Source organism: Meles meles, chromosome 20, assembly GCF_922984935.1.
Source record: "Meles meles chromosome 20, mMelMel3.1 paternal haplotype, whole genome shotgun sequence".
In the NCBI taxonomy this organism is placed as follows: Eukaryota; Metazoa; Chordata; class Mammalia; order Carnivora; family Mustelidae; genus Meles; species Meles meles.
The window spans coordinates 60,357,429-60,495,082 of record NC_060085.1 but is presented as its reverse complement, the minus strand read 5'-3'; the positions used below and the strand labels follow the sequence as shown (position 1 = coordinate 60,495,082).

The 137,654-nt window shown below is 49.0% G+C and overlaps 2 protein-coding genes across 4 annotated transcripts; one reads left to right on the top strand and one right to left on the bottom strand.

Moving 5' to 3' along the window:
• The first annotated feature begins 34,005 nt into the window (after positions 1–34,005).
• CFAP100 (cilia and flagella associated protein 100) lies at positions 34,006–87,498 on the top strand. The gene is made up of 17 exons (XM_045991345.1): positions 34,006–34,067; positions 35,082–35,189; positions 46,726–46,800; positions 56,920–57,020; positions 58,432–58,624; positions 60,263–60,330; positions 60,414–60,577; positions 60,786–60,866; positions 61,309–61,490; positions 61,811–61,843; positions 61,920–62,046; positions 67,490–67,538; positions 67,624–67,775; positions 84,244–84,379; positions 85,406–85,611; positions 86,309–86,402; positions 87,316–87,498. Exons 2-17 carry the CDS (start codon positions 35,153–35,155, stop codon positions 87,427–87,429), a joined length of 1,812 nt encoding a protein of 603 aa, XP_045847301.1. The 5' UTR covers positions 34,006–34,067; positions 35,082–35,152; the 3' UTR covers positions 87,430–87,498.
• Positions 87,499–87,888: 390 nt separating this feature from the next.
• Positions 87,889–126,666, bottom strand: ZXDC (ZXD family zinc finger C). 3 transcript variants are annotated; one of them, XM_045989915.1, is made up of 11 exons: positions 125,655–126,666; positions 123,011–123,163; positions 122,838–122,916; positions 121,532–121,662; positions 116,946–117,116; positions 112,765–113,453; positions 111,529–111,591; positions 110,790–110,874; positions 93,289–93,458; positions 91,154–91,255; positions 87,889–89,592 (listed from the first exon to the last, which is right to left on the bottom strand). In XM_045989915.1, the coding sequence occupies exons 1-11, from the start codon at positions 126,622–126,624 to the stop codon at positions 89,506–89,508; spliced, it is 2,700 nt and encodes an 899-aa protein (XP_045845871.1). In that variant the 5' UTR covers positions 126,625–126,666; the 3' UTR covers positions 87,889–89,505. The 3 variants fall into 3 exon arrangements, with proteins under 3 accessions (XP_045845871.1, XP_045845873.1, XP_045845874.1); XM_045989917.1 differs by lacking the exon at positions 111,529–111,591; XM_045989918.1 differs by lacking the exons at positions 87,889–89,592; positions 91,154–91,255; positions 93,289–93,458; positions 110,790–110,874 and having other exon boundaries at positions 110,906–111,591; positions 125,655–126,665.
• Positions 126,667–137,654: the final 10,988 nt, after the last annotated feature.

Sequence of the window (137,654 nt, the reverse complement as noted above, 5' to 3'; positions counted from 1 at the left end):
GGGGAAAGGGAGCGCTCCAGGCGCTGCCTCCCGGGCCTCTCGGAAGGTCGGAGGGTCGGAAGGTTAGACACCCGGTGTCCGGGCCACCCTCCCGAAGACAGAGCGGTGCTCCGCGGCTGCAAAGGCCGTGCTCAGGCTGCTGTAGTCCGCAGCAGTCCGGGGGCGCGTTGGCATTCCACTCAGGGGCGGAAAGAGGGAGGCTCAGAGTGACTTGCCCAGGGTGCCGTGCCCTTTCCCCCTGTGGGATCCTCAACCAAGCATTTACAGATGAAGAAACGGACTGTGAGGGGCTGCGGTCCTCCTAGGTAACTTAGCCGGTAAGGAGAGGGGAGGGGGTGAGGCAGAGCCTGTCTGTCCCGGGGAGGGCATCTTCCAGGCACCCCAGGGACGCGTGAGCAGAGGTCTTTCTAAGGAGTTAACATCTTTCCCTTCCTGGCCTGGGAGGTGAAGAGCGTTTTCTCTGCTCCTCTCCCAGTACACTGCTAGAGCAGGAATGCATGGCCAGGAGCTGTCTGGGCTCTCTGGAATGCTGTGGGTCTGGGCTCCTGCCTCCATGCCAGGGCTCGCACCTGGATCATGTGGTCCTTCCCGTGCACCCTGTTGGGGCCAGCGATACAGCGCCTGCTGCCACCCAGAGCCAAACCGCGGCTTGGCGGACAGGTTTGGAGGACGCTGGTGTAGAAGATGAAATACCTCCTAGCAGCTTGGGCACTTCTGTGGTCAGAAACTGACAAGCAGAGAACAATAAATACTCCGTGGCTTCACTTCCGTGTGGAATCTTAAAAACTAAAAACAAAACATTCCTAGAAAAAGAGATCAGACCTGTGGTCACCAGAGGATGGGGGAGAGGGATTTGGAAAAGGTGGTAGAAAGGGACAAACTTCTAGGTGTAAGATAAACAAGCCCCGGGGGCTGTCTGGTACAGCCTGACATTCAACACTGCTGTGGGATGTACAGGAAAGTTATTAAGAGAGTAGATCCCAAGAGTTCTCACCAGAAGGATTTTTCTTTTCCTTTTTTTGCTTTTCCTTTTTATTATATCTATATGAAATGACAGCTCCTCTGGTAATTATTTCACACTATATGTGAATCAAACCATTATGTTGTGCATGCTAAACTCATACATTGCTGCATGTCAATTGTGTCTCAACGAAACAGGGGAAAAAAAACCTGAAGGAAAGCCAAGATGCTCCTGTTACAACCTGAGTCAGATCATGTCTCTCTTTGACTCAGAACATTCCAGTGGAGCCCAGCTGTCACGGCCTGCAGTGCCCTACAGGATCTGTACCCCAGCCCCCATTATCCTATCCTTTCCCCTTGCTTACATCACTCCAGCCACACTGGTCTCCTTGTAGGTTCTCAAACATACCAGGCTCGGTCCTACCTCAGGGCCCTTGAATGTGTTGTTCCCACTGCCTGTACAAATTCTTTCCCCACAAATTGCATGGTTCCCTCACCTCCTTCGGGGTTTTATTCAGATGTTATCTTCTCAGGGAACCCTTCCTTAACCATTCAATATAACACGCTCCTTAACATTTCCTGTTCCCGTATCTTGTTTAACTTTTTTATTGGCATCTATTCCCTGCTAATGTATTATACATTTTACATTTTATTTTGTTTGTTTTTGTTCTCCTCCAATAGAATGCAGGTCCCGCCAAAGCAGTGATTTCTGTCCATTTGTTCCCTTCATAGCTCTAGCACCAAACACACGGTTAAGTGCTCAACCGCTGAATTAATGGTTGTCTGAAAGACTTAAAGTTAACAGGGTCAGCCTGCGGAGACTTACACGGGGCTGAGGAACCTACCCCAAATGAGTTAAGAAGTTGGTTCCTGGAGAAATTAGAAGACCAATTTTCTCCCCAAAGAGACCCAGGACAGCCCCAAGCTAGTTTCCAAGGACTGCCTTTGCACAGAGCCCCTCCGCTCTGATTCATTTTCCTCCTCCCTCCAGCACCTGGTTAACTCCATTCATCCTGGGGATATCAGCTCAGACTTAACTTTGTAGGGCACAAAAACCTTATTTCTCATAAAACCATAAAAACCTTATTTCCCACCTCCAGGCTACACCAGGCCTCACATGTCTTCATGGCACAGTGTTCAGAATGTAGCAGGGGCTCAGTAAATTTGTGTTGGGTAAATAAATAAACAAATGAATGAGTGGATGAGAACACTGGCAGCCTACGAAACAGAATGTCCACTTGGGCGGCTAGCTACAGCACCTACCCCAGGCCATACTGAGGGAGAGAAACTCTCCCAATGCAGCGGGGGGAATCTGTTACCAGAATTCCCTGCCAGGAAGAAAAGGAAGCCAGGTAGTGCCCTTCCAAACAGAGGTGACAAAGAAAAAGAAACATTTCTATTCACCAATGAAAACCTCTAATATACTTACCCTCTGAATTAATTCCTACCCTATTTCTACATCATCTCATATAGAAAAGGACCTGAGTCCCCAGCACCTGTCCAGCTCTGACTAGTCACAAAGGCCCCAGCAACAGAAGTGGGGCTTACCTCTAGGGCAGCCTTTGGGCAGGTTAGTTTTCCTGTCCGAACCTCAGTTTGCTCATCTACAAAATGTGTGGCAAGACCCCTGTCCTAATTGCCTCACAGGGTTATTGGAGGAGCAAATACAGTACTAGATGGGAAAAGGTGTTAGAGAAATTGAGAGACTGGGAAGCAGTTCTCAGCCCTGGGCAATGCTGGGAAATGGGAAGCCTGGCACACAGTCCCCCAGGCAACAGGAAGACGGCAGTGCAGAAGGTCAGTAAGCTCGGGCACCTGGGTGGTTCTGTTGGTTAAGCCTTTGGCTCCGGTCATGATCCCGGAGTCCTGGGATCAAGTCCCGCATCAGGCTTCTCCTGCTCTGCAGGGAGCCTGCTTCTCCCTCTGCTTCCCCTGCTACTCCCCCTGCTTGTGCTCACTTTGTGCGCACGCTCTCTCTCTCTCTCTCTCTCTCTCTTTGTGTCAAATAAATAAATAAAATCTTAAAAAAAAAAATGGAAGAAGAAGAAGATCAATAAGCTCTACCAGGGCAGCAAGGAGCTCCACCTGGGGAAGAGGGAAGCATGTATCCAGGCCCCCTTGAAGAGGAGGGTTCCAGGGCCTGCTCAACCAGATAATGCAAGAAAGCAAATGGCTACATTGTTTTTTTGTGTTTTTTTTCCCCTTTTTATTTATTTTTTCAGCGTAACAGTATTCATTCTTTTTGCACAACACCCAGTGCTCCATGCAAAACGTGCCCTCCCCATCACCCACCACCTGTTCCCCCAACCTCCCACCCCTGACCCTTCAAAACCCTCAGGTTGTTTTTCAGAGTCCATAGTCTCTTATGGTTCGCCTCCTCTCCCCAATGTCCATAGCCCGCTCCCCCTCTCCCAATCCCACCTCCCCCCAGCAACCCCCAGTTTGTTTTGTGAGATTAAGAGTCATTTATGGTTTGTCTCCCTCCCAATCCCATCTTGTTTCATTTATTCTTCTCCTATCCCCCTACCCCCCCATGTTGCTTCTCCATGTCCTCATATCAGGGAGATCATATGATAGTTGTCTTTCTCCGATTGACTTATTTCACTAAGCATGATACGCTCTAGTTCCATCCACATCGTCGCAAATGGCAAGATTTCATTTCTTTTGATGGCTGCATAGTATTCCATTGTGTATATATACCACATCTTCTTGATCCGCAAATGGCTACATTGTTGATGGGACCAAGGACATGGATTCTCAGTCGTCTTAGAGATTTAAGCCCAAGCCTCTTGGACTGACATCCAGGCCATTCATTTGAGTAATTCTTTTAAAAAATAATACCTGCTAACAAGACAGGAAACAATGTGTGTTGGAGAGGATGTGGAGAAATGGGAGCCCTCTTACACTGTTGGTGAGAATGCAAGTTGGTGCAGCCACTTTGGAAAACAGTGTGGAGATTCCTTATGAAATTAAAAATAAAGCTTCCCTATGACCCTTCAATTAATTGCACTACTGGGTATTTACCCCAAAGATATAGATGTTGTGAAAAGAAGGGCCATCTGTACCCCCATGTTCATAGCAGCAATGGCCACAGTTGCCAAACTGTGGAAAGAACCAAGATGCCCTTCAAGGGGCAAATGGATAAAGAAGATATGGAGTATTGTGCCTCCATCAGAAAGGATGAATACCGGGCGCCTGGGTTGCTCAGTGGGTTAAGCCGCTGCCTTCCGCTCAGGTCATGATCCCAGGGTCCTGGGATCGAGTCCCGCATCCGGCTCTCTGCTCAGCGGGGAGCCTGCTTCTACCCTGTTCCCTCTCTCTCTCTCTCTGCCTGCCTCTCTGCCTACTTGTGATCTGTCTCAAATAAATAAAATCTTTAAAAAAAAAAAAGAAAGAAAGGATGAATACCCAACTTTTGTATCAACATGGATGGGACTGGAAGAGATTATGCTGAGTGAAATAAGTCGAGCAGAGAGAGCCAAGTATCATATGGTTTTGCTTATTTGTGGAGCATAAGGAATAACATGGAGGACATGGGGAGATGGAGAGAAGAAGGGAGTTGAGGGAAATTGGAGGGGGAGATGAACCAGGAGAGACTATGGACTCCGAAAAACAACCTGAGTGTTTTGGAAGGGAGGGGTTTGGGAGGTTGAGGAACCAGGTGGTGGGTAATAGGGAGGGCATGTACTGCATGGAGCACTGGGTGTGGTGCAAAAACAGTGAACACTGTTATGCTGAAAATAAACAAATAAAAAAAAAAGAGTTTTAGGATTGGCTTTTCTATTTCTGCCTAAAAGACTCTTGAAATTTTGATAATGATTGAGTTGTATCTGTAGATAACTTTGAGTGGTATTGTCAAAAGATTAAAGCTTCTTACCCATGAAGACAGCATGTCTTTATTTATTTGGGTCTTGTCTAATTTCCTTCAGAAATGTTTTAAAATTTTCATTGTACAAGACTTTCGCTTCTGGGGCACCTGAGTGACTCAGTGGATTAAGCGTCTGCCTTCAGCTCAGGTCATGATCTCAGGGTCCTGGGATTGAGCCCTGCATCACATCGGGCTCTCTGCTCAGCAGGGAGCCTGCTTCCCCCTCTCTGCCTGCCTCTCTACTTGTTATCTCTCTGTGTTAAATAAATAAATAAATAAATAATCTTAAAAAAAAAAAAAGCGCGCATTGTGTCAGTGTTCAAGCGCCGCAGAAAGGCATGAAATAAAAAGTACAATCCACTTGGCCTCAGTCTCACTCAGCATTTCTGTTTTGGTTTCCATATGATGTAACTGTAAATAATATGCTTGTCTCTTTTGTGTTCATAATGGAAGCGGTGGATGCCCACCCCCTGTGTGCTAGACATTCTGTGTTTGCCCCTCCAGGTCTGTCTCTGACCTTCTGCCCCTGCTCTGAGCCCCCAGAGGCTCATCTGCACAGGCCATGAACAAGGGCCCTGTGGTTTCCAAGAGGGTTTGGCAGGTGACAGGCAGTGGTAACAGATGAGGATGTGGGGGACATGCAGTTGGATTTGTCCCTTACAGGTCACTGGCAGGTGGCTTTGTCCTTCCAGTGCAGCTCCCGAAGCCCCTCCTCTCCTAACCTTGCCCAGGACACCTCTGCCTCCTGCTGCCCGCATCCTCGCCCAAAATCACTCCTCCTCAGACCTGTTTGGGGGCAACCCTCCTTGCTTGTGATCTCCAGCTTTTAGGTCAAAAATACAGCAGCACTCACATTGCACCTCACAGGTGTTCACTTTATTTGGTCTTCACAACACCCCAGAGGCTGGCATTACAGATGAGGAAACGCTGCTCAGAGAGGGAGTGTGTCGCCGAGGGAGGCCATGCAACGTCCAGTGACACAGTTACAGTGGGGCCCGCACACACTCGCCCCCCACGGTCTGTCCGGCCCCTTATGGGCTCCAGAGTCCCAGCTGAGGGACCTTGGGCACACAGCTGAGCCCAGAGTAAGGCCCCGGACACCCACAGCCAGATGGCAGGGCCTGTCCTGAGCATGCTTGCAAGCCTCATCAATTCTGTCGTTCTGCGGCAGGGGCAGGGCCCTGTGTGTTGTCACAGAAGCCACATCCCTGAACCGCAGAGCCTCTGCAGGTCTGGCCTCCCCCAACTCCAAATCTTCCCCGGATATCCCCCCCCCCCAGCTCCTCACAGACATCACAAAGCAAACGCATCGCAAGGAAAACCCGCCAAGCCTGCTTCTCAGCCCCAGTGTACTAGGAAGCCCAGGCTGCTGTAACAGCACAGACCAGGCTTGAACAACAGACGTGATTTCCTCACAGCTCTGGAGCCCAGAAGTCAGAGATCAAGGTGTCGGCAGGGTTTCCTTCTTACGATGGTGGTCTTCTCCCTGAGTCCTCACATGTTTGTCCCCCTGTGCGTCTGGGGTCTAATGTCTTCTTCTTATTAAGAACACCTGCCAGGGGCGCCTGGGTGGCTCAGTGGGTTAAAGCCTCTGCCTTCAGCTCAGGTCATGGTCCCAGGGCCCTAGGATTGAGCCCCACATCGGGCTCTCTGCTCAGCGGGGAGCCTGCTTCCTCCTCTGTCTCTGCCTGCCTCTCTGCCTCCTTGTCTGTCAAATAAGTAAATAAAATCTTTAAAATCTTTAAAATCTTTAAACAGATTTTAAAAAACTGTTAAAAAAAAAAAAGAACACCTGCCAGATTGGACTCACATGCACCCCAATGACCTCATTTTACCCTAATTATTTCTTAAAGACCCTATCTCCAAATATAGTACATATGCTGAGGTACTGGGGGCGTTAGGATTTCAATGTATGAATTTAGGGAGCATAGTAACATCCTAACCCCCTGGTGTGCCCGCATCCCACCCTTGCCTCACCCAGGGCCATGTCCAAACCTCCCACCTAGTCATCTCAGCAACTGTCCCCACTCCACCGCCTTCGCTCTCCCATGGTGGGATACAAGCGGCCAGCCAGGGTGATCTCGGGTCTGAGACCCCACGTTAGCTCCCCATGACCACAGCAAAAGGCCCATACCCTAACTTACCCTGGCATTCAATGCTCTGAGTGACACAACTCTTGCCAAGTGTCTGCTTGCTCCCACTTGTCCCACCCGAGGGCAAAACTTTCTCTTGGACAGCCCTACCTCGGTCAGAGCAAGGACTCTGGACAGACCTGTCTGGGATCAAATCCTGAGTGTGTCACCCCTGAGCTGTGTAACTCTATGAAAGTAGTTTCTCCTTTGCCGGCATAACTATAATATGGGGACAGCAGCAGTGCCCCAGCCATGACGGTGTCCTACTCCGTCCCTTTCTGGAAGGGCTGCCGTGGGGAGTCTTGCTGACTCACAGCCTCCAGCAGCACCCTCTGGATCCGGTGCAGCTTCGTGCAAAAGTAAGGATGTTAGGGGCTGGAGCCAGGTGCTCCTACCTGACTCCCGACCCCCAGCCTCCCCAAAGGCAGTCTGAGCTCTGGGGCCCTCTACCGAATGTGGCCAAGTTGTCTCCAAGCTGCCCTGCAATCTGAGGCTCCCTCTCCCCCGTCCTCCCTCCTTAGCCTTCTCCTTTCCTGGATGCCAGCCCTGTACCTAGACCTAAGGCTCTCCTCGCTGGATTCCATTTCTCCCTCCTTCCCCTCATCCTCTACAGGCACCCCCACAAGCCTCTTGCACATCTAACCCCTTCTTGGCACCTGCTCTCTGAAGATAAGAACTGGCACAGGTAGCTACCTCAGAGGTTGTTTGAGGGTTAAGAGATACGCACAGAGACCTTAGAAAAGTGCCTGGAACAGAGTAGATAAACCTGACTCCCAGCCTCCATGTAGCTCCCTTATGAAGGCCATTCTCAGGGACTTGATCCACCCTATCCATAGAAGATTTCTCTGTATTCTTTTATAGACCAGGCCTTCTTAAGTTTCCTGAGTGTGCTATACTTCCTCTGACCACGGGGCCTTTGCACGCACTGCTCCCTTTGTTGTGAACACTCTTACCCCTCTTTCCTGTTAGCTCAGATATAACTTCCCCGGGAAAACATTCCTGACGTCCTTTTATATGTTTTCCCTACACCATGTACCTCTCCTTCAAAGCAATTTTCAAAAGCATTATTCTCTTATGGGTGTGTTCATTTATTTCATGCTTGTCTCCCGGGGGCAAAGATTGCCAGTCCTCAGATATTCATCCATCCCTTCCCAGAACTCCCAGTTTTCAACAGAGCACAGAACTGCCCCTAAAGAAAACTTGTATTCTCCAGCTTCCCTTGCAGCTGGCCAATGGGATGTGTGCAGAAGTGATGGTTGTCCATTCTGAGTTCCCCTGTGAAGGGAAGGGGCGTGCCTCCTTCCTTGTTCCCTTCCCTTCTCCCTGCTGGCTGGAAGGCTGGTAGGCAGACAAGGGCAATGGGCAGGGACAAGGTGGAGGAATACAGACCCCAAGAGCCTCACAGACTGCACTGCAACGCCAGCCTGGGCGTTGAAGCACAGAAAACTAAAGTTAGTCTAGCTTGTTTAAGCCCGTATTATTTTGGATCTCTGTTACAGCAGACATTTCTCTACCTGCAGAACAGGAAGCTCTGTGAAGGCAGGGAACAGGTCCGTCTTGGCTATCACAACGCCTCCTGCCACCTAGAAGGTCCTTGATTAATGGATGCTGAGCAAGTGAGTGAATTCTTTGGGCTGGACCCTTTCTTCATCTCTTCAGTGACCCTCTGCAGCACCCTGCTCATGGAGTGAAGCTGGAAAGAAATCTAGAGCAACACTATCCACTAGAAGTTTCTGTGATGGAGGAAATGCTTCTCATATCCCTAATGTCCCATAAGGTACCACATGCGGCTGGCAGCTACCGCCCTGGGCAGGACACACCAGAGCTGGAAGGGATATAGAGAGGATGTCGTGCAATGTCCCCTCCCCCAGTGGAGTAGCTGGCAGTCTGCTGAAATCAGGTAGACATTTGTCACAGCCCTGACACACGAGCCAGGACAGCAGGTGGAAGAGGCCTTCAAATCCCTGCTCCTGGCTCTGTTAGTGGGAGTCACATGTTACGTGACTCACGTCACGGTGGTAGCAGGGCCGATCACAGTGGATGACTCCCTTGTCATCCAATTCCTGCTGGCCCCCACCACTGCACCCAAGGGGAGGAAGTCCCGTATCTGCCTCATAGCAAGGGTTCCCAGGCAGCCTGGCCAGTCCCAGGCTGCTTAACAAGGTCGGCAGAGAAAGAGCTTGGACTGACTGTGTACCAGGCCTTGCTGGACACCTCACAGCTACGCACTCAGAGACAGATGGTCTGCTGTGTGCCTCTCACAATGCTGTGACAGATGACAGCTGGTATTTCTTGACTCTACCTATTTTACAGAAAAGAAAGTCGAGGCCAGGAAGATGGAACAATTCACCTGAGGTCACACAGTAAATGCAGTGGCAAAGGCAAAACTAGAACTGGGACCAATCTCACCGTTTTTCTCTCTCCCAGGTGGCTAAGCCTGGCTCCAAGACACTGTATGAATTTCTGCTTCATCCCGTGGCTCCTAGCAGCCAGCCTTGCCTCTCGGTGATGATCTCCCCATAAGGAATCAGAACGGAGCCAGAACAGCTGGATGCCCAGCAGTTGAACCCCATCTCACACCTCATACCAACCCGCAGCCCCTGCAATCAGCAGTACTAAACAGACCGCCGAAGCTCTTGGTGCTGCCTGTACACCAGAAAAGGGAAGTAGCTGGCTGCTGGCCCAGCAAGTCAGTAGAAAAGGAAGACTTCCTCTTGGGGACACCCTGCAACTCTGCCCAGGATACAACTTAGCAGGCCCATCAGCTGGAAAGAACAGGAGCCCCCTGGGCCAAAGTCAAGTGGGCAAGGGGAGGGCAGGGAAGTGTGCCCGGCACTGTGCTAATCTCTTCAAGTGGTGACTTTATTGAGTCCCCATCACTCCCCTCCTACCAGGTCCATTTTACAGATGGAGAGATAAAGTCATGGAGACGTGGCTTACTAGAGATCACACAGCCAGCAGGAGATGGTGTGCAGGTTCCAACCTGCAAGAGAACAAGGTAGTGGGAATTGGGGAGGTGTCCTCTGCTTCCTGGAGAAGGCCTTGAGACCCTGGGGAAGGGAGGTAGGAGAAGGGTCTGGAGAGAGGATCCCCTAACAAGGTGTGAGGTGGGAGCCTGTCAGAGATAAGTTGGGACACAGAAGCGCCCAGGAAATCCTGGGGCAAGGAACAAAGATCATGGTGAGCTCATTATTCCCACGGTGATAACAGCAGGGCTTACCGCACAGGGAAGTTATACGGCACTTAAAGTAGTGCCTGGCATGTAGAGAAGGATGTTCATCAGATAGGATCAGAAGGATGTTCATCATAAACACTAGGCCTTAGCTCCAGGCCTGGTATACAACAGGCACTTAATAAGAGTTACCTCATGTACTAGCACCAGTCCGGAGAAGATTTTCCAAGAAAGTCTGGAAGCTCAGGGGCTGCGTGAATGGCCTGGGGTGCATTGCTTGCCCCTTGCCCCACAGCACAGTTGAGAGAACTACCCACCGCCTGATTTCACCTTTCCTTCCCCAAGGCTGAGGCTTCCTCAACTGCCTCAGAAGACTATGGGTTCAGAGGCCTCCTCTCAGGACCCCTCCAAGGCTATTTTGGCCGAACTTTTGGTGCAGAGGAGAAAATGGACCCACAGAGCATAGTAACTTGCTCTGATCTCTGCAGCTGGTTAGAGACAGGACGGGACTCCAGGTGCCTGGGTTCCCAGCCCCACTCTCAGAACAACCCAGACCTGGCCACATAGCTGACACCCCCGCCTTGGTTTCTCCAGTGGACAGTGGTCCCCTCTGTGTGGAGGCCTTAAAGGGCAGGGGCATGCTCCCCCCGCTTCTTCTTTCCCCTTCTCAATATCTAAAGCCTATATGTGGCTGTGAGTGGTCATGTGACAGAAGGCAGTGACCGGCAGCAGAGGAGTCTGGGGCCCTGGTGCCAAGATGCCTGCTGTCCCAGCCCCGGCAGGCAGCTGCTCAGATGGTGGGTCGGCACAAGACGGACTCCTCTCTTACTTACAACACTGCCACTTTGAGTCTCTGAGCCAGTGTTACCTCTTTTCCTGACCAACACCCCCACCACCGTGGGCTGGCATGCTTGGCTCCACCCCAGGCCTGTGCCCACTTGGCTGCTGGTCACAACTTGGACCTCCAGGGCCATGACCTTTGTTCCTTGATCCCCTAGGCCTGCGTGCAGCGGGATCTTGTAGAGTGTAGCTGTAAGGACAGAAGGGCCAAGTGGACAGAAGATACTGAAACCAAGAACCAGCCATCAGGAAAAAGGAACACTCAGAGGACAAGAAGGAATGTCTGAAAATGGGGCACCTGGGTGGCTTAGATGGTTAAATGTCTGCCTCTGGCTCAGGTCATCATCCCAGGGTCCTGAGATTGAACCCCACACTGGGGCTCCCTGCTCCGCGGGGACCCTGCCTCTCCCTCTCCCTCATTGCTCTTCCTGCATGTGCTCTCTTGCTCTGCCAAATAAATAAAAAAATTCTTAAAAAAAAAAAGTCACCTTTAAAAAAAAAAAAGAAGAAGAACATTGGAAAATGTAATACTTAATAGTATTCATGAAAACCCAATCAAGACAGAATAGCAGAACATCCTGAGAACCAAACCAAAGGGACAGATAGAAATTCTAAGAGAAAAATTCCATAGCCAAGGTTTCAGTGGAAGGAATTGAATTCACATTTGGAAGTGAAGACCGATCAAGATCACCTTCCCAGTCAAATCGGGCCCATGTTGATGTTGATGGCTAACAGGGAGTTACTGAGTCATTCCTGCCTGGTTAAAGTCCTCAAGGTTTAACATGTTTTTCAGGCCAGCATCCGCCTGAAGTTCCCATTCTCTTTCTCCAGGGTGCCTGTCCTGTTAGTCCAGGGAGTCACTAGTTATCACTGGCTCTGAGCAACCATAAGGAGCCAGCAGTGGGGCTGGGAAGTGATCACTGATCACCAAGCACAGGGCCAGCTTCACAGGTGCACGGGGGGCGGGGCGGGGGGTCTGTGCAAGGGTCCTGGACTTAACATGAAGACACCGAGTGCAGTGGAAGGTACCACACCAGCCTGACACTAGCCACTTGCCAGATTCTAGGGAAAATTCGTCATTGCAACATACAGTAAGGAAAGCAGTGACCGAAGTGGGAAAAAGACATAAACAAAACATGAAAATAGCCAGTGCACACACAGGGAAATTTCTAACCACTAATTTCATGACTGATCAAAGAAACACAGATTAAAACAAGATACCCTTTTCATCCAACTTACAAGGACATGTGAAGTTATAACCGTGGTGAAAAGAGGTACATTTGCAGAAAGCAACAATGCAATATACATCTCATTTTCAGTCTGTAAGTCTACTTGTAGAAACTGATCACAAGGAATGATCAGATCTTGATCAGATCTGTAGGCAGATCTGTAGACAGGCTTGTTCTTCCCCGCGCTGCTCACAACTAAGAAAACTAAGAAACCACTGACTGTGCGACCATAGGAACGTGATGATGGACTATACCCCATCTGTGCAGTGGAATATCATTTATCAATTTAACCTGGGTTTTCAGAAGACTATTGATAAAAGTTAAAGTGAAGAAAAGCAGGATACAAAATCATATATTCTATACAAGATTATAAAAAGAAAAACAGGCTTATAGAAAATAATAGAAGTACATAGAGAAGTATTTACATCCATGATTTTTAAAAGCATTTACATTGAGTAATGGGATTATAATGGATCTCTTTTTAGGGCTGCCTGGGTGGATCCAACCATTAAGCTTCTGGTTCAGGTCATGACCTCAGCATCATGATCTCCGTCGGGAGATCAAGCCCCACATCAGGCTCCGGGCTCAGTGATCTTTTAGTAGCATTCTATTTTTTACTTTTCCAGATTTTCTACAATAAGCGTATAATACTTCTATAACCAGAACTGATTGTGCATCTTCGAGTGCAATTTTTTCACAATTTTTGTATTCGTAGAGTAGTAAATGTTCTTGCTGCCCCCAAATCCGAAAATACAGACAGATATTAAAAAGAAGAAAAGAAGTCATCCATAATCCCATCATTATTAACATTTTCTTGCTTATTACAAAAAGGAAAACACATCATACATACTATTTTACAGACTTTTTAAAAAATTGTGGCCATGAACACATAACATAAAATCATTCCTCCTAACCCTATAAGTATTTAGTTCAGTAGCATTAAATACAATCACACTGCTGTGCAGCCATCTCCACTGTCTCCAGAATTTTTCATCTCCCCAAACTGAAACTCCATCCCCACTGAACGTGAACTCCCCAGTCTCCTCCCCCAGGCAGCCACCACCCTGCTTTCTGTCCCTGGGAGTCTGGTGACTCTAGGGACCTCATGTGAGTGGAATCATGCAGGATTTGTTCTCTTGTGACTGACTTCTCTCAGGAACTGTAATGTCCTTAAAGTTGATCAGTACGGTAGCTTGTGACAGATTTTCCTTTCTTTTAAGGGTTGAACCATATTCCATCACATTTTGCTTATCCATTCATCCATCAATGGACATTGAGTTGCTGCTGGAGCCTCTTCAAACAGAACCATGGATTGTATACATCTTTCCATGCCAATAAGGATAGATTAATAGCAGTTACTTTTACAAGTTGCCTAGTATTCTATACTTATTTACCAAAAAAAATTTTTTACAAATAATGCGTATTTTTTAGAATTTTTTTTTTAAGATTTTGTTTATTTTTATTTATTTGACAGACTCTCTCTGCCTGCTTCTCTAATGCGTATTTTTTTTATCGACGTGTAACTGACATATGTTATATTAGTTTCAGGTGTGCAGCATAGCGACCCTCCAATTGTTCCTTATCGTATACAAAACTGCAGTACATCTTTGTGTACTTATGCTAGTATTTTTTTATTTACTTATTTGAGAAAGAGAGAGAGAGAGAGCAAGAGAGAGCACAAGCATGGGAGAGAGAGAGAAGGATGTGGGGCTCGAGCCCAGGGTCCAGCTGAAGGCAGATGCTAGTGCCTGCTCCCATTCTACTATTTCTTTCTTTCTTTCTTTCTTTAAGATTTTATTTACTTATTTGAGAGAGAGATAGTGAGAGAGAGCATGAGACCTGAGAAGGTCAGAGAGAGAAGTGGACTCCCCATGGAGCTGGGAGCCCGATCGATGCAGGACTCAATTCCGGGACTCCAAGATCCTGACCTGAGCCAAAGGCAGTTGCTTAATCAACTGAGCCACCCAGGCACCCCCATCCTACTATTTCTTAAAGATAAATGTGAAAAGTGAGATTTCTTTTTTTTTAATATTTTATTTATTCATTTGACAGGACAGAGAGAGAGAGATCACAAGTAGGCAGAGAGGCAGGCAGAGTGAGAGGAGGAAGCAGGCTCCCTACTGAGCAGAGAGGCCGATGCGGGACTCGATCCCAGACCCTGAGATCATGACCTGAGCTGACGGCAGAGGCTTAACCCACTGAGCCACCCAGGCACCCCTGAAAAGTGCAATTTCTAAATGAAAGGGTATTTTTAGATTTGGTATCTTTTGACCAACTTGTCTTCCAAAAATGATATGAATCTAGATCTCTACAATCAATGAATCCCAATCCCCATTTTCCATATCTTCTTCAGTACTGAGTATTAGCACTTTATAAAAAGTGACAAAATTTGGGGCAGTTTTTGCCAGCATGGCGGGTTTTAAAAAAGTACCACTGTTTGAATCTATATCTCTTGGATTATTGGTGAAGTTAATTTTTTCCCATGTTTATATCTTCCTGGTGGCTTCTGTGTCTTTGTAGAGTGCCTATTTCTAACCTCAGCTTCGTAGAGTGTCAGGCGAATGTGATAACCACTGTGCTACGGAAACTATCCTCTACTTCATAGAGTGATACGGAGCTTTCTCTTCCTTGAATTCTGCGCAGGGTAGACGTGGCCAACCACGTTCTTGGAGCTGCAAGATTTGTTTAGATTTCTGTAACCACAGGCAGTCAGGGATTCTAGAAACCTCTGGTGTCATATTTAGTAAATTCCTCTCTTTCCGGGTTCCCTATGGCTCAGGCACATTTTCCTCCTGCTGCATAGTGACCCGCCACCTTCCAGCCCTGCCACGGTTCCGAGCACTCATGAGCTTCTTCAGGCCAGTTGGAACTTACTAGGATGGGTGTGTGCAGAGATTAGACCGGTCTAAAAGTTGAGGCCGGCCATCCGGGAGGCCTGTCCTTTCCCGCACGCTTTCCCTGGTTCAGCACTTTCTCCCGTCCTGTGCTGGCTTTTCACACAACCCCCACCCTCCAGAAGAGAAAAACTCTCTCCTGTGAGGCCCCGCCCCATGGCTCAGCTTATGCAGAAGAGGACCTGATCAGGGAGAAGATCCCAGGCCAGGCCTTTCAGGAACCACCAAGGACATGCAATGAGTAGCCATCATGGGACAAGAAGCTCCTTCTCCAACTGGCCAGACTGGCAGGCACCCGCTCTGCCCACAATTTGGAGTGATTTATTATCAGGGTCAAACCACACACCAGCCTTTCAGCGGGCTGGCTACAGTGCGCATCACCTCCCCCAAGCCTCACAATACGTGTTACTTCCCATCTTGATTTCCCAGCTGAGGGGCTGGGCCACAAAGAAGAACCTGTCTCAGGACCCAGGCTGCCCATGGCAGAGGCAGGACGGAGGCTCTCCTGGTGCACGTCCTCCAGCTTTCTGCCGCATGAAGGGACCTGTCCCCTGGAGCAGGAACCTGGAGGGTGTTCCACCTGTCAGGTCAGGGAGGTGTTAGACTCTCCAAGCTGTCAGCGCTGACAGGAGCATGGCCCAGGGCAGGCAAGGGGTCAGAGGTCCCAAGCTTGAGGGCCCCTAGCCATTCTCACCTGCACCCACTCCTCTGAGCCAGAGGCGACCCAGTGCCGTCAATCATGTGAGGCATCCTGGGATGTGCCTCCCTGAAACCTCCCTGTTCTCAGAAACAGTCCATCCGTTCACTCTCTTGCCAGGCATGTATTGAGCACTTACTGAATGCCACGTACTGGTCTGGGGATACAGCAGTTAGCAAGAGAAAAGGGCCTGCCTTCTGGGAGCTTCTATTCTCGTGGGGATAAGCAAGGAGGCAAGGGAATGGACCTTATAACCACATGAGAATAAGCGCTGCGAACAGTTAAGAGTACGCACCCAACCGCTGTTTATGTCCTCATGGAGCTTCTAATGCACCAACATCCTGTGAGGGCGATGGACAGAGGGAAGCTGCTTCAGGTGGGCCAAGCCAAGAGGGCCTCTCTGAAGAGGAGACATTGGCACGAGAGGAAATTCTTGGGAAGAACGAAGGGAAGGGCAATCCAGGCCAAAGGAACAACAAATCCCAAGTCCTACTGGCGGGAAAGAGCCTGTGGGTTTGAGGCACTGAGAAGAAGCTGAGGCTGGGAGCCGGGAGCTGTGGGCATGAGGCAGAAGCACGGAGAGGAGGTGCGGGAAGGCAGCCTGCAGGGAGCCGTCACCTTCTGGCCCACCCAGCTTGCATGTTACCAAAGCAGATTCTCACACCGTCCCCTAACCCAGGCTCCCTGGGGTGAGCGCTGGTGCCTTGTACTTGGTCTGCTCTGCGTTCCTGTCATTCATTACACAGAGGGAGAAAAAAGAACGAAATGCAACCCATACAATTAACCTCCTGACCTGCTAAGGGACCGCAACTGGCAATGTAACAAACACTATTGTCGATGGTCATAAAGATTTGTGTTTGTATTCTCAGAACAATGGGAGTCCACTAAAGAGTTCCGGGGTGGGAGAGACTGGACCAGATTTAGGGTTTAAAAAGATTGTTGTGCTGTTGTATGCAAAAGGGAGTGCCTGGGGCGTATCAGTCCGCCAGTGTCCCCAAGGGACCAGACAATGCCCTGGAACGGGTGATACTGAATCAACGACAGGGCTCCTGACAGAGGTGGGGCAGGCGAGGGGCAGTGTGGCAACCCGTGACTCCCGCTGAGGCCAGAAGGAGCTGGAGGACTGGAGTGGGAAGGCGGGAGGGGGGTTGGCCAGCAGCAGGCCAGAGCCCTGGCCTGGCCTGGGACAGTGCCTTCTGCCTCCCTGCTCCCACCTCCCATTGCCTGCAGTGCCTCCTATTGGCCAAACCACACAGGCTTCAGTGAGGTTCAAGGTCAGCCTCCAGAACAAGGCAGAGGGCAGAGAAAGGGGTGGCTAGCAGAGACTGGACAGCCAGGAGGAGACAGGAGGAGATGACAGACGGGATTGGCGGAGCCAGGTGAGAGCCTGTGCTTGGACCAGGTAGTGGCAAAGGAAGTGCACATGGCTTTGGGAAGAAGGTCAGGCGAACCTCAGGACTAGCCGAGGACTGGACTGGGCTCTGCTGAAGAAAAGGTTTTGTTTCCTCATTGAAGCTCTTGGAAAAGCACAGGATGCAAAACTGGTGGAGGGAGCAGGGGCTGTGGAGTGGAAAGAGCAGATGTCAAGGGGCACAGGCTGGAGGCAAGGCCTGGACTCAGCACTGGCATTGAGTGAGGGCAGGGAGGATACTCAGAGTATCTGCGGGAGGGTGCGGGCCTCTGCTGGTCAGAATACCAGCAGAGCTGGCTGTGGGAGGCACAGGGCCCTGTTACTGGGCCACAGGCAGCCCAAGGCAGAGGTGTGGCTGGGAGCAGGGGACCCCTGGGAGTCGGGACAGGGCAGCTCACCCGCTGTTGAATATTTTCCTTGTTGGTCCTGCCATTCTGGGGCATCGTGGGTGCATCACCACCCAGGTGTGTCATTTCCGTTAAGGGGGATCATGCTGGAATAGTCTGAAGACAAAAGCAACGCCAGAAGCAGAGCTCAACCTGAGATGGCACTAGGGGTGGGGGGCCCGGCCCAACCCAGCAGGATGAAGAAAGGTGTGTGACATTCCCTTACCTCTGAGACCCCCGACGTGCTCAGGGAAGGGGCATGAGCAGGGGTGGCCTTGAATGGCACACCTTCCCTCCATGGTCATTTGCAGAAGTCTTCATCCCTCTGTCCAACTAAACAAGTTAGAACCCAGTCGTGGGTTATGGGATCCCTTCACTAAAATGTAATCAGCGTTGTTAATTACAAACAGCAAAGAAAAGGATACTATCAAAAGGGAAAGGAAAGGGGCACCTGGGTGGCTCAGTGGGTTAAGCCTCTGCCTTCGGCTCAGGTCATGATCTCAGGGTCCTGGGGTCCAGCCCCACATCAGGCTCAGCAGGGAGCCTGCTTCCCCAACCCCCACCTCTCTCTGCCTGCCTCTCTGCCTACTTGTGATCTCTGTCTCTCTCTCTGTCAAATAAATAAATAAAATCTTTATTTAAAAAAAAAAGGGGGGGAAAGGAAAGAAAACGTGTGTGGTAGCTACCCAGCACAGACTGTGTGCTGGGTCCTGAGGAGAAGGTAGCAGACAAGCTCCACAGAGCCCATGCTCCAGGCACTTACATAAGTATCTCTCAGGGAGGGAGTTTCTCTGTAATGTAGATGAAGAAAATCAGCCCTAGAATGGGGGGGCGGGGGTGACGTAGCAGGAGGCATAGTTATACAGCAATGTCAAGACAGTCTTCTATCAGGGTATTTACGTGGAAGGGCCCAGCCAGTCTCAGAGTCACAAAAAAGCTTTCCTAGCCAAGAGCTCAGCACGTGCTAAGGCACTGAGGTGAGACAGACTGAGAGAAGACCAGTGTGTCCGTAGCATGGTGAGCACACGTAGTGAAGCAGAGGTCAGGCCAGATGGAAAGGCTTGTTTCCAGCTAAGGGCAGGGAGAAGTCGTGAGGGGCCCTTCACGATCCTGCCATCAGCCCTGGGTCCAAGGTCCCGGGCTCACCACAGCCCAGGACTGCCACATTCTCTCAGCCTGCTCCCCAGTGACTTAGGAGTGGGCTCTCCCTGGTTCAAACCAGAACACACCACATGCCTGCCCTGAGCCGAGGCTCAAGTAGGGCACTAAAGGAATGGAAGTCTGGTGCCATGTGTCCAGCGTGCCCACTGCTGGGACCTTAGCCACATATGTCTGTTTTCAGAGTAGCAGATTCTTCCGTGTAACTCATGCACCCAGCAAAGAAGCCAAGACATAGACAAGGGTATTCAGTGAAGAGCCTGGGTCCCTCCTCTTGCCACCTGCTCCCACAGCGCCCCTTCCCAGAGGCCACCCTGTGGACATTTCTATGGATATGTTAAGCAGAAAAGGGTCGCCATCTTTAATACACAATGTGGATTCTAATACACACACACACGCACACGCGTGTGCACACACATACGCATACACATGCTCTTTAGCTGTCTCCCTGAGGCTCTTCCATAAGATTACAGGGGACATTCCCCAACATCTGAGACAGTTCCACTGTGTACATGACTCACCATTCACGGTCAGCCCCTCCTGTAGCATAGTGGGCTGGGCAGGGTGAGGCGAGTAGGGTCAGGTCAAGGGTAATTGTATCTTTTTAAAAGATTTATTTATTTATTCTAGAGAAAGAAACAGCATGGGAGGAGGGGCTGAATCCCTGCAGAGTGCGGAGCCCGACTTGGAGCTCAATCCCCGGACCCAGAGATCATGACCTGAGCCAAAATCAAGAGTCAGACACTCAACCAACAGATTTCCCATACACAGGAGCCCCAAGGGTATTTGCATTTTTTAAAGTTGGATTACTATCTGCAAGGCATCTCATTGACTTTTGATAAGGAATCAAAGAGGCAGGACCTCCCGGGTGACTCCAAGTCTGTTAAGCCTCTGACTCTTGACCTCAGCTCAGGTCTTAATCTCAGGGTTGTAAATTCAAGCCCCACACTGGGCTCCATGCTGGTCATGGAGCCTATTTAAATTTAAAAACAAAAGGAAAGAAAGAAAAAAAAAAAGAATTGAATTAACTGACTCCTAACCTTTTTGCCCACCTGCAGCCCTGCCTGGCTCCCATTCCTCTTGTGGGCCAGGGAGGAGGAATCACTGGCCCAGGAAGGGGGACCATTGTCTCAACCCGACAGGGCCTGGCCCCTATACTTGGAGTAAGTGGAGGCCTCCACCAGGGAGTCCAGTCTCTGAATCTTCCTGCGTCTTCCCCCACCCACCCCCACCCAGCCTGAGGCCATCCTCCATCCTCAGGATCAAGACCTCTTCAGCTGCCTGAAAGGATCAAGACCTCTTTGGCTGGTCCCGGTCCTCGCTGGGACTTTTTTCCATGCCTCTGGCCACTTCTTGCAAAAGGAAATGTTTCCCATACAGCACCGGGCATGTTGCCACTGTTGGAGAAGCCAGGAAAAGTCAGGGGCGTGAACAGCTAGAGCTGCAGAAGTCTGATTCGGATTGTGGTCTGGGCACCAGGAGCACAGGGCCCTCGGGCAACATGGGCGTCTGGGGTGCAGGCCTCCCCCTTCCATGCAAGGACACTTGAGAACATCACTGCTAGGTGTCAGCTACTCTCTGAGCATTCAAGCCACATCAGTGAACACACAGGCAAAGATTTCTCCCCCAAGGAGTGTGTAGTCTATCGCAGGAAGATCAAAAACGGGCAGCAGGAAGACTCAGACGGAAAATGATAGGGAAGGTCCGAAGAGAGCTATACTATGGAGAAGTAAGGAGTGGTGCCAAGTGATGTATTCAGGCCGGAGATGCAGACTGAAATGTGGAACAGGACAGGGCTTGTTGAGAAGGTGACAGCAGTCTTGAAGGTAAAGGGAAGAGGAAACAGTGCAAATGTCCTGAGGCAGCTGGGCTGGTGTCGTTGAGAAATCAAAGAAGCCAGTGTGGCCACAGCAACACGGAAGGAGTCAAAGGAGAGGGGTGAAGGAGTCAAAGGAGAGGGGTGACGTTGGGTGAGACAGGTGCCCACTTGGAGACTCTTTCTCCAAGATGAGGATGTCTCTGGATGAGGCTGGATGAGGATGTCTGAGGCCGAGCAGCAGCCATCAGACAGTGTGAAGCTAGCAGGACCCTAAGTGAGACCAAGAACTTAGCCCAGGCCAGGCTCTGTTCCAAGCGCTTTGCCAGTATTAATCCATTTAATGGTCACATAACCTTAAAGACCTGATGTACTCATGGTCCTGTTGTATAGATAAGGATACTGAGGCACAGAGAAGTAAAGGAACTCACCCCAGGCCACACAGCTCAAAGATGGCAGAGGTCAGATTTGAACCCAAGTCATCTGAAGCCAGAGCCCAGGTTCTCGAAAAGCCACATGTTTTGGACAAAAAAGTCACAACCCTCACCCTGAGGAACGATGTTTGTAAAGAAAATAGAACACAGAGTTCTTGTCAGAGAGGTGAGGCAGCAGACAGACAAGAGGTCCGGCTCGGATCTAACAAGGGGAAGTCCTACCTGCACACTCACCAGAGGTGGGAACTCAAGCAAGCCCCTGACTTTCCTGCATCTCCATCCCACCCTGTGAGGAATGGGAGCCGTGGCGATAGCTGCCTGGCACGGGGAATGGCTCGGTGAAGGGGTGGAAGCGTTGTCATCCACCTGGGGTGACGCAGGCTGCCCACCAGAGCGGGCAGACCGGGCTGGACAGGGGACCAGAGGTAGGGGGAGCCTGGGCCCCAGGACCTGGGAGGAGACATTGACAGACAGGAGCCAAGAGTAATGGTCACCAGAAAGATGCTGAGTCACAGGGAAGGACCTACATTAAGGGCTTCTAGGGGAAACTGACCACTGGAGAAGATAGAACGATGTAGGGAACGAGACCCCAGACATGCAGACCTGCCAGCTGTGTGGCCTTCACATGTCTGGACCTGTCTTGGCCTCAGTTTCCTCATCTGTGAAACAGAAGGAGAACGTCAGAGGCAGCTGGCTGAGACAGAGCGAGGGCTGCAGGTCGCAGAAGCTCCCTGTTGCCACGAGGAGCTCAAGCTGGTCATAAGATCCTTTTGTCTTCTTCTTCTTGCCCCTGGAGGGTTGCTGTCACTCGGGACTGTTTCTTAGGAGTACATTTAAAAGTAATTTATATTTTCGGCTCGGAAGCTTTCGGGGGCTTGGCATGGTTATGCAAAATCTGTACCCATGTCCCAGCTGTACGTGGCCGCTGAGCTTTCAAGTATGCCTTGTTTGGTTCTTCCCGCATCTCCTCCTGTCTGCTCCAACCCATTCCAGGCTGTTTGGAGAGTGAGACCCTAGCTAAGCGCTTTCCGAGGCCCCAACACAGACCCCGCCCCCTGCAACCCAACACACCCCTCCTCGCAGTGGTTTTAAGCGCTACATTTTAGGGTGGTTTATTACAGAGCAAAAGCTGACTGACGCTTCAGGGTAGTTCCTGGAGCTGCCGGGGGCCTTCCTGACCTCTGGTCTCTCACAGGGGCCACTGCCCCTCCGGGTCCTGCTTCACCCTGACCTGCCGGCTGAGCTCCGTCTCAGCCTTTCAACTTGGTCTTAAACAAGTGCTCTGTAAGAAGTCCTGTCCTCCCTGTAAGCTCCGGGTTGCCCTGCCCCCTCTCCTCTGATCCTCCTAGTCTGTCATCCCTGTCGCGTCTCTGCCCCTCCTCCTCCCCGCCTCACTCTCTTCGGCTCCACTGGCCTGCCTCACTGTGAGCGAGGGGTCTCCCTCGGAGGCTGCTCCTGTCCACAAAGCCCTCCGCTCACTCCCTGTGCCGGATCACCTGATCCACGTCTCTGCTCGTCTCTACTCGGAGGGGCTGTGAGCTCCGTGGGGACAGAGACCACCACAGACCTCCAGCTCCTACCACGTGTCCGGCACCGAGCAGTAGCTCAATTAATGTTTGCTGAGCGAATAAATGGCTGAACAAATGATTTCCATCTGAGTCAACGTTCACTCCAGCATTGCAGACGGCGGTAAACGCGAGCTCAGGGTGGGAATGCGGGGGCTGCATCCGGGCTGAGTGCCCGGCAAGGCCAGGCGGGGAGCAAGAACTCCTCCATCGCCCAGAGGTCACTCAGGCCAAAATCATCTCGGCAGTCCTCCCTGGCTCCTCTGTCTCATGACCAGCACCCCGGCAACGTGCTCACGATGTATCCAGGACCCTACCCCTCGGTCTTTTCCCAATGCAGCAGCCACAAGGACCCTCCAAAAGCATGAGTCAGCCCACATCTTCCTCTGTTCGGAGCCCACCAACAGCTTCCCACTTCACCCACAGAGGTGAAAGCCCAGGAAATGAGCTGGGAGGCCCTGCCACCATCCTCCCCCTCGCTTGCTCTGCACCCTGAGCGCTCCCCCATCCTCCCTCCCCTCCTCCATCGCGCTCCCCCTCCAGCGGTTCACCCACACTGGGCCTCTCCTGGGCTCAGGTCTCCCAGGAAGAGGTTAACTCCTGGCATCACCATCTTCAGGTCATTGTGCCAAAGTTCCCTTTCCCAGAAGGCCCCCGCTGACCACACTGTACAAAGTGACAACTCTCCACCCCCACCAAATCCTCCCCAGTCCCTCACCAGGCTTTTTTCCTTGCCATTGCACCTTCTGCATCAGGCCTGCTGCCTGTTGGGCCGTTTATGCATTGTCTCTCATGCTGCATGAGGAAGTTAATTCTTTGACAGGAGGGATTTTTGCTTCTATTGTCCTCTGCTGCATTCCCATCGTGCCTGGCTGGTGATGAATGCTCAATAAGTCTTTCTTGAATGATTGAAGGAATAATGTTACACTGCTCAGGCTGTCCCCGCCTCACCCAGGGGTCATTCCAAGGCCTCATCTCAAACCTCAGCCCAAGCACCAGCCCCTGCCTGGCTCCAACCCACCACCTACAACCAGGGCAGAGAAGGACCTGGCTGTCGGCAGCTCACGCCTTGTGTGCTCCTGGACGGGTCTTTTCTGTGCCCCTCTGCCTCCCCAGAGCTCCCTTCACAGCAGCCACACTCTTCCCTAAGGTGACCTCCTCCTTCTGCTTCATCTGGGTCAGGAGTGACTGTGGATCAATGGCTGCCTTTCTGGCTGTCACTAAGCGGCACTGTGTTCCAGAGCCCAACCACCTAGGTTGGAACCTAACTTGGTTCAATAGACCTTTCCTAAATTCCAGCTCCAGCCCACACTTAGGAGGGATTAGCTGTGCTTGCTCATAGTCCCCCGTGGATGCCAGACTTGGAGTGGGCGGGATTGAGGTGCCTACCAGGGACCACTGCACTGCAAAGGGGACCAGCACGGGAAAGAGTGTTGCCACTCATCACTCTCCAACTTCTTGTCACCTCTTTGTCACCAGCCAAATCTGGTCAAAATTTCTCAGAGAAGCAGACCTACAACTGTTTCTTCCACTCTTCAGTAGGACAACGCGCTGCCGAGTCTGGGTACATTGCTGTAAACAGGAACAAATGTCAAGGCACTGGGGGATATGTGGGTTCCTCACATTTTTTGAAACTGAATTGAATTGAATATATTATGATCTCCTTAGGTGCAAGGAATAGCCTACTCACCTTTCACATCCTCAAGGCCTGCTTAGCTAGGAGCTGGCATACAGAAAGAAATTCTGTTGCATTGGCTATGTAACAAATACCCCAAAATTTAGTGGCTTAAAACAATGACCACACTTATTTGCAAATCTTTAATTTGAGTAGGCCTTGGTTGGGATAGTATACTTCTGCTCCACTTGGCATCAGCTGGGGTGATTCAAAGCCTGGGAGCTGAAATGATCTGAAAGATTGCTCATCATATTGCTGGGAATTGAAGCAAATTCTTGGCTGAAGTCTTAGCTGGGGTTACCAGCCAGGACACACACACATGGCCTCTCCCTGTGGCCAGGACTTCTTCAACACAGGGACACTGGTTTCCAGGGCTGAGTGTCCTGACAGATGTCCAGGAAGAAACTCTATCACCTTTCATGATGGAACCTGGAAAACCATACAAGCTCACTCCTGCCACATTTGTCAAGGCAGCTGCGTATTCCCCCAGGCTCAGGGGTTAAGAAATGGTGTCTATATTCTGACAGACGGTCGCCAGGTTCTAGAAATGCATGTGGGACTAGACATATTGCTCTGGCTCTTTTGGGGAAATACTATCTGTCACAAGGGGCTACATAATGCCTTCAGCATCCCAGCAGGAAAAAAAAATCATTCCCACCTAAACTTCCGTACCCAGCAAAACTATCAATCAGGTGAATGTCTGGAAATTCTCAAAAGTTTACATCCTGTGACTTTCTCTCAGAGAGTGTTTGGGCACTAGGCAGTGATCTTTAGGGTGGTTGCAAGGGTTTGTGATCATGACATATAGACAGGAACAGATGACAGAAAGATCAGTTGAATAAAATAAAACCTGGCCACAGGCCTATGTGTAAACAAACAGATACTATCTGGCCATGGTAACAGTGCAGATTAGACTGGAAAATTTAAAAGCCTGATAGTACAGAGTGTTGGCAAGGAAACAGATCAAAGGCAACTTAAATTCCCTGTTCACAGGGTGTGAATTGGTGCAACCACTTTGGAAAACAATTTGGTGTTATCCAGGAAAACAGAACAAATGCACATCTTCTAACCCAGCAATTCCACTCCACAGTGTCCACCCAAGAAAAACTCTCATACCTGTGCATCAGCAAACATAGACAAAATTTGTTTTAGAACCATTGTTTGTAAAAGAAAAAAATTGGACACAGCACAATGTTCCACAACCGTAAAATAGATCAACTGCCTTATATTCTTACAATGAAGGGTTACCAGGTACCCATGAAAATGAATGGGCCACATGTACGTGAGCCGAGGTGGATGGCTCTCCTGACGCTGAGCAAAAAGCAAGTCCCCAAAGAAGAAGGGCAAATGCTCCCCTTTCTATGTTCATCACCAAGTGAGACTAAACAAACTGCTAAGTCCCCACACGTGGGTGATAAAACTAAATGAACCAGGGGCGCCTGGGTGGCTCAGTGGGTTAAGCCGCTGCCTTCGGCTCAGGTCATGATCTCAGGGTCCTGGGATCGAGTCCCGCATCGGGCTCTCTGCTCAGCAGCGAGCCTGCTTCCCTCTCTCTCTCTCTCTCTCTGCCTGCCTGTCTACTTGTGATCTCTCTCTGTCAAATAAATAAATAAAATCTTAAAAAAAAAAAAAACTAAATGAACCAGGCAAAGCACATCACGGAAGTCAGGATGAGGACCCCCGGGATTTCTAAGAGACTGGAAAAGTTTCAGTTCAGAGTCTGCATATTTGTTCTTCTTCTTTTTTTTTAATAAAATTATTATTGGCGTGCTTGGTGGCTCAGTCATTTGGACATCAGATTCTCAGGTTCGGCTGAGATCAAGAGCTTAGGGTCCTGGGGTCAGTCCACATCTGGATCCACGCTCAGTGGGGAGTCTGCTTAAGATTCTCTCCCTCTCCCTCTGCCCTTCCCCCGACTCTCCTTCAAAATATACAAATCTTTAAAAATAAACAAATGAAATAGAATGATACATTCTTCCACGTGATTTCTATATTTCATAATTTTAAAAATGGATAAAACCAAGAAGGTGGAAAACAAAGTATTTAATTTCAGGGAGAATTGCAAACATTGGGGAAGTGTCAGAAGGGAGCAACACTAATGTAGTCATAATAGGACAAAGAAACCTGGGTTCTCACACCCTGAGTCAACCACACTGGGAAACTGATGAGCAGAACCCAGGGTTGCATGGGATGTTCAGTCTTCACCTGTCATGTCTTCATGTCAATCTTCACCTTCCTGGCATGGGATGACAGGAAGTCGACTGATATTTATTCACAATTCAATCAAGAGACTGAAATTTAAACCTATTATTTACAAAAATGAAGACATATATCAGAAGAAACAGCCAGAAGAGTTGAGAAGAGGGGAGGGTTGTCAGGGGCCAAGGAAGTGCTGGTTTTTATCACATGGCTTCAATAAATCTTGTTTAATATTTAACAACTATTTAACAAATAGTTGTTGGGGGAAGTTGCCGTTAAGTCCTTCAGAACTGCAGATTAAAGTGATACTTGGGATTTTTCTCGCCATCACATTGGCAGAGAAGAGAAAGGGTGATAATACTCAGCGTTGGTAAATGTTGAGGTAGCTAGCGCTTTCCTGCAGCCCCACATGGGTGGATGTGAATTGGCACCCACAGCATATTGTGCATTTGTCTATTTTTTTTCAGTGTTTTGAAGCATTTATGAATCCATGGTTGCTTTTGGAGGTGGTTCCTATTAATTATATTACTATTGGTTTAAGGTGCTCTGATTAGGCCCAGCAAAGTTGGGGCAAAAACTCCTCGGGTTAGTGCTAGGGGAGGATCAGTTTCAAAATGTGAGCCTGAATCAGGGTCTGGAATAAGTTAAGATTCTGATGGAGCCAAGGCTGGGACGAATGGTCTTGGGTTGGAGTTTGCTAGGATGTAGATTTCCCATTAGATTCCAAGTCAGGCAGCTTAGGATAATGTGTGTTCCCCCGTGGGCAAAAGGAACTGCATAGGCTTTGAGACATGCTGCCTGCCCTCAACACCTCCCTGCGACTTTCTGCAGCAATTCAAGGCAGGCGTCTTCGGGGTCCCCAACCGGAACGCTGTGGCCAAGGAAGGGGTGACTGCGTTCACATCAGCGAGCAAGACTCCTGTTCCCAAGCTCAGCTCATACTTGTGCTAGGAGCAGCCCGACACGGGCCTCAGGGCAAGGGAGCCAAAGTCGAGGTGGCACTGTTTGCGCGGTCCAGCTTGACGTGAGCCCGCAGAGCAGCGTCTTTTCAACTTGTTTACAAGCCTGCGTCACCGGGGAACCTTTCACCGCTACCTAGGACAAAAGGTTCCTCTTTTGTAAGTCCCCTTTGGACAGAAAGGGCATTCGCACAGGCCCGGGGCTCAAACTGGTGCAGGGCGCCACCCCGTGGTAGATTCGGAGAGCGCGCCCACACCCATCAGCTCGTTCCTCCTTTTGCCCTTCTATACCCACTCTACGATCTACCCACCATACCTGCATCATCTATCCACACCACCCATCCGTCACCCATTCATCCACCTATCTACCCCGCCACCCAGCCAATGCACGTCCACCCATCAACACACCAGCCACCCATCCGCCTACATAAGCATAGCTCAGCTATACATACATTCTCTCGCCACCCATCCATCCACCCATCCACTTGTTCGTCTCCAAGAATTTTCGTTCTTTCAGGTAAATATTTATTTTTCCATTCATATCCGCTCACCATCCACTCTCCATTGATATCTGGCAAAATATTTATGGAACACCTTCTGTGTGCTAGGTACCGTGCAAAACATTAGGGTCAAGGGGTCAGAGGGCGTAGTTCTTATCCTCATGGGACATACACGACTGCAGAAGAGACACACTCATAGAGGCCCTTGTGAAATGGCCATTGCTTTGAAGGGATTACAGGGCACTGTAAGAATGGATCAGCTCAGACTTGGGGACTGGGGATGGCTGGGCTGACAAATGACTTCTAGGCTGAGGTTTAAAGAATAGCCAGGGATAAGCTAAGCAAAGAGTAGGAGGACAGCAGCTAGTGGTCTGGTACAGGACGCCACAGAGGCAAAGGCCTGGAATCCAAGTGGGCTCTGCACAGAGCGGGTGGAAGATATTTTGGCATATGTGCAACACATGGAGACTCCCCATGCATCCATGGGAGAGCCTGCACTGGGCTCCTCCGTGGGAGATGATTGGGGTCGACACATTGTCCATTCAACTTCTGCTCCCTCTTCCACTCTTCCCCAGGGCCATATGCCGTGATGCTGAGATCCCCCACAGAGTCCCATTTTCCGTGCTAGCACTGGTTTAGGCATGTGTGGAAAAATCCTTTTTAGCTAAGGAGATGTGACAAGTGTTCTGAGGCGTTTCTCATTGTGTGAGATGATACTGTCTTCTTATTTAAGTCGTTTCCTCATGGAGCTTTCTGTTTCTTGAAACCAAATGCAACCTAAATGATGTCAGGAACTATTATTGAGAATCTCCTTATCCTGAGCTCCTGAAGCTCAATGACACACTCTTGTGGGGCACAGTCCAGGAAGTGACAGCCTACTGTCTCAAATCTCCTGGTCCAAAAGCAAGAATGTCCTACCTCACCTTAGCTGCAACCACCCCCACGCCCACCAATTCAGCACCATGGTTCCTCCATCTTGTCCTCTTTCTCCCCTCCCCCCACCCCAATCTTGCTTCCTCCATACCCTCAAGCCTGGTCTAGTCTCAGTCCCTCTTCCTGGATGACCACAATCCCCATGACCACTTGGGGCCTGCACCCCACCCCGCCCATCCCCACAAAGCCTATGAAGACCAAGCACTGGAGCACTATCTTTGATCCAGAACGATGCCATTGCAACTTTACCAGCCAGCACACAGAATCTCCCAAGCCTTAGCCATCTGGCTTCTGAGCTGTGGCACTGGGTCTGCCTCTGGTGACCAAGGCTCCAGCAGAACTTCCGGGGAAGAACTTAGTCAGATCTCCCACTCCCACTGTGGGTCAGTGCCAGTCTGCCCTCAAAAAGCAAGATAGGGCCTCAGCCACGGCCCTCATGTCTCCTCCTTCCTCACCCATCAGATCACCTCTAGAATTTCCTGAAGCTACTCTCACCCAGGCCACTGACAGTCTCCTATTTGACAAACTCAATGAACACTTTTCAACCTGTTAGTCACTCAAGAGCATTTCTTCTTCTTTTTAACGTATTTCTTGAGATATTCATGTACCAAATAATTCACCCATTTAAAATGCATGTAGTATATTCACAGAGTTGTGCAATCACCACCATAATCTACTGTAGACATTTTCATCTCCCATAAGAAAAAACCTACATCTCCATTTAGTGGTCCCTGCCAGTTTCCCCCAACACCATCCCTCCCTGAGCACCTGGCAACAACTCATGGACTTTCTGTCTCTGTGGATTTGCCTATTCCTGGCAAACAGAATCAAACAATACACAGTCTTTTGGGACTGTCTCTTAGCACTTAGTGTAATGTTTTCAAGGTGCATCTATGTTATAGTATTTATCAGTACTGCATTTCTTTTTATTGCCAAATAATATTCCATATGTGAGAGTACTATATTTTGTTGATCCATTCATCAGTTAATGAAAATCCAGGTTGTTTCTTAGCCATCATAAAGAATGCTGCCATGAATATTTACGTACAAGTTTTTGTGTGGACATGTTTTCATTTTGGGTCAGTATCTAGGAGTGGAATTGCTGGGTCATGTGATAACTCTGGTGTAATTCTTTGAGGAGCTGCCAGACTGTGTTCCAAAGCAGCTGCACCATGTTGCATTCCCACCAGCAATGTAGGAGAGCTCCAATTTCTCCACATTCTCACCAGCACTTGTTATTAACCATCTTTTTGAGTAGAGCTATCCCAGTGGGTGTGAAATCATATCTCATTGTGGTTTTGATCTGCATTTCCCTGACTAGGTGTGCTGAGCTTCTTTTCATGTGCTTGTTGGCCATCTGCACATCTTCTTTGAGAACTATCTACTGAGATCCTTTGCCCATTTTTTTTTAAAGATTTTATTTATTTATTTGTCAGAGAGATTGAGAGAGAGAGAGAGAGCGAGCACAGGCAGACAGAGTGTCAGGCAGAGGCAGAGGGAGAAGCAGGCTCCCTGCCAAGCAAGGAGCCCGATGTGGGACTCGATCCCAGGACGCTGGGATCATGACCTGAGCCGAAGGCAGCTGCTTAACCAACTGAGCCACCCAGGCGTCCCTCCTTTGCCCATTTTTAAATGGGATTATTTGCATTTTTCTTAATGAGTTGTAGGAGGTCATTACATATTTGAGATACAAGTCCTTTATCAGATATATGCTTTGCAAATATTTTCTCCCATTCTTTCCTCTTTCCTTTTTTTTTTAAAGATTTTATTTATTTATTTGACAGAGACCACAAGTAGGCAGAGAGGCAGGCGGGGGGTGGGGGGAGAAGCAGGCTCCCTGCTGAGCAGAGAGCCCATGATCCCAGGATCATGATCTAAACCGAAGGCAGTGGCTTAACCCACTGAGCCACCCAGGTGCCCATCCATTTTCTTGATGGTATCTTTTAGAACACACAAGTTTTTAACTTGGATGAAGTCCAGTCTATCTCTTTTTGTCTTTTGTCATTTGTCCTTTTGGTGTCAGAGCCAAGGAATAGCTGCCTAAGTCAAGGTCACAAAGATTTACTCCTGTGTTGTTTTTTTTTTCTGAGAGTTTTAGTACTTACATTTAGGTCTCTGGTTCTATTTGAGTTAATTTTGTTATGGGATGAGGTGGAGCCCAGCCTCATTCTTCTGCATGTGGAAATCCAATTGTTCTAGCACCACTTGTTGAAAAGCCATTTTTCCCCTCATTGGATTTTCCTGGCACCCACTCTTTAAGCTCTCTGTTCTGTGGACTTTCTGAAAAACACACTTACGTGCCTGCTCTGTGGGCACGTTTCTTAACTTCACGGTGGTGCAATCTCCCCCTTGACGGCGGGGTAATAAGGGGGGCCGACTTCACAGGCAGCCAGCATTAAATGGGCACAGAGAACAGTGTCAGGCACCGAGAAAGACTCTGAAGGTTCACAGATAATTTACAATAGTTCATAAATGTACCTGCTAATAGCAATGAATTGATAATATGCTCAGTAGCTTTTCCCTCTTCGGGTCACAAATTTTCGAGAATCCTAAAAGTCTCATTAGAACTCCAAGTATCTGTGATAAACTATTTTGAAACTCTTTGCTTTCCTCCCTCAGTCACCAATTAATAAAGTGCCTCTGGCCCTTGCTGATAGCTGACTCCACTGTCCAGCTCCTTGTTCTGCTGTGGCAGAGACCAGAGACCAGCAGAGGCTAAAGCGTTTAGGACTTTAAATGACAGCAGAAGGACCCTCTGCCCTGTGGCTACATGGAAACCACTTGTCTGTTCAAGAGGTTGTTCAAGGGTTCTGTTCAAGCTGGTCGCTGTAACAAATAGTCCTCTCCACGTACATGTGGGCACCCCCACACACTCATGCACAAATCATGTATATGGCTTGACATAATAAAAATTTCCTTCCTCCCTTGTACAAAGCCTCCTGTAGATAATGCCAGTGGAATGCTGTCCTCCAGTGGTGATACAGGGATCCCCACTTCTTCGAATCCAGGGAGCCGCTCCACATTGCGTGGCACTGGTCTCCCTACCCACTACACCTGCCTTGAGCAGAGCTGGGAGCTGCTGGGATTCTCACTGGCACCCTACTTGCTTGCAGACTGCTCCAGAGCACAGAGTACAGCTAGAAAGACAGAGCCCTGACTATGCCCCAGCTCCAAGCAGTCTTTGTCAATCTGCAAATTCCCTAGATGCGTGGGACAATGTGGTGACTGTAGGGGCCTGGTTAGCAAAAAGAAGTTACTTAAAAACCCCGGATATAGGGGCGGGAAAGGCCAGATCGCCGTATTCAGTCAGAGGGGTGTGCATATATTAACTGTGGTAGGTTGAAATCCGATTGGCCACCTGTGTGTGGGCAGGGCTCAGCCACCTCTATAAAAGATGGTCCGTGAGGCTGGAGTGGGGAGGTTTTTTTTTTAGCAAGAGCCGTGCACCAGGGCGAGCAGCAGCGGCAGCGGCGCCACAGCCAGCGGCACCGCCCCGTGCACCAGAGCAGCAGCAGCGGAGCCGCCTTGAGCTGTAACACGAGCGGTGCGGCCCGTGCACCACCGCGAGCAGCAGCAGCAGCGGCGCCACAGCCAGCAGCATAGCCCCGTGCACCGCACCGCCCAGAGCAGCAGCGGCAGCGGCGCCAACTCCAGCGGCATCGCCCCGTGCACTGCCCAGAGCAGCAGCGGCAGCGGCGCCACCGCGATGCCACGAGCGACGCCACCCTGAGCCAGAGTATCAGCAGCAGCGCCGCCGCAAGCAGCCACGCCGCCTCGGGCAGCGCCGCCATCAGGAGCAGCCTCTCAAGAGCCAACGGTGCAGCCACGCCGGGAGTGGGTCTGTGGTACAGTGAGGGTGAGGCAGGGAGCCTCCAGGGGGGACCCCAGCGACTGGGAGGTGGTGGTCCCCAGCAAGACTCGGGCACCTACCAGTCGGTTTGGTTTCTGATGCAGTTTGGTTTCTGATGCAGTTTGGTTTCTGATGCAGTTTGGTTTTTAATGCAGTTTGGTTTTTAATGCAGTTTGGTTTCTGATGCAGTTTGGTTTCTGATGCAGTTTGGTTTCTGATGCAGTTTGGTTTTTAATGCAGTTTGGTTTCTGATGCAGTTTGGTTTCTGATGCAGTTTGGTTTTTAATGCAGTTTGGTTTCTGATGCAGTTTGGTTTCTGATGCAGTTTGGTTTCTGATGCAGTTTGGTTTCTGATGCAGTTTGGTTTTTAATGCAGTTTGGTTTCTGATGCAGTTTGGTTTCTGATGCAGTTTGGTTTTTAATGCAGTTTGGTTTCTGAGGCAGTTTGGTTTCTGATGCAGTTTGGTTTCTGATGCAGTTTGGTTTCTGATGCAGTTTGGTTTCTGATGCAGTTTGGTTTCTGATGCATGGCGCGAAATAAAACTTTGCTTGATTTTCGCTTTGTGTCAGTCTCGTTCCTTTGATCACGGACCCTAACATTGACCATGGTGAGAACTGTGGGAGGGGTTCTCCTGTTTCAGAGGAACCAGGGACCTGAGCTGGGGAAGCAGAGGGCACACTTCAGCCCGTGGCCACATCAGCTGATGAATCTGGGCTATCTAAAGTGGATCCCTGCTCTTTATCACTCCGTCCCTTCCCTGTCTACTGATAGCCCTTGCCACGCTGTGTCTTTATTGTAAAAAGTCTCATTCACCCTCCAGAATAGTGATTCTCAAGACTTAGCCCGCACCATATTCACCGGGAGGCCTGGGTACCGCCCAGATTGCCCGGCTCCGCCCCCAGACTTTGTGCTGCCCGGGGCGGGCACAACTTTTGCTTTTCTAAAGAGTTCCCGGCGTTAACTGCTGCTGCCGCTGGCCCCGGAACCACACGTCTAAGAACAGACCCTCTAGAAAGTGAGGTCCTCTCGGCAGAAAGGACAGGTCTGTGTCTGCGCCACATGCATCCCGAAGTGCACACTGAATAATGAATCGGGGAACAAAAGGCAGCGAGTGGGAGGCGTGCGGAGTAAGGGATGCCGGGGGAAGGAAACGCCTGTGCCCAGGCCCGATCCCAGACGCTGCGCAGGAGGCGCCCGGGGATCTGGCGGCCGGACCGGGACGCCCGCAGGCCCCACCCCCACGCAGCCAGAGCTCCCTGGCTTTGTGACGTCACCGTCCCAGCGGGCGGGGAGAATGGTTGCCTTGGCGACGTAAACCGAACTCTGCGCGCTGCGAGCTGGTAACTGCGGTGCGGAGGCTTCCGGGCTAGCCCGGGCGCGCTGGGCCGGTGGGTGCGCGGGCGTCGGGTTGGGGGTGCGCGGGGCTTGGACGGGCTCCTCGGGCGCCCCTTGCAAGGCTTCTTTGCAAGTTTGCCCGCCCTTCCTTATTTATTACTGAATTTGCTTTATCACATACCAAGCTACCTAGCCATCCCTCTATCCTTCCTTGCCTTGTGAACCCCTGCTGAATGACCCACGCATCCCCGCCAAGTTGGGGTGCTGGGAGATGGGGCACTGCTAACTAGTGCCTCTCCAGGACCAGGATTTCTTTCCACGTGGACTGTAGCAGAATGTTGCTGGAAGGGCGCAGGCTTTGGAGTCAAGGAATCTTGGGGTGGAATCCCAGCTAGGGTCCTTCCTTACTGTGTGACTTTGGACACCTAGCTGAATCTCTCCTTTACTTCCTCCTTTGCAAAAGGAAAAATTCATCCAATGAATAGTTACGAAGACCCAAGGCTATGCCAGGCGCTTTGATGAGCGCATTGGCTCCAAATGAGAAAATACCCCTTTTCTCTCGGAGCTTCCGTTCAAAGGATAATAGGCAATACATCAAAGTGTGTGTATGTGTGTGTGTGTGTGTGTGCGCGCGCGACAAATCAGATAGTGGTAATTGCAGAGGAGAAAGTAAAGTGAGGTCTTATGGAGGCGGGAAGAAAGAAACTGTTTTGAATGGAGTGGTGAGAGTAGTGTCTCTGAAGTGGGTGACATGAGCTCAGAGCTGAAGGGAGAGACCCATTCTCCGCAGCTGGTTGTCCATGAACATTTTTTGGCCAAGGAAGTGGTATAGGCAAAGGCCCTGAGGCAGACCAAGGTTGGCATGTTCTAGACACAGAAAGATTAGGCCGGGCAGCTAGAACTAAGTCAAGGAGGGGAGAAAGGATGAAGGAGGGGGGAGGCAGGGAACTATAGGTGTTGGTCACATGGTAGACCCTCAGGAAATGCCAAGTTTTCTCAGCCACCCCGGGCCAAGGGGAGCTGAGGGCCTGGGGATCACCTGGCTCAAGCACTGTATCACTCCTCAGGTTGGAATCGCCTTTAGCTGAAATCAGGCTTTGCAACAAGCCTTTGTTCCTCTGCCCAGACGTCCAAGATCATGTCTGCTATGGTCTCCAAGGGTATGACTCACAACGGTAAGTATGGGGCTGGCATGGGCTCAGAGTTGAAGACAGCCTCGGGAGCCTGGGACAGTGACATCCAGACTTAACTGAGGGTTAAGGGGATTCCAAATCAGACCATGAGGCAGAAACATAAGTGTGCCAGATTCTGGGGAAACTTCACATTTTATTTCCTCGGGCCCCTATAGCAAAGTGCCACCACCCAGTGGTGGCTTTAACACCAGAGATTTATTGTCTCGTGGTTCTGGAGGCTGAAGTCCAAGAGAGCAGGTGTCACTGACAGGGCTGGTTCCTTCTGAGGGGTCAGAGGAAGCGTCTCTTCCAGGCTCTCTCCTAGGAAGCTTCTGGTGGTTTGCTGGCTATCTTCGGTGTTCCTGGGACTGGCAACGTGTCATCGCTATGTCTGCCTTCATCAGACATAGAACGTGGCGTTCTACCTGTGTGCATGCCTGTTGCAAATTTCCCCTTTTTATTAAGGTCAGGAATCATATAGGATCAGGTGCCCACACTACTCCAGCATGACCTCATCTAAGTTAGGACTGCCGTGACTCAGAGTCACCTTGTGAGGTGCTGGAAGGTAGGATTTCAAGTCTTCAAAACCATTAATTTTGCGGGCGGGGGCACAGTTCACCACATAACTGGCTTTGTGGAAGTTACCAGAATGGATGTTGGTCTCTCTCAGCCTCTCTGCAGCTAAGGTCACCAGGCTGAGCCCAGAGGAAGTACCAGCCCAGGCCCTTGTGGGACATGTCCTGGCTCCACTGAGGTCCCAGGTCTGCTGCCAAGTGCTCCCGCCAAGTGCTGCCGGCGCACCCCTGGGGGCGGTGGGCGCTGAGGTGGGCAGGATGGTCAGTGCTGCCTGCTGTCAACTTTGTGCATTTGGTTTTGAGTAGGTAAAAGATTCCCATGGTTCAAAACTCAAAAGTGTTCAAAGCCCTCTCTCGTGAAAGCCCCTCCCCCTCCTGCCCCCAGATACTCAGTCTCCCCTCCTCAGAGGAGGAGCCTCTCCTCTCCTGCTCCCCGTGCTCCGCGCACGTGCTCTGTGCACACAGGCAAATACATACAGACACGGTTTATACCGTTTGTCTTTTTCTCACACAAACGACCACACAAGAAACAGGCTTCCTGCGCCTTGCTTTTTCCATTAACCCCGACGCAGTGAAAAGACTTCCTTGTCAATACATCGGGAGTTCCCTTCGACTTTGCGTGTTGTGAGCAGCACAGCGATCCCGTAGCGTGAATGTGTCATAATTAACTGAACCAATCCCTGTGAACGGGCACTTGGCTTGTTTCAAACGTGTGCTGCTCTCTACATGCGTCCCCACCGAGCAAATTGAAAAATGAAGGAAGTCTGAAAGGGAGTTACCAAAAAAAAAGAGATAGCTTTGAAATGTTTGCAGATAACAACAAATTAACTTTAGACACACACACAAAATAATGCAACTGGCACAAGACAGTTGAAGGCTTTATGAACTAGACTGATTCATCCTATGGTACCAAGAGAATAGTTACATGGCGGGGGCAGGGGGTACCCTGTGACCCTCGAGATTGGGTTTATCACTTCCCTTGGCAGTGACATGCAAATAGGAGGTCCCCCTCCCCCAAGATGATCTCCATGGTCTGGGTTGAGGATCTGTGCATTTGGGAGGAAACCAGGCCAGGCAGGCACAGCCAAGTGGACAGACCCGTGGCATTTGCAGGCCAGGCCAGGCAGGGGCACCTAGCCAGGTAGGCAAGGGAATGCGATGGGACCCTGGATGGGAGCACATCAGCCAGGGGCTCGGGCCAGGATGACATTTGACCTTGACATCCTGGGTTTCAGCTGTAGGAGCTGAGGACGAATGTAAGAGCCAGAAAGACTCTGGGGACGAGGGGCCTCCTGGGGGAGAAGAGCCTGGGGACACTGAGCTCTGAGCCTGAGCCAGGTACAGATGGCGCTTCTGGAGCCCAGCCGAGGGGGGAGAACGCCGGGGTCAGACACACGTGGTGGAGTACGACACTTCTGTGGGCCTCAGCTGCCTCATCTGTGGAATGGGAGCAATTCCCTGAGGCTGCTGTGAGCTCAGCTGCTCAGCTCCTTGATACTGCTATTATTAGGGTCTCTACTCACTATTACGATACCCAACACCCCACCTCTAGGGCCTTGGCTTGTCTCCCACTGTGTGAAGTCTGATTCAGAAGATAATGCTCGGGGAATGCTGGTGGAGGGGCGGTTAAGGGGTCTGGGCAAAGACTCCAGGAGCTGGAATTTGACATCAGAGAAGTAAGCTCTGGGTTTGGTCTTCATTCCCAAATCCTTAGTAAGTGCCAGCTGGATGAGGGCTTGTGTTCTAAGCACTGGGGATTCAGGGGCTAATAATACCCTTCCCCACCTGGGACATACATTGTAAGGAAGGCAGACATTGCAAAGCAAACAGCCAGTAGAAAAGAAACCTACCGAAAGTTTTGGGCAGGGGCGAGGCATAACTTAACTGGGAGAGGTTGTCAAGGAAGGCCTCTCAGGGGAGGTGACATGTGATCCCTATCCATAACAATCCTGAAGGATGAGAGAGGGAGAAGGGCGTTCTAGGCAGGCGGGAAGGGCCAGAAAAGGCTGAGGCTGGTCTGCGCTCAGTGTTAGAGGGAGAGACAGAAGGCCAGTCTGGAACTACTTGGGTAGGGCCTATGAACCATGGGGAGGACTATTCAGTTCTGTAAAGATGCTGAGAGGGGTTGAAGCAGGGAGATTGCAGTTTCTGGGATTAATGACTTTTATATAGGGATGCCAATGTCTGTGACATAGACAGAGGGTCTGATTCACCGTGGCCTCCCTGGAGGGCCCTCCCTCCCGGGCAAGGCCTCACCCCTGGTGCAGGGAGTGGAGGACACTTGATAGAGGGCTTGGCCAGGCAGAGGAGTCAGTGAAAGCCCATACTAGACCCAAGACTTTCCAGCCAGGGCTTGTGGGGTGGGGTATGCTGGAACAGAATGTGTGGTTGGAGAGAAAAGCCACAAACAGCTCCCCTCTCGGGGCTGCCCCAGTCCTGCCACTCAGCTGCCCATGTTCCTTGGGCTGGGGACACTCCCTCAGTGTCTTGGCACTGCTGTCTCCCTCCCCAGAAAGCTCTCCCCCTAGATCACCCTGTGGCTCCCTCCTCCACCTCCCTGAGACTTTTATTCAAATGTCACCCTCTGCTTTACTTTTCTTGATACCGCCATCTGCCTCCCACCTTCACCACCGTTCCTTACTTGTTTCTCTCTCCCCAGTAGAACATAAGCTCCACCTGGGCAGGAGTGTTCATCTGTCTTGCGTGTTGCTGTCTCCCCAGAGCCTGGCATGTAACAGGTCCTCAGTAAAATTCTGTTAGCCTGAAATCTTTCCCCTGAAGGTCAAGAATAAGGCCAGGATGTCTGTTTTCACTGCTATTCAACACTGTGTGCTGGCAGTTCCAGCTGGAGCATTTATTTATTTATTTGTTAAAGATTTTAAGTAACCTCTCTATCCAAGGTGGAGCTCAAACTTACAATTCCAAGATCAAGAGTCACACGCTCTACTGACTGAGCCAGCCAGGTGCCCCTGGCCAGAGCATTTAGACAAGGAAAAGAATGAAAAGATACACAAATTGGAAAGGAAGAAGTGAAACTATCTTACTCCCAGATGACACAATCCTATATAGAAATAATCCCCAGGAACCCACAAGAAGGCTACTAGCGCTAATAAAAGAATTAAGCCAGGTTGCAGGGTACAAGATCCAAACATCCATGTTAGCTGTGTTCCTCCACACCAGCACCAAGCAATCCAACATGGAAATGAAGAAAGTAGCTCCATTTACAATGGCATCTGAAAGAAGAAAATATCCACGTATGAGGTGACACTGGGAGATGTTAATTAGAGCAGAAAGCTCCCAGGAATCAGTCTTTCCACCCAAACAACCACTGAGCTGGTCACAACCCTCAGAATTCGAAATCGGAACTCTGGAGCCCGGATGAACACATGCGGGTTCCAGGACAGAACTGGAGGGGGAGCCTGGGAAATTTTGGTGAATGGTGACATTCTGTGGAGCAGCCTCTAACCCGGCAACAATGGGGAGGGCAGCGCACGTTCCTGGCGTGGCTGGCTGGTGCCCCGGTGGGCCATAAGGACCTTTTCCTCCCAAGCCCAGCTGTGTGTTTGGTTGCTGAGAAGCCAGTACTGAGGTTGGCCGTTCTTTCAGCTCCAGGAGCTGGAGTGACCTCCCTGCCAGTTCTGTCAATAGTGATTTAAAGACACCAGACCCCCCTCTCAGCCTTTCCAGACCCAGACACTGAAGGAAATCTTTGACAAAAGATTAACATCCAGAATGTATAGAGAATTCCTAAAACGCAACAAAAAATGAACAACCCCACTAAAAAGGGGGCAAAGGAGTTGATAGACATTTCGCCAAAGAAGATCTTCCGAAGAGCCAGTAAGTTCATGACATGATGCTCACATTAGCGTCAGTCATCAGGAAAGTGAGATTTCACATCGCACGACTGCGATAGCTATTTTCAAAAATCCAATGGAACACGTGCCGGCAAGGATGTAGAGAAACTGGGACCCGTGTGCCTGCTGGTGAGAAGGTACACAGCTGTGGAACACGGGAGGGTGGCCCTCAGAAAGGAATGCATAAAATTATATGACCAGGCAATTCCATTTCTGGGTACATTCACAAAATTATCAGAAGCCCAACACGCTCTTGTTTGTGATTGTCACCTGTCTAGAATACAGGCTCTGAGGAGGTTTGCCAGCGCCTGCTGCAGGACCGCACACTCAGAATGCCAATAAACGTCGGACCGCAGACAGTGAATGACGATCTCACCCTGTCCTCCCCGCTCCGCCCCCCGCCGCCCCACACCTGCCAGCTCAGAGCCCACCAGAGAGTCCTCAGTACCAGCCCAGAACTGCTCTAAAGCCCGCCCTCAGAGACTCAGCTCCCTTCTCGATATCATCACGGATCCCGTGCTGGGAGCTGGGGATGGACAGGCATGGTTCCTGTTGTTTTAAAATGTGGATTTCAGGGGGCGCCTGGGTGGCTCAGTGGGTTAAAGCCTCTGCCTTCGGCTCAGGTCATGATCCCAGAGTCCTGGGATCGAGCCCCACATCAGGCTCTCTGCTTGGCAGGGGGCCTGCTTCCTCCTCTCTCTCTGTCTGCCTCTGCCTACTTGTGATTTCGGTCTGTCAAATAAATAAATTAAAAATCTTTAAAAAAAAAATGTAGATTTCACTTGTAAAACTTAACACCCAAAAACCAAATAATCCAATTTTAAAATGGACAGAAGACACGAACAGACGTTTCTCCAAAAAAGACGTACAAATGGCCAACAGACACAGGAAAAGATGTTCGTCATCACTCCTCATCAGGAAAACGCAAATCAAAACTACAGTAGATATCACTTCACACGTGTCAGAATGGCTAAAGTCAGCAACACAAGAAACAACCGGTGCTGGTGAAGATGTCGAGAAAAAGAAACACTCGTGCTCTGTTGGTGGAAATGCAAACTGGGGCAGCCAATGTGGAAAACAGTGTGGAGGTTCCTCAGAAATTAAATAGAACTACCCTATGAACCAGCCATTGCACTACTAGGTATTTATCCAAAGAACAAAAATACTAATTCAAATGGATACATGCACCCTGAAGTTTATAGCAGCATTATCTACAATAGCCAAGATAAGGAAGCAGCCCATGTGTCCATCGGCTGATGAATGGATAAAGAAGATGTGGTGTGTATACAATGGAATATTACTCAGCCATCAGAAATAATGAAATCTTGCCATTTGCAACAACATGGATGGAACTAGAATGCACTGTGCAAAGCAAAATGTGTCAGAGAAAAACAAATACCATACGGTTTCATTCATATGTGGAATTTAAGAAAAAACGAACAAAGGGAAAAAAAGACAAAGCAAGAAGTGGACTCTTAACTATGGAGAACACCCGGATGGTTGTTACCAGACCGGGGGGGGGGGGGGGAGGGGGGGATGGGTGAAATAGGTGATGGGAATTAAGGAGGACACTTGTCATCATGAGCATGGGGTGAGGTGTGGAAGTGTTGAGTTGCTGTATTACTCACCTAAAACTAATATAACACTGTATGTTAACTAAAAAAAGAAAAAGAAAAAAGCAATCAGGAATACACCCTGTAGATAGATCAAGGTAATGAGAACGATTGAAATGTAAAGGCATAATATAGACATTAAAATTGACATGCAAATAAAAGATAAGTAAACTGTCTCACTACTGCTCAGGTGTAGCAAGATCAGCAGACAAGGGGATGGCTGCCACAGGAAAGATAGTGTGTGATCTTCTCAGATCCCTAGAAATAGGCGGCAGGGCCACACTGGGAAGGACCAGGCTGGGTCAGACAGAGGCAGAGAGTATGGGGCACTGTGGGCAGGAGGCTTTGTCGTGATTTCCTTGGGAAGGAGCAGGGGATGCAGGGTGTGCAGGCTTAGGGTTGACTGGTTTGAGTAATGTCAGGACTGTGGCACAGGGCTGTCCTGAGTTGCCTGGGACCTGGCCCTGGGCGACTAGAGCAGGGTCCGGGGGCCCTGAGTGTGAGAGGCTGACAGTGGAGGTGGGAGGTGGGCATGGGGGCTCTGGAGTAGTCCGTCTACATTTGTAAATCACCCTCTTGGACACCTCCTTCACTCTCACTAAGGGTTGGCCAACCCCAGGGTGGAGAGATGGGGACAGTCCCTGTGGGGTCCGTAAGACCCACGTACAGAAAGTACAAGACATCCTTAATGCTCCTGGAGCAGCTTCCCATCTTGGGAAAGAAGGTGACCCTACATAATAGCAGATGTGACGCATGCAAGAGAGGGGAGTGCCATCTCTGGGAGGGCAGGCAGTGAGCCTCTGTCCTGGAAGTGGGGGGAGGTCAGGGGGCCAATAACAGACAAGGGAGATGTTGACTGATGGGGCTTGGACTCCTGTGCAGTGAAAAAAGCAAAGGGTGTTATTGCCTGTGGGAAGGTCGGTGAGAGTCTTCAAGTGGCCAGAGGGTAGCAGGGAGGGATGAGGCTGGGAGCGAGATGAGAAGCTGCAGAAGTCGCTGCGTGAGATCACGTAGGGTCTCCCAAACCCTGTGGATTGCGGTCCTGGACCTCCCAAGCCTGGGATGCCCCTGAAGAGCGGGCTGTGTAACAAATTACCTCAAAACTGAGTGGCTTAAAACAACAGTAAGCATGAGTTAGCTCAGTTTCTTTGGGTCAGGAGCTCATGAGGGGCTTGGCTTGGGGATTCGGGCCCAGGGGTCTCCTCCGTGGTCACCGGAAGGCTTGACCAGGGCTGGAGAATCAGTTCTGGGCAGGCTTAGTCATGTGACCATTGACTCGGGCTGACCCCCTTCAGAACAGGTGATCCCAGAGGGGCAAGGCAGGGCACAAATGTCCTCTCTGGCCTTGCTTGTGAAGTCCCACGCTGTCACTTCCGCAGCCAACCACACAAAACAGCCATGATCTGTTGCTGGAGGGGCACTGAAGGTTGTGAGTGCCTGGAGCCCGGGGACACTGGGGGCTGTTTCAGGTGCCGGCCCCCGTGAAGGAGGTAAACACACCAGTGGTTTTGTGACTTGTGTTTTAAAGTGGTCTGCTCTGGGGCACCTGGGTGGCTCTGTTGGTTATGTGTCCGACTCTTAATTTTGGCTCAGGTCCTGAGCTCAGGGTGTTGAGATGGAGCCCCGCCTCAGCTCCGTGCTGGGCATGGAGTCTACTTGGGAGTCTCTCTCCCTCTGCTCCTCCCCTCTCTCTCTATTTTCCTCTCTCCACCCCAGCTCAAAAAAAAAGGTCTGCTAGTCTGCTCAGCGTGGTCAAGTCTCTTCATACAGCTTCGTCTTTGGGTTTTGGTCTGTGTCTCTCATTTGCCCTCTCATACCCAGGGATGGGCAAGGCTGCTACGGAATTGCCCCTCTTTGTTTCTTGGACCCCTCGATCACTCTGCTTGCGTCATACTTCTGTGTCTTGCTGGGATTCCGGTGGTGCCTGTTCCCCAGCTGCATGGTCCCTTTCCAACTGTGCACCTCCCCTCCATTCCCAGCCATCCCTTGAGAGCTGGCCAGACCTACCATGGCCACGTGCCTCCCCTCCCTAACCCAGTGGGATCTTGGCTTCTGTCCCCTCACCCCCACTACCAGTCTCACTCTGGGGGCTAAGACCTCTCCAAAGCCACCTCCCCCCAGACCCTGGCTCCTTCTTCCACCTTCCCCCCGGGGCTCTGGTCTTCTCAGAGCTGAGGGACAGCTCTGCAGGCCTCCTTGCCAAGCTCCTGGACCATCGGGGTTCCTCGGGCTGTCCCCGCCATCCTCTGTCTCGACCACAAGCACGGCCTCAGTTTCCATCTATTCGCCAATGACACATTTTCATTCTCTATTGTCCTAGTCCCCAGACCTCCATCAGGAGTGGCCTTCAGAGTCCCTGTTTGGCTGGCACCTGAACTCAGCACTTCCGCCTGAGCTCTGGGCCTCCCGCCGCCACCCCCCAACCCCTTCCTCCCTTCTCTGCCCCCTCAGCAAACAGCACCTGAGGCACAGGAGTTTATACCCAAGAGATGGAGTTACCCCTGTGCTCCCTTCTCTCCCTTGCCCACATCCTGTCTGGCACCGAGCCCCCCGGGCTCTCCTGAAAAGCCCTGCATCCACCCCTCCCTCCCACCCTCACTGAAGCCACCAGCCCTCTTCTGTGGGGGAGCGGAGGGGACTTGCAGGGGAGAGGACAGGCTTGCCAGTGTGCAGGGGAGGGGCTGAGTGAGTCCCAGGGTGAAGAAGGGAGATGGCCAGGAACTGGGGCCTATGATGGTGGCCCAGCCCTCTTGTAACTGGAATGCAGAGAAGGTGGCTCAGGGGAGTAGAGGGGGAGAGACCCCTGGCTGCTAGAGAAGGAGCAGGTCAGCCGATGGCTTCCCTGGGGAGCTGTCGTTTCCCACCCCGATGGGGTACTAAAGTTTTATCACTTCTTATGAGGACATTTTGTACCCAGTTCACCTCCCGTGTCTTTCTTGGAGAATTTTTCTAAAAGAAGGCTCACATTTTAAAACTTCTTAATCTGGGGCGCCTCGGTGGCTCCGTCGGTTGAGCATCTGCCTTCGGCTCAGGTCATGATCCCAGGGTTCTGGGCTCGAGCCCCCGTGGTTGGGTTCCCCACTCAGTGGGGAGCCTGCTTCTCCCTCTGCTTCTCCCCCTGCTTGTTCTCTCTGTCTATCAAATAAATCAATAAAATCTATAAAATTTTTAATTTAAAAATTCAGTTCTGTTAAAATACTAGAAGAAAACAGGCGTTTTTAAATGTATTTAACCTTCAGATGCAGAATCTCTTTCTAAATAAGACCCAGAATGCCGAAGCATTTCACTAAGCAAACGTGAAAATGTCCCGTAAGGAAAACACATGAGAGACAATCCAAAGGAAACTGTCACTTCAGCTGGAGCAAAAATATTTTTAGCAGCTCTGACAAACAAATGAGCTAGAGTCCTCTAATAGATAACAGTTCTCAAGATCATTTTAAGACTACAACATCCCTATAGTAAAATAGCCAAAGGATACTAACAGAGAAGCAAGTAGATAATTAACATCTGAAAAGACACACAATAGTTTCCGTAATTGAGAAGTGCAAATTCAAACTGAGATGCATTGATCACCTGTCCTACTGACAAAATTCCAGGTGTGTGGGACCCGGTCCTGCTCAACTGGGTAAGAGAGAGTAACCATTGCACAAGCTAGGAAATTGCGTTAAGACTGGAAACAGCCTCAGGGTCCACCACAGGACCTGGCTAAGGAGCAATGAGACTTGGACATGAGCAGATACGGTTTTGTTTGTTTGTTTGTTTGTTTTAACATTTTAAAAATTGGGGTCAACTATGTATACATAACAGAATTTACTCTTTGGGGGCATTTGTAAGTGGAACGTTCAGTTATAAGTACATTCATATTCGTGTGCAATCATCCCCCCCACCTGTCTGCAGAACTTTTTCACCTTGTAAAACTGAAACTCTATCCCCATTGAACACTAACTCCCATCCCCTCTTCCGTAGCCCCCCGCACCCACCATCTTACTTTCTATGTGTAATCTGATGACTCTAGGGACTTCACAGAAGTGGTCCTTTTGTGACTGGCTTCTTCCCTGGGCTCAGTGTCCTCAGGGTTCATCCATAGTGTAGCATGAAAGCAGATGCATTGTTCAGTGAAGAAGTAAGGGGTGTCTAAGAATGTGTGTGCATGGGGTGCCTGGGTGGCTCAGCTGATTGGGAGTCTGCCTTTAGCTTGGGTCATGATCCCAGGGTCCTGGAATCGAGTCCTGCATCAGGCTCCTTGCTCGGCAGGAAGCCTGCTTCTCCCTGCCTGCTGCTTCCACTGCTGTGCGCGTGCTCTCTCTCTCTCTCTCTCTGACAAATATATAAAATCTTACAAAAAAACAAAAAAGAATCTATATGCATAAAATACCTCTGGTTAGGTGAACAAAGATCCATCTGATAGTGTATTCATAGTGGCCTGTCGTATCAGTGTTCATCCTAACACATCAAACGACATTGTTAAAAAGGTCTGCTATGTCTGCACATCATTTTTCCAATTAAGAAAAAGCTGAATTTTATTAGAGTTTGAGTTTGTTTGTTTGTTTGGGTTTTAGTCTATTTAAATAATAGAGGTATGTTCTGATTTTTATGATATGGTTGGTTAAATGTTGCTACCTGGAAATTGAACCCAAGTCACTAAGACAGAAAATACTCACTGAACAGCCTGTGCTCCTGAACTCTCTCCGCTGGCCTCACCACTCCCTACCGCCTCCCTCTGCTTACCATTATATATATGGCTTGACCTCTCCTTACCATTATAAATATACAACTTGACATGTAGGCCTTGGGATTTGGGGGCCCGTGCCCTTGACCTTCCTGCCAGTACCACAGCACAGCTGTTCCTCTTGTTCTCCCCACATCCCATCGCCCAGTTGCTCAGGGTCTGCCCTTCTCTATCATGTCCCCTACCTTGCGAACCCTGTCATCCCCTCATCATCCCAGGTCTCCTCCTCCAAGCTGGTCCGAAAGGACTGACTCCTTGAGCTCCACACCAGACCGCACCCCAGGCTCTCCAGCAGCCCCCACCCCTTCTGCCAGTGGCTGGCTGCCCTCCCTGGCTGGCATAAACTGGAATCGCCAAGCTACAGATTTTAACAAGAAAATGGGTGTCTCTGAATCTTCTGTTGTGTCTGAGGGAAACTCTGGGAGGCTCACAGCAAAAGTGTGGGCAGTGCCATGAGGCGGAGGGCTTGGGTCTGTGACCTCCCCATAAAACGGTCCTACGGTCCTCTTAAGGAGCAGATGGAAGGATGCAAAAGGGAAGGCACAAAATATGTTCTGTGTGCCAGGCGTGTGTACACATGGGCCCTTTTCTTGCACAGTTATGACAGCTTGCCAGCAAAGTCAGCATGATTATCTCAGATGTGGAAACGGAAGCTCAGAGAAGCTGAGCACCTTGCCAGGGCAACTTAGCAGGCCAGTGAGGATGCTGGTGCCCGAGCCTCTTCCCAGCCTCACACTGTGTTTACAGCTTTGCTTTGTCTCTCTCCAGAGAACAGCCTGGAGTCCCCAGACAACAGTTCTTCTTCAATCATTGAAGAAAAAAAGAAGAAACATGGGAAAAAAGGTAAACGTAGCCCTCAAGCTGGGAGCCGAAGTCTAAGTTGGTGGGAGTCAAACATCTCCCCTCATCAACATAAGTCTCCCATGCAAGTGGCAAAGGGAAATGCTTCTATTTCCATTAGGAACTGGGTGATTGAGACCTGAAATAACAGTAACATGAACAAAGTATGATTTGTTTTTCTTCCAGTAATGGGAAATATGGGAGGCAGTCCAGAGCTCCATGAGGGTCTACAAACAGCAGTTCTAAGAAAGTCTTTCTGCTCCACCAGTTTTAGCCTTGGGGTTTTCAACTGCAAAGTTATCGTGCAGTCACAAAATGGCTGCTGCAGCTCTAGCCATCACATCTGATTTCAGATAAGGAGAAGGGGTAAAGGGAAGAGCAAAACTGCACACCAGCCAACTCAGCCCTCCCTGGAAAAAGAGCATTCCCAAAAGCCCCACCCAGCAATTTCTGCCTACATTCCAATGTCTAGAAATTTGTCATGTGGCCATCCGTATTTGTAAAGGAGGCTGTGAAGTATAAGTGTTCAATGAGGCACATTCAATGAGGTTGCCAACTATCACGAGGAAATAGGGTAGGCAGCCAGCTGCTCATACTGCTTCCTCCAAGCCCCTGCACGGCCGTTCATCCCTCTAGCTCCTACGCTATGCGCTGACCCCAAGGCTTACTAGCCAGTTTGATGCTTCTGCAGAGGAGTGCAGATGTAAGCATGTTCCCTGAGCCTGTCTCTCGCAGGCTGAGTCCCCTCCCATCCAGCCCCCACCCCACTCTGTCCCCTCTTGCTTTGAATTATGACAATCCAAACATGCTCAGAAGCAGAGACCAAAATGCAGTGAACGAACGTGCCCATCACCAGACTGGATTTGGCCACATTTGTTGCATCTATCCTTTTAATTTTTTTTGCCAGAAATTTTTTTTTAATTTTTAACTCCAGTATAGTTAACATACAGTGGCTAAGTAATATTCCAGTGTGTGTGTGTGTGTGTGTGTGTGCGCGCGCGCGCTTGCCTACCACATCTTCCTTCCGTTCATCTATCAAGGCACATTTGGGTTGCTTCTATACTTTGCCAGAATATTTTAAAGTAAAATCCAGGCATGTCATTTCATCCTTATATCCCGCAACATTCATTTTTCAAAAATAGGGATGTTCCCCTGCAAGGCCACAATGAAGGCTCCCAAATGTCTCAAAAATGTCTTCCTAAGAAATAGAAAACCTGAACAGGCCCATAACCAGTAAGGAGATTGAAACAGTCATCAAAAATCTCCAAACAAACAAAAGCCCAGGGCCAGACGGCTTCCCAGGGGAATTCTACCAAACATTTAAAGAAGAACTAATTCCTATTCTCCTGAAACTGTTCCAGAAAATAGAAATGGAAGGAAAACTTCCAAACTCATTTTATGAGGCCAGCATCACCTTGATCCCAAAACCAGACAAGGATCCCACCAAAAAAGAGAACTACAGACCAATATCCTTGATGAACACAGACGCAAAAATTCTCGCCAAAATACTAGCCAATAGGATTCAACAGTACATTAAAAGGATTATTCACCACGATCAAGTGGGATTTATTCCAGGGCTGCAGGGTTGGTTCAACATCCGCAAATCAATCAATGTGATAGAACACATTAATAAAAGAAAGAACAAGAACCATATGATACTCTCAATAGATGCTGAAAAAGCATTTGACAAAGTACAGCATCCCTTCCTGATCAAAACTCTTCAAAGTGTGGGGATAGAGGGCACATACCTCAATATAATCAAAGCCATCTATGAAAAACCCACCGCAAATATCATTCTCAATGGAGAAAAACTGAAAGCTTTTCCGTTAAGGTCAGGAACACGGCAGGGATGTCCATTATCACCACTGCTATTCAACATAGTACTAGAAGTCCTAGCCTCAGCAATCAGACAACAAAAAGAAATTAAAGGCATCCAAATCGGTAAAGAAGAAGTCAAACTATCACTCTTCGCAGATGATATGATACTATATGTGGAAAACCCAAAAGACTCCACTCCCAAACTGCTAGAACTTGTACAGGAATTCAGTAAAGTGTCAGGATATAAAATCAATGCACAGAAATCAGTTGCATTTCTGTACACCAACAACAAGACTGAAGAAAGAGAAATTAAGGAGTCAATCCCATTTACAATTGTACCCAAAACTATAAGATACCTAGGAATAAACCTAACCAAAGAGACTAAGAATCTATACACAGAAAATTATAAAGTACTCATGAAAGAAATTGAGGAAGACACAAAAAAATGGAAAAATGTTCCATGCTCCTGGATTGGAAGAATAAATATTGTGAAAATGTCTATGCTACCTAAAGCAATCTACACATTTAATGCAATCCCTATCAAAATACCATCCATTTTTTTCAAAGAAATGGAACAAATAATCCTCAAATTTATATGGAACCAGAAAAGACCTCGAATAGCCAAAGGAATATTGAAGAACAAAGCCAAAGTTGGTGGCATCACAATTCCGGACTTCAAGCTCTATTACAAAGCTGTCATCATCAAGACAGCATGGTACTGGCACAAAAACAGACACACAGATCAGTGGAACAGAATAGAGAGCCCAGAAATCGACCCTCAACTCTATGGTCAGCTAATCTTTGACAAAGCAGGAAAGAATGTCCAATGGAAAAAAGACAGCCTCTTCAATAAATGGTGCTGGGAAAATTGGACAGCCACATGCAGAAAAATGAAATTGGACCACTTCCTTACACCACACACTAAAATAGACTCCAAATGGATGAAGGACCTCAATGTGAGAAAGGAATCCATCCAAATCCTTGAGGAGAGGGGCGCCTGGGTGGCTCAGTGGGTTAAGCCGCTGCCTTCGGCTCAGGTCATGATCTCCGGGTCCTGGGATCGAGTCCCGCATCGGGCTCTCTGCTCAGTAGGGAGCCTGCTTCCCTCTCTCTCTCTCTCTCTCTGCCTGCCTCTCTACTTGTGATCTCTCTCTGTCAAATAAAAAAAAAAAAATCCTTGAGGAGAATGCAGGCAGCAACCTCTTCGACCTCAGCCATAGCAACATCTTCCTAGGAACAACGGCAAAGGCAAGGGAAGCAAGGGCAAAAATGAACTGTTGGGATTTCATCAAGATCAAAAGCTTTTGCACAGCAAAGGAAACAATTAACAAAACCAAAAGACAACTGACAGAATGGGAGAAGATATTTGCAAACGACATATCAGATAAAGGGCTAGTATCCAAAATCTATAAGGAACTTAGCAAACTCAACACCCAAAGAACAAACAATCCAATCAAGAAATGGGCAGAGGACATGAACAGACATTTCTGCAAAGAAGACATCCAGATGGCCAACAGACACATGAAAAAGTGCTCCACGTCACTCGGCATCAGGGAAATACAAATCAAAACCACAATGAGATATCACCTCACACCAGTCAGAATGGCTAAAATTAACAAGTCAGGAAATGACAGATGCTGGAGAGGATGTGGAGAAAGGGGAACCCTCCTCCACTGTTGGTGGGAATGCAAGCTGGTGCAACCACTCTGGAAAACAGCATGGAGGTTCCTCAAAAGGTTGAAAATAGAACTACCCTATGACCCAGCAATTGCACTACTGGGTATTTACCCTAAAGATACAAACATAGTGATCCGAAGGGGCACGTGTACCCGAATGTTTATAGCAGCAATGTCTACAATAGCCAGACTATGGAAAGAACCTAGATGTCCATCAACAGATGAATGGATCAAGAAGATGTGGTATATATACACAATGGAATACTATGCAGCCATCAAAAGAAATGAAATCTTGCCATTTGCGACGACGTGGATGGAACTAGAGCGTATCATGCTTAGTGAAATAAGTCAATCAGAGAAAGACAACTATCATATGATCTCCCTGATATGAGGACATGGAGAAGCAACATGGGGGGGGGTAGGGGGATAGGAGAAGAATAAATGAAACAAGATGGGATTGGGAGGGAGACAAACCATAAATGACTCTTAATCTCACAAAACAAACTGGGGGTTGCTGGGGGGAGGTGGGATTGGGAGAGGGGGAGCGGGCTATGGACATTGGGGAGGGGAGGCGAACCATAAGAGACTATGGACTCTGAAAAACAACCTGAGGGTTTTGAAGGGTCAGGGGTGGGAGGTTGGGGCAACCTGAGGGTTTTGAAGGGTCAGGGGTGGGAGGTTGGGGGAACAGGTGGTGGGTAATGGGGAGGGCACGTTTTGCATGGAGCACTGGGTGTTGTGCAAAAAGAATGAATACTGTTACGCTGAAAAAATAAATAAAATGGGGAAAAAAAAAGTGGTCAGGATATGGCATGAAGACACTGAATTAAAAAGTGGTCCTAGGGGCGCCTGGGTGGCTCAGTGGGTTAAAGCCTCTGCCTTCACTCAGGTCATGATCCCAGGGTCGTGGGATCGAGCCCCACATTGGGCTCTCTGCTCTGCGGGGAGCCTGCTTCCTCCTGCCTCTCTGCCTGCTTGTGATCTCTGTCTGTCAAATAAATAAATAAATAAATAAATAAATAAATCTTAAAAAAAATTAAAAAAAAAAAGATATTATGCTAGGTGAAATTAGTCAGTCAGAGAAAGACAAATACCATATGATTTCATTCATGTGTAATTTAGGAAACCAAACAGATGATCATAGGGGAAGGGAAGGAAAAATAAAATAAGATGAAGTTAGAGGGGAAGGCAAACCATAAGAGAGGCTGAACTCTAGGAAACAAACTGAGGGTTACTGGAGGGGAGGTGGGGGGAGAGACATGGGGTCACTTAGGAGATGGGCATTAAGGAAGGCACTTGATGGAATGAGCATTGGGTGTTTTATGCAACAGATGAATCACTGAATTCTATCTGTGAAACTAATAATGTTAACTAAATTGAATTTAAATAAAGAGCTTATTACTTTAAAAAAAAATGTCTTCCTAGAGAAGATTCTTTCTAATTAGGATTCAGATGAGATCTGATCATCTTCCCTCTCTTTAAGTCTTGCAGAGTCCTTCCATCCTCCATGTCCTTCCATTTTCTGAGAAGTGGTGTTAATTATCCTATAGAATATCCCCCATTCTGTATGTGTCTGTTTGCTTCCTGGTCATTGTCATTTTTACTGAAACTATTCTTCTGTTCCTCATTTTTCCTTTAATTAGACATAACCCTACGTGCTTAGTATTCCACTTTGACCACCAGAATCCTTCCTACCTCCTTTCACAAGAAGCCTATGCTCAGGGGGTTCAGGTGGTGAACCTCAGTCAGATTCCCATCAGCCATTCACCCAACAGCTTCTTCTGCCCATGGATGCCTACATTGATCACTGTAGTAAGGGTGAGCAGTCTGGGTTTGGGTTTGGTTTCGTTTCTTTGCTAAGGTATAATTCATGAAAGGTGAAATGCACAAATCTTAGGTATACAGTTTGATAAGTTCCAATAAATGTATATAATTTTGTAACTTCTACCCCACTGTCTAGAACCTTTCCATCTGCCCAGACGTTCCCTTTGCCCAAGAGACAGCACTGTTCTGTAACAGTCAGAGAATCACTTTATCCTTTCTCAAACCTTGTATAAATGGGGCCACATTCTGTGCTGGTGCCGTCCTGACCTTGTTCGCTCAGCATCACATCTGTGGAATGCCAGTCACAGGACTCCCTTTGTTGCCGCCGTGTGTGTCTTCTTGTGTGCCTGTGTCAACAGTGTAGTATTCTCTCTGCAGTGGATGGACATTTGGGTTGTCTCCGGGTCTTCGATATTACAAATAATACTGCAATGAAAATTCTCGTACATGCCATTTAGGGAAAGAAGCACTCCTTTCTCCTGGGTGTATATGAAGGAGTGGAATTGCTGGTAGTATGTTTAACTTTAGTAGGTACCGCTGAGCAGTTTTCCAGAACAACTGTACCAGTCTACAGCCCCACCAACAGGTGTGAGCGTTCCAGATGCCCCGCACCTCTATGCTTTTACTATTATCTGGCCCTTTCGATATGTATTAGCATCTCGTATTCCCTGTGACCAATGAGGGTGATCACCTTTCCATATGTTCACTGATGACTCTGTGTTACAAAGTGCCTCCCTGCCTCTGCTCATGTTTCTACTGGGTTGTCCTTTTACTTGAATGATTTCTAGGAGCTCTTTACATATACTGGAAACAAATCATTCACCAGTTCTAAGTACGCAAATACCTTCCCTTGTGTAGTAGATTGCTTTTTCCTTTCTTGGTGTTGCCTCTTAATAAACAAACGTTCCTGATTTTCATGGAGTTCACTTTACCAGTCATTTTTGTATGGTTGGTATGTTTTGCGTCCTGTTTCAAAGCTCTTTGCTGACCCCTCCCCCGAGGTCATGAAGATACTGTATCTTATACAAGTTTTGTGTTCACTTTGCAATCAGACCTACAAATCATCTCTAATCTAATTGTAACCATTTTGTTGGTAGATTCTTCAGATTTTCTCCTCTACACTCAAATCACCTTGAGATGACATTATTTGCCCTTCCTTTCCAATACTGTGCTTTTTATATCTTTTTCTTGCCTAACTGGAGTGTTGATTAGAAATGCAAAGATGGGTATCCATGCCTTGTTCCTGAACCTGGAAGGGAAATATGCAATATTTCCCCCTTGAACTTTCTTGTAGATACCTGTGTTCATTTCATGGGGCTGTTGCACCACCAACTCGGTGGCTTAAAGCAACACAAATATGTTACCTTACAATTCTGAAGTCAGAAGTCTGGGATGAATCTTACAGAACTCCTTCCAGGAGCTCCAGGGGAGAATCTGCTTCCTTGCAGTTTCCACTTAGAGGCTCACATGTCCTTGGCTCCCAGCCCCTCTCTAGCTCCAAGCCAGCGGCACAGCCTGCTCGGTTTCCGTGACGTCACTCCAACCTCCGCTTCTGTCGTCACTCCTACTCCTCCCGTTTCTGGCCCTCCTGCCTGCATCTTAGTAGGACCCTTGTGATTACATCAGGCCCCTCTGTCTAATCCAGGACCATCTCCCACCTCCACGTCCTTCATCCCATCTGCAAAATCCCCTTTACCATATAAAGGAATCTAGTCACGGGTTTGGGGTTTAGGGCGTGGACATCGCTGGGGGCCATTTCTGAGCTCACCACGCTTTCCCTTATCAGATTGGAAAGTTCCCTCCTCTTCCTAGGTTGCCGTGACTATGATTTAAAATCAGTTTAGAATTGTATCAAACACTTTCACTGCATCCCTTGAAAAGATCATATCATTTTCTCCCTCCTTCTGATAATGGGGTATGTTCTGTGAAACCACATAAAAAAACCGTAATGGGGTGTATTCTGTGACAGTAAATATGAAACCAACTTGGCATTTGTGGAGTGACCTGCTTCAAGTGACCGCCAGTCTCGGTTATAGGCTCATCTTCCCATTAACAGATTTCCACTTGGAAACATTTCCCACTCACCGGACTGCACAGGCAGTTCCTGTTTTCAGAAGCCGGGCTCCCCACTGCTACTACAGGTTGAGCAGCTTACCTTTGCCTCTCTGTCCCTCTGTTCCTCCTCACCGGGAGTAACGGTATTTCCCACCTCGGGGTTGTTACGAACATTCAGTCAGGTGAAGTCTGGCCACGGTTAAGTGCTCCGTGCTGGCTAACTAGCATAATTAATGACTTCATGGGGCCGTGGGACATGCAGCCCACGCATGCTACTGCCCCGCAATCTGGGTACACCAAGACTCTAACTTTTCCCCGCATCTCTCACCCGAGCTCAGTCCTCACTATTCTGAATTCAGGACCCCTGCCAGGGGTTGCTGGAGGAGCACAGTGAGTGAGAGAGAGTGGGATGGGGGGAGGGGGCAAGCTGAGGCAGGTCTGTCCAGGTCCCTCGTGCCCCCATTGCTGCACTCAGAGCCGTGGCTTCCCTGATACCTTCCTCCCCCCAGCCCGGCCTACATGGACCATACCCCCCACTTTACCCCACCCCCATCCCCGCCACGTTCCCTCTTCCAACCCTCCCTGGCAACTCCTGCCCACTGCCCCCCGCCCAGAGCCATCCCTTCTTGTCCAGAGCTGTGTGCAATCTCTGAATGTGTGTTACCTCATTTCTGGGGACTGGGGTTGGCTTGGTAGGGGAGGCAGGCCTTGTGCCATGTGCACCATCCACACCTGCCTCCCCAGCCTCCCGATCCGGACAGAAAGGCCCTGAAGTCTCTTCCAGAGCCTCTCTAGCAGCCACAAAATCCGTGTATAAAAGAAAGTTGTGATTAGGTGTGGGACGAGAGTCCACACTCCAAACCCGCACAAGCCCATCCCACTTCTGTCCCTCCTCTCCGCAGGTCCCTGATGGCCCTGGGGCCAGCATCGCCCTGTGATCGCTCCCTGTCTTGGGCCGCCCCTTCTGCATTCTCCCGTCTGCAGAGGCCAGGCTAAGACCAACCAGAGGCTGCTGCGGGCTTCGTCCCCTCAGCGGGGTCTAGGAGCTGGTCATCTTTCTTTACTCCTCTCACTCAGATCTTTTTTTTTTTTTTTAAAGATTTTATTTATTTATTTGACAGAGAGAGATCACAAGTAGACAGAGAGGCAGGCGGGGGTGGGGGGGGGGGAAGCAGGCTCCCTCTTGAGCAGAGAGCTCGATGCGGGACTCCATCCCAGGACCCTGAGATCATGACCTGAGCCGAAGGCAGCGGCTTAGCCCAGAGTCACCCAGGCGCCCCTGTCTCTCTTTAGTCCTCTCACTCAGATTTGTAAACTATTTTGACAGGATTTCATTCTTAGAAAAAAATTTGAAAGAATAGTACAAAGATGTTGTAGACTTGGAGCTTTTCTGCCCCCTCCATATGACGGGTGCCAGTGAGCACTCTGGGGGAGCCGTCTAAGACTGCTGGAGTGGCACTAGCCAGAGAAGGCCACCCCTCCCGCTTCGGCTCTGGTTCACTCGGATAGCCTGCGCAGGTGGAGTCGGCCAACTTCTCCACTTTCACTCATTCATAAGTTCGGATCTCGTGCGGAGGTATTTGGAGGCCCTCAGAGCATGCCTTCAAATCTCCCTCACAGTCTCTTCTTGCTGGTGAGGGTGTAAAATGGGATAGACCTCCAGAAAGGCAGGTCGGCATAAGGCTCTGAAGCTTGGATATGCTCACAGCCCCGGCCCCTGTTCCCCCTTCAGAAAGTCGGTTGCCAAGAGCCAGCCTGTGGTGGCACAGAGTGCCCGAGGCGGCATGTGGCTGCCACGCTTGGTCCCCCAACATGCCCTGGTGAAGTCCTGCCTTACTGTACCCCTTTGTGATGGCGTACAGGGCTCTCACCGAATTAGTAATTTCCCAGGCATTTGCTGAAGGTGAAGTGTTTTTTTCTAAAGATGTGAAATTATTAAAAATAGGTGTTAGAAATTACTAGAAGCAATACCCCCAGAATGTCACCCACAGTTTTTTCAAAGTAGAGGCGTTATTTTGTTCTCTTACTCTTTTACTTCCAAGAATTTTTTGTTTTGTTTTGTTTGGTCTTACAAGGAACCCCGTTTCCTCTAAATCGAGGATAAGGGGGAAAAGCATCTATATTTTGAGGCCCTTAGTTTGGTGCCTCCTGCGTTCTGTCCCTGCTGAGCTGAGCAACAGGAACCTCTCCCTTACCCACAGGAGTAGGAGAGCAGCAGAGCTGGGGATCTTGGCAGCCCCCATCTCCCAAATTCCTGCCCTGCCCCCCTAGGCCTGAGGTGCTTTGCCTCACTCGCCCACAAACTCAGCCTTCCCCTGGGAAGCTCCTGGAGGACCTGCAGACCGGGGATGTTCACCTGGTGTGCCCACTGCCACTCTGTTTTGGAGCTGGCCAACCTCCTGCCAGCGGGCCCCATCCATTCCCGCCTCTTGCTTCTCTCCTCTACGGAATGGGGATTCCTGAGACTTTAAGTGAGAGGGGCCAGAGGTCTGAGACACAGATTGTGCTGGGTTCACCGGGTCTCTTTCAGATGCCCATGTCCAACTAGGTTCAACCAGACAGGTGGGTTTAGGGAGTTGGAAGGTCCAGGGTTGGATTTCAGGCACCGCCAGATCCAAGAGAACATTTGCCACTAGCTTGTGCTTTCAAGTTCCTCGTGCTGGGCTGGGGGGACGCCAGGACTCCCGAGGCACAGGCCACCATTTGGAAGAGCCAGCTCATCTCTCCAGTGAAGTATCTCTCTCCCCAGTGTCCACGATTGCTCCTGACCGTTCCGCAAATCCTTTCCACATGTCTGGAGATGTGGATTTCTTCTTGCTCAGAGAACAGGAGCGGAATAAGTCTCGCGCAGTGAGTATCTAGGACTGATTGCCCTTCTCAGAAGGATCCTTTATTTTGTCTATTTATTTAGAGAGAGCACAAGTCAGGGGGGCAGATGGAGAAGGAGAGAAAGAATCTCAAGCAGACTCCAAATTGAGTGCAAAGCCTGATGACCCTGAGATCATGACCTGAGCTGAAATCAAGAGTTGGATGCTCAACCGACTGAGCCGCCCAGGCGCCCCAGTGGCTCACCATTTTAAAAAAATCATTTCAAAGCCTGACTCACTCTCCAGTCTCTGACCTGTCCCACTGTTCTCACACGGTTTTATCACTGCTGTTCCTGGGCCTTGTCCAAGTGGGCTGTTAGAGGCTACTGGGTCCTAGCCTCCACCACGAGGCTTTACTTCTGCTTCCCTTGCACCGGAGGTCATCAGCTCCCGAGACTCTCCCTGTCCTGCAAGACCCATCTCAGACCTCAGGGACCTTCACATCTCCCCCAGGAGACCACCACCCTCCCAACTGCTCCAGCCTTGCACAATCCCCCTTGCTGGAATTCCTGGAAGCCAGATACACACACAAACAAGCACATAGGCGCACACACAGACACGCATGCCTCTCAGCAGTACCTGGGAGTCCTGGAGCCAGCCCCACCCCCAGCCCCTGCCTTGCCTGTCGCCCAGCATAGTCTGTCTTGGCTCCCCATCCAAGAGCCCCTTGTCCATTCTAACCCCTTGCAGCATGCAAGCAGCCCTGCAGCCAGGCTCGGGGAGGACTCACCCGGGGCATCTCCACCAAGAAGTGGTCAGCATGGGCCGTGTTTCTGGGACACACTCTCAGGGGCATGGGCATGGCCAGTGTTCCAGGCTCCCTCCTGGTCTGACTCTGTCTGCCCCAACTCAGGGCTCAGTATCTGAGATTCCTTGGACAAGTAGCTCCCACTGAGACCCAACCAGTGACCAAAGATACATCAGGAAATGTTCATTTTCCAGCCCCACTCCAGACCCCAGGGATCTTGACTTTCTTTTGGAAGCTCAGGTCTAATTTCCCTGAACCTTGGAGGGTCAGATTCAGCAGATCACAGTAAGTGTGAATTTCAGATGAAAGAGGAATCATCTGTTAGTGAGTATGTCCCTGCACTACTGAATGCCTCTAACTGGGCAAACGTGCTTCACCTGGGGACCCCGCCTTCACCCCGCTCTCTCAAAGTGCTTCCTGCCCACCTTCCTCTCAACCCGAGAGCCGTGTTCAAGGCATCCCAGGCGCTTCCACAGGCACACACAGCTCCACAGCCTTCCTGTGCAGCGACGGCCATGCAGGACCAGGAGCGCACCTCAATCCCGGGGCAACATGCTGAGGGGAGGAGGCTTGTCCTAGGCTTGGTGGGGGAGGGGCTAGAGATAGATGCTGGCCCCGCCCAACTCCACCTGGCCCCACCTGCCAGGAGCGGGAGCAGAGGACGACCCTGCAGGTGCACGAGAAGATGACCTACTCGTCCAAAGTGTCGGCCAAGCACACCAGCCTGCGTCGGGAGCTGCAGCTGGAGGACGCGATGCAAGACCAGGAGACGCGCGCTGAGGCAGAGCGGCTGCGTGCCTTCCACGACCACACGGCGTGGAAGCTCTGCATGACCAAAGGTGCCCCCTTTTTCTGGAGTTGGGTCTTGCCCTTCATCCTTTTAAAGTGCTTGGGGGGGGGGGCTGGGGCACAATGGGGAACGTGGGGGTCTTCCTGTCTGACCCTGCCTCCCACTGCCACACACATCGGTCCCAGATGGACTGCAAATTTAAAAGCCTTTGAATCCCAATATCGCCTGCATTTGGAATGTTACCGTGCACATGAATGCAGATTGCACTCGATGGTAAAGAGAGTCTGTCTGGCAAGAAGTTCCCTGAGTTCAGATCTCAGTTTCAGCACTGAATGACCTCGCCATCCTGGGTGGGCTTTTCAACTCCTTTGCACAGCAGTTTCCTCTCCTGGCCAGTGACAGTGCCGACCTCGTGGGTTGTATGATCCAACGTCTTTAGATGCTACATATAATTAGAAGGACCTGTATGTGCGTGTGTGTGCGTGTGTGTGTGTGTATGTGTGCTCTTATTAATTTTATGACCCAGCAGGAAATCTTGAGTGCAGAATATGCATTAACATTCTACCAGCCCAAACAATAAAGTCCTGGAACCCAGCTGGACTGCAGGTGTACTGAACGGGAATATTAATCAAAAAGACACCCAGCCTCCACGCCTGGCCCCGTGGCTTGCTCTGGGGTGGAGAGCCCCGAGCTCATCTGACACCTTTGTGCCCAGCTCTGTGTGAGCAGGAACAGCAGCACTGCAAGGTTTTCATTTCTGTCTCCTCCCTCTGTTCCTAAGATCGGGGAGAGGCAGGCTGCGTCTGGATGGGGAAGACGGGACTCAGCGGGTTTAGGCACAAGACTTGTCCTTATCGCAGATTTGACTTTCAGTGGGGAGCTGGGTCTCCTTGAGGTTAAGAGTCTTCCCACAAGGTGGGCCAGGGAGACAGAGGCCAAGCTGGGTCTCTGCCAGGCTTCTAGACTTAAGCCTCCCACACCACAGCATCTTCCAGAAAGGGGAGGGTTTAAGAGAGAATGCAGAGAGCCACCTGGTTCCATGGCCCTTTCCTCAGTTCCTGGCCTCTCCAAAGTCAGGGCACTCCTAGGCCTTTCTTTCCAGAAAGACGAGAGAAGGAGGCTCCCATGGCCCTTAGCCCCAGCTACGTTACCTCTCTGCTTGCCCTCCAGAAGGTGTTCCAGATGCCCACCTTAACTTCCTCCCACCTGGCTGAATCCCTGGTGTGCTGACTTAGCTTCTACCTAAATTGGATCCTGGGGGCTTAGAATACCACAAAAAGAGATCATGCTGACCCATTTTTCTCTCACCATCCTGATGCAGGTCCTGACCTAATAGGACTTTCGTTATTAGATCCAGTTGGATGAAATGTCCATGGCGGGGGTGGGGGGGGTGGGGGGGGTCCAGAGTCTTACTCCAGGGGAGAAGAGTGCTACGGCAAGAGAGGCTCGCGTCAGACATACGAAAAGACTCTGCACCTGGCCCAGTCTCCAGCCACTCGGAGTGCAATTCATAAACAGAGCCTTCTTTCCTTTTGCTGGAGGCAGGGCTCAATCTCCCAGAGTCCCTGTAATAACCTGGGCCTCCTCGCACAGCTGATGTCGGGATTGGCATCCCCCCCCACCCCCAGCCGGGTCTCTCTGGCGCTGCCCACCCCGCCCCCCAGAGGCTTTCCTCCTATCTTTGCAGAAAGGAAAATGGAATCTGATAACATGAACATCTACATTAACCAGAAGCGGCAGATATTCCTCATCCAGGTTGGCTCAGCTTCGATGCGCAGGGGGCCCAGGGAGGGGGCTCTCCCAGCCAGGAGCCTGACTCCCGCTCTGGTGGCCCTAAGTACGCCCTGGACATGAAGCGGAAGGAGATCCAGAGGCTGGAGATGCTGGCGGCCAAGGAGGAGGCGGAGCTGGAGGCGGCAGAGAAGTCCCTGGAGAAGGACGCAGCCTTGTTCGACGAGTTTCTCCGGGAGAACGACCGCAGCTCCGTTCAGGCCCTGAGAGCGTGAGCCCCCCCGCAGAGGGGCAGCCCGCGCGCTCCGACCCCGTGCCCCCTGGAACTCTGCACCTGCGCCCAACCTGCCTGCATCCGCCCAGCCGCCCCAGGGGCCCCAGGCGGCTCCCCACCCCCCCCACTCCCCCAAGGCAGTGTACACGCCCCCTTTTACAGTCTGCGATTGGCTCCCTGCCCCCACCCCCATCCCCACCCCCAGGGCTGAGAAGGAGACCAAAGCAAAAGTGGAGAAGATCATTGAGATCCGTGAACTGACCACCCAGATCATGAACATCAAAAGGTGAGCTAAAGGAGAGAGCCTGCCCATCCTGGTCTGCTGCCCTTCCCTCCACCCCTCCCCCAGGGCCAAAAGGAGCCCCAGCGCGCACAGACCTCCTGACTTCACCTCCCAGGCTTACTAAATAGCTTAGGGACTCATAGGTTAGGGACTCAAAGCCTGCCAGATGCAGCTGCCCATTTTACGGATGAGATGACAGAGGCCAAGAAAAGATTCAGTGACTTTCCCAAAGCCTCACTAGGAGGCAGGGCTCACTTGGCACACAGAGTCGCCGGGGTCCCATTGGTCCCCAGTGGGGCAATGTCCTCTCCTAAGCACCGCTGTCCCCAGGAGAACAAGGAGCACGCCAGACTTGGCTAGGCTTGGCCAGGCTTCAGGGGCAGTCCCCTCTGGAGGGGTGTCCCAGCAGGCAGAGCCTGACCTCACCACCCCGTCCCGGGTCTAGTGAAATCTCCAAATTTGAAGACACTTTGCAGCATTACAAGATCTACAAGGACTTCCTATACAAGCTGTCGCCCAAGGAGTGGTTGGAAGAAAAGGAGAAGAAGCAGCAGGATCTCAAAAAGACCAAGGAGGCCACCGAGCCCCCAAACGAGAACATTTCATTCTCCACCAGAGGGGACAAAGGTAGCAGAAAAGAGACAGCCAGTCCCTGGGTCCATCTAGGGCACGGAGACCCACAGGCTGGGCCCCTTCCATGCTTCGCAAAGCCCCAGCCAGAGGCAGTAAGTGCCCCTTGGGGCCTGGTGGCTCAGCCCACACGTCCAGTCAAGGAAGGTAGGGCCTGCTCTAACTCAGACTCCAGGCACGTTCCTCCCATGCATATCTTTCTAAAACTAAGGGGAGGAGGGCTGGGAGGATCCTGGGGAGCCCTGTGCCCTCAAGCAATGTTGCTGAAGTTCTGGCTCCAGCCAAAGCCATCTGGAACCCTCCCTTGCTTCCTGTAGGACCAGGGAACAAGGGCAAAACAAGCTCTAGAGGTATGTGGCTGCCCCACGCTGCAAGAGTCCTGCCCTGGGCTGGGGTATGTGGACACCATTCCTCTGCTTCCTCCAGATGGGCAGGGCCCAAAGAAACCCTCGAAGTCCCTGCCGGTGACCCGGCTGGGGCAGCTTCTATCCAGCACCATGAGCCTCCAGTACAGCAGACGGCCCAGCCTGAGCGGTGAGCTGGACCCCAAAGGGTGAGTGGGCCTCAGGCAGGGCAGGGAAGTGGCTGGGGCCTGGTGGGAATGCTCTGGGCCAGGGGTGCCCAGGACGAGCCCAATCTCTCCGGGAAGGGTGAGACCACGAGGAAGGGCTATTCCCAACACAGAAGCTGTGTAGTAGGACTTAAGCACCAAAATCAAAATGTTTTCTGAACAGTTTTATTTCTGTCCGGTTCGATCAACTTATGCCTGAAGTGGCCCACTCGGGTGTTAATGGGACAGTCAGTTACAAACAGTGTGGGCAGCCAAGTTGGGCGCAGTGAACGGGAAGACACATGCCCCCTGCCAGCCCTCGGTGGCCAGGGAGTGCCAGCCAAGGAGGCCAGAGCTCCGGAGCTTTTCACAAAAAGCCATAGTCTGGATTTTTACTAAAATTACCCAGATTTAAGTGTGACAGATACTTTGGACAACCAGAAGCCTCAAACAGAACCGCGAGCCAATGCAAACCTATCCCTACCCCACTTAAAAACCTCTCTGCCTCCACGGCCAGAGCCATACCCCGCCCCCGCCCCCCCCCCCCCCGGCTGCTGGCTCACCCCCAGTTGCTCCTCCTCCCTCACTGAAAACTTGTTTAGTTTTAGGAGTTTACTAAGTGATACATTCAGAGAAATCACAACCATATAGAAAGGTATAAGCTGAGAAGTCTTAGCCTCCTGCCCGCAGCCCCAGGCCTGGCACCCCTTCTTCCAGCCGCTCCCCACCCAGACTGTTGGGCCAAGAAGCCACAGATGGCACTGCAGCGAGATGGGTCACCTACAGCGCGTCCTGCCAGCCGTTTGGTTTTGTAAGGTTATTTATTAGAGAGAGCACGTGCGTGTGAATGGGGCAGGGAGGGGGACAGAGGGAGAGGGAGAGAGAGAATCCTAAGCAGACTCCCCACTGAGCCCGAGACCATGATCTGAGCAGAAATCACAAGTCTGACACTCAGCCCACCGAGCCACCCAGGCGCCCCTCTCCAGCCTGTTGGTGTTAACAGTACATTGAACCATATGAAGTTGCTGTTCAGTAGCTCATATGAATATCGGCATTTCCTCCTGACTCAATGTAAATACAAGCAAAGGTGATTTTCTTACGCCCATCCTTCCTTTTACTGGAGAGCTGACCCCGTGTATCTTGCTGTCTGTCCATAAGCGGCGCAGCCGGGGAGCAGCTGGAGGCAGTCCTTCTCAGCTTCCCTCGACTGTCTAGCCCTGGCCTCTTGGCGCTACTGGAGCGATATTCATATGTGATTACGGGGAGGGATGGCCTCAGATGGCTACCAGGTGCTCGCCTTTACAGGGTCAGGGGCCACTGCCAGGGTCTCACCTGTCCCATGTAATCTGGACCACCCCCTCGGGCCAGCCTGGCAAGACTGGAGAGCCAAGGCAGGTGGCTGGCAGGTGGAAACCCAGCTGCTGCTGCAGCATGAGTCTGAAGGCAGTAGGCTGGCAGAATTCTCTCTTCTTCATGGGAGGTCAGTCTTTGTCTCTGCAGGCCTTCAGCTGATTGGATGAGGCCCACCCGCACCACGAAGGGTCATCTATTTTACTCAAAGCCTACTGATTTGTTCATCTCACCTAACAAACATCTCTACAGAAACATCTAGAATAATGCTGAACCTAGGCAAGCTGACACAAAATCCATCGTCCCGGGGCAGAGGGGTGGGTCTGCTGGTCATGCATAGTCATTCCAGTGTCTAACAGTTCTCTTAGTCATCCTGGATGCTCTAGCTGAAGGTCCTGCCTCCTTCTGGGATCAGGTTCCAACTCCAGTGACTCTTGCCCCTTAGCCTCTCCAGCACCATCTCTGGGACCACCAAGCACCTCTTACACATCCTGGATTTCTTCCTGCAGTGCCTGACCCCCCCACATATGCCCACCAGTGTTCTCCAGCCACGACCAGTGACCGCGAGACAGACCTCCTGCCCAGCCCCCCTGCCCCTTCCCCAGCCAACCCCTGCCTCCCTCCCTGCTACTTGCCCCCTTGCTACTCCAGTCAGCGGGTGCCCACATGACTGGTGAGAAAACGGGGGCACACGCAGCCAGGTGGAATTGGCACCCTCAGGCCCAGAGCCAATAAGAGCCAAGAAGCTTCCGCAAACCAGTGATGTGATCAGACTTAGGTCTTCTTTTATTCTTTTTCTCTCATACTTATGCTATGTCAACAGATCACAAAACGAACAAATATGAAGTGAACAACTCTTGAGTTCTTACACATGTACGTACCCATGTAATCACACTCAGGTCCAGACATAGAATATTCCCGGAGCCCAGAACTCCCTCGGGCCCTCCTCCGTCAGACCCACAGCAGTACATTCACACTGTTCTGTCTGTGTTGCCCTGGGACACTCTCCCTGTTCTGAAACTCCGTGCGCTGGGAACAGCAGCAGCGGGCTCTCGGGCGGCGTCCCTTCACGGAGCGTCTGCGCGGCTGTGGGCGGCCGCAGGTGGTTCTTGGCTATTGCCGCTTAGTGTCCCCACCTCATGGAGAAGCCCCACTCTTTGGGTCCTCTCTCCGACTGGTGGCCTTTTGCGTTGTTGCCAGTTCTTGGCTCTTCTCATTAAAACTGCTGCAAGCATTCCTGTACTTTCATGCATAAGCACTCTCTTTTGCGTGAGCACTACTTTGGTTGGAAATAAGAGTGGGACTGCTGGGTCCCAAGGTGAGTCGATGTTGAGCGTTAGCAGCTTCTGCCAAACAGACTCCTGCCATGGCTGCCACATTCGCCGCTCCGGCCTGCACCCCCACGTCCCACCCCGCATCAGGTCAGATCCTGGGGTCACACTATGGTAGGTTCCCGTATGTCTTGGTATTCTGGCAGGGTTGTTCGAAAATCGTGTCCCAATAGAAAATGTGACGGTGGGTCAGACCAGCACATCATGAGACAATGTCATTGAAAAGGTCGTTTTTAGTCTGTTCTCCTGAGCAGGGGGCACGCCACACAGCCTGGGGCTCCAGGGGGAGGCAACCAGCTGGGTCCGGAGGCTGAGGGAGTGCGGGAGGTGTGGGCGGGAGCCCTTCTTGTGGTTTCTGCAGGAAAGAGCAAGTGCACAGGGTGCATGGATTTAGGATTGGTGGGCTTCATTAATTTCAGGGCTCTGGGGCCAAGGGGTGTCCTCAGTTACCTGGCCACCAGGGCAGGGGAATAGTGACCGCAGCTATAAGAGCGTGGTATTGGTTGGTTTGCCCCCGAAAAGCATATTCAAGGGTGTGTCCTTTACCCTTTCTAGGAATTGGCTAGCCCTGGGAGGGACAGCCTGTCCAGTCAGGAGTCAGCTCAGCCCCAGGGGTGAAAAGGTCAGAATATGGAGACTAAAAGACAGGAGTCCTCTGGGGGTGGGGGGATCTCACTTCTTCATGACACTTTCGTGATGACACGTGAGGCGTCTCTTCGATTTTTGTACATTTTTATTGGATTATTGGTCGTCCGCTTCTGGTTTTCCGTTAGTTCTTTATGTATCTGGAGGCCAGTCCTTCGTGTAAAAGTGTAGTAGGACTATATTTGCCCAGTCTGTGACTCATCTTATTAGTCTCTCAGTGTTGTTCTTTTGAGTCCAATCAGCCAATCTTTGCTTTTATGGTTGGTGAATGTTGTGTCCTATGTAAGAAATCTTTGCCAATCCCACTGAAATGGTCTCCTCTGTTTTCTTGGAAGCTTTCTAGTTTATCAGCTTAGGTAAGTGTGGTGGCCCAAGGGTTGGAGAGAATGGGTGGCCCAGGCACTCAGGAGCCTCCCCGCCATTCTGCTGCGCAAGGTCTGTATCTTCTGCTCTTGCCTTAAGGGCACCATCCTCTCTCCTTCTTTCTCTGCAACAGCCTGCCAACCCTTCCCCGTGGTTCTCTCCCCCAGCAGCTCCCGATCTCTGTGCCCCTGTGAGCATACCCTGGTCCCCGTGATGTTCTCCTCACTCAACCTCCCACATCCCAAACTGACGTTTCTTGGGCTGCAAGGGGACCTGAGTGCTACCAGTTTCTGAGCTCACTTTCCTCTCTTTGCATCATGGTTGTGCCTTGTGGAGAAGAGTAGCCACCATTGGTGGGCCAGGCACAAGCCTCAGGTTAACTTGGATCCCTGCAACCCTGGCCAGTAGGAACTGTCATTTACAGTTCCTTGTTGAACAGAGGCTCTAAGAGGTTAGCTGTGCATGCTTCCCCTGCCTGCATTGCCCTCAGCTCAGGAGCCTTACCCTCAAGGCCCCATGCTGGGGCAATCCCTCAGAAGAGAGGTCTAGGATCACACTACCCGGGTCCCTCCATCTTTTAGCCATGTGACCAGGGCCACTGAGTACAGTTGGGCAGGTTGTGGGCTTCACAAGGCATTCAGCAGAGAGGGCAAGTGGGGGCTAAAGTCCAGCCCACCCCACAGACAGTGCCTATCTGGAGGGCAGACTCTCAGGCACCTTGTGGGTCAGCAGGGCCCTGCAGGTGACCTTGGGCAGGTAGCCAGTTCTCTAAGCTGCATGTTCTTCATTTGCCAAATAGACATCAAGTGTTCAGTCTGAGCCACAGGCCTGGTGAGTGCTTTGGTTGTTACTGTGGCCCTTCTTCTGGGAAGTCCTCCAGGGTTCCCCCTCTGGGATCCCACAGAGTCCTGCACTTACCACCTTTCCCTGTCACATAGGTCAGAGCCTGACTCTCTCAGGCAGGCCTCAGCTTGGGTTCTTATGGGTGGGACCCAGATGCCTCTGGCTACGAGCCTGCCGCACCTGCTTCTCAGCGCCCAGAACCAGCACATCCAGGGCAAGGGCCCAGGCTGAAGGAGGCCAAGAGGGGTGATGAAAGCAGGTTTGGAAGTCGGTTGAGGTTAGGTCCCCTCCAGCAGGGCCTCCCAGGTCCCCACGCTGAGTGCTCAAAGCTCATAGTTTTCCCCGCAACCCTGAGGGCCAACCCAGGATAGTCCCTGCCCCTGTGGGGTTCTCAGGGTCAGGCAGAAGTGGCTTCAAGTATCACAGGATAGCTCTGAGTAGGAAAGTGCCAAGGGCAAATCTAGATAGGGGAGGTGGGCAGAAAAGGCCCTGAGGTTGTTCTTAGAAAAAGAATGGTAAATGGGGCGAGGCAACTCTAGCAGTGGGAGCTGTGTGTGCAAAGGTCCTGAGGTAGGGTCAGCAACCAGAGAAACAGAAAGAGAGCTGGTAGGAACAGGGGCTGAGTAACTTAAGGGATAGCAGAGGGAGGTGAGGGGGCAGAAGGGGTCCTATAGGCTCCAGGAAGGAGGCTGGGTTCTATTCTAACTGAAATGACGTGAACTAATTGAATTTTGAAACCCTCCCCTTGACAGCTGTGTGACAGGTATGGGGCCAAGAGGGAAACTAGTGCCCTTTCCAGGTCAGCTGGTGGGAGGAGAAGGGGAGGCTTCCCCACTGGGGGTAAAGTAAGACTGCCACCAGACCTCTGCCCCCCAGGCTGGGCAGCAGTGCCCTGACCCCACATCTCTCTGCAGGTCAAACTCTATCTCCACCACGTATGAGGATCCAGACAGCGACAGGGAGGTCAGTGGCCCCGCTCTGGGTGGGGCCGCAGAAGCTAGCCCCCCTGCGCTGCCCAGCCAGCCTGCACACGTGGCTCTGGTTGCAGGAGCTGGAGCTGTACTTCACCGATCCCCAGCAGCTCCTGGACATCTTCATGAAGCTGGAAGAGCAGAACCTCTCGCTTATCCAGAACACACAGGAGATGGAGGAGGCCCTGGACGAGCTGAACGTCACCCTGAAAAACACCCAGATCCGCATGTAGGTCTCCTGCTGGGCTGACTGGGTGGGGGGAGGAGGACTTTCTGTCACTGGCTGTCATCCCGGGACCCCCATAGCCACTGGGAGCTGAGCTGTGCAGCCACCCATCCGCCCATACAGGGCTCTGGCCCTGCGCTAGCTTCTACTTGCTGGAAAGCTCCACTGGAAGCCTGACTCTAGGAAGAGATCATGCCCTGTTGGGCAGGGGAGCTGGGAGGGTGGAGGGTGGGAAGAGGTCAGGTAGGTGGAGACACATGGGGCTTGTCCCTTCTCCACCCAGAGCAGCCTGCAGCCAGCAGGAGGCATCAAGGAGTTCCCACCCAGGGGCATTCTGCTGACACCAGGCCCAGCAGCACTGGGCCATATCAGGCTGGGGCACTAGGTGAGGCTGATCAGGAACAAGGAATCATCCCTTCACACCCAAACATGGGGTGAGCTCCTATTCTGGGTCAGGCCCACGTCAAGGTTCTCCAAGGATAAGCAAGTCCTGCCTCATGGAACTGACATTTGATGGAGACAGACAGACAGGCCCACAGATGTGACTTGTACATACGACACGAGCCAGAGGAAAATAGACAGTGATATGAGAAGGAGACTGAAGTGGAGGGAGAGGGCAGGGTTCCAGGGGAAAGCATCATTAGACCCGGGCACTTCCTGAGCATGGGAAGCTGCACAGACATCTGGTGGAAGAGGGTTCCAGGCAGAGGCAGAGCAGGGGCAAAGACTTAAGGTGGAAGCCAGCCCAAGGCTTTGATGCCCCCTAGGAAGTCATGTGTGTGCAAAGGTCCTGAGGTAGGGTCAGCAACCTTGTTGGCTCATGTCCTGCCATGGAGAATCTCCTGCCCAGAGTCTCCTGCAGGTGATGCAAAACCACCAGCACGCTCAGGCAAGACTGTGTCTCCTAGAAAGCTGGGAGTCACCCTGAAAAACACCCAGATCCACATGTAGGTCTCCTGCCAGGGATGACCGGGTGGGGAGAGGGGAGGGTTCCATCACTGATGTTTTTCAGGGCGACTCCCTTCCATCTCAGAGAGAGAGAGAGACTAGCTGGGGAGATGCAGGCAGCCTCCTAGGTTCCAGGAACCTGGCAACAGAACACACACATACACACACGCAGAGCAGAATCCTGGAGATGAGCTCCAGTTGCAGTCTTTAGCCAGCTGAGCTCTCCCTGAGCACCAGTACTTTATTATTTCCAGGAGAGTCATGGCCTGTATTAACTGTCATAAACCCATCTGCCCTATCTGGGCAAGAAAAGAAAAGAAGATATATGTATACTTTTCTGTAGATAGGCCTGTATCTATTGAGGAAATCAAGCCAAATTTTTTATTATGTTGGTCACCATACAGTACGTCATTGGTTTTTGATGGAGTGTTCCATGATTCATTGTTTGTATATAATACCCAGTGCTCCATGCAATACGTGCCTCCTTAATACCCATCACTGGGCTAACCCATCTCCCCACCCCACTCCCCTGAGCCAATAATTAATAACCTTCAAAAGAGAAAGCACCAGACCCAGATGGGTTTACTGGCAAATTCTACCAAATATTTAAGAAAGGAATTTTGACAATTCCCTATAATCTCTTCCAAAAGATAGAAACAGAGGGAATACTTTCTAACTCATTCTGTAAGACCAGCATTAACCTAATTCTAAAACCAGGCAAAGACATCACAAGAAAAGGAAATGACAGACCAGTATTTCTCATGGACACAGATGTAAAAATCCTCAACAAAATATTAGCAAATTGAATGGAACAATGTATAAACAGAATTGTACATCATGATCAAGTGGGATTTTTACAGGGTATGCAAGGCTCTTTCAATGTTTGAAAATCAATTAATGTAATCCATCACATCAACAAGCTAAAGAAGAAAAATCACATGATTATATCAATAGATGCAGAAAAAGCATTTGATAAAATCTAACACCCATTCATAATAAAAGCTCTCAGTTAACTAGGAATAGAGAGCTCCTGAACTTGATAAAGAACATCTACAAAAGCTTACAGCTAATATACTTAAAGTTTCCCCACTAAGATCAAGAACAAAAGCAAGGATGTCTTCCTCTTTAGTTTTCTTTCAGTTAGCAAAAACAGGTACTAATGAAGATGTTTCATAAAAGGGAAGTTGTGTGGGGTGCCTGGGTGGCTCAGTTGGTTAAGCCACTGCCTTCGGCTCAGGTCATGATCCCAGGGTCCTGGGATCGAGTCCCGCATCGGGCTCTCTGCTCAGCAGGGAGCCTGCTTCTCCCCTTCTCTCTCTTTGCCTGCCTCTCTGCCTACTTGTGATCTCTGTCTGTCAAATAAATAAACAAAATCTTCAAAAAAAACAAAAGGGCTCCCCTCTGAGCATGGAGCCTGCTTATAATTCTCTTTCCCTCTCCCTCTGCCCCTCCTTGCCCTGCCCCACTTGCTCAATCTCTCTCTCTAAAAAATAAAATAAAATAAAAAATAAAACTAACAAAATATGTACAAGATTTATATTAGGAAAAATGCAAAATTCTGATGATGGATCAAAGCATTAAAAAGAGCTAGTTCATGTTTAAAGGTGAGGAAATTCAGTATTGTCAAGATATCAGTCCATCCCAACTTGATCTATAGATTTAACACAATCCCAATGGAAATCCCAACTAGTTATCTTGTGGATACCGACAAACTGATACAGTGAGACAAAAGACCCAGAATAGCCAACACATTATTAAAGGAAAAGAACAAAGTTGGAGGACTGACACTACCCTACTTCAAGACTTACTATAAGCTACAGCAATCAAGCCCTGTGTTACTGGCAAATAAATCAGTGGAATAGAATAGAAAGCTCAGAAGCAGACTCACATAAATATAGTCAACTAATCTCTGACAAAGGGCCAAAGTCTATACAATGGAGCAAAGATAGACTTTTCAAAAAAAAATGGTGCTGGGACAACTGGATATCCACACACAAAATCATGAATTTAGACACAGACTTTACATCTTTCATAAAAACTAGCTCAAAATGGATCATCGACCTAAGAGTAAAATGCAAAACCATAAAACTCCTGGAAGATAAATAACATAGGAGCAAATCTAGGTGACTTTGGGTCTCGTGATGTTTAGACACAATCCCAAAGTGATAATCCATGAAGAATTGGTAAACTAGATTCTATGAACGTTAACAGTTCTGCTCTATGAAAGATAAGAGAATGAGAAGACAAGTCGCAGGCTGGGAGAAAATATCTGTGAAATACATATCTGATAAAGAATTGTTTTCTAAATATACAAAGAAGTCTTAAAATTTAACAATAAGAAATGAATAATATGATTAAAAATGGGCCAAAGACCTGGACAGACACTTCATCAAGGAATAGATACAGATGGCAAATAAAGATATGAAAAGATATTCAACATCAAATGTCATTAAGAAATTGCAACTTAAACCAATAAGATACTACTATCTACACCTATCACAATGGCCCAAATCCAAAAGATTCACAGCACCAAATGCTGGTGAGGATGCAGAACAGCAGGAACTCTCATCCACGGCTGGAGGGAATGCAGAATGGGACAGCCACTTTGGAAGACAGTTTCTTACAAAGCTAAACATACTCTTACCATATGATCCAGCAAACACACTCCATGGTATTTACCCAAAGGAGTCAAAAACTTATGTGCACACAATACTTGTACATAGATGTTTATGGCAGCTTTGTTTATAATTGCCAAAACTTGGAAGCAACTGAGATGTCCTTTGGTAGGTGAATGGATAAACAAACTTGGCACATTCCAATGAGGGTGCATCATTCAGTGCTAAAAAAAAAAAAAAAAAATGCTATTGAGCCATGGAAAGACAGGGAGGAATCTTAACAGCATATTACTAAGTGAAAGAGGGCTTTTTGGAAAGGCTACAACTGTGTGTTTCCAGCTGTAGGACATCCTAGAAAAGGAAAACTATGGACATGGTGCAAGGACTGGTGATTGCCAGGGCTTGGGAGGATGGAAGGATAAGTAAGTGGAGCACAGAGGATTTTTAGGGCATGAAATGACTCTGTGTGATGCCCCTAGTGATGGATACATTTCATTACACATTTCTCCAAACCCGTGGAATGCTGAGTGGACCCTCACGCAGACTACTGGCTTTGGGTGGTGATGATGTGTCAGTGTACGTTCATTGATTGTAACAAATGTATGTCAATGGTGAGGGAAGGCAGGTGGGAGGAGAGAATATTTAGGAAAGCCCTGTACCTTCTGCCCAAGTTTGCCATGCACCTACTGAAACTGAAAACTTATACAACAACAAATGAGAAGCCTGTTCCAACACTGGAAGAAAGAGTGGCTGTGTTAGACAACATACAAAAAAAAAAAAATTCCCAGGATTCTTCATGGCAAAATTATTCATAATAGGCAAGAACTAGAAATAGCCCACATGCTTGGTGGCGCCCCGTGGCACAGCTGTTTAAGTGTCCGACTGTCAATTTCAGCTCAGGTCATGTTCTCAGGGTTGAGATGAAGCCCCACATCAGGCTCTGTGCTCGTCTATGGATTCTGCTTAAGATTCTCTCTCTGCCCCTCTCCCTGTCATGCTTTTTTGCTTGCTTACTCTTTCTAAAATAAATAAAATTTTAAAAAGAAAAGAAAACGAACAGCCTGTGCCCACAGCAGGGAGCAGACAAGCCGTGTGCGTGCTGTAACAAACGACTGCACACAGTGTGCTTACAACAGATGTGTCCCTTACAGTCCTCGAGACCGGAATTCCAAAATGGGTCTCCCCCGGCTAGAATCAAGGCACCAGCAGGGCTTTGTTCGTCTCTGGAGGCTGAGAGGGGGATCTTTTTGTTACCTCTTCCAGTTTCCAGAGGCCACCATGACTCCTTAAATTTTCAAACCACCGGGGCGCCTGGGTGGCTCAGTGGGTTAAGCCGCTGCCTTCGGCTCAGGTCATGATCTCAGGGTCCTGGGATCAAGTCCCGCATCGGGCTCTCTGCTCAGCAGGGAGCCTGTTTCCCTCTCACTCTCTCTGCCTGCCTCTCTGCCTACTTGTGATCTCTCTCTGTCAAATAAATAAATAAAATCTTTAAAAAAAAAATTTTCAAACCACCAACGCCAGCTGCGTCTTTCCCACACCCCCTCACTCTCGACTCTCTTTCCTGCCTTGCTCCTCCATTTATAAGGATGCGTATGATGACACTGGGCCTGACCAGACAACCCAGGTTCATTTCCCCATCTCCAGGTCAGCTGGTTGGCAGCCTTAATTGCATCTGCCGCCTTTGTATAATATACTCGCAGGGTCCTGGGATTAGGGCGTGGACATGTAAAGGGGCCATTACACACTATAGAAATCTGCTCAGCAATAAAAAAGGAACAAGCTGTTAACACAGGCAACAACGCGGACAAACCTCACACACACTGCGCGGAAAGAAGCAGGCACCAAAGATGACTGACCGTATTATTCATGTGAAGTGCTAGAACCAGCTGTATTGGTTATCGGTTGCTGCATAACAAATCATCCCAAAGCTTGGTGGCTTAATATAACACACATTTATTTCACCCTTTCTGCGGATCAGGAATCTGGGCTCAGCTGGGCCGGCTCCTCTGCTCCGGAGCCTCTCATGGATTGCTGTCCAGGTGGCAGCTGGGCTGCAGTTATCCCAAGACCGCACTTGGGGAAGGAGCCATGCTCCAGCTCATTCACGGGCTGCTGGCAGGATCTGATTCCTTGCTGGCTGTAGGCCAGAGCCTACCCTCAGTTTCTTGCCACATAGGCTCTCTAATACAGCAGCTTGCTGCTTCAAAATGTACAAGCCAAAAAGCCAACGGAGTGAGTCTGCTAGCAAGATGGAAGTCATGATCTAATGTAACCTAATCACAGAAGCAACATCCCATTCCACATGGGTTAGAAGCAAGCCGCTGGGCTCAGCCCACACTCCAGGGTGTGAATACCTTTGAGGAGGCAGATGTCACTAGGGTCATCTTAGAGGTTTGCTCATAAGGGGAAAAACAAATGGAGACATCAGCCCATTGGGTGCCTGTGGCTGGGGAAGGTGGGGGGAGTTGATACAAAAGGGCATGAAGAAATGTTGGGGTGATGAAAATGATCAGTGTCCTGATCATGTTAGTCCTTACACCAGTGTATAAATTTGTCGAATCTCATCAAATGCCACACAGAACAGGTGCATGTTGTGATATGTAAATTAAATCTCAGTAACAGTATTATTGAAGGCTAACTTTGTCATTTGCCTTCATTGACTGGGTGCATAAGGGCTGTAGGACAAGCCATGTCCTCCCTCCCTGGCTGAGAGAACAGCATCATTCATTCTTGGCCAGAGAGGACTGCAGTGAGGTGGGTGAGACACCTAGGGCACAATATTTAGAGAGATGCGTGTGTGATCCCAAGGGTGAGCACTTCCTTGAATTTTCTGCACTGGGTCCTAGCCCCATTTTCTGCCTGCCTTGCTGTGATCTGTTTGAGATGCTCACTCCACAGTCCCTCCAGTGAGGGCCAAGGGGAGCCAGCCTAGGAAGATGGGCCCCTGGATACAGAAGGGAGCACAAGGACCTCAGGACAGCCTGCAGTAAGCTGCAGAGCCTGAACACCAGCATCAGCTCGGCACTTCCAGCAGCTGGAGAGGTGATGGGACCCAGGAGAAGAATGAGCAGAGCTGCTCAAGTGAGATGAAGCCCAACCCAACCCTTCCCAGATTCTGCCACATTGACCAAAAGAACAGAAAAGAGAAATTAAGCCTGAATCCCTTCCTGGAAACCATGCAAAACTTCCTCCGGGAAAACCCAGCCCAGCCAGTTAGTCGGAAAAGGAGCAGGAACCAACTCAGACTCCCTGTCCCTGCAGTGAGCCAGGGGTGGAGATGAGGGTTGGTCTTGCAGCAGCCAGAGCCCAGAGAGCAAGGCAAGCCACACGTAAGGCACCACGAGCTCCAGAAAGCACATTCCAATGCTGACCTCAGGCTAAGGTGAGACCTTGTGTGGGCTGAGTCTTGGTAGCCATGCTAGACACCTGCGACCATGGCTGCCCCTCAGACATGAGTTCCATGGCTCAGAGGAAATCCAGCCTGCACCGCCGCCTCCAGCCCAGGCTCCATCTGGGCGCACGATCAAAATGCCACAACTCTTCTGAAGTCCCTGGTATTGAACTTGCACCCACGTGCGGCTCAAAGGACACACAAACAGGAAAATGTCACCAGAAACATGAGAAGAAACATTAAGGGATGTGTGTGAGAAATCCAAGTAAATGTAGATCCTGAAGAATCGGGACAGACAACTTAATTCCTCCCAAGAAGCTGCACCCCTGCCGCTAGAGAGGCAGACCTGGGTGCAACAAGCCCACAGGAGGTCAAGACCACAATGAGGACTGGATGCAGCCTGCCATCGAGTGGGCAAGGGGGACCATGCTAAGCTGGGGACAGTTCCCAGAACTCTGAGGGAAAGGACAAGAAGATGAAGCGATAGGACCCCAGGGGGCCACGTGCAGGGCACACGTGGAAGGAATTCCAGGACATGGAGGAGCAAAAGCCCAGCGTAGTGACGGGTGAAAATTTCCCTGTGCTGAAGCAAAGACCAGGCCCACGTGCAGGGAGACGGGCTCACACTACACACCTCCCACAGGGTTTAAGAGTGAGCAGAACAAGCCACAGTGCCAAAGCAGATAATAAAAATGAACAAAAGGCCAGGCACTCAGGGTGTGCCTGGGTGGCTAGGTCAGGTAAGTGTCCAACTCTTGATTTGGGGTCAGATCATGATCTCAGAGTTATGAGATGGAGCCCCAAGTCTGGGCATGGAGTCTGCTTAAGATATTCTCTCTCTCCCTCCCTCTCTCTCTCTCACTCCTCCTCTGCCCCACCCCATCTCAGAAACAAAGGCCAGGTACCCATATAGGAACCAGAACTAAGTATGTGTCACCTGTTTCCTCCAGGAATCTAAACGCTGGGCGGGGTCCAGCAGAGCACTGCTCTTGAGTTCGTGGAGGCAAAGGGGGTCTCTATTTCTTTTCCTTTTTCAATGTGATAAAATCCACATAACACAAAATTTACCATCTTAACCACTTGTAAGTGTCTGGTTCAGTGGTATGAAGTACCTTTACATTGTGCAGCCGACCCCACTGTCCAAGTCTCTGTTCTTTTCATCTTATAAAACTGAAACTCTATCCCTGGTACTAATACCTCTCTGTTCTCCTGCCCTCAGTCCCTGGCAACGCCACTGTGTTTTCTGTCAGAAAGGTGCGGACTACTCCGAGTACCTCCTAGAAGTGGGATCGTACAATATTTGACTTTTGTAACTGGCTTATTTCACTTAATGCCTTCAAGTTTCATCCATGGGGCAGCACGTGTCAGAGTTTCCTTTCTTTTCAAGGACAATATTCCTTTTATGTCTAGACATTCTGTTTCTCCATTCATCCATCATGCACATTTGGGTGGCTTCCACATTTTGGCCACTGTGAATAATGCTGCTGTGAACACGGCTGTGCAAATGCCTCTGCAAGACTCTGTTTTCAATTCCTCTGGGTATATTCCCAAACGCATAATTGTTGGGGCATATGGTAGTTCTGTTTTTAAATTTGGGATGCTATTGCAAGTGGAATTGTTTGGATGCTGTTGTAAATGGGACGGGTTTTGTTTTCCTTTTCAAAGCATTCATTATTTGTGTAGAGAACTGCATTTCATTGACTTGGTTGACTTTGTTTCCTGCTGCTTTGCTGAATTCATTTAATTCTAACAGCTTTGTTGTGGAGTCTTTAGGGTTTTCTTCATAGAAGATGATGTCATCTGCAAAGAGCTCATTTTACTTCTTTTCCAACTTGATTGATTTTCTTTCTTTTCTTGCTTCATCACTCTGGATGGAACTTCCAGTACTATGTTGAATAGAAGTGGTGAATGCAGGCATCCTTACCCTCTGATCTTAGAGGAAAATCCTCCAGTCTTTCACCACTCAGGATGATGTTTGCTGTGGGTTTTTCAGATACGGCTTTTATTATATGGAGGCTGTTTCCATCTCCCTGTCTTGCTGAGTGTTTTCTCATGTTTTCAAATCCTTTCTCCGCACCAATTGAGATGATCATGTGCTCTTTTTCCTTCATTATGTTAATGTAGCGTATTACCCTGATTGATAATACAATCTTTCATTCCAGGAATGAGTCCCACTTGCTGCTTCTAATCCTTGTAATATAAGTATCGTATAATCTCTCTAATATTTGACTGAATCCTGTACGCTAATAAGTGTGTGTCACCTGCTTCCTCCAGAATCCTAAATGCCAGCCAGGGTCTAGCAGAGCATTTTTTTACTTTTTTGCATGAATGTTCATAAGGGAGTTTGGTCTATATAGTTTCTATATAGTTTCTTCTCTTGTAAGTGTCTTTGACTGGCTTTGGTATCATGGTTATGCTGCTCTCCTAAGATGAATTAGGAGGTGTTGCCTCCTCTTCAATATTTTGGAAAAGTTTAAAAAGGATTGGTATTAGATTTTTTTTAAAGATTTTATTTATTTATTTGACAGACAGAGATCATAAGTAGGCAGGGAGGCAGGCAGAGAGAGAGGAAGGGAAGCAGGCTCTCTACTGAGCAGAGAGCCCGATGTGGGGCTCGATCCCAGGACGCTGGGATCATACCTGAGCCGAAGGCAGAGGTTTTAACCCACTGAGCCACCCAGGCGCCATGGTATTAGATTTTTGATTATTAATTCCATCTTCTTACTGGTTATAGGCCTATTCAGATTTTCTATTTCTACATGATTTAATCCTTTTTTTTTTTAAGATTTTATTTATTTATTTGAGGGAAAGCAAGTGAGAGAGAGAGAGAGTGCACGAACTTGGGGGAAGGACAGTTGCAGGAGAGAGAAATACAGACTCTCCACTGGGCAGGGAGCCTGATATGACACTTGATCCCAGAACCCCAGAATCATGACCTGAGCCAAAGACAGACACTTAACCGACTGAGCCACCCAGGTGCCCCTACATGATTAAGTCTTGGTAGATTTTGTGTTTCTAGAAATTTGTCAGTTTTATCCAAGTTGTCCAGTTTGGAGGCACACAGTTGATAGTGCTCTCTCCTCATCCTTCTTATTTCTGTAGGATCGGTAGTGATGTTCCCACCTTCATTCTCATTTTAGTAACTTCAGTTACTTTCCTTAGTCCAACAAGCTAAGGGTTTGTCATTTTTATTGATCTTTTTGAAAACCTGATTGTTTTTCTATTCTCTATTTTGTTTTTCTCCTTTAATTTTTTACTAATTCTTTCCTTCCACTAGCTTCAGGTTGAATTTATTCTTCTTTAACTAGAAATTCCTTAAGTTGTAAAGTTGGGTTGTTAGTTTGAGATCTCCTTTTTAAATATAAGTTTTGTCATCGTAAATACTCCCTTTAGCACCATAAATTTTGCTGTGTGTCCCATAAGTTTTGCTCTGTTGTGTTCTCAGGTTTCTTCATTTCTATTTTTTTTTTTTTTCTAATTTCCCTATGACTTCTTCTTTGGTCCATTGGTTGTTTTAGGATGTGTTTTTTAATTTCTAGAAATTTGTGAAATTTTCTAGTTTTGCTTTTGTTAACAATTTCTAACTTCATCCAGTTGTTGACAGAGAAGTTTGTATAATATCTATCTTTTTAAAAATCTATTGAAACTTAGTTTGCAACCCTAATATTTGGGACAGCCTGAAAAATGCCCCATTTGCCCTTGAGAGTATATGTTTCTGTTGTTGGGTAGAGTTTTCTGTGTATGTCTGTTAAACCTAGTTGGTGTATTACAATGCTTAAGTCTTCTTTTTCCTAATTCTCTGTCTGCTTGCTCGTTCACTATTGCAAGGTAGGTATTGAAGTCTCTAACTATTATTATACAATTAGTTCTTCCTTCCATCTGTAAATTTTGGCTTCATATATTTTTGGTAGTCGGTCATTCGGTGCATAAATGCTAATAATTGTTATATTTTCTTATTGTATTAGACATTTATTAAGATATAAGGTCCTTCTTTGTCTCTGATGAATTTTTCTGTCTGATCCTAGTATTGCTACCCTTGCTCTCTCTTTCGGTTACTATTTGCATGGAATATATTTTCCTATCCTTTCATTTTCAACATTTTTGTGTCTGTGGGTCTCAAGTGAGGCTCTTGTAGACAGCATATAGTTGAATCATGTGTTATCCATTCTGCCAGTCTCAGTCTTTTGATTAGAGAATTTAGCCCACTTACATTTAAAGTAATTAATGATATGATGGGATTTCTGTCATTGTATTGTTTGCCTTATAGTTTTTGCCCCTCATATCCTACAATACTGTTTTCTTTGTGTTTAGCTGATTGTGGTGAAATATCTAAATTCCTTTCTCTTTCCCTTTTGTGTATATTCTATAGCTGTTTTCTTTGTGGTTACCATGAGGATTATATTTAAGTCCAAGGTTGTTAACACTCAAATTTGAATCTATACCACCTTAAATTCTAACATACAGAAACTCTACTCCCTTACAGTTCCATCATCATCCTTTTGGTTGAGGATGTCACAATGTTATGTTTCCATACATTGTTCTAAAATATAAACTAAAAATTCTTTTAAAAGTATTAGTCTCTTAAATCATGTCGAAAACAGTTACAAACTAGTATTGCTACCCTTGCTCTTTTCCTTCGCTTGCTCCAGTTACAAACCAGTGTTACATTTCTACTAGCTTTTAAAATTGCCAACATTATACCTTTATTGAGATTTTTAGTCTGTCATAGGGCTTTAATTTACTGTCTTGATTTCATTTCACTGTGCAGGACTCCCCTGAGCATTTCTGGCAGGGCAGGTCTCGTGGGAATGAACTCCTTCGCTTTCGTTCATTGGAGAATTTCTTAGCTTCTCCCTCACTTTTAAAGGACAGTTTTGCCATATACAGAATCCTTGGCTAATGGGGTTTTTCCCCCTCTGAGCACTTCAACTTTATCAGCCTTCTGACCACCAAAGTTTCTAATGAGAAATCTGCTGATAATCATATTGAAGATCCTCTGTATAAAATGATTTGCTTCTCTTTTGCAGCTTTCAAAGTTTTCTGGCTTCGGCTTTTGGTTATCCTGTAATAGTTTGATTATAGTAATGTCTCAGTGTGGGGCTCTTTGATTTCCTTTTACTTGGAGTTCCTTGAGCTTCTTGGATGCTTCTATTCATGTCTTTCATCAATTTTAGAATTTCCATCTATTTTTCTTCAAATCTTCTCTCTGCCCCCCTTTCTCTTCCCTTTCTGGGACTCCTATGGTGCATATATTGGTCCTCTTGATGGTGTCCCACCAGTTTGTTAGGGTCTGTTTGCTTTTTTCAATCTTTTTCTTTCTGTCCCTCAGCCTTGATAGTTTCCATTGTCCTACCTTCAAGATCACTGATTCTTCTTCTCCCTGCTCAGATAAGCCTTTAAATACCTCTAATGAATTTTTCATTTCACTACTCCATTGTGTATTGTTTTGTTTATAAGAATCTTGTGGGTTTTCTCTATGTTGAGACTCATCCTGCAGTGTAAATGTAGGTCTTTTCTGAGACTTTCCCTGGGCATGCAGGGTCACTTCTTAATTTTTCCCATATATGCTGCTGTTTTTGCATGTCCTCAGTCTTTAAGATCTGGCTCTCCAAGGGGGGAAAAGCAAAAAATGAAGAGAGGAAAAAGCATTGGCCCTTTAAACCCCGTGAAAGTCAAGTGGGGGATTACAGGGTTGCTTGAAACAAGGGCTGCCTGCCTATTTGTCTGTACCTCTAGGGTCAGAAGCACCAATCAGGGATCTGGGCACAGATCCCCAACACTTGGAGGACAAAGTCCTTTTTTGCCCACCCTAGTTCCAATAGGCTGTGTGCTAGTTGCTCCAGAAAACCTGAACAGCTGCCTGCCACTTGGCTGGGAGTGATGGCTGGGTAAGTGTTTCTAGCCTAGAGCTGAAATGGATGGAAATTAACCACAATTACTGCCCAAGCCTTCCCCTGGAAGTTGCAAGCTTTCAATAGACTCGAGAGTTCCAAAATGGCTATATCAGACAGGTTCTGCAATCATTGTCTGGTGGGGAGACAGATTTATGGTGTTCCTACTCTGCCATCTTTCCTTATTTCAAATTTTAAAATTTTTGTTCTTTTTCCTGCTACTTCTGCAGGAATATGGTAACTCTTTCTCTTTTTCTTGGTCTTTTTTTTTTTTTTAAAGATTTATTTATTTGACAGATAGAGATTACAAGTAGGCAAGTAGGCAGAGAGGCAGGCAGAGAGAGAGAGAGGAGGAAGCAGGCTCCCAGCCAAGCAGAGAGCCCGATGCGGGGCTCGATCCCAGGACCCTGGGATCATGACCTGAGCCAAAGGCAGAGGCTTTAAACCCGCTGAGCCACCCAGGCGCCCCTTTTTCTTGGTCTTTTGAATGAACTTTATTCCTATTTGGTGGTGTTTGCTTTTTTTTTTTTTTTTTTTTTCTAATACTAAGCTTTCTGGTTTAATGTCCCCAGGCATTTATGAAGAGATCATCTTGTTACCTTTCAAAAACTTTTTATAACTTCTGCAATTCAGCCCAACAGCTTTAAGAAAATTTCATACATATAAATCTACAAACACAGAGAGAATAGTATTATGAGTCCCCAGGGTCCCATCACTAGCTTCAGCAGTGATCAACTCATAGCTAATATCCTTTTACCTAGATTCCACCAACTTCTCCACCTCTCATATTATTTCAGAGCAAATTCCAGGCATGTATCATTTATCTGTAAATATGCCAGTTGATATCTCTAAAAAGATATGGATTCTTTAACATAATCACAATAGGAGCATCATACTTAGAAAAACCAGTAATCCTTAACATTAAATATCTGTAATCCATAAATGATTGGAGTTTTTAAACTTAGTTTGAATGAGAATCTAAATAAGATCATGCTCTGCAATATTCGTTGTGTCATTAAATCCCTTTCGGTCTACAGGTTCCCTCTCCAGCTTCTTGTCCCCCTGCAGTCCAGCTATTGAAGAAACCAGGTCACTTTTCCAGCACTGAAGTGCTTCTTAGACTCTGTGTGCCCTGGAACCCCCCAGAACCTGCGTTTCTGACAAGCATGCTGGTGACGTGCATGCCAGCCTGAGGAGCAATGCTCAGCAGTGTGTCCCCCAGGCTTTTGCATTCCCGTAAACTGGCGAGATCTAGTTGAGGAGAAAATATTGCGACCCAACAATTTTACATCGAAAGAGAACTAGTAGGGAAAGGGTATCCTTTTGTCCCAGTTACCCTGATAAGAAAGAGAACAACAACGAAAAGCCCTCCGCCGCCGCCACCACATCCATATAGCAAAGGAGGGCAAGCACAGCAGCCCTGTGCCGGCTGTAGGATCACACTTCCCAGTTAAGGGGATGGAAGTGAAGGAAGTATTAAAAAAAAAAAAAAAAAAAAAAGCTTAAAATTGAATGCAGTCATGTATCTTTTGGGACAAGTACCACAGACCCTAAACATACCTACCCCTACAATGGGCATGTGTGTTTGGAAAAAAGTTGGTCCTGACACCCAGGACATGCTCTCTGATGTTATCCCAGGTGACCTGCATGAGCCCCACCAGCACCTGCGTGGGTGGGCTGTGTGTGAGCTCCATGTGGTCCCTCTGGCCACCTGCCTCAGCCCCCCTCATACTCACAGGCTTCTGGTCTCAGCCCTCCACCCCAAAGTCAGGGGAGTGTAGCCTGGAGGACTCCTGGGGAGGGGGGTGGCCTGCATCCCTGCGCTGGTGCACGTGATAGGCCATGAGACCCACAGTGGGTAAAGGAGCAGCAGCCCATGGGACTTTGCTTAGGGTTGGGAAGATGTCGGTGAGTTCTATCAACAAATGGGGAAGAGCCACAGAATCACCATGGGTGGGGGGAGGGTTCCTCTGGGCCTCCATGGCACCGCTGGGGGGGGCAGATGCAGCTGCCCACACTGGGTGGACCCACGTCAGCCCTAAGAACAGGGATTCTTTCTCAGGAAATCCTGACGTATGATGGTCAGTGTATGCCATGATTGTGGAAGATGTTTATTTGGTATTATTCTTTGTTATTTCACTTAAAAATTGATTTTTGGAATTCTATTTCTAAATATATGCCCAAGGGTGCCTGGGCGGCTCAGGGTCCTGGGATCAAGCCCTGCATTGGGCTCCCAGCTCAGTGAGGAGTGTTTCTCTCTCCCCTTCTGTCCCTCCCCCCTGCTTGTGCTATCTATCTCTAATAAATAAAATCTTTTATTTATTTGACAGAGAGAGGGAGAGATCACAAGTAGGCAGAGAGACAGGCGGGGGGGGGGGGAGCAGGCTCCCCGCCAAGTAGAGAGCCCGATGCGGGGCTCGATCCCAGGACCCTGAAACCATGACACGAGCCGAAGGCAGAGGCTTAACCCACTGAGCCACCCAGGTGCCCCAATAAATAAAATCTTTTAAAAAATAAATATATGCCCAAGAGAATTAAAACATGTCCTCACAGAAACCTGTCTATGAATGTTCACAGCAGCATAATTCCCAAGAGTCAAAAGGTAGGATCAACCATATGTCCATTTTAACCAAGTATGGTCCACCAACACAGGCGACTGTCACATAATCCTCCAAAAGAAGGATTTCTGACAAATGCCGTTAACATGGACAGACCTTGAAAACATTCTGTTGAATGAAGAAGCCAGACACAAAGGCCACCACAGTATGGCTCCACATTTGTGAAATGTCCAGAACAGACACACAGTGGGGGGGAAGGAAAGGATGGAGAGTGATGGCTAAGGGGAACGGGTTCCTCTGGGTGATGAAAATACTCTGAAATGAGATGATGGCGATGGTTGTGCAATTGTATAAATATCCTGAAAACTAATGAACTGTTTGTTTTTAATAAGATTAATAAGATTTTACTTATTTATTTGATAGAGAGAAAAAGAGCACACAAGCTGGGGAGAGCTGGAGGGAGGGGGAGAGGATCTCAAGCAGACTTCCCACTGGGCATGGAGCCCGACACAGGGCTCAATCTTATGACCCTGAGATCATGACCTGAGCTGAAATCAAGAGTCCGATGCTTAACTGAGCCGCCCAGGTGCCCCCTGAATTATGCATTTTAAAAGAATTTTATAGGTATGTGAATTATACCTCAATAAAGCTGTTACTTTTTTTTTCATAGTGCTGATTGTTAAAGATCTTAAATCTTAGGGGCGCCTGGGTGGCTCAGTGGGTTAAAGCCTCTGCCTTTCACTCAGATCATGATCCTAGGGTCCTGGGATCGAGCTCCGCATTGGGCTCTCTGATTGGCAGGGAGCCTGCTTCCTCCTCTCTCTCTCTCTCTGCCTGCCTCTCTTCCTACTTGTGATCTCTGTCAAATAAATAAATAAAATCTTTTAAAAAAAAAAAAGGGATATTAAATCTTAGTCCTGCACCCCAGCAGCATCTCTGGTCCCCGGGCACGCACTCTGCGGTCATGGCCCCTCAGCCCTCAGGACAGTGGTGGGGCAGTGAGGCGGAGAGAGGTGGAGTGCCGGGAGCTGCACTGAGTGGGCAGGGCCCTGCTGGTCCCCAATCCAGGGACAAGGAGGTCAACCAGTTGAAGCAGTGGGTCACCACACTGATGACGTCCATCACCAAGGAGGAGGAGACCGCCGCCGAGCTGGAGCTCAAAGCCCGAGTCTTCCACTTCGGCAAGTACAAGGGTGCTCAGGAGGTAGGCCCCCCGATCAGCAGCCAGAGGGCAGCGAGTGTGGAGGGAGTGTGGGTGACCACAGGCCTGGAGCCCAATCCACTGAAGAGCACATCTGGGAGCACCCAGTGCCAACCTCACCACCTTCCAGGCTCTGTAGGGCTGATCAAGGGGCACCGGTGGAGAAGGCCCTTGGTCCCCCAACTGAAGTCCTCCTGCGTATTTATGCCCCTTGGCCACTCAGCTGCTACACTTCTTCCATTCCTTCCTCCTTTCACTCTACAAATACATCTGTTTCTTCAACACAAAGTGTCCAGAAGGTGACCCTGCCAGGAGGAAGATGGCACGCCCCCAAGCCAGCCTGAAAGAGTGAGAGAATTCTGAGGGCACAGAGGGCCAAGAACGTTCCAGGGAATGCTGCACACCCTTCCTGGCAGCGCACTGGGGGCACAGGCACAATCCCAGCTTCCTAATTCCCTCAAATTACTGTCAGCACCCACCGTGTACCAGCCCAGGCCAAGTCCGCAGGAGGCCACAACAAGCAGGCTGGTGTACCCACGGCCGGCCAGACAGACTCCCTGGGTGCTGGCTGGGCCCCACTCCTGGCCTGAGCCTGCCTGCCTGCTATTCCTCACTCAGTCCTCACGCCCAGTCCATGTCGTCGGGAGTGTTACTTTCTAAATGTAAGATGAGGCTGAAGGGGAGTTCATCTGCCCCAGGCCGCACAGGAAGTCGCTCTCATGGGCCAGGGGCTTGTGGGGAGCTGAGGTCAGTGCAGGGGCAGAAGAGGGCCCTAGAGGAGGGAACTGGGCCCCATGGACACACTGAGGCAGCTGGGGTAGAACCTCAGTGGTGGCTGGAGCCCTGGGTCTGGCTGACCGCAGGAGGGCAAGGGCAGCTCTGGCCAAGAAAAGTCCAAGTGTCCAAGCTGTTTCTCCCAGGCTTTGCCGGGGCTCGGGGAGGGCAGCTGCATCACAGCAAGGGCAATGGGTGCGGCGGGGGGCAGGCAGAGGCCCATGCCACCCCTCTGCCGGCCCGCCCCCCTCGCAGGACAAGCTGCTGGAAAGCCTGAACCGCAAGGTACTGGACGTGTACCAGCAATGCATCGGCAGCCAGCAGGAGTCCAACCTGGGCACCGTGCAGATGCTCACCATCATCGAACACCACCTGGACGAGCTGCTGGAAAATCTAGAGCGGGTGCCCCAGATCAAGATCGAGCAGGCTGAGAAGGCCAAGGAGAAGGAGCGCCGCATGAGGTGAGAGCCAGGCCCCTGTCCCGCCCCACACGGTCTGACCAGCCGCCTCACGATGCCCTCCACACCCCTGCTTCTGTCTGAGCAGGCCCAGGTCAGCCCTGAGGACAGAGGTTGGATACAGACCCGTCCTCAAAGAGCCCCCAAACCAAGGGAGACAGGACCTTGGTGCTCCATGCTGAGGGATCTTCCAGAGAGGACCCCTAATTTAGTCTGGAGTGGAGAGGATGTGGGCTCAGGGGGCCCAGAGCCAAAGTGAGGGTGTGGACAGCACGGCCTCACCCCAAGGACAAGGGACAGCAATGGCCATCTTCCCTGCTGGATGGGGAGAGGAAGAGATCGGCATTGCCAGAGCCCCAGGGAGGGAAGATGCAGACTCGGGGGGAAGCCAAGGAAGCCCAGTTTAGTGGCAGGGGAAGGCAGGAAGACTTGGCAGTGTCAGAATGCTAGGAGCAGGCAGCATGGACCCACCGTCCAAGGGGTATGAGCAGATGGACCTAAGGCGGGAACCCCCAAGAACAAGGTTCAGAGGCCAACATGGCCTGGCAGGGAAGGGTGGAGAGGAGAGGGGAGTGTTCTCCTCGAGGGAGGGCCGGGGCCTGACTGAAGGCTGCATGTGAGGCGCTGGGAAGCGGATCTGGGAGCTTCCCCGGTGCCTCCAGTTAGTTCTTAATCCGCCTTGTGCTGCCCCTGCATCCAGACTCCGGGAGGAGAAGGTCATGATGCAGAAGCAGATGCAGGAGGAGCGCATGCAGCGGGCCCAGGCCCGGGCCCAGGCTGAGATCAAGAAGAAGGTGGGCAGGGTGGCCCCGGGGAGTCACTGCTGGGCAAGGGCCCCATGACCAGGCACTGTGGGGCTGAGAGGGGCTGGGGAACTATAGCCAAGCCTGGCTCACCGTTTTGCAGCTGCTAATTGCTGAGGCGCGGGGGGAAAGATGGGGCCATCAGAGAAAGGCCAGGACAGAGCAGGCTGTCCCGTTCCTGGCCCACCAGTCCTGCTGCCCCTTGGGACTGTCTTCCTCAGCAAGTCCTCCTGGGGCTGCCTGTTGTCCTGGATACGCACTCCTGGGGGTGACTGGCCTGGCTAGCCCCCTCCCAGTCCTACCCAGGTGCAGCTCAGCCCCCGCAAGGTCCCATCATTCCACCGACACTCCAGCTCATCCCCCATCACTAGGGTTTCCCCTGACCGCCCCACAGACTAAGGCTAGAGCAGCCACTTTCTTCAGGCCCTGGGAGCAGGAGGGGTGCTCCGTAAAGCAGGCCCGAGCCCAGATACAGCCTCCAGCAGATGGGGCTGCTCTCTGAATAGGGTAGCTCTCTCCAAGCTGTCACATGGGACCGGCAGACACTGTGGGGTCTCCCCTTACATCCCTGGAGTGAAGGAAGCGGGCTCTGTTTAGCCAGGTACTTGCCCATGTGTTTGCAGGTGCGCCCCAACACACACACACATCAAGGGGCCTGATGTGTGCCCACATCACACATGTGATGCAGCCCAGGGAATAGGCTCTGGAAATGCTGGGGAGGCTCACTCCCGTCATTTCAGGGCAGCTCCAGCCCTGAGCCCGTGGGCAGATGGGGGAGGCCAGGATGTCCCTGGGACCCCACAGCCCCAGCTCCCCAGCTTCCAGGCATGCTCAGGACCTGGGCGGTGCCTTCGGTTGCAGTAAGGCTGCGGGGCACAGCTCACAGAGTCCACTTGCTCTGCAGAGAGGCAGGAGACTGGTGAGTCGTTCCCGGCCCCCAGCTCTCAAGGTGAAGGAGGAGCCTGAGCACGTGCAGATGGAGGAGGACAAGGACGAGCAGCTGCTGTTCTTCACCTAGCCCCCCTGGCGCCAGCTGGCCGCTCCGCCCACAGCCCAGCAAGGACAGCAGCAGGAAGCAGGGGCAGGGCGGGCGGGCCCACGGCGGCTGTCACCCTGTCCCCGTGCCGCTCCAGGCCTCCCACTGCACATTTCCTTGCTCGTGTGAAATAAATTCCCCCTCTTTGGTGGCCTGATGGCCTGTTTAAGGAGGCAAGCTGGTTCCGACATCCGTACCCTGTCCTCTAATCCCCGAGCCCTAGGCCCGTGGTTGAGGAAGGAGCTCATCTGGCCCTCAGGTAAGGTGGCTGCTTTGAGACACAAAGGCCAGTTCCACACTGAGGTGTGAAATGCGGAGACAAGAAAGGAGGCAACAAGCTGGGCGGCCGAGAGGGTTCTCGCTACTGACTGAAAACGAAGCCTGATGTCCACACTGCACACACACCCCCGTGAAGTAAAGCCAAGCAACACCATCACTACATGACTGTACAGAAATTTTTATTCATTCGTACTACAAGTTGGGCCCGTGGTCACCACAGAACTCAGTGCCCAGAAAACGGACAGCCAGTACCAGTCATATCGGTGGTGGACATTCCCAGGAGAACATTCTGGGGAATGTTCCAACCACCCAGCCCGGAGAGAGCGTTCCCATGGCCCAGCCCCTTCTCCCAACAGAAGGATAGGGCAGTGTGGCCACTAGGCGACCCAGCCCCCAAGACCACCCTGGCAGGCAGGCTGGCTCCTCATGGAGGGAGGGGGCTGCCGGTGACTTGGAGGCTGAGGGGCCAGGCGGACACAAAACTTTAGTCTGTGACGCAGCACAGAGCTCTGTGGGTAAAAACCATTTCTGACATGGCCCGAGTTCTCCCTGGGTGGAGAAGCACCAGGAGAGACAGCACCTCAGAGGAGGAGGACAGAGATAGGACTCACCACCAAATGCTGGGGTCATTCCCAAAAGCCCAAGGCCAAAAACTCAAGAAATGAAGAAACAAAGAACAGGCAGAGTTTGGACAATTCCAAACTGAAGAACCAAAACAGCATCTGAATCAACATAAGCCTCAAAGGCCCACGGCGAAAAACAGCATTTCTGAGTGACCCCATAGCCAGTCCCACTAACAAACAAACAAAAATGTGCAAGGTTATGGGCTCGCCTTGCAAGACAGACAGCACTCCGTAAAAATGCACGGCCACACTGAACACGCACAAGCGCAGCCTGGACAAGCAGACACACCGTTCTCGCTGCCCCACACGTCCTGTTCAGGACTCAGACCGTGACCTTTTAGAAACCATGGACAAATTAGTATTAAACATGAATACCCAAATACAGAATTTAGAAAAACGTAAATTTACCTCAACCATCCATCCCCAAATTAGGAGCTTTACATTTGGCCTCCATGCAGGGGCCCGCTAACAGGGCCCCAGTACGCCCCTCTTCACCCCCCATCTCCTTCCCCTCACACACGCTCCCCCGCCCGCTCTGCCAAAACACGGATTCGAATTTGGCGTCACTGTGACAACGGGACCACTTCTGCCCCGTGGGCTGACAGAATCAGCCCAAACCCAGACACCACCCAGAGGATGGGAACCAGCCTGCTAGCTCTCAGAAGGGGGATAGAGCTTCTCGATCTTTCTCAGGCCAAATGCAGAAGCACGGAAGGTGAAAGATCCCATTTGCTTCACAGATGAAGTCCTATCTGACTAGGGAATCTGTACTCCACCCTACCTCCTGCCCAAGTCTCTTCTCATGCAGCAAGGGCTCCATGGCTTCGCTCAAATGGGGCAAGGGACATCCGTGTGCAGCCAAGTCTGGGAAAGGCATGTGCTTGGCCCTGAGGGCAGGCCTTGCCTCATGCTCCTATACGGTGATTTCCATGAATACTGCCCCAAACCGGTTCCTGATAAAACATACGAAAAACATTTTTGAGAAGCCAAAATTCTCCAAAGTCTCCGAGTCTGCCAAAAGTCTCCGAGGAGCTCAGCGAGCCTCCTGAGCAGAAACCTAGTGGGATCTCCCCCAGGCCTCTAAGACCACCTAACGGAGTCTCAGGGCCACAGGCTGGAGGCGTGGCCCTTGGGTCCCTGGGGCAAAGGGCCGCGGTCACTGCAGGTCCCGAAGGTTGATGGTGCTCCCCGAACACTGCACGTCCTCAGGCCCGACAAGCCCTCCAGTTGCAGGAAGCACCTCCTGAAAAACCAAGCAGAGTGGTGAGGAGCAGAGCCGGGGACGGGGGCAGTGCAGGACCACCTCCCAGAAGGCAGCGGGGCGGCCACACACGACCAGCACCATCATCCACAGGGCCGGCCAGCAAGGGCACCTCCCCCTTTCCTAAAACGAACTGTTTTTCCCTTATTTTCACATATATTCCTTGAAGAAAGAAACTTGAGTGTAAACAAAAGGCAAAATGAACTTAATGCTACTGTGTTCTAGGTCTCCTCGGAAATGTCCTTGTTCAATTTATAGCCCTTCCCGGTTCGGTATGGGGAAGCTCCTCTCTCAGTCCCTAACTGCCTGTGGTTGTCATCGATGGCTGCACCTCCGCCCTCCTAGCCCACCTCCTCGCGCTAGAAGAACACGCCCCCAGCATTAGCTTTCGAGGCGATGGCAAACATCTTTTGGCCAATTATGTGTACACTGCCAGGTTTCTTTAAGAATGATCTCCTGGGTGGGAATGCCAGGCAGAACGGAGTCGACATCCGTGAGGTTTTCTGAATACACGATCCCCAACTGCACTGGAAGGAACCCCCACTGCAGCTGCCTGGGACCCCCACCCACACTTCTGCCTACCTGCGCTTTACTCGGTATTTATTTTTGACCTTTTAAGGAAAACGTTCAATAGCCCAATTTGAATACAAGAAAACTAAAATTATATGTGTAGGTCTTTTAAAAATACGTGTTTAAGGCTGAACTGCTAAAAATTTGATAAGCTACCTACTTTATCTTATAGCCAAATCTGAATTACCTATTACCACCAATACGTGGTTTATCCACTTACTTCAGCAAACTAACTCTCCTGCATCAGTTTTCCCAAAGGTCCAAAACTTGGCTGGCCTAGGGATGCCTGAGTGGCACACACAGTTAAGCGTCTGACTCTTGGTTTTGGCTCAGGTCTGATCTCAGGGTTGGGAGATCGAGCCCCATGTCCACTCCATGTTCAGTGCAGAATCTTCTTGGGTTTCTCCTCTCCCTCTGCCCCTGCCCCCCGACCCAAATAAATAAATAAATCTTTAAAAACAAACCCTGGCCAGCCTATTTCCCATAGGAGAAAATGACTAGAATTTTTTTTTTTTATATAGTCACAGAGCATTTTATTTTTTAAAGATATTTGTCAGAGAGAAAGAACGCACAAGCAGGGGGAGCAGCAGGCGGAGGAAGAAGCCGGCTTCTTGCTAAGCAAGGAGCCTGACATGGGACATCCTGGGGTCATGACCTGAGCTAAAGGCAGCCGCTTAACTGGATGAGCCACCCAGGTGTCCCGTGACTACAGTCTCTAAATAGAAAATACTTCGAGTGTATTAAATTTCACCTTATTGACAAGGAGGAGCTAAAAGGGGGGGGAAACCTGAGCTTTATTCTTAGTCTTTTGTTCCTCGGTCACTTACCCACCGTTTCTAGAAAGCAGCCAAACATCCCGGCCACCAACCCCGTGAGTGCCCACCAGAGCCCCACCTCTGCGGCAAGCCTCAGAAAGCTGAAAGCTTCCTGACAGTCTTACGAACAGACCCAAAGAGCTGTCAGGCATCCAGACCTGGAGGACGTAGACGGGCAAATCGACAGCGAACAGGGGGTGGAGGGCAGAAGGCTGCGGGCCGAGAACCGACGATGAGGCTGCGTCACCTGAGGGCTCGTCCTGGGGAGGCAATGGCATGTTTCATTTATCGAGCACAGTGACATTCCTCACTCTGGCCTGAGTCCCCGTCACTCTGAGACACAGCCCCCGGATTCCAGGTGAAGCCACACAGGGAGCCGGGTGAGGCCTGAGGACTCAGCAGTCACTGGAATCAGGGGCCGGGGGCTATTTACCTTTCCTCCTGGCCCTCAGTCTCTCCTCTTGCTCCCAGCTTGAGGCCCGTACCACCTGCCATCTGGTTGCTCCCTGCTCCCAAGCCCCTTCCCCAGAACTCCCCCACATTCAATACCTCCCCTTAGCCCAGACCCCGATTTCCCTCCCGCAGGCTGCTCCTGAACTCTGGCGGAGGCTCGCAGCAGCCTCCAGTGGCCACCTCACAGCACACGAGAAGGCCCGCCTCTGCCCCAGCCCACGGTCCAGCTGGAAGGGACAAAAGATCACCGGTCTCTGGGGAGAGGGAGGCACATAGGCTCCTGATATTCACGCAAGTAAGAAAAGGGACACTATCTAACCTTTCAGCTTTCACCTGCACACCCAGCCCACGGCGGCCCACGGCCCTGCCACTCAGCTCTGGATGCCACCGCCCCATCAGCCCAGCCCTTCCCAGGCCTCAAGAACCTTCTGTGCCAAGCACCATCATCCCCACTTCACAGACAATAAAACCGAGGCCCGGAGTACTTAAGCAACAAGACAGCACTAACTGTAACGGGAAAGGTAGAGAATCGAAAGTGAGTTCTCTCTGCCTCAAGGCTCACGCCTTCAACTGGATGTCTCAAAGAGCAACTTCTCCCTTTCCAATGAACGCCTTTTCAGGGATGCATCAGCTTCCTTGAAGTTTCCATCCGAACCTCCAGTACCACCTTCCCCACGTCTCACCTGCCAGCCATGAGCAGGCTCAGAAGGGCTCTGCTGCTCCTCCCCCCACCTCCACAGCCCTCATCTCAGGAGAGCCCTGGCCTCGTTACTGCTCCAACACCCTGGCCCCACACCTGTTCTCCTGCTCACCTCTGCAGACCAGCCTTCCCAGGCCCCACCCCCACCAAAAGCTCACACTAGCTGCTTGTTTTCTGTAAGAGCAAAGGATGCTCACTGGCCCCATCTTCCAGGCCCTCCCCAAGCCCCACCTAGGCCATCCACCCTCTTATACTCTTCATAACCAGCTTGGTCCTATCTCAACGAGCTTCTCCCAGGACGACATGCCCCCAGGATCTGGACAGCCTCCTCTTCGGAGTCAGCTCGGCACTCAGAAGTCCTTGGGTACCTGTGCCTTCCCAGGCCCAAGGTATTCTACGGCCCCAGAGTACCATGAACACGGGAAATCCTCAGGGACGAGGTGGCAATGAGATCAGGCCAGGTCAGAGCTACAGAGCCTCAGCTGCTAGCCTCTTCTCTCCCCAGACAATCCCAATTCATTGTCCCTCTGCTGGACCCTCAAAAAGGACACTGCAGACAAAGGTGCCCATAGAGCTGCAGTCAAGGTGTCCGGTGAGCGTTCACGGAGTGGCTGCCAGCTGCAGGCACCTGCTAGGCCCCGGCACAACCCAAGAGGTGGCTGGCCTGCCCTCGAGGGGCTCATTTTGTAGGGAAGAAGGGCAGGTGAGGGGGTAGGGAGCCAGCATCCTTAGCACATAAAGGCCATATCCTCGGCGCGCCGCGGATGCTCCCCAGACACAGAACTGCCAAGCTGCGCGAGCAAAGCCCCTTCACCCCAGCCCTGAAAAGAGCAGTGGGGTCTAGGGAGGGGCAGGGCTGTGCCAGGTGTCCCGTGGCTCACTGCTTACTTCATGGGGACACAGAAGCGTCAATCCTAGTAAAGACGGAAACTCAGACAAACAGAGAAGGGCAGGGCAGGAGGAAGGCAGGAGCTGGGGTGATGGAGACATCATCCAGGACTTAGGACATCAGAAGCAGCGTGGAGGGCAGTTCCTGAGAGGATGGAGCACTAGAGGGTGGGGGCTCTGGGAGACGCGGCCTGAAGCCTGGCCCCCGCTCCCGCCCCGTGACCAGCGTCCTCCGGGCTCGCTGGCTCTTACCTGCAGTAGCTGGAGCTGAACGCACTGCACTCCGGCCTCCGGAGCCGGTGCTGGCTGACCTCCGCGGGGCAGCACAAGGCTCCCACACAACCAGCCAGGCTGGCTCGTGTGCAAGTGAGTCGGGCTGACTTTGCCACCTTTCTTTTTCCTCTGAGCGGACCCTGAGGCTCCTACGATGAAAAAGACAAACTGACACATGCAGGGTACCGTGCCTCATGGAGGCCACGCTCTGGGGACACGGCCTCCCCATCGTCATTGTGCACAGCCCTGAGGGCTTCAAACTAGTCAATAGGGAGAGTCACGGGCTTCAGAGGCGCGAAGAAACAAGATTTTGATTAGAAACCGTAGCAAACCTACATACGCGTCTCCAGGACGCTCGGCGATCAGAACCCCAGTGCCCATTTCACGGGGGCAGAGGCTCCTCCTTACCCTGCAACGCCAAGAGCTGCAGGCACACGGGAGATCCCCGACACAGTGGAGCTCAAACAGCGGGCAGGGCTACACAGTCGCAGGAAAGGAACAAGGGAAGGATGCCAGCCACCCTTAGGCTGTTTTCTGTCCAGCTTCGTCCTCAAAAGTCATCTCTCTGCTGATCTCACAAAAACATACTTTTAAAAATAATAAAGTACAAAGAAAAATAAAAACAATCCAGACACCCAGAAAGGGTTTCTCTGACACCCACGTGCTTTGTGAGCAGTGCAAAACCCCAAGGGCAGTGGCCTGGATTCAAATCCTGGCTCCACCCCTGACTCTGCTACCTGACCTTGGAGAAGCAACTTAAGCCCTCACCTCAGTGTTCCCTACCTGTGAAATGGGAACAACACTCCCTACCTCAAAGTTTTGGGAGGATTAAGTAGAGAAGTGATGCAAGTTGAGAACAGGGCCTGGGTCCTAGTAAGCGCCAAGGAATTTCAGGTGCTGTGACAGCTGTGGCCGGAGAGCCCGGGAAAGGTGTACACGAGTGACTTCATAAAGACAATTTTACAGTGCGTCGTACAAGTTAACAAGGATAAAAGCATCTGATTTTTGTTGAATTTAATAAAATGAAAAGAACAAGTGAAACTGAAGGATGTGCTGAACTTCTAGAAAACACGTCTTTGTGAAAATGTCTAACGACCTAGTGTTACAGGGGAAAGAGGAAACACGTGAGAGGCTGCATTCTTTGTGTAGGTCTCTGTACTCGAAGCTTCCATCTTAAACAGGAACAGCTGACTCTGACACACAGGACAAGCCGCCTCTGTCAGAGCAAGTTCTTGACACCAACACCAGCTCCTCTACCTCAGGGAGCCCAGGCCCCTCCCGCTGGCTCAGCTCCGGCCGCTGGCCGAGCTTCTCCCCACTGCGGTGCAGCTTCCAGCCGGCAGACCAGGGCTGGGACGAGGGTGAGGGGCTACGGCCTGGGATCCACTCTGAGAAACTCCTCGTCACTCGCTCGTCTCCCTACACACACGCACGCTACTCCCCTCAACTCCGGCTTTTCCCTGAATGTGTTGTTGGGCTTTGAACCCTTTTATCCCCTAGCATCTTCCCTGCGATAAATACAGGTATGTAAATTAAAATTCTAGTTTTAACAAAAATTTAAATACACATTCTAGGAGTTGAAATCTTCATGTGAAAAATCAAGTTACTATTGCAATAATTAATAACACAAGCCCAACCGGAGTAACCAAACCTACTAGAAACTTTGACGGTGATGGAGTATCGAAAGCTTAGAACCCATAGACAACAGCATGACTGCCTGTTTTCCAGGAGGCTCATGGGGCTGGGGGTCAGTACTACTCATTGCTAAACTCAGAGGCCTTTTGCCAAAGAAAAAAGTATTTTAAATACAATGCCCGTGTGCTTTAAATGTCATTTCATCGCAATCGCAGCACTCTGCAGCTGCAGCTAAGGGAGCCCACGCAGCACCGGCAGTCTGTACTGTCAGGACGGTGCTCCTTCCCCCCGAAAGGTCTAATTCCATTTTTCGGTTCAAATAAGCATACTGAAACATGGTTCAAGGGATATTATGAAAGCCACTATGAAATCAAGGATGGAAAGCATCAAGTGATGCATCATTTTAAGCTACCTTTAAAAGCAAGATTTAAATATGTATATTAATGCTTATTACCGAGCTTTGTAAGACAAAAACCAGGTCATTCTGAGCCATTTCTAGTCTACGTCGTAAGGAGTCAATGAAAGCCGTGTGGCTCATACTCTGCGTTACCTGCGAAGCAAGAAGAATGACCAAAGCCTTGTGTCCCTTTACTAGCTGTGTGCTGGCATGTATGCTCTGCAAACGATGGGGAAATTAGGTAAAAACCATGTGAACAACATCAGAAATAGACCCCACTTAATTCTGCTGGACATGAGCGTTACAGGCTTCCATCACCAACAGTATACACTGCTGAAAAACGAGCCAGTGACGGGAACGTAACTGTTTTTGTTAAAGGGACGCAAGAGGCAGCAGTTTGGTAACAGGCAGACAGACTGCACCCAGAACACTTGGTGACGCATCACAGGCTGACCTGTACGAGCACACGCGTCACCACGTTCTCTTTACAGCCCGTCCTGTCGTCTGGCACCTGCACTCTGGTTACTCCTGCAGATGCCACAGTTCCACTGAGAATCACCGCCCCTAACCGCAGGTGCTCTGGGACCTTCTGCGGTTAACAACTCCCCCGGTGATGAAATGTTCCCAGAGCTAAAAGGAATTGCTTGGGCTTACATACACCGCTTTCATGGGACTCCCCGTAAAAGCAGCTGCTGCTAGGACGAGAGAAGGGTGGGAAAGGTAAGGGCTGACCCCACCCCCAAGGCCCCCTATGCTGTATGTCACCTCAGAACATCTCAGCATGCCCACCTAGGAAAACCGGTGCATAAGGGAGGCCAAGCTGGCCACAGAGCCCCAAGGCAGTCTTGATGCCTGCATGAATGGATCCATACCAGGCACCTCCCTGAAGCCAGCACTCTGAAGTATCCTGGGTCCCGGGCTCTGGAAGACTGCGTTTATATGCGCCCAGGGGGTGCTGTGCCACAGGGAGCTTGGTGGTGGGGAAGGACTCACTGTCGGGAAGGAAAGACGGACAGGAACGCCTGCAGAAGTCCTGGGCCCAAATGCACGGTCTCTAAGGTTATAAATGGAAGACGGCTATGGGAAAGTGGACTCGCTCAGACTAGCCATGCTCGCCTCCCCTTCAAAGTCTTCTGGTGCACCCAAGGTCCCAGAGCTCAGGCTGAGCACTGCCCATTGGTACCCTGAGAAAGCTGCGAGGGAAGAAGGCAGGGCCAGGAGAGGGGAACGAGAGCTGATGCGCTGAGCACCCTGCACCGGGCGTCCAGACTCCCTGCTCCAGAGAAAAAACACCCTGCTGACTTGCGGGCGCCATTGGGGCAGGTGCTGGGTTACGTGACCCCAGACGGTACATTGTCCCATCCGACAGTGTGCCATCACCGCGTACAATGTCTGAAAATCCCACCCTTCCAGAGTCAGCTATACAAGTCCACCAAGCCACGGATGCCGGAGGCTTAAAGCTGACCCACGGCCTCCACACAGGACCCTACAATGGCCATGCAGCCGTCCTCACTAGAAAAAGATGTCACAGCACTGCATGGAACGTGACCAACTTAACCTACAGACCAATGTCAAGAAACATAAAAAACTTCTTTCTCACGGTAGAAATCCAGAAAACCTTAGAGAGCAAGTCATCTTCAAATGAACTGAATTTTGCTTCAGTAATCTCAACATTTACCTGAAACACTGGATTGTGCTCGATAACCTAAAAGAGCAGGGAGAGGACAGAAGGATAAAGCCGGCCAGCAGGTCAGCTTCTGGCTAAGGAGACCTAAAAGACAACCCTATTTGGGCGTGAAATAGCCAAGCGAGCTAGAGTACGCCACTGCGTGCCCCGACTCCCCAACTCACCGGTGCACCGCGCTGCAGCACGACCATGACCAGAATTAGGTGAGGGCTCAGGGGAAGGGCTCTGCCGGCATACCTCCCGAAGTCGCCCCTAGGCTGACAGCTACAGAACCCAGTACCACCCCAAGCATGTGGCCTCCTCACCCCGGAAGGGCTCTGTGCTGAGTATGGTCAGCTCTCTATCCTGCATACTGCGGGCTCCCATGGCTCACGTGCTCCCCCCACCAGGTGTGCGGGAGGGGCCTGATAACCTTGGGCTCTGCTGGGGATCCTCACTGAACCAGAGAGCGCAGCAACCTGTCTCAGTAACTATTCCCCAGCTCTCCTAGGGACGGGAGGCTGGCCCCGTTATGTATCCTGGATGGTGGAGGGCACTGAAGCCCAACCCATGAAGGGGCTCTTCGTAGTTCCTGACGTGGTCTGTCCTACACGGCTGGGAAAGAATAAACCACAAACGTGTATTTATTCACACGGGAAAATAGTCATGTTTATAAAAGCAAAAAGCAGGTAAAAATATATGTGCATCATTTCTTTAAAAAAAGTAACAGGTGTAGTTTATACACATGGGAAAATGTTCAACATCAAAATGCCGGAAGCGGTTTTCCCTGGGTGGTGGAACTCCGGTGGGGGGAGAAGCGTGTACGAAATCACCATTACTTTTCCCAAAGAGTAAACCCACGTTACCAGAACCACTGACGGGCTGTGCAGCCTTCGCTTACTGGCCTGCGTGCCTCTGCTCCGGCTGTCCCCAGCTGCCTAGATGGCCTGCTCCCCGCCAGAGCCCCGGCCCACTTTCATCTCCAACACTCCTCAGAGGCCTGTGTCACCAGGGCGGTGGTCTCCCTGACCCATGCCCTCTCTTTTTTGAAGTCTGCATGGAGACTTTAACGAAGTTATTCTTCCAGATGAACTTAAAATGCACAGGTGGTTTTCTTCTTTTAAAAAGTTCCTTTGGGGTTTTAAAGGAACTGAATAAAGGATGTAAATTACAGAACAGAGTGTTCACTTGGATGAAGTGGCTGTGGACAGGGCCTCACCCAGGCCCAGCCTCTAGGTCACTGGTGAAACCGATACTTCCGCACTTTCATTGCCATTATGAATGAGATCTATTTTCCATTACTGTTTTTTCCAATTACTGTAATAGAAAAGCTACTCCTGTGATACATGCAAACACTTTTGTACAATTAGCTACTTAGTTATCCTTATTTATAATTGAGTCTACCTCTTGGGTTTTCTAAGCCCAGTAATCATCATCGATAGGTAATCACATCTTCCTATTCATCAGCTTTTCTCTAAAGCTTCCATAAAAACGTCCAATACTGTTGAAGTGCCGGCCTCGCTGCCTCTTCCGACTGTAATGGGAACACATTGCCTCATTGAAAACAATGCTGACTGCTATTCTAACTTGCTATTATTACGGAAATCTTTTTTAGTTCCCAGTTAAGGTTTATGATTTTTAAAAATCAGCGATGATTAATTTTCTCAACTGCCTTGTTCAGAATCGGTGAAGATAGCAGCTTCCTGATGTGGCAAATTACGTTGACGGCTGCTTAACCTTGGCCCACCTGCAACCTTGGACCAGCCCTAATCGTCCGGAACCCAGGTGCTAGTATTTTACCCGGGAGCTCCACAACCGCTTCACTCGCTGAAGGGGAGACGCTGTTCTTGTGTGTTGTACAGCTGACAGGCTGGTTGAAGGTTCTGGAGCCGGTCAGCCTGGGCTTCTACCCCCAGCACAGTCACCCATCAGCTGTGTAGCCCCCATCAACTGCATCTCTCTGTGCCTCGGGTTCCTCATCCAGACAATGGGGTATGAGCACCTGCATCTCTCAGGCTTGCCGTGAGAACCATGCTCGGTGTATAGTCAGCTTGAGTTAATGCCCCCCTCTGTCAGGTGCAGCACGGGGTACGCTTCCTGAATGGCTGCTACGTGACATGTGTCCGGTGATTCGCTGTCTCTTCATGCTTTATCATTCTTTCAACAAATATCGATGGACTCTTTACTCCACTGGGTACGGGGCTAGAATGGTGAGCCTTACCATGAAGCCTACAACTGGCTACCTGTGTCCTAAGTACAGCTGTTTCCCAGGGACACAGAGATGGGCCTACAATCCACACTCGATGATGAAGCCCAACAGCATCCTGGAAACAGAAGGGGCCAGTGGTGGCAAGAGGCCTTGGAAAAGGTTTGGGTAACACCGCAGCCATAATGCAGTCACGGCCCTGGAGAAACTGCTCACATTAGGGGATCCATCAGGGTCTCATCAGGGCCCCAGGAACACTCAAGGTACTACACCCAGCTGGATGTCATGCCGACATGTATACCAGTGACGGTGCACTAATGAGCAAACACCCTAGTCAGCATGGCCTGTAGGCACCACCACCCCCAGAATCCAGAAGAGGGACAGTGCACATAAACCAGACTATGTTAGGGGCTGCCCAGCAAGAACTGAGACCACGGGGGAGATACAGCTATTGTCATAAAACTCCCACTAAAGTGGAACGAGAGCAAGGTCCTGGTTACCCCTTCCTCCCTCCACCTAATCTCCTGCCAGTGCTCCTGCTGGCCAACCCTGGCTGGGAGCCTAGGAAAGACAGTTCCTGAGGCTGTGAAGGTCAAACCAGCAAGTCAGGAAGGGTGACTCAGACTTCACAGAAAAAGGCTGTATAGGAGCTCCCAGGGGGACAGACTATGGGACAGAGTACATCCCCAGGTGCCATCCATAGTTCAGGACAACCAAAGCACGTATGCCAGGCCAAGGAGAGCAGGCCGGGGCTCCCAGGGCACGGTTCCCACCTCTGTCAGCTGAACTGTAAGAGCCAGGGGCCCAAAACCACATAGACACAAGCCCTGCCGTTGTTTCCTTATTCTGCTCCAACAGGAGGTAACTGTACAGAAGTATGTGTTGTGATGAGCAAAACCTACATGGAATTCAACAAAGCACGGGGTCCTCCAACCAGCACTGGGCTGTCTGACAAGAGTCCTCGAGTGTAATCCACATGACCACCTAGGAAGACGGGTCCTGTACCGCCTCCTGGAATAGAGGATGCTGCTGCAGCCAGAGGGCAGACACGTGCCCAAGGCCACTGAGACCGCACGAGCAGACCTCAACTGCATTCCAGACTCCTGAGTCGGTGCTCTGATCCCCAGACACTGCCGTCTGGCACTGTCCCCACAAATCACCTCATGTGGCAGCAGAACTCTCAAATGCGTGGCCAAGCCAATCACATCTTTCGTGAACAAAGGCCTCCTCCTCACCGGGGTTAGGGACCTGCCAGAGAGGGCCCTCAGCAGGCTTCCACGCTCCCCTGGCAGCGAGATGAGAGGACCTACAGGGAAACAGGCATCTACCTGGGAGACAGAAAGGAAGCGAGATGCACTCCAGCAGGGAACAGCACAGGGCAGGCACACAGCTAACAGAAACCAAAGTAAGTGACCGCTGCTCATCAGTAAAGGGCGGACCTAGAGGACCAGGACTGAGAAAATGCGTATCACCTGCTCACTGTCCCAGTGCAGGACACCTCAACTCACAGTCGATTCAGGGATAGGAGGCCACATTTCCCCACCAGCACAACTGGAAGATGGCTGCCACCACGCCCCTGTATCCTGCTTCAGGATATCTCTGGCTATGCCAGCCCTCAAAACCACAGCTCCAGTCCAGGGACCACATGGACCCTAAGCTCATAGGAACAATGACCAGAGATGGCTGTGGGCCTGGCCACAAGTGCACCGCCAGGAGACTCACGCCACAAAGAGCTGCTCAAGGCAAACATGCTGTGCTTACCCTAGCCTGCAGGGTCTAAGCCTGGCCAGGTGAAGGCCAGCGGTGCAGAGGGAACTACCACGGACAGCTAGAGCAAAGTCATCCAGTACCTAAAAGCAAAGACCAGACCAGACCGCCTCCCCACAGCCTGCAAGCCACTTTGCATGCTGTCACAGGCCCCATCTGTCCTCCAGGGTGCCTAAACGGAGTCCACAGGGTATGAGAAAGCCCTGAGAGATTCTGACGCACACTGTCCCACACCATCAGAGGGGGCTTTCTCTGGCTGCAGTCCAGACTCCCCATCCACCAACCGGGGAGCTTCATGACACTCGAGTTGACAATCCACTCTTTCAGGAGTGCCTGTGTGAACGTTCCCAGAATCCTCTTCTAGAAAAAGAGTTACAGTTGCCTCCGCTCCCCAGTTAATGGACAGTCTGCATGGGGGCCTTCCTCCTGTCTCCCTCAGTGTGGCCCTTCTGCTCTCAGCACGGCAGCAACAGGAAGCAATGGGAGGAGCCTGGTGATATATGCCCCCAAATTTTTGCTTTAATGTGAGAAAAAAAAATTTTTTTAATATATATGTATATATACTATAAAAAATAGATCACTGACTTAATTTCATGGCTCAATCCAACCCAATTATTCAAACATTCACGTGGCACAGACTGACCAGTGGCACCAAGCAGTCTATCAGCTCCCCTCCATCTGCACGCCCACCTTCCCGTGCTGGACAAGCTGGCGAGGCTACAGGAGCCACAGAGGGGCCCTGCCCCATGCTGCCTGGCCCCTCTGCCCGCTTCCTGCTGCTCTCATCATCCCTTTCTGGGCAGAGAAACCAATTCCAGACTATTCCTGTCTCGGTTTACAGGGGAAGCAGCTGGAGAGCCCCCCCAAGTGCCTCAGGTGCAACCCAAAAACCTCCACTGGTACACTCCACCCCAGGGTGGGGCAGAGGGGACCACTGTTCTGGTTCCCACTACTTAGATAGGGGTGGCTAATATTTATTTTCTAATTATGTAGTTCATGTGTTTTCAAATACAGAAAATGAAAATGATGAAAAATGATTTAAAAACTCAATCTTAACCCTCAGAAAAAAACTACTAACCCTGCAAGGGTATATGTTCTACCATTTTTGTTTCTGTGCAAATACATACACAATGTGTCTACCGACAACACACCCAGCTTTTCTTACGAACACAAACTTCCTAAAAATATGCACCAACTGTGCCGCTTTCCTGGCAGACACGAGCGATATTTAGTAATACACAGCTCAGCACTGGGCAGCAGCTGGCACATGTCCGTTGACGTAGATCCCTGGATATTTCCTTGAGATAAGTTACAACACAGTCATTTCACGACTGGACATTACGCGAATCTTCTGGCTCTTGCAAACAGTATCAAGTGACCATCCAGAAATGTCACACCGCATCCCCATGTTCCACGCACACCCCTGTGGGCTCTGGGTTTCCTTGTCTCTGAAGGAGCACCAAGCACATCCCCTCTGCTTCCTCATGTGTTGGCTGCCTTCTGCACAGTGCCTACTCATGTCCCGTCCCCATCTTTCCTCTTACTTCATGCTGTGTACACTCACTTAAAACCTTTCAGCGTCCACCGATCTCCAAGGCCTGGGCCTCTGCTCTGCTCTGCTGAGGGCATCCGTACCCTCTGAGCAGTGAGCGCAGTGGGGGAGCGGCTCTGGCGGCCCAGCTGTAGAGCAGACTGGTAGTTAAGTCTTTACCTTAGGGAGCTACTGTGAAGATACACAAGCTAAATCATGTAAAGCACACAGATGAGGGCAAAGCAAGTGTTGGCTATCCAGAGAGCTTTCCATGCTTTTAAAAAACCTGACACCTCTTGTCTTCTTTCTTTATCCTGTATGGAATTTAGCCTCTTTTTCCCAAAAGGCCATCACTCATTTGCCAATAACAAGAGCCACCTTGGCACATACAAGAGTGTCGGTCTTAGGCCTATCGATCAATGTGTGTCCCTGTGTCCTGGCCTACGGATCACAGCCCCATCACAGCTTCAGTGGTTGACGCCTGTGAGATGTCCCCCCAAACACAGAGCAACACCTCCAGGCTCGTTTCCCATGCATCCTCAGGAATCCCTAACCATGGGTTCCCACACGAGTGTCCTCAGAATTTCAAATAGAATTGCATGAAATACTGTGGGAAGAGTTAGCACGCCTGCAATAATGACTTCTTCCTCTCCCAAACCCAGAGCTGTCCACAACCCTTTTGGACCCATCTTTAAGACAGATCCAGGATTTACCCACCTCTTCCCACCGGCAGCCACCATCTGCCCACGGCCACGGTCATTTCCTACTGGGGACTACAAGGAACCCCCTACCTGCAGTCCTTGCCCCTTACAGTTTATTTTCAGAAGAGCAGCTGGAATGATCCTTTTCAAAAGACCCTGTCACTTTTCTAATTATGTCCCTATATCTCCCCATCTGACTCGGAGTGAAAGCCAAAGTTTCAACAGTTCCGAAACCCTTAGCAGCCCTCAACAGCCCAGCCTCCCACCAGCTCTCTGACCACTTCAGTAAAGGACCCCCTGGGCCTCCAAACTCTAACAACAAAGGTCTTTCTGCTGAGAGCACTTTCTAGCCTCAGGCTCACAGGGACTTTGCCCAGATCCATCCTCATGGCTTCCTTTCTCACCTTTGTCAAGGGTCTCCTCCTCTGTTGAGGCGGCTTTCTACCCTACTATAAACCGCAAAGGATCACATACCCGTTCCTTGTCGTATTCACATTTACCATTTGATTTACTGTTTTTGTTTATCCAAAGCTCCCCCGCCCCCTCCCCAGCTCCCATATCAGAATGTAAGCAGTGGTATCCCTGCATGGCACTCGGTAGGGGACATGTATCAAAACAGGAGTCAGGACATCTGGAAGCATTGTTTCTTCTCTCAGTCCCAAGTTTTGTTGTCTCCTCTCTTCCTTTATGTCCTGCCCACTTATGAAATCTCCCCCTAATTGTTCTAGAATTTTTGTTGCTACTGCACATGAGCTGTTCTCTCTGCTGCATTTCCTAACTAGCTACTGCTGCCACACAGGACACTGCCAATGGTTTATAAGTGGTCACTTCGATGTCTTTTAAGTTTTAACCAGTTTTCACTTGATTCTATGGGGTTTTCTTCCCTATGAGCTCCTATTTTTCTTGATTTCAATGGCAAGAACATCCAGAGCAATGTTAAATGGCAAGGGTTAACAATGATAATAAAAGCAATTCTGGCAGGCATGTAGAATGCCTTCGGTAAGCCACCAGTGAGTTATGATGTTGGCTCTTAGTTTGGGCTACGGAATCTTTATTGCATTCCTAATTCTATCAATAATGGATACCAATTTTTTCAATAAATACATAATCTAGTGAGAAAATAACATAACCCAAGTACCAGACTTCCTAACATTAATCACTCGCAAGCTATAGGACTAAACCCCACTTGGTCAGAATATTAAAATATTTTGCCAAATCCTAAGTGTATTTTTTTAAAGTCATCAATCACAGCTCTCCTTTTGGAGGCGATCCCTGTCAGGCTTTGGTGTCAAGATCATGGGGAGTTTCCTCTTTCCTACACAGTCCAGAATACCATTTAATGTACATATTCCACAGAAGAATAGAATCTGTCTGTATTGCCAGCAGGTAAGCATGAGCCTCTGAAACACTAACTTCATCCGGGGGTTACTGAACTGTTTATGCTTTTATTTTTGAATAATGGTGATTTTTTTTTTTAAATCGTGCATTCTACTGCAAGTACTCCAATGTATTACCATGTGGTTTGCATGATACTGACTCTCCACTGGATTGGTGGAATTCACTTACACTTTCTCTCCTCTCTTGGTAAAACCACTCAGACGGAGGTAGACACTAACAGGGGAGGGGCTATATCCACTGAAGGGTATTCTGTTTGGCCCACACAGAACGTTCTTAAATCATGAATAGGCTGCACACTCAAGTGTCAAAATCTGGATCTGACTCCCTTCAGGTTTGTTCTTTTTCCATCCTGAAATAATAGCTATTCCTCTTAGCTTCCTTTTGAGCATTTAACAGGCAGGCACTTGGGTCATAAATGCGCCTCTGGCTCTGGTGACGTCCCCTGCCTGCAAACCTAATAACGAGAAGCTGACACTGACCGCTTTTAGGCATCTCACCTGTATTATCTCATTTATTCCTCCCAATAATCCTAAGTAGGTGCTTTTATTAACCATTTTACAAAGGAGAAAGCAAGGAGGCTGCTTGCTCAATTCACACTCCGTAACTGGATAGTGATCTCTTCTGCTATCTGTAATCAGCTTTTATTTCTTTACTCAGAGTTTAGTAGGTTCTTTTGTTTTCCAAGTAATTTTTACTTTTTTTTTTTTTTTTTAAGATTTTATTTATTTGAGAGGGAGGGAGAACGAGTGGGAGGACAAGAGCACAAGAGCCGGGGGAGGGAGAAGCGGGCTCATCCGCCCGATGCCGGGCTCCATCCTAGGACCCTGGGATCATGACCTGAGCAGAAGGCAAACTGCTTAACCGACTGAGCCGCCCAGGTGCCCCGAATTTTTACTTTCTATTTTACTACATTATAATAAAAGCATGTACTGCCAGGTTGGGTTTTTTCCCCCCTTAACACTTTGTTACAGTTTTCCTAATGGCCTAGTTTATTCAGTTTAATTTTGATAAATATCCCATGGTTATGGAGTACAACTTATTAAATTTTATTAATCCCACTGTAAACATCCTTCATATCTGTATTTTTTTGTGCTTGATCTGCAAATGAGTTTAATTACCCACTTTGAATATTGCTAGGTTTTCATTTATCCAATTATAGATTTCCACCAGTTCTTACTTTATCCTATTGGATATTACAAGTTTTCATATAAATACTCCCATGCCTGGTTACAAATCTTAGTCTTGCTGTTGATTACATGTGAACAGCATCCAAAAATACGGAAAATCTTCTCTGCCCCAATTGTTTCCTTTGAATTCCATACCTCTGATACTACTATTGACCCTTGTTTTTTGTTTTATCTGGTCTTAAATTTTAACCTTCCGAAATATTTCCATCCAGGGTGTGTCTCTTCTAGACAACGCAGAATTGGGATTTTCCTTTTTCACTTCGTCAAGAAAAAGGGTAGTCAGTAGGTTTTGCTGTTTACTGTGTCTTCCTGTAAGTCCCATCTGTTCCTTCCTTTCCCCAGCCCTTGGAGACAAGAAAGGTACGTTTATCTATTCATAGTCCCAAAGCTGGTTACATTAAAAAAAAAGTTTGTTTCCCTATCAGATTCAAGAAGGAAAGTTTCTCTTTACTTTTTATGCTGAGAAAATATTCTTGGTTTATTTGGGGCAGGGAAAGCCACAATACTAAAGATAAAGAAACTGGAAATTTTATTTTCTATATGCAACAGCAACCCAACAGGAATAATATTGAATTTTAGACATTTTACCTTTATTTTTCAAATCATTCAGACTGCACATTTTCTAAGACTCAATATGTGTACTCTGCACTTAACTACAGTGACAATAAAATCCCAACTGTGTTTAAGTGCCTCAGTTCCACTAAGTCCTGTTTCCCTGCAACTTCTCTGTTCTTAGCCTTATTACACAAATAATCCTTTAATCCCGAAAACCAAAAAGCTCCCAAACCCACATTTCCCCTCCTAAATTTGGTGCCAAAAATAATCGCCGGCCAACACCTGACCTGAACTCTTATTAAATGAATATATTTAACTGCAAAGTGCTGATGCAGTAACTGGGCATGTTAAGAAATACAGAATATATGTACCTTATGACCGTTCTAAAACGTAAAATATTCTGAATCAAAACACAGCCAGCATGCTAATGTACATGAAGATATTTCCTAGCACTGTCTGCTGTGAGGGCCTAGACACAATGACAGCTGGAGAGCAATGAGCAACAACCACACAGAGCGACCAGACCTTGGTTTCTAATACCTTTTTCTAATAAAACGAATAGCACTCCTTGGGGAAGTGACTGAATCCTGGGCTAGGGCAGGGAACACACAGATGGTGCCAGAAGGTAGGGAAATGCCCCCTAAAAAACCATGGCACAAGAATCCAACCAAAAGAGCTCCCAGTAGCCAAAGCTGGAACAATCTGAACAGCAAAATAAATACTGATAATACTGAGTATAGTCTAATATTCCTTATAATAGCCTGAAGGAGAAATACCTTTGAGTCCATACTGACAGAAGGGAATAAATAAATGAGTTACAAGAGACAGCTTTTCCTTACAGAAGTTGTCTAATGAATGCACAAGAATAAGTGGGGGAATCACCACTAGAACATCACTGTAACAAAATCTACCCTTAAGCCCTGAATTGATGGGAGGTTTAAAGAGAAAAAGGATATTTGCACAGGTACATGGGCAGATTAACCTTGCCCAAGGTCATGTCTGACCTTTGCCCCTGGCTCCTGAGAAGAAATCACAAGGTCCTTGGAAGGTCCTGCCTGGGAAGTGTGTCTGTTACCTGGGAGCTCTCAGCTACTCCATATAGTCTAACAGTGTGACTTAGAATGTAGGTCTTGGGTCACAATGTTTGCTCGACCTTCAGAGGGCTGAAGACCAAGTCAGCCGCATGGACAAGCAGCCATCTGTGCAACTGAGACCTGATAAACATCTGGACATGAAGGCTGAGGTGAGCTCCCCTAGCTGGCAATACGACTCCAGGCAGAGGCCAGTGGGAAGCTTCATACTAGGATCTCACCTGGAACCTGCCCTAAGCCTCTCCGATTCCCTTGGCTGACTTAATTCTAAATCTTTTCACTCCAGTAATTGCTAACTGTGAGTTCTGAGCCCTCCTCGAGGGTTAGTGAACCTGAGAGTGGTCTTAGAGACTCTGGAACTTGTAGAAGTTCAGGGTCATCTGGCAGATCCCTGAGATTTGCACACCATCTCAAAGTATCGACCTCAAAATAAATATTTATTCACTGTAAAAGGAAAAATAGTCACTTGATGATGGACAAAACTGGCAGACAATACCTTAACCTGGTGATAATGGTTAGTATCACCTGTAATACGTTTATTGCATGGACCCCAATACGACACAGTGAGATGGGTACCTCACTTCTAGCTCCATCACCTCAGCCTAATGAAAAAAGCATCAGGCCCAAACAGAGTAAAGGACCAGCACTCTTCAAATGTATCATGAAGGGCAAGGAAGGCTGAGGAACTGACCCAGACTGCAGGAGACCAAGGAGTTGTGACAACCAAGTGCAGCCTGGGACCCACGACAGGATTGGCAGTGAGGTGCCGGTCAAACCCAGATAGAGTCTGCAGTCCGCTCCCTGGGACTGTGGTGGTGATCACTCCTTAGCTTGGGTAAACACACTATGACTATGGGAGATGGTAATATGAGGGGAGGCTGGGTAAGGGGTTCTACAGCTGGAAAACATGAGTGAGGGACAATATTCATAGAGTATGGCCAGCCAGGGAATCATTTTTTCTGCAAGTCTGAAATTCTAGTAAAATAAAATGACAAGGGTTGAAGGGGAAATAGAGTTGGCCCCAAAGATTCTGGAAAAGGGATCATTTCTCTATCTCTTGGCTGATGACAGACTTCATGAGGGCTTTTCAGGAAAGATATGTGGGAGGCAAAGATGTAAGCCCTCATGAATACAAGATAATTCTACTACATAAACATTTGGAGGTTGGAGATTATTTCCTCTTTAAAAAGTCTATAAAATGTTTAAACCAATGAGTGTATAAAAGTACTCTGACCACCACTGGAGGATGCAAAGAGACCAGTTCATTACTTGGAAAACTGAGGAAGAAAAAGGCTCAGACGTTTATCCTGACATTCCAGTATGACTGTGCCTCAAGGTAAAGCATAGAAGAGAAGCTGCTCTTTACAGAATTCTAGCTAGTAATGAAATGAGAAGTATCTCTGCAAATCCTCAGAAATTAATAAATCCAGTCATGGTCATCGGTGGCTGCTAACAACACAGGACAGACCGACCACCAGATGTCACGGACCTCTGGAAGAGCACCCCACCACTGGCAAATGACTTTCATCAACCCCTGATGGCTGACCCATCAGATCAAGCCTCTAGATGCTGATTTACAGGGACCCCAGATGACAAAGGAACGTGTTAAACTAAAAGGGATGCCATCAGCCAAATCTAGACTGGCCGACTTGACAAGACAAGACACTCGGTTTCTTCCACAAATACATGGGCGAGAAATGGAGAGACCTATCCATGTTAAAGACACTTAAGAAACATACCAACCAAGAGTAAGAGGAGACTTACTTGGATTCTGATTTAAGCAGACAATTACAAGAAACATTTACAGCGTTTGAGACAACTGAAAATTTGAACACTTGCTAGATATGAAGGAAATACTGCTATTTCTTTAAAGACGTGATAATAACATATCACTATGCTTTTTAAGTGACCTTATTAAAAGATAATGCTGAAATATTTATAAAAACAATTAAAAATAAATAAAACCCCCTTTATAGATGACCCCAAAGCAATGCAATCAATGTGACACACACTGTATCCCTGAATGCTCAGTGTTCTTCTTCCTCCAGACGGAGATTACCTATCGGGCTAAAGGCAGCTGGCTCCCTTCATGGACTTTGCCTAGTCTGTGCTGAATTCTTTCACTCTACCTATCTCCTCTCCCCCCCCCACACCTTCTTTTATTATCTCTCCAAGTGCCATCTGGACACTTCCTGAACTGCCCTGAACCCTTCCCCTCTCACCATGAACACGGACATGAATGACATCCATCATAGGGCAGTATCTGCTTTAAGACAACTGATTAACAGAAAATAGGGAGTGAAAGAAGTCATGCTATTACAAACAGAAAGACATAAAACTGTATTGCTAACCCTACATTGTATAATTCATTGTTGTATAATTCACTGTACATTCTCTGATTATAGAAATCACTGTTCTTTTTTAAAAACATTTATTTCAGAGAGAGTGTATGCGAGCAAGCACACACATGCGTTTGTGAAAGGAGGGACAGAGAGGGAGAGAGACTCTCCAGCTGACTCACTGCTGAGCGCAGAGAGACTCAGGGCTCTATCCCACCATGCATGAGATCAGGAGCTGAGCCAAAACCAAGTGTTAGACACTTAACCAAATGAGTCAACCAGGCACCCTACCCTTGATATTCTTCAAACAAATTTTAAGAGACACATGAAATATGCAGAAAATGGTAGTAGAAGAAATCACTATTACCTTTACAAAAGGATTGCCACAGTTTCTTTAAGCATCACATCCCACTTTCTGGATAGATACATGAAGCCACAAACCAGCAGGCCTGGTTTGGTCCACTATTTTGTTGCTTTGGTATTTTTTTATTCCAAAAAAATTGCTGACATTTTAAAATGACAAGATTTCAACAGAACTCGGAACTAGGTGTCCATAATGCCACGTGCCACCCAGGGGCTGGCTCCTGGAACCCTGCTCCTGGGACAGCTGCAGTCTTGTCCCCAGGCTCTTCCCAGTGCCAAGGTCAGGGGCCAGTGGCCAGTTAGTTTCAAGTTCACACCTCTGCTCTTATGACCCCTGGCCAGTCTATTCTTTGTCCTAGCAGCCTGGTAGGCAGCAGAACTAGAGTCTACGACCACTAACTTTTGCACAGCCTTTTTAGATCAATACAACATGTCCATACTGATGCTGGAAATCTTGCTGATAATTTTTTCTTAACGGATAATTTTTTCTTAGGTTCACATAAAACTAAGGAATTGATAAAGGGCATTTTGAACATAAAAGTAACACAAAGGACATGGAAACACCTATCTGCGTGTTTCTTCGGTCCTTAATTAACGCCCAGGGCGACTCAGATCCCTCAATCCCCCAGCACACACAGCCTCACCTGCGTTGCTCCCAGTTCCTTTCTGCTTTTTTTTCTTGGCTAGTTGAATGGCTCGGGAATCAGTTCTTGCTGAGCCCCCACTTTCCTGAGACCAAAGAAAAGCATGTCAGTCACGCGTTCCAAATAGTAAAGAAAGGGTAGCAAAGGAACTACAGAAATGTACTAAGTCTGCCTCCTGAACAGAGTTGAGTCCAACAATCTTTGAGGATCTCCAGCAAAGGTTGAGGGAGAATCAAATGTTACATCCAATTACAGTGACAACTAAACAGAATGAGAGTTGGAACAATATACATAATTTTATTATCCAGAGAAGCAAAGTTTATTCCTCCAAAGTCTAAAACATATTAAAATACTTTACACAGAAACTGTTATAAAAGGAGTCACAAACTTCTCTGCTATCTGAAACAAGCAGCCTTCCCTTGGTGGTTCAGGATTAATTAACTGCAGCACTTCTCAACATTTTCCAGAACATGCCACATGACACTTGTACGGCAGACCCAGGGAGACCCTATTTCATATACCCACTACAGAGGCCGCTCTGGTGGCAGGTGCCGGACTCAAAAGTTATATACACCAAAACAGAACTACATTACTGAATTCAGAAAGTTTACGGAGGGATCCAAACAGTATTCAAATGGGACTTCACTTCTGTAAATCTGTCAATGTTTGATAAGAAAAACAGCTTAATGCTTATCACTACAAAAAGAAAAAGAACATCCCTCAACAGCTTGTGGCATACCTGTAACCCATTCACCACACACCATCTGTGCTCAGAGAATCGAGGCAGCCCAACGTCACACAGCTAGCGAGAAAATGAACAAGGAGTCAGGTTCAAGGTCATGGCGGCTCCTCTTGCCTCCACCCACAGTCACGGCTCTGGAGATGCAGTGACACCAAGGAACTATGGTATCCCAAGGTATCAAGGCCCTCGACACAGGCCCTGCCTCCCCAGTGACCTCTGAGCCTCGGCCACCTCCCCATTCTAACCCAGTCACCTAGGTGGCTTAGCAACTGCTCTGGTCACCTAAGCAAAGGCTGCCAAGGATGGCTAGGCCACCAACAAGTGAGAGCCATCAAAAAAGGTATGACAGACTGTGCTTCTCTCAGACTGAAAGGCTCATGGTAGATGGGTTACCACATCCCTCACAACTGATTCAAATTCAAATTCACAGGATTTAACTTTTTTAAAAAAACTGTGGTAAAATAAGATTTAACATTTTGAATATAAATATCACCATCAAATTTAACCTGTGCCACAAAGAAAAAACCTATTTGATCACTCCCATCTGAGACTGAGGAAATAATCAGACTCTCCCCCAAGAATCTTTAATTAAATTATTTTAAATTAAATTATATTAAATGTATTAACTGACATAAATATAATTAAAGAATATTAACTGCCGAGCCTCAAAATTGGAGAAGTACTCTTAAAACCCTCCAGAAACAAAAGCTCACAAACCACTCCCTTTTTTCCTTGTTAATTCTAGGTTGTTTTTTTTTTTTTAAATTTTTCTGCATGGTTTTAAAGTTTCCATTAAACCTGATATCACGATTCCTCTTCCTCTGGCCATTAGTAAGTCTAAGGACCTGTTATTCCATGAAAAGCACAAAGGCAGAACATTTCAACATTACGAAATACCCCATTTTTTTTTTTTTTTTCAAGAAAAGAAACACATCATCACAGAATCACAGAACTCAAAAGGACCTTAGAAATCATCTAGCCAAACCTCCTCATTTTAGAAATAAATGAGAACTTAAAGCTCAGACAGGATCAGTGATTTCCTTAAGGTTGTAAAACCTAGTCAGTTCCAGACTCAATATCAGAATTCAGATTTCCAGACTTGTAGTCCAGGGCTCCATCTTTTCGGAAACCAGTAAGAAATGTCTGCACATGAACGATTAATCCAGAACATCCTCAAAACTGAGTGTAAGAGAAGGGAGTTATGCGGTGGTGACTGAATAGAGCACTTCATACCAAATAGAAGCTGCCGGTTCCCGCACTGAGCCCCGTGTCTTTCTGAGGACTGTGCTTTTCCGCAGGGCTGCAGAACATCGACCTGGGCGCCCCTCGGCTCCGATCCTGCTGCCTTACAGTGTCGGGGCTGGGAGGCGAGGCCGGTTCCACTTTGATTGGAGCCAGCAGCTCTGGGCCACCGGTGTCTCCAGGTGGGGGGCTCGGAGAGGTCAGTGTGGAGGCAGTGTCTGCTAAATGACCACCTGAGGTCAAAGCCTGTGGGTCCGGACTCAAATTCTTCACAGGCAGAGCTACCAAACAGCCTAAAGCTCCTGCGTTTACAGTCTGTACGTCATCCATACCGAAGCTGCCTTGTTGAAGAACGGTGGCTGCTGTCCCAAGAACGAGAGGGCTATCCAGGCTTGGAGGAATGTCACTATGGGCCACCAACACCAGTGGGTCCATGGGCCCCAAGGAACTATTATTAGCGGGAAGGTTCCCTCCGAGTGAGGCGCTCACAGAAGTAACATCAATAGTCAGGATGCCAGAGTTCAGGGCCTCATCTGAGGCCCCCGCCGCACTACCACCATCACCAGGTGCGTCAGAGAAGAGCGCTGCCAGGTCTAGGTTGTTCAGCTCACTTTGGCCTGGGCTACCAAGTTCACTGCTATGCGTAAGAGAACTCGGAGCTCCAAGCTGAGGGAAGAGATCTGAAAGAAATGAACAATTCAATTGTCTTATGCACTTTAGCAGACTCAGAGGTTTTGTTCATGCTGAGACGGTACGCAGTAAGCAAGCCATCAAGGTAACATCTACTCCTCCTGCCCCTGCCGCCTGGTGCATCGAAGGTGGCCACAGGCTGAGGAAAGGCACTGCTTGATAACCTATGAGGCATTCTAAGTACACTCCCTCAAATCTTGAGCTCACAGGGATTTCTCCAGACAGGAAATGACCTGAGAGTCTCAATAATACTTCCTAAAGTCACATCAACTTGTAACAAAAGGAGGGAAGAATTGAATCCATGTCTTTCTGGCTTCAAACGCTATGCTCATTCTGCTACACAAGAAGTGCCCTCAGAAGCCTGTAAAACCTAACCCAGACCACAAATCTTCAGAAGTCAGACACAAGCTGGACTCCGGCTCCAGGATATTTTTGGAGTCGGCTGGTGTCAGCTCACGTCTCATCAAAATCTATGCCTCACTCCACAACTAGCTGCCACTCCAAAACAAATCTGAGTCATCTGGGGGTGATCAGTGGGTAAATAAACTGTCCTGTCTGGCATGCTCTGGGATAAATGCCCTGGCTCGAGGTCCAAACCCTACGGACTACAGAGAACTAAGACATCAGCCCCCCGGCACTCTGGAGTTGTGTCCCCTCCCTGGAGCCTTTCCTGATGGGCTCTCCTTCTCCCCCACCACTGTATTTCTAAACTCTAACACTCTCTCCTTGATCATCCTAAAGGCAGGGAGTCTATCTGACCAACAATGTCCCTTTAGCACCAGGCACTGGCACCTAGCCCCTAAGCAGCACTTAATGATCACAGAAAAAATAATTCTAGTAAATCCCTCTTTAGTCTTGATTGTTTATTCAGCCTCTGTTGTTGATCATTTCACTCATCAAACATTTGATTCTCTTGTCATTCAATTAAGTAACTTAAATAGTCAGACTACCCTTGGAGGAATAGTGAGCATTAGCATACTTATACAGAATTTCACTGAGAGGCACCTGGCTTAGTCAGTGGAGCACGTGACTCTTCATCTTGGTTGGGGCTGTGGGTTCGAGTCCACGTTGGGTGTAGAAATTACTTAAAAATAAAATCTTAAAAAATTTCAATGAATATTCAAGTCAGAAATTTATATACCAGTGAACCCAATCAATCATCCCAAATCCTAGGACTCTTTAAGCAGCAAGCAAACAGGAAGATGGGAGTATAAAAAATTTGGGTAAGGGAGCCAAACAGGGCCCTGCAGTTAATCCTTCCTAAGAAATTTCTAGCTGAAGCTTCTAGAACATGCCAGTGCCTGGCCAGAGGGAAAGGCTCTCTCAGTTCTTTGGTTCTATTCCTCCTACACCAACTGTCAGCTAATCCCAAACTCATACTTTTTTTGGTGGACACCATGTAAGAGTGCCTACTATAGTTCTAATGCAAACCTATGAAAGAAATCCACGACAGACCCTTCCAAAATAAATTAACAACCAAATCCCCAATATTATCTTCTTTGGTTGTCATACTACTTCAAAGCTGAAAACCAGTATCGATCTATTACTGCTTCTTCACTAAGTATCTCGGTACCAACAAAACAACTTTAAAAAATGGCAGAGATTCAGAAATTAAAAATGGAAAACAGCCTCTTTTTCAAAACCTCCCAAAAATTTCCTTTACTATCTTGAGAATTTCATATGGATAAAAAAATTAGTAATAATAATCTCAGTGCAAACAGACACCAATTTGTTCAAAAATTTCCTATTTAGCCTTGAAATCACAGGTATCTACTGGACACCTGCTACTGCAAGGCCCAGATATTCAGAATTATTAAACATTAATTAATACAGCATCTAGACTAAGGTTATAAGCATGACCTCGCTCCAGCACTTCTCAGTGTATGGGACCTCAGACAAGTCCCTCTCCTTTCCACCTCGGCTTCATCAGGAAGGGAGCAGTGAAGATGCCGCTGCCCCAGGATCACTGTGAGGAAACTCCAACACCCAGTCCAGGGTCTAGCAGAGCCCCTGGCAGTGTCAGTCACAGCAACGCAGGTTCCCAAGCACCCGTTTCTCACAAGGCTAGCACTGGGACACTACCTAGTTATCCACCCCTGACCACGGCAGAGAGAATGACACACAAGTCAGTCAATGGCACATTATAAATTCAGAGCCTGGGAAACACAGGCACTACAGAGCCCCTAAGAGGCTCTCACACGGAGACAGAGACTAAGGAAACTCGTGTGAAAGGAATGATGCTGTTGCTGAGTTCTGAATAAGCCAAGCCAGGAAAGGGAGAAGAGCAGGAGCACAGAGGTCCAGGTGCACAGTGTCCCATAGTGCTAGCTCAGAGCCAGGAGAGGCGAAGGCTAAGATCTAGAGACAGAAATAGCAACCCGACCACTGAGGGCCTCTCAAGACCAGCCTACGGCTCCTGACTAGACTCTGTGAGTTGAGGTGGCAGCCTCTCCTATGAGTCCTCATTAACATCTAGAGTTCAGAAGGGCAGCTTCTTAAATCCCAAGCGAAATGACAATTACTATTAGAGCCAAAGGAGTGACGTGACCACATCTATAACAGGACGGAAAGAAGCCAGAGGAAGGACGTTTCCTTCAGAACACGACACAAATTCTCTTCCATGTTTTAAAGATGAAAAGCCAAAGCTCAAGAACCTGTGCCCTAGCCTAGATCCCACGGCTGGGAAGTAGCTGTGCCCCAAGGCTGCTGCTGCCTGTCACACAGGTGGCAGGGAGGCAGCACGCTCAAATGACTCTAAGGCTAGCGAGGGATTCCCCTGCCAGGAGCAGCAACCCCACCACGCCCCAGAGAGCAGGATGGTGCGAGCTCCAAGGCAGAGGCAGCACACGGCTGCCCACACCCCTGAACAGTCTGCCCCTAGGGCTGTGCGTGCAGCTCCAGAGGTAGACCATCATCCCATGTCACCATGCAGCCAGATGACCAGGCCTTCATGTGCCCAGAATCCCTGCTCCAGACTACTGCTGTGCTTCCCCCACCCCTCTCCCCTACCCAGGTCATCAAGCCCCGCCCCCTGCTCCCAAGGTGAACCACCACTCTGCACAACCAGACAGAGAGGGGTGAAGCAGAAACAAGGGAGGGGTAGGCTCAGAATCCAGGACAAAGGTCACAGAAGGAGAAAGACTTAGGAGACACATGCTAGGAAAAGCCAACCAAGAAAAACACTGAAAATAAATAAGCAAATAAATAAATAACTGAACGCTCCTGGAGGGAAAGCACTTCAGAGGTGAGGGCTTAGGGTCAGAGGCAAAAAGTGGCAGAAGACAGTCCAAAAGATCACACTAGGCTTGGCAGCCATGGTTTATGGGCCAGTAAGACTTTGTTGTGCTCAATTAATTTAATCCATAACCAGACAACTTCTGAAGGGGGCGACGGAAGGAAGGAAGGACACGCTTTAGCTTCTCTGACACACGTCAAGCAGACACATCTCTGCAGCACCCTAGGAGAGAAGTAAACGAGCAGACCTGGGCGCCGGCTATGCTGCCGGACCACATGGGCCTTCATGCTGTGCTTGGAGGTGAAGAGTCTGTTACAGCTGGACACTGGGCAACGGCTTTTCGGAGCACCCACATCCTGCAGGTGTTTCTTGGAGTGAATGTAGAGGCTGCTACGGGCAGAGAACCTGGCACAGCACCCTGGAACGAAAAGAACAAATGAGTGGTGAACCTGAGGATCCCCAAGGAACCAGTGCTGACATTTCCTCCCATTGGAATCATAAGACAATGCATGCCATGCTCCAGCCACTGACCAGGGACAGACACATAGCCCTTAGGGCAACATCACAAATGTGGGGCCAAGGCAGGATGCCCCCAAACCAGGCGTCTTTGGCATGCTGGTTATGCCAGCTAGAAGCAATCAAGGCCTAAGACTTGGAAATAAACTTTGACATCCCTCTGCCTACTGCCTAAAAGAATTTAGATGGAAGACATACTCCAGGAAAAAAGCTACCACCACAGATAACTACGTTATGATATGAACTAGGTATAGGGAACAGGGAGGACCTAGCAAGGCGTGTTTGAGCAAAGTCTTCTCTGTGTCACATTGTTTCAATGAGCCCAGGAAACACTTGTTCACCAAACATTTACTCATTTCCATTTTCCTGTAAAACGCTTTCCTTCCCTCTGAAAGTCCCAGGTCCCTATCCACCCTTCTCTTTAGCTCAGGATGACATACATAATTCATTTTACCTGTCTCTGAATATCATGTCTGTGTGGGTTTTCCATACATATAAAATTAAATTTTATTTTCCAGGGGTGCCTAGGTGGCTCATTGAGCATCTGCCTTCGGCTCAGGTCATGATCCCAGGGTCCCAGGATTGAGCCCAGCATTGAACTCCTGCTCAGCGGGAAATCTGCTTCTCCCTCTGCCACTCCCCTGCTTCTATTCCCTCTCTACCTGTCTCTCCCTCCCTGTCAAATAAATAAATAAATAAAATCTTTAAAATAAATAAATGATTAAATAAGTCTTATTTTCTGTTAATCTGTCTCACATCAATTTAATTTAGTCCAGTGAGAACAATCTTGAAGGGTAGAAAAAAATTCTTCCTCCCCGACACAAGGAATTAAATGTGAAAGCAAACTCCATTTAAAAAGAGATAGGAGGGGCGCCTGGGTGGCTCAGTGGGTTAAAGCCTCTGCCTTCGGCTCAGGTCATGATCTCACAGTCCTGGGATCGAGTCCCACATATGGCTCTCTGCTCAGCCTGCTTCCTCCCTCTCTCTCTCTGCCTACTTGTGATCTCCATCTGTCAAATAAATAAATAAAATCTTAAAAAAAAAAAAGAGCAAAATAAAACCAGTGCCAATGCCATGGAGTGTTCTAGAAGCAGAAGAAACAGTGTCCCTCTTGAGAAGAGAGAAAAAAGGTTTCAAGTGGTAGGTAGCATTTGAGGTGACTGGGTCTTTACAAATGGTAGGGGCCACACAGCAGAGCAGGAAGGTGTACAGGCTGAGCAACAGCCACCCAAGGCATGGAGGCCACCAAGCAGGGTGGGCAGAGCTTGCACTCTGGAGCAACTCTACTTCAGACCCTACTGGCCACGTGGCCTTATTTATTCTTTCTGGGTCTCCTCTTCCTTCTCTGTAAAGTGGGAATGGCACACGCCTCACAGAGGTTACGAAGACTATAGGTAAACAACTCCAACCTACAGAATGCGCGCACAGTGCCCAAGAAAGTAGAACGCGCGTCACTGCACTTGTGGAAGCTTCTTGGGATGGCAAGGTGGAGCTGCTGGAGTCTAGGGCCTGGGGGAGGCCTATTTTAGGAAAAGAGGCTATGAAGGCAGAATACGGCCAGATGACTAAGGGTTTTGGCTGCCTCTGAAAGGAGTTTTGAACTTACTTCACTTTCAAACAAAGCTTCCGGCTTGTTTCCAGGTCAGGCTCAGCAGAGAACATTTGGAAAACACACAAGAGGACAGATGCCTCCAGGTTCACCCCTAGATGCACGGTCTACAATGTGTCCCCTGCTCCACATGTTGCCCAGGGGTTCTCTATACCTGCAATGTCCCTCAGCCCCTTTCCAGCTGGGACACCTCCACACACACTTAAGGAGGCACAGCACAGAGCAGAGGTGCTGAAAACGCTTCTTACCAAACTGCTTTGCCAAGGACAGGAGTCAACCACAACAGGGATGTCTGCCACACTTGTTAGCAGAGGTTTCCATTTTTAAAAACATTTGTTAACTCGAGAGAGAACAAAACATACTTCATTTTCACTATACATCCTTTGATGGCCAGGAATGTGACCGCTTTTCCTGCGTGGTTTTATGACCACTTCAAAGATGAGGGAAAGAGGCAGAGAGTGCTTGAGCCACTTGTCAGAGGTTACAGAGTGACTTAAGTGGCAGGGTTGGGACTGGGGTCCAGGAAGCCTCAAGACTTCAGTCATCACACTCTACCTCCCCTCTTCAGCATACACCAATCCTTGAGCCCTGCATCCACTTCCACGGCTTAGCTCACCCCGTGTGGACCAGCCTCACTCCCAGCCCACCTCCTCACTGCGCCCAGCAAGCAGTACCTCCCTGCCTCCTGAGCATCTGAACTTGGAAAGCCTGTGGGCACCTAAAATGCAGCACATCCTCTTCTTCCAACCACCGGCCCTGTGTGCCCACCTCAAGTGAGATGCTGGCCCTAACTACTGCTTCACCCAAAACCCCTACTCCCAAATCTACCACCAAGCGCTGCTGGGACACTGTCCAATTCCTTTCTCTCTCATCTGTGCATTCTCTCCCTTCCCACTGCCAAGCCCCAGTGCAGGCACAAGCCACCTCCCCAGGAAACCAGACTGAGCCCTAAACTCGGTCATGGTCCCATCACACTCCTGCCCTGAACCCCCAGTCTGCTGCTCTCACCATTCTGGGAGATGCCCCTACACTGGCCTCTTCCGCCTCCTCTAACCCTGGCGAGCTCCGCCTCCTTCTTCAGCCAACTGGGAGACTACTCCCATGCCCCCATGCTCTAGAAGCAGTCTGGGTGACCTGTATGTCCCCACAGCACCCTATAGGCACTGGTCTACCTGATGTGCCCCAACTGGAGCTCTGATGACAGGAGGAACTGTGTCTTGGTTAAACCACCTATATTACCCATTCTAGGAACTGGTCTTGGCTTCAAATTGGTCTTTATTGTCCCTTTTCCAGATAAGGAAATTAATGCCCAGAGAAGCTGGCCTGAGTTCATCACCTGAGGGAAGGGGAAGGAGACTCACAAGCACATACTGACCTGCTCTGCCCTCCCACACACCTGCAGCAACTACAGTAGGCCAGCACACACAAGCCATGGAGCACAATTCTGCCCACAAATCCTGCCTTCACTGTGTAGGGAAAAAAACATCTGAATGTGCTGGCGAGGATGCGGAGAAAGGGGAACCCTCCTCCACTGTTGGTGGGCATGCAAGCTGGTGCAACCACTCTGGAAAACAGCATGGAGGTTCCTCAAAATGTTGAAAATAGAACTACCCTATGACCCAGCAATTGCACTACTGGGTATTTACCCTAAAGATACAAACGTAGTGATCCGAAGGGGCACGTGTACCCGAATGTTTATAGCAGCAATGTCTACAATAGCCAAACTATGGAAAGAACCTAGATGTCCATCAACAGATGAATGGATCAAGAAGATGTGGTATATATACACAATGGAATACTATGCAGCCATCAAAAGAAATGAAACCTTGCCCTTTGCGATGACGTGGATGGAATTAGAGGGTATCATGCTTAGTGAAATAAGTCAATCGGAGAAAGACAACTATCATATGATCTCCCTGATGTGAGGACATGGAGAAGCAACATGGGGGGTTAAGGGGATAGGAGGAGAATAAATGAAACAAGATGGGATTGGGAGGGAGACAAACCATAAATGACTCTTAATCTCACAAAACAAACTGGGGGTTGCTGGGGGGAGGTGGGATTGGGAGAGGGGGAGGGGGCTATGGACATTGGGGAGGGGAGGCGAACCATAAGAGACTATGGACTCTGAAAAACAACCTGAGGGTTTTGAAGGGTCAGGGGTGGGAGGTTGGGGGAACAGGTGGTGGGTAATAGGGAGGGCACGTTTTGCATGGAGCACTGGGTGTTGTGCAAAAACAATGAATACTGTTACGCTGAAAAAAATAAATAAAATGGGAAAAAAAAAAATCTGAATGCCCTTTTCAAAAAGCTGGCCTAACTTGACTGCTGTCTAATCATAGCATGCATAGATAGCTACCATTTACTGAATCCACGATATGTGCCAGATGCCAAAACAAGCCTTTTCAACAGGTCATTTCACCTACTCCTCAAAACCACCAAATTAAACAGGTAATAACTAGAGCCACAAATCTAAGGAGTGCACTTCAGAGCCAAGAGCCAAACCAGGTCTGATTCTGAAATCTGTTCTTTCCCATACACTACTCCCAAGATAAAACAATTAACTAAAAAACAGCCAATCAAATCTAATGCCGCAACTCACACTCACCTTGCCTTGAAGCAGATAACACTTACCTTTAAACAACTTAAACTTACAACAACGCAGTCACATGCTAGTTTACGGCTCAAAGTAACCTATTAAAATCTACCTTCCACGGGACACTCGAATGGCTTTGTGCCCAGGTGGGTGATGCTATGGCCTTTCAGGTGCTCTGCTCTGGTGAATGACTTCCCACAGCCTTCAACAGGGCAAGTAAATCTCCGGTCGTCATCGTGTTTCCTGCCAGAAGAGAAAAACAGTGATTTTTCACTCACACAACCCGGAGACACCAAACCTCAGAAGTGATTCTTTGTTTAAGATTCTGCGAATTATGGGGCGCCTGGGTGGCTCAGTGGGTTAAAGCCTCTGCCTTTGGCTCAGGTCATGATTCCAGGGTCCTGGGATCGAGCCCCGCATTGGGCTCTCTGCTCCGCAGGGAACCTGCTCCCCCCTCTCTCTGCCTGCCTCCTCTGCCTGCTTGTGATCTCTGTGTGTCAAATAAATAAATAAAATCTTAAAAAAAAAAAAAGATTCTGCAAATTACAAAGTCTTAGCATTTAAAGAAAATGATCGGCACATTTCAGAAAATCTTAATTCTTTCTAACCCATGTGAACAGGTTTGCAATTTAGCTAATCCTGCAATTAGAAATTCTACTTTAATGACAAGGTTGACTTAAAAGTCAGACATGACAATTAGTGCTGCTTCAATCTAGGAACAAATGGCTGGGTCCCAAACGTACTGACGAAGCTACTTCCAACGTTTAGAGATTCTGCTAACAAACAAGGTTTCCAAGCTGCAGAGGGCAAAGAAAAGCATGCAAAGAAAATCAATGGCAATGCTAAAAGGACCCCCTCAAGTTCATGCACAAATACAGTCCTTTTCTAGTAATGTTGTTATACTTTTTAAACCCTTCAAATCCCCAGCTGTGCAAGCATGGACAAACCACCCAACCTCTCTGTCCCAATGCAAACCAGGGAGAGTAAGAACATCAAAGTCTGAAATAAGAACATCAAAGCCATAGTCATTGTGACGGTTAAAGGAGAGAGGTTAAAGGTAAAGTGCTGAACAACACCTGCACATAGACAAAGCCCTCCAAGGACATCGTTACCAGTATGGAAAGTTTATAATGACACCAGGAAAGCTGCTTCCACAATGTTAACCTTTTTAAAGTATTGAATTCTGTATATAGTACATAAATTACATTTAAAAACAAGTATAACACAGAAAAACTGACATTAGGTGATCAGATTCTGCATGATTTTCTTTTTACAGCTTTCTGAACTTTCCAAACTATCTACAATGGGCTCCTTTTCTTATAACTTAAAAAAATCGACAGATATTTAATCCACAGGCTTCTGCCACTGACAAACACTCATCTTCTATATGGGTAATTCAAGTGAAATGTAAAGATTACCTTTTGTGTCGCAGGAGTTTAGACATGCTGGTAAAGGTCCAGCCACAACTGTCAGAGTCACAAATAAAAGGTCTTTCACCTTAGAAAACAAAGAAATTATGCCACATAATCATAAATGCTAGCTACCACAAAGGCAAATCTTAGGTACAAATGCTGTATTCTCCGCTTATTACCTGTATGACTTCTCAGGTGAATTTTCAGGCGACAAGCTTTGTCATATTGTTTGCTGCACCCAGGAAAGGAGCAAGAAAAGAGTTCTTGTTCCCTGAAGTGAGCTCGGTTATGGGAAAACAGAGCACTCACTGTGATGAATGTCTTCTCACAGCCTGAACAAAGAAAACACAAACCCTGCTCACTGGTGTGACAAAGATCACATACCACAGCTAAACTAGTCACCGCTCCAGGACACCATTCACACTGAAGCAAACAAGAAAGAAAATGAGACAGAGGCAGCTCCAGAAAGTTACGACCACTGTTACAACCACTGACAACCGTCTTTGTAATAGCGGCTGAGGGCAGCCTGCTGTGCTATGACTTAGCCATGAAGGCCTGATCTCTAATCACGGCCACATGCTCCCCGTCTCCACAGCACAGATCTTTCTCACATTTTGTGAACTCAAATGTCAATGCTGTCTGTGTGAGGCCAAGGAACACCCAACAAGAGATATTAGATACTAAGGAACAAGGATTCCGTCTGGGAGGGTTGAACCTGGAAGGGCCACAAACCACTGTTCTATCTGAGACTTATTTGCCCCTGCAAGTGACGCTGTGTCCTCCGCAATTACGAATGTCCTCTTTGACGTCCTCTGCAAAGGGCAGCAGCCCCCACTGTCACCTGGCTTCTCCTTTTCCTTTTGCTTATCTCACCAGGATTCCCTGTTGTCAAAGGAGGCTCACAGAGTCATCATTCACATGGCCTTTTCCTTCACTCCCGTCTTCAACCCCACTTGAGCCACCAGAAAGGAACCTACCTCAGCAATCCCCAAACTTTCCACATCAATAGCTCTCCTTTGACAAAAAGGTTCAGTGTTTAAATAGAGTAGAAAATACCAGGTTGCAAGATTCCTATCTTTGTGGCAGCTCTTCCCAGAACCTCTAACATGCTGCCATCGTGCCTATAAAACCACCAAGCAGATACACACTGCACATCACCACCTCAAAGCACTGAGCCCCAGGAACCCCACTTTCCCTAGCAACACTCAACTGGGAAATGCTCCTCTTCCTAAATGCCCCCAAATCATCCTGCTCCTCCTCTTCGGCATAAATCTGCTCTCCCCTCCCTCCCCCCCCATTCCCTATTTTGGACTTTGGTGCATTCACACACTCCAAGAGGTAAATCTCTCTGCCTTACCAAGAACCACCCTCCCTGCAATCAACAGTCAAGCCCTTTCCTCCTGCCTCTGCAATCTTTCTTACAGGAAGCCCCTCACCACTCCCGCAGCAAACTCAGGTCTAGAACATTTCATGAGGCTTCACCGTTCCCTCCTCTGAACCCACCCATTTGGAACACCTCTGATCCTCCAACCCAAAACTCTCAGGAGGATTTCATACCCTAAAGCAAGCTAAATTTCTCATCTTCCTAGTATTACACTTGAACTGATGCTCTCTCTTAGTACATTTTAGCCAGGAGCAGTCTATAAGCCAGATTCACAGTATGTAATTTAGAAAGGTTCTGAAATGGTCTAAACCTATATTTTCCACAAAGAGGGATGCACAAGCCCATCCACAAGCATATGGGGGAGAAACAAACTAGAACCTATTAATGTGTTTTTCATTTCACCCTTTCAAAATCCCTATAATTGAAGTATATTTTCTAACAAAGACATTACTATGAGAGCACATATAGAATGCATCGATACACATGAAAGGCACATGCTAGGCACATAGTTGAGGTTCTATTTTAACAAAGAGGATGGAGAAGGTCCCTCGCCCTCTACTGGGCCCTCCCATGCTCTCCCAACTTCACTCGCCGCCCCACAGACCATCACAGCCCGCATTCCCTGCCTCGACTTTGCAGTGTCACCCACCAGCACTGCCTTCCACCCCAGCTCACGCAAGCCCACTCCTTCCCAGGTAGGAATCTTCTCTCCTCCTGGGGAGGCACACTCTCCCTCTGAGAGCATGTCAACCTGCCTCTCCGGTGGAGTTCACGGTTTTGGACCCTGCATTCCCTCCTACTGCAGACGATGAGAGAGGGGAAAGAACCCTTCACTGGATCTTATCCACATTACTGGGCCTCAGACTCTTCATCTGGAAAATGATAATTTTTAGAACTTCCCAAAACTGTGAAGTCTAGAGAAGATAAAAGCATAAAAGGCCAGAAAACTGCACTGCACCACACACCTGTGACTATCCCCTGTGGGCCTTAGGGTGTTCCATCTGGCGGACTCCCCTGTGCCACCTAAGTACCTGATACCTGCATTTCTAACTGATGAAACCCCCAAGAAAACAGGCACCTGACTCATAAATCAAATCTCTAGTAAGAAGCTTTATCACCCTCATTAACCTGAAGCACCTTGAGAGAGACCTGCCGCCTCCACCGCGGGAAGGAAGGCTGTAATTACTAGTGCTTCCTCTGTCGAGATCCCCACAGCAACGCAGGGCTGAGGTGTCCAACCGAATCGCCTGGAAAGAACTGGAACTCAAACACCAGAGTGCTCCGTTCCCGCCCCTCACTCTTGGCCCACGGAACTTCATCCTGCCCAGACGAACAGCCGGAGGCAGGGCGACGCCGCACCCACTGCGGGCGGCTGAATTTGGACCTGGGGCCCCGGGAGCCCCCCGAAGCCCGCCCGCAGGCCCGTGGCGCGCGCTTACCGGGAAAGTCACACTTGTAGGGCCTCTCCGGCTCGAAGTGGCTGCGCTGGTGGGAGCTGAGCTTGGCGTGCGTGGGAAAGCGCTCGGAGCACACCTCGCACTTGAACAAGTTCTCCTGCTCGTGGCCCTTCATGTGAGCCTTGAGGTTGTACACGGTGGTAAACTTCTTGCCGCAGCCGCCCACCGGGCAGCCGAAGGGCCGCAGCTTGTCGTGCGACTGCAGGTGCCGCTTGAGCTTGTAGGAGGTAGTGAAGGCCCAGCCGCAGCCGTCCAACGGGCACTTGAAGGGCCGTCGGCCCTGGCTGCTGCCGTGCGTCAGCAGGTGCACCTTGAGCTGGTGCTTCTTGGCGAAGGAGAGCGCGCACTGCGGCTCGGGACAGCGGTAGGCCGGGGCACCAGAGCCCGGACCCTGGGGACCCCGGCGGCCCTCGGCCGGGCTCGCGGCCTCCTCGCCCGGCGGCGCGGGCGGGCCTCGCGGAGGCTGGCCCGGTGGTGGCGGCGCGGCGGCCAGCGTGAAGACGCCGTGGTCGAAGCGCACCAGCAGGTCCTGGCTGTTAATGGTGACGGCGCCCGCGAGCGCCGCGCCGGACTCGGGGGCGGCGGCTGCGCCGCTGGGGCCCGGCTCGGAGTGGGTGACTGGGCTCGCGCCAGCGCCGGGCCCCACCTCCCGCCGCCCGGGGTCCTCGGCCGCACCGCCGCGCGCCACCTCCAGCAGCACCACGAAAGCGTCGCCGCCGTCCTCGGGGGGCGGGGGGCTCGGCCCCGGGCCCGCCGCCGCCGCCCGGGCCTCCCCGCGCAGCGGCCCCGGCCCGCCATCTTCGGGGCCCCGCAGCAGCAGCAGGCGGCGGCGCGCGGGGCCTGGGCTGGGCGGCGGCCCCGGGCCTCGGCGGAGTCGGCCGGGGCCGCCGCCGCCGCCGCCATGTTGGGCTCCGCGCGCGGTCGGGGCGACGAGCAGCTTCGGAAGGTCCATCTTGGGCCCAGCCGCCGCCTCGGAGGAAGCGCGCTCCGCCCCGCCCAGCCGTGCGCGACGCCGTGCGGCCGCCGCGACCGGTCGACAGCAAAGCCCGGCGCGGAGCACGGCCGGCTCCGGCCCGGACTGCGCGTGCGCGTGAGCCGCGGGGCGCCGCGCGGGGCCTGCCGGGCCGGGGTGGTCGGCGCCGCCGGGACGCGGTCGCGCAGGTCCTGCTCGCCGGCGAGTCTGGGGGTCTCGGCGAAGCCTGATCTTGCGAGCCGCATCCTGGCTCCCTGCATGGGAACGGAGCTCGCCGGACTGCATCTGGGCGGTGGGTTAGTCACAGCGGCCAACTTTCTTCACACGCCACGTGCGAGGAAACCGAGGCACAGGCGGCTGGAGTCCCTTGCCCGCGGTCACACAGCTGGGACTGGGAGGGTCAGGACTTGGGCATCAGCTGGGCCCACTGAGCTGCGAACAGCCCAGCCCCCGCTGGCCTTTGGCTCACAGACCTCGGCGCGAAGTGCCCCTAGATCGTACCCCGCCACCCCGGCCCTCCGCGGGGTCCCTGCCTGCGGTCCGCCAGCTTCCTTTCCGCCGAACTCTGCGCTGCCCACACGCTTCAGCCCCTTCTCGTTGTTGTCCCACCCGGCAGCTCCGGATTCAGTCTGCAGCCCCTCTGCTTGGCCTCAGGTCCCCGCCCTCCGGATCGCAGCCTCTTTCAAGCCTCGACTCTGAGGAAGACACACCGCCGCTGACCCGCAGCCTGCACCCCGTCGTTCGCCCAGTACAGTCTCCATAGGGCCGACTTTTGTGGTCTTCCAAAAGTGCCAGTCAGTTGTGCCCAGTCTTCCGGACACTACATTGCTCTTAGGGCCTGGGTAGTCGCCCCCACATTTCTCACCACTGCACCCCTCACTCTACAATCCCAAGGCTCCCCTGTCTCTTTCCATTTCCTCCAGCAAGCCGAGCTAGTTCTGCGGGACTGCACCCATGGTCTCTGCTCTGGGAAGACTGACTTGATTAGGTACACCCTCACCCAGCCCCTTATTCTCCACCCCCCAATTTGTTACCTCTTACAGCTCTCAACCTGGGTAATCCCCCTCTGGAATGTAGACTCATTTAGGACAGGAGCTGTGTTGGTCTCCTCACAGCTGTATGCCCAGAGGCTAGTAGCAAGAGACTCTCAGTAAATATTTATTGATGAATGCTGTATTGTTAAAAGTTCTTAATAAGATACATAAATATTGCTGAAACAAATAAGAAACATATCATATATGAAATGCGAAGTTATGCCCCCAAATACATTGTTCATCAGGAAAAAATAATCTTTTCAACAAATGATTCTGGGACAACTGGGTGTCCACACATGAAAGAATGAATTTGGACCCCTACTTCCCACCAGACACAAAAAGTAACTTAAAATGGATCAAGGACCTAAATGTAAGAGTGAAAACTATAAAAGTATTAGGAGAAAACAGTATATCTGTGTGATTTAGGATTAGGGGATGGTGTCCTAGATATGAACCTAAAAACACAAGCAATGAAAGAAACAATTTGGGCTTTGCCAAAACTGAAAACTCTTCTGGTCAAAGAAGACCAAAAAGAAAATGAAAAGACAACCCACAGAATGGGAGAAAATTTTGCAAATCATATATCTGATAAGCAACTACTACCTAGAATATATTTTTAAAAACCCATGGCTCAACAGCAAAAAGACAACCAAATTTAAAAACAAAAGATTTGAATCGACATCTCCCCAGAGATGTACAGATGGGCAATAAGCACATGAGATGTCCAACATCATTACCCATCAGGGAAATGCAAATCAAAACCATAAGGAGATAACATTTCTTACCTGCTAACAGCAATCATTTTTTAAAAAGAAAAAGGAATGTGAGGATGACGACAGAAAAATTGGAACCCTCATACATTTCTGCTGGGGATATAAAATACTGAAGCCAGTGTGCAAGAAGGTTTGGCAGTTCCTCGAAGAGTTAAATATAGAATTTCCATATGACCCAGCAATTCCACTTGTAGGCATATACCCAAGAGAAATGAAAACGCATTCACACAAAAACTTGTTTGTGAATGGTCATAGTAGCATGCTACATAATAAAAAGTGGAAACAACCATCAATAGGCAAATGGATAGACAAATTGCAGTGTATCCACACAATAGAATGTAACGGGGCCATAAAAAGAAATGAAGTACTAATACAGGCTCCCACATGAGTGAACCTTGAAAACGTAAGGGGGGAAAGCCAGACACAAAACACATAATACATGATTCCACTCATACGTCTAGAAAAGGTAAATCCATAGAGCCAGAAAGTAGATTAGTGGTTGCCAGGGGACAGAAGGTGAGGGGAAATCAGAGATAACTGCTGATAGCTACAGTGTTTCTTTTGGGAATGATGGAACTGTTTTGGAATTAGACTGTGGTGATGGGTACACAACACAGTTGAACATACTAAAAACCACTGACTTATACACTTTAAAATAGTGACTTTTATGTTCTGATTGGTTCTGTTAAAAATACATTGTTGGGAAAAATCAATGCACAACAATTATTTATATTTAGGAGGATCCCGTTTGTGTAAGGAGGGAAAACTAGACCTATGCTCATATGCTTGCATATCCTTAGAAAGTTTGTAAAAAGATACACAAGACACTGCTAGTACTTGTGACTACTTCTAAAGTGAGGTGGGGAAGGGCACCTTCACTTCATACTTCTCTCCTGTTGGCATTATTTGCTTTTGTTTTAGATCATGAGTGGGATTCTGTTTTTGTTTTGGTTGTTTTATTTTAATTCCAGTGTAATTAACATGCAATGCTATATTAGTTTCCACTGCACAACATAGAGAGTGATTCAACAATTCTATACATTACTCAGTGCTCATGACAGTAAGTGTCCTCTTAGTCCCCTTCACTATTTCATCTATCCCCCCCACCTCCCATCTGCTAACCACCAATTTGTTCTCTGTATTTAAGAGTCTGATTTCTTGTTCATCTTTTTTCTTTGTCATTAGTTTCTTAAATTCTACATATGAGTGAAATCATACGGTGTTTGTTTTTCTCTGACTTATTTCACTTAGCATTATTCTCTCTAGTTCCATCCAGATCATTGCAAATGGCAAGATTTCAGTCTTTTTTATGGCTGAGTAATATTTCATTGTATGTATACACCACATCTTTATCCATTCATCTGTTGATGGACACTTGGGCTATTTTCTTATATTGACCATTGTAAATAGTGCTGCTGTAAAGATAGGGGTGTTGTATTCCTTAAATTAGTGTTTTTGTATTCTTTGGGTAAATACCCAGTAGGGATTGCTGGATATAGGGTAGTTCTATTTTTAACCTTATGAGGAAACTCCATACTGTTTTCCACAGTGGCTGCAACAGTTTGCATTCCCACCAACAGTGCACAAGGGTTCCCCTTTCTCCACATCTTTGCCAACACCTGTTGTTTCTTGTGTTGATTTTAACCATTCTGATAAGTGTGATGTGATATCTCATTATACTTTTGATTTACATCTCCCTGACAATGAGTGATGACATCTATTTATGTCTCTGTTAGCCCTCTACATACCTTCTTAGGAGAAATGTCTGTTCACATCTTCTGCCCAACTTTTATTGAATTATTTGGTTTTGGGATGTTGAGTTGTGTAAGTTCTTTATATATTGTGGCTACAGACCCTTTATCAGATATGTCATTTGCAAATACCTTTTCCCATTTCATAGGTTGCCTTTTAGTTTTTTTATTATTTCCTTGGTTGTGTAGAAGCTTTTTATTTTGATGTGGTCCCAAAAGTTTAATTTTGCTTGTGTTCCCCTTGCCTCAGGAGACATATCTAGAAAAATGTTGCTACAGTCAATGTCAGAGAAATTACTGTCTGTGCTCTCTTTGAGGACTTTTATGGTTTCATGTCTCACATTTAGATCTTTAATTCATTTTGAATAATATTTTTGTGTATGATGTAAGAAAGTGGGCCAGTTTCATTCTTTTTTTTTTTAATTTTATTTATTTATTTGACAGATAGAGATCACAAGTAGGGAGAGAGGCAGGCATAGAGAGAGAGAGAGAGAGGAAGAAGCAGGCTCCCTGCCAAGCAGAGAGCCCAATGCGGGGGATCATGACCAGAGCAAAAGGAAGAGGCTTTAGCCCACTGAGCCACCCAGGCGCCCCAGGCCACTTTCATTCTTTTGCATGTAGCCCTCCCATTTCCCTAACACCATTTGTTGAAGAAACTGTCTTTTTCCCATTGGATATTCTTGCCTCCTTTGTCAAAGTTAATTGACTATATTGTCATGGGTTTATTTCTGGGCTCTCTATTCTGTGCCATTTGTTGATCTATGTGTCTATTTTTGTGTCAGTTCTATACTGTTTTGATGACTATGGCTTTGTAGAATATCTTGAAATTTGGGGTTGTGATATCTCCAGTTTTGTTCTTCTTTTCCAATTTTGCTTTGGCTATTTGAGGGTTTTTTGTGGTTCCATACAAATTACAGGATTATTTGTTCTAGTTCTGTGAAAAATGCTATTGATATTTTGATAAGGATTGTATCAAAGCTGTAGGTTGCTTTGGGTAGTATAGACATTTTTAAAAAATATTTGTCCTCCCAATCCATGAGCATGGGATGTCTTTCCATTTCTTTGTGTCATCTTCAATTTCTTTCATCAGTGTTTATAGTTTTCAGAGTACAGGTCTTTCACCTCCTTGGTTAGGTTTATTCCTAGGTATTTTTATTTTTGGTGCAATTGTAAATGGAATTGTTGTCTTAATTTCTCTTTATGCTATTTTGTTATGAGTGTATAGCAATGCAATGGATTTCTATATATTGAATACTTGACTGAATTCATTTATCGGTTTTAATATTTTTCTAGAAGTCTTTTGGGTTTTCTACACATAGTATCCTTTCATCTGCAAATAGTGACAGTTTTACTTCTTCCTTAACAATTTGGATACTTTTTTTTTCTTTTTATCATATGATTGCTATGGCCAGAACTCCCAGTGCTATGTTAAATAAAACTGGTGAGAGTGGACATCCTGGTCTTGTTCCTGACCATAGAGGAAAGCTCTTTGTTTTTCCCCATTGAGTATGATTTTTTCATATAAGGCCTTTGTTATGTTGAGGTAGGTTCCCTCTAAAGGGAAAGGTTAAGTTTTTATCATGAATGGACTTTGTCAAGTGCTTTTTCTGCATCTATTGAAATGATCACATGGCTTTTATCCTTTCTCTCATTCATGTGATGTATTGTCTTGATTGATTTGCAAACACTGAACTACCCTTGCATATCAAGAATAAATCCTACTTGATTGGGGTGAATGATTTTTTAGTGTATTGTTGGATTCAATTTACTAATATTTTATTGAGGATTTTTCTATGTTCATCAGAGATATTGATAACTACTGAGTTCTCAAGATCATGACTGCTTTTAAAGTAACTTTTATAATTAAATAATTTTTTCCACTATGGAAAACAGTATGGTCGTTCTTCAAAAACTGAGCATAGAATTACCACAAGACCCAACAATTTCACTCTGGGTAGATACTGAAAAGAACTGAAAGCAGAGACTCAGACAGGTATTCCCACAGCAGCATTATTCACAGTGGCCAAAAGGTGGAAGCAATCCAAGTGCCCACAGATGGATCAATAGCTAAACAAAATGTGGTTTATGGATGTAACAGAGCATCATTCAGTCCTCAAAAGGAAGGAAAATTTGACGCATGTGAGCACATGGAGGAAACTTGAGGACATTGTGTTACATGAAATAAGCCAGTCACAAAAAGAATAAACCCTGTGTCATTTTATTTATATGAGGTCCCTCAAGTTACCACATTCATAGAGACGGAAAGTAGGACAGTGGTCACAGGGGCTGAGGTGGAGGGAGGGGGAGTCAGGGCTTAATAGATATGGAGTTCCAGTCTGGGAAGATGAAAAAGTTCTGGAGCTGAATGGTGGGGGTGGATGCACAGCAGGGTGAGTGTACTTCACGCTGCTGGACTGAACTCTCAGAAATGGTTAAAGCGGTAAATTCTGTGCTATGCGTATTTTACTACAACAAAAGAAAATTTTGAAATTTTTAATGAAAAATATTTGGTGGGAATATCAGTGAGTTTCATATTTTGGATTTTGCCTGGGTGCCCCACCGGGTTAAGCATCTGCCTTCTGCTTAGGTCATGACCTCCGGGTCCTGGGATGGACCCCAGGCCAGGCTCCCTGCTCAGTGGGGAGTCTGCATCTTCCTCTCCCTCTGCCCCTCCCCCGACTCCTGTGCAGGTTCTCTCTCTCAAATAAATAAAATCTCTTTTTTAAAAAGATACTCCCAGTATCTTTCATAACACTTTAAAATGAGTGAAATTAACTTTATTGAACATCTGGCAAGGACTCATCTCACCCTTCGTCCTGCCTGAGGTTCTCCATCACTGCTGGTAATAAGGCTCCTAGGGACGAGCAGATGTGCTAGCTCCTGTGCTGGGCTGGAATAGTTGATGTCGTTCCATGGTGTCTCAGTCCGAGAGGAAATCTCCAAACATGTGTGTGTTAGGCAGAGGTTTGGGGCAGCCAGGGAGAAGAAGCAGTTGACACACAAGAGCTTGTCACATTTGCTTGCAACTGGGGAGAAATCCCACCAGACCAGATGTTGCTGGGAGCCCAGCACTATAGCCTGGGGCACAAGGGTGCAAGAATCCCTGCCTCCAGGGGTCCCAGGTTGGGACACTCACTGCTGGCAAAATCCAAAGGCAGAGAAATAAGCAGTGGTGAAACAAGGAAGGCGCCCCTTTACGGAGGCCACCACTGGGAAGGCTGCTGACTAGTGTCTCATAGATGGTTTCTGAAGTGCCGAAAATTGTTCCTCATTGATATAAGGAAAATGTGGGGGGAAGGGGGGTGGGTACGTGCAGATGGGTGGTGAAGGTTTTATCCTGGGCAGGGCTTCCCTGGCTCAGGGCAGTCCCTGTTGCTTTAGGGGGTGATTTCATTCCTATTAGGGGTTGCTTGGCTGCAAGGGTCATTTGCCTGAATTGAGAGACAAATTAAAAGAAGAATTTAGTCAATTAGAAAGTACAGACTGAGGTCAAAATGGAGGGAGCAGAAGTCTGCTATGAGAACTCTGATGACATCCTTGTGGTCTTTGAATTGCCACCGTCCATGTGCAGAGCATCCCAAGTTCTGGCAGGAGTAGGGATGGGCTGTGCTTGGGAGTTCCAATGTGCACGTTCCTTCCAACACCACTGAGACAGGGAAACTCAAGGGACCCCATGAAAGCCTGCTTTTTTGCTTCTTTTCCTGCTCCTGTTCTTGCTGGGACCTATAAGCCTGGCTTAGACACACCTCATCGAACAGATAACGTGAGTCTGCTTTGTAAAGCAGGGAATAAATAATTTCTTGGGAGGCTTCCAGCACAATAGGTAGCATTTAAGGAGGAGCCGGCAGTGTCATTATGGTTGTTTTCTAAGACCACTGACTTACCAAGCCACCTGACTCCTGAGCAGAAATGACTTACGGAGGTCAGCTAAACACTCATCTTTGTCCCTGGATGCCCAAGAAGACACGTGTGCTGAACCACAATCCTCAACAAAAACCCCAGTCTCCAAGCAAAGATGAGACTCACTCTTTTTCCCTTTCTGAGTCTCCCAGATGCTCTGTGTGTGCTCTTTATACATCTGTGATAAACTCTGCTCTCACTTCTTCTCCATGCATTTGATTTCTATCCCGCCCAAAGCCAAGGTTCTTCCTGGCTGGTCCTGTGGGAAGCCTTCTGTGTCCTCAGACCTGGCCAGCCTGCATCACCACTAACCAGTTAACCCAATTCTTACGCTATCTACCTGGAGATAGGGTCAGATTGCCTAGGTTATGGGCTCAGTCCTACAATACTGCCGCCCTCCACACACACATCAGTTTCAAGCCCAGGTTGTCAGCTGTCCTTCTGATTGACCAAAAATGGGTTGGAGACTCCCATGATTCCGTCCTTCAGTTTGATTCCTGAGCTAGAGTGGTTCACAGAACTTTGAGGAACATTTTTTAAAAATATTTTATTGATCTGAGTGAGAGACAGAAGAAAAGAGCGAGTGAGCAGGACCCGGAGAAGGAGTAGAGGGAGAGGGAGAAAACAGTGTCCCCACTGAGCAGGGAGCTTGCTGCAGAGTTCGATTCCAGGACCCTGGGATCATGACCTGAGCCAAAGGAAGATGTTTAACCAATTGAGCCCCTCAGAGGGACATTTTACTTACCAGCTTACCAGTAAAGGATGTAACTCAGGAAAAGCCAAATAGAAGAGATCCATAGGGCAAGGTATGAGGAAGGGGCGCAGAGCTTCCATGCCCTCTCAACACACCATTCTCCCCAAATCTCCATGTTCGACAACCCATAAGCTCTCCTAGTCCTGTCCTTTTGGGTTTCTATGTTTCAATACTCTGGCATGATTGATCAAATCATTGCCATTAATGATGGATTCAATTTCTAGCTCCTGTCCTCTTTCCAGAGGTCAGAGGGTAGGACTAAAAGTTACAACTCTCTCATCACTCCTTGGTTCCCCTCAACCAGTCATCATCCTTAGGTATTCTCCAAAAGTCACCTCATTAACATAAAGGCAGGTGTACTTGAAAGAAATCTGTTATGAATATCAAAACAAAAATGATTTTAATCTTTTTAAAAATGATTTTATTTATCTGAGAGAGAGAGAGAGGGAATGAGCAGGGGAAAGGACAGAGGGCGAAGCAGACTCCCCACTGAGCTGGGAGCCCAATGTGGGGCTTGATCCAAGGACCCTGGGATCATGACTTGAGCTGAAGCCAGTTGCTTAACCGACTGAGCCACAAGTCCCCAGAATATCAAAACACCTTGATCACACTTGTGAGTTAGGAAATTCCAAGGGTTTTAGGAGCTCTGGGAATGAAGACCAAGCGTCTATATATCTGGAATGAATACAGAGAAATAGGAATGAAGACCAAATATCTATATATATTTTTTAAAGATTTTTTAAAATTTATTTATTTGACAGAGAGAGAGATCAGAAATAGGCAGAGAGGCAGGCAGAGAGAGAGAAGGAAGCAGGCTCCCTGCTGAGCAGAGAGCCCGATGCGGGGCTCGATCCCAGGACCCGGGATCATGACCTGAGCCGCAGGCAGAGGTTTTAACTCACTGAGCTACCCAGGTGCTCCTATATTTTTTTATTATAAACCAGAATATCGCAGAGTGAAAGGTAACTTCTCTATCCGGGATTTCTGTGCTGGTTAATTTTACGCATCAATTTCAGTGGCCATTTTAACATTGTTTCTGGATATGTCCCTGTGAGTGATTCCAGACAGCATTAGTATTTAAGTGGATGTCTCTTATCCAGGTAGGTGGGCATCTGCAATCTCTTGAAGTCTCAATCTGTTGAGGTCTGAACAGAACAAAAGGCAGAGGAAGAGAAATTTCCTGTTCCATACCTCACAGAACTGGGATACCTCATTTCATCTCCTGCTCTTGGACAGGGATTTACACCACTGTTTCCCTGGTTCACAGGCATTCAGACTTGAACTGAATGACGCCTCTGGCCTTCCCAGGCATCTAGTTTACAGTTCCATGGGACTGCCATGATATATATAGCTACGATAGCTATCTATATGGAGACATCTCTAGATAATTATATTATATATGTACATATGTACAGCTACAACTCCTCTTGGTTCCGTTTATCTAGAGAACAATAATACACAGAGATCTGAATCCCACCAGAGACCCTGCAGGTGACACACAGTGCAAAGCATCTCAAGCCCAAGAAGGAACAACAATTGGCCTTACCATTAGAGGGCATTAAGGACTGGTAAGGACTGTGGCAAAGTGGAAAAAACAAGCGTAGCCCCAAGGAGCTTCCAGCTGATTGCTGACACAGAGGTGGTAAGAGCACAGTGTCACCCAATCCCTTGACTTCTTCAAGTACACTGAAAATCTCGACATTTTTTTTTAAATATTTTTTATTTATTTGACAGAGAGAAATCACAACTAGGCAGAGAGGCAGGCAGAGAGAGAGGAGGAAGCAGGCTCCCTGCAGAGCAGAGAGCCCGATGCGGGGCTCGATCCCAGGACTCTGGGATCATGACCTGAGCCGAAGGCAGAGGCTTTAACCCACTGAGCCACCCAGGAGCCCCGAAAATCTCGACATTTAAGTGAAATCTTCCACCTTGTAAAAGTTGGTGACAAGGGGCGCCTGGGTGGCTCAGTGGGTTAAAGCCTCTGCCTTCGGCTCAGGTCATGATTCCAGGGTCCTGCGATCAAGCCCCACATTAGGTTCTCTGCTCAGCGGGGATCCTGCTTCCTCCTCTCTCTCTCTTTCTCTGCCTGCCTCTCTGCCTACTTGTGATCTCTCTTTCTGCCAAATAAATAAAATCTTTTTTTTTTAAAGTTGGTGACAAAGTCAAACATTTTTATTTTTTTAATATTTTATTTATTTGAGAAATAGGGATAGTGAGAGAGGGCACAAGTAGGGGCAGGGAGAGGGAGAAGCAGACTCCCTGCCTAGCAGGGAGCCTGACACGGGGCTCAATCCCAGGACCCCAGGATCACGACCCAACCTGAAGGCAGATGCCCAGCCAACTGAGCCACCCAGGCGCCCCTAAAGTCAAACTTTTTTTTTTATTAACATATAATGTATTATTTGCTCCAGGGGTACAGGTCTGTGAATCATCAGGCTTACACATTTCACAGCACTCACCATAGCAAATACCCTCCCTAATGTCCATACCCCAACCACCCTATCCCTATCCTCCCAATCCCCCATCAACTCTCAGTTTGTTTCATGAGACTAAGAGTCCTTTATGGTTTGTCTCCTTCCCAATCCCATTTTCTTTCATTTTTTTTCCTCCCTATCCCTCACCCTGCCTCTCAAATTCCTCATATCAGAGGGATCATATGATAATTGTCTTTCTCTGATTGACTTTTTTCACTCAGTGTAATATACTCTACTTCATCCATGTTGTTGCAAATGGCAAGATTTCATTTCCCTTGATGGCTGCATAGTATTCCATTCTATATATCTATATCTATATCTATATA

What these genes read in the sequence shown, in the direction of transcription:
- CFAP100 (XM_045991345.1), top strand. Translation starts at nt 35,153, where the DNA reads ATGTCTGCTATGGTCTCCAAGGGTATGACTCACAACG. An exon ending in GAAGAAACATGGGAAAAAAG is followed by an intron (nt 46,801 to 56,919) that starts GTAAACGTAGCC and finishes CTCTCTCCCCAG; the next exon opens with TGTCCACGATTGCTCCTGAC. An exon ending in CAGATCATGAACATCAAAAG is followed by an intron (nt 60,867 to 61,308) that starts GTGAGCTAAAGG and finishes TCCCGGGTCTAG; the next exon opens with TGAAATCTCCAAATTTGAAG.
- ZXDC (XM_045989915.1), bottom strand. Translation starts at nt 126,624, where the DNA reads ATGGACCTTCCGAAGCTGCTCGTCGCCCCGACCGCGCGCGGAGCCCAA. An exon ending in GAACCGGCAGCTTCTATTTG is followed by an intron (nt 111,592 to 112,764) that starts GTATGAAGTGCT and finishes TTTTCTCGCTAG; the next exon opens with CTGTGTGACGTTGGGCTGCC. An exon ending in TGCCCGTCTACGTCCTCCAG is followed by an intron (nt 89,593 to 91,153) that starts GTCTGGATGCCT and finishes TTGGTTTTTCAG; the next exon opens with GAGGTGCTTCCTGCAACTGG.